Source organism: Halichoeres trimaculatus, unplaced genomic scaffold (genome assembly GCF_033239565.1).
Source record: "Halichoeres trimaculatus isolate MK-OKI-2021-1 unplaced genomic scaffold, fHalTri1.1 fHalTri1_scaffold_9, whole genome shotgun sequence".
NCBI lineage: Eukaryota > Metazoa > Chordata > Actinopteri > Labriformes > Labridae > Halichoeres > Halichoeres trimaculatus.
Genome location: NW_027437188.1, coordinates 13,849,612 through 13,975,389, shown reverse-complemented (window position 1 = coordinate 13,975,389; position 125,778 = coordinate 13,849,612). Strand labels below are relative to the sequence as shown.

At 40.3% G+C, this 125,778-nt stretch overlaps 4 protein-coding genes across 6 annotated transcripts; 1 reads left to right on the top strand and 3 right to left on the bottom strand.

Annotated features, from left to right (window-relative positions):
* Positions 1-10,841: 10,841 nt before the first annotated feature.
* LOC141797991 (NF-kappa-B inhibitor zeta) lies at positions 10,842-24,887 on the bottom strand. 2 transcript variants are annotated; one of them, XM_074679745.1, is made up of 12 exons: positions 24,782-24,887; positions 24,462-24,648; positions 23,298-23,419; positions 22,664-22,688; positions 21,898-21,944; positions 21,621-21,768; positions 20,790-21,102; positions 20,092-20,197; positions 19,411-19,557; positions 14,851-14,911; positions 14,089-14,252; positions 10,842-12,089 (listed from the first exon to the last, which is right to left on the bottom strand). In XM_074679745.1, the coding sequence occupies exons 2-12, from the start codon at positions 24,628-24,630 to the stop codon at positions 12,057-12,059; spliced, it is 1,335 nt and encodes a 444-aa protein (XP_074535846.1). In that variant the 5' UTR covers positions 24,631-24,648; positions 24,782-24,887; the 3' UTR covers positions 10,842-12,056. The 2 variants fall into 2 exon arrangements, with proteins under 2 accessions (XP_074535846.1, XP_074535845.1); XM_074679744.1 differs by lacking the exon at positions 24,782-24,887 and having other exon boundaries at positions 24,462-24,770.
* pou2af1 (POU class 2 homeobox associating factor 1) lies at positions 24,250-68,690 on the top strand. 2 transcript variants are annotated; one of them, XM_074679746.1, is made up of 5 exons: positions 50,866-50,902; positions 57,275-57,402; positions 67,022-67,058; positions 67,147-67,460; positions 67,568-68,690. In XM_074679746.1, exons 1-5 carry the CDS (start codon positions 50,887-50,889, stop codon positions 67,976-67,978), a joined length of 906 nt encoding a protein of 301 aa, XP_074535847.1. In that variant the 5' UTR covers positions 50,866-50,886; the 3' UTR covers positions 67,979-68,690. The 2 variants fall into 2 exon arrangements, 1 of the variants encoding a protein (XP_074535847.1); XR_012599119.1 differs by lacking the exons at positions 50,866-50,902; positions 67,022-67,058; positions 67,147-67,460; positions 67,568-68,690 and adding exons at positions 24,250-24,573; positions 35,430-35,561 and having other exon boundaries at positions 57,275-57,337.
* Positions 68,691-87,443: 18,753 nt separating this feature from the next.
* linc.pou2af1 (lnc RNA pou2af1) lies at positions 87,444-91,772 on the bottom strand. Its single transcript, XM_074679522.1, has 5 exons — positions 91,766-91,772; positions 89,740-89,858; positions 89,378-89,429; positions 88,270-88,595; positions 87,444-87,797 (listed from the first exon to the last, which is right to left on the bottom strand). The coding sequence occupies exons 1-5, from the start codon at positions 91,770-91,772 to the stop codon at positions 87,444-87,446; spliced, it is 858 nt and encodes a 285-aa protein (XP_074535623.1).
* A 3,752-nt stretch (positions 91,773-95,524) lies between these two features.
* Positions 95,525-108,188, bottom strand: pou2af2 (POU class 2 homeobox associating factor 2). The gene is made up of 4 exons (XM_074679521.1): positions 108,027-108,188; positions 99,018-99,057; positions 96,237-96,541; positions 95,525-95,953 (listed from the first exon to the last, which is right to left on the bottom strand). The coding sequence occupies exons 1-4, from the start codon at positions 108,186-108,188 to the stop codon at positions 95,525-95,527; spliced, it is 936 nt and encodes a 311-aa protein (XP_074535622.1).
* Positions 108,189-125,778: the final 17,590 nt, after the last annotated feature.

Below are 125,778 nucleotides of genomic sequence, written 5' to 3'. Positions count from 1 at the left end.
GCCACTAGACAAATATATTTAGGTTGTTAGCGGAGGCCATTTACAGATAGACACATATAGGCCATAGTGGAGAGAGGTAGCATCTCCTCGTTAGTTGAAGTTTACGATAACAGGAAGTCAATCTGTAATTCAAAAATTTGCAACTTGCTGAACTCTTCTTTACAAGCTGTTTGTTATTTCACAAATGTCTGACATGTATATAAAAAAAAAAATCTTGGACACTAACATCGCATTTATTATAACCTGATAATAATGAAAGACGAAAGATGCAAAATTGGAAAACAATAAAGACAGAAAATCATTGTAGCTCCCTTACCATAAGAGCTATTTTAAGTGTTGTTGCCTCACCTATAATCTTTTTATGAATATAGTAAAATATTCACACAATAGACTTTTTCTTTTTGCAAGTTATAAAATCAGTTATTTAATTTTTAAAGTCACATCTTGTGTACAAATACATATTACACAACAATTAACTGAACATGTTCTCTGTAATAAGTAAGGAATGGTTAGCAGGAAGTGATGGGACATGGAGTTCAGAGGAAAGGGCGTGACAAAGCAATACGTTTTTCTCTATTAATGTGGCTGGATAGTTGTGCTGCATAAGCAAGACCTCTCGCAATGCAACAACACTGCTGAGGTTGGACGCAGTTGCACGATCTTTTTGAATTTCCTAAAAGATCATGAGGTTCATGGAATAAAGAAGTCAAGTGTTACACCCAAAGTTATTTCACCCAAATCAAAGCGGTTACTGGTGCCATCCAGTAACTCTTAGACAGGGTCTGAGAGAGAAGATCTTTAAGAAGAAAAAAAAAAAATCTTCACAGGCCTCATTTCCTTCAACTCCACAAACTCGCCCATTTGGACTTTGAAGAGAGCACCAAACATGGGACACTGAAAGGGGGCAGAAAGTTTTGTTATCTGGTTAAGTTGAACCTTGATGGTTCTGATGGCTTCAAACGTCACTGGCATGAGAAGGAGAACCCACTAGAGATGTTTTCATGCTGCACAGTGGAGTGGGCGCTATCATGATCTGGGGGCTTTTTCCTTCAAAGGACTAAAGCTTCAGGTTGTATAGGGGTGTCAAACGCGGCTGGCTACGTAGAGGTTTGAGGGGGTCTCCTTCATGACTGAGGGCCCTGGTCTAGTCTGGTCTGATCAGGAATTATGTCACTCGTTGGGACCATCTCGATGTTCCCCTGATCTAAATCACATTGAGAGCATTTGGGGATGGATGGAGAGGAAAGTTTACAAAAATGGTCCAGACAGTGGATGTCCTCCATGAAGCCAACTTCACCACTTAGAGCGACTTTCTCCCTTAGCCCCCTGGAAACACTCGCATCAAGCATGCTCAAACCAATTTTTGAAGTGATCAACATGAATTGTGGAGCTCCTCGTTACCGGGCCTTTTTAAAAAAACAAAACAACAAAAAAAAAACTTTTATTTCTGTTTTTCATGTTTTTTGAGCTGTAGTCTTAAACTTTCCACCAGTTGATGAACAGACAATTTCACTGTACTTTATCTTATTTTTCATTCAATTTCTTACTCCTTTCCTTCTTTTTGCATCTTGAAACTCTTTTTATAACTTTCTTATGATCCAACAGTGCAAAATTTTAATTTTTGCAATTTTTCAGCCGGTCTTGAAATTTTGATTTTGAACAAAACTTTTCAGTCTTGTCTTGAGTCTGCTGGATGTCTGATCCATCAAGCTCTTTATGTCCTTGAGCCTCTCATCCTTATTTCTTCAGTGATGAGTGGACAGCCTCAAGCCACAAAATTTGGAGTTTCTAGTCCTTTGATAACTTGAAAGTGATATTAAATATTGTAAGTTTCAGCTAAGTGAACAACAAAGAAGTTAAATATGAAGTCTGTGATAATAACTTGACCTCTAAAAGAAGATGTTTTCACATTTATGCCATAATACATAAAGAAAAACACGCATTACAGTATAAACTGCACATCATGAAATAGATCACACATAATATGAACAATAGAATTAATATACTGCTTTGAACTTAACAAGTGATGCAACACATGCACAGATGAATGTAAATCTAAGAATAACCTTGGAACAACATAACCAATTAAAGTCTGAGAATGAAACAGTAAATAAAGCCTGACAGCTCTTTGTTGACCTTGTACACAGCAGGTGGTTCAAAGACTTGAGGTCTGTTTAACTCACCTCATCTGGAGTGCTCCTAAATACACCTAAGTCTCCAGAACCAGAGACTGTGGCTGACCTGGTTTCATGGAAATGGAGCAGTTAAGAAATCAGATTATTTGAGGTTCTGTCATCTCCAGGTCATTTTAATTTAATTGACAGGACAGTACAGTGTATCATATTTGAGGAACCACTTTTTTTCTCATACCATCACACCCCTTTCAAATATTTATGCTCTGCTGATAAATTACATAACCTGACATACATAACCTGAGTATTCTGCGACACTCAACCATTAAGAGAGATGGAGACAGATGGGCAGTACGAGCCAATAAACCACTTCAGTTATTAAGTGGGTACATCTATTTGCAAGTGTCTAGGCCAGTTACACCTTGGGGGATCCACGCTTAGATCAAGAATGTGTATTCTGATTATTTTCTGGCTTCATTTTGTCCCTCTTGTGCCCTCCAAGTATCTTTTCATGACTGACAGCTCAATAGTATGTATCTTTTCTCACCCTGGTGTTTTAAAACATCCTTATTTCAGCCTCTGTCTGAAAAATTATTAGCTGCTGTCTTTTTAAGGCTGCCTACTCCACATACCCCCTTCTCTGTGATTGGCCAGTCTTCTGGAGGCCTGTCGGGAGTGAAGTCATGGGCAGTGTTTGGAACCATTTCTTCAATGTGCCATGAACCAGTAAGGATATCTAAACGCCTGATGGCCTCAGCATTTAAATCGTGAATATTATGAAGTTCTTGTGAAGATCTGGTGGGATTTTTAAAATGGAGCATTTTGATCAGGTTTCAGTCAGATTCATGGACATAAGAATATATAGACCTATGAAAATCTGCACACATTAAGTATGAATATCCAGCACTGGTACATTAGATCTTTTAGAAGTTACAATTTCCCCTAAAATGGTCACGGTGCATCTCACTTGTTAAAGATACTATGAGGTGAATCTGTTTCAGTTGCACTCCCTCGCCACTTTCTGGCCTCGAGTCTCTGCAAACTGTCATAAATTACTTTTAGCGAGGCATGTTTGTTTTGGAATTAAAAGGAGATCGGATGGAAACAATTTTTATTTGTTCAAGACAACTTTTTACTGGATACAACGCTCTAAGGTAAGGTATTTATCAGTATAGTTATGTAGGGCTATGTTTTGAAACGTGACATCAAGCAAACGTTGTAGTAGCCTGGCTGTATGTAGTACTATCGGCAGCCTGTTGCTCCGACGTATCTGTGGGCTAACTTGATAACAACAACACTGTCAGTTTGTAAGTAGTTTAGCAGGTGTTCATATTTAGCTCAGCTGGCTGCCCGGTGCTCTAAGACATGTCAGTAATGTGTAACGTTAGTGAATCCTGGTTATGTCCTGCCAGTCATCTACCAAGCAGAGCTAACGTAACCTCACTCTTCATTTTATTGATAGACTCTCAAGTTTGAACAGACCACTGCAGAATAACTGCTGACTGTGGGTTGGAATGAACATCATAAACCGTTTAGCCCCTGTTTTCACCTTTAGGTGGGGCTGTACCCCTCTTCAGTTTAGCTTTCTTCTGCTGTTCTGTCCTTTTTCTGTCTGACAGTTAGGCTCCTGTGTCCACCATCACTACAAAATTAATCACAGAAATCTTTTTCAGCAGAGAAAAACACAGATATCTGTTCTTACTTTTAAACTTTGTCAGTTGATGTGGTGTTTTCATAGAAACTTAGTAAATCAATCTGGTCCTGCTCAGCCTGATTGATAAGCTAAGAAGTTGCATTTCGAAATAACATGTAGCCTGTTATATAAGCGCTTTAAAGTGTGGATTATGCTCAGGCATCTAGAAGGGAGACTTCTGCAAGATCACTTAGAAACACCCCACAGCCCCTTTAAATTGTCAAATTTGCAATTGCAGTCCTTCATTTTGAGATTTAGAGCTTTGAATACAAGTGAGAAAATGTATTTAATATACACTTAATTTCTAAAAATGCAATCATCTAATGCTCATTTATGTTGGATGTTCTAGTCAAAGATGAGGACATGACAAATGATCCACCATCACCGGCTGCAGCTGCTTCATATTGAAATTCTCAGTGAGGTGTGGATCTCTGTGAGTGTTTCTGCTGGCTGAAGAAACAGGGTGGATTTGAAGGCAGCACAGGCTCACACCAGAGCCAGTGGGGGAGGACGATGTGGGGGAGATACAGTATGATGCAAGAAGAAGAGAGATGGAGGAGGGTGGAGGGACCACAGTGAGACTCCACTGATGTTGGAGAGCAGATGAAGAGCTGGGGCTTAGTGTTGCAGAATGGCCTGCAGCTCTGTTTGAGGCTGTGTGTACAAACTGGAGAGAAGCTTTTAAATTCATTATGAGCAGCTGAACCCTGGGGGGCATGGAGGGATCTCAGGAGGCCGGACTGGATGGAGATGCAGAAGACCACAGGAGTAATACAGATCTGGGATGTTTCGCCTTAGTTTAACCTTTTATTATTTAAAGTAATGAGGCCAGGGGTTGTCTGAATCAAAGCAGCTGTATGATAATCTAACTATTATACAGTTAGACTTGCTGTGTGTAATGGTGGTATTCCAGCCTGAGGGGAGAAAGTAAGAAAACATGTTCCTTCTCTGTAAAATGCAGACTGGTTTAAAAAACTGCTCTGCTGTTGAGTGGAAATCAGGACCAGGGTGATAATAGCAATCAGGGTGGATCAAATCTGGGGAGTGGGTCATGCAGACAACTTAAAAATGTTTATTAAATCATATTAAACCATGTGAGCCAGGCCCAAACCTTTTTTCATGTGACTTGAGCGTGGACTTATACAAAGATGAACGGCACAACTGCTCTCTAAAAGTGAAGTCAAAACATTCAGTTGAACTGACTTCGGTGCAAACATGGTTTCTTCTTTGTAACAGTCCACATCCAGAGCTCATCAGCACCATCGATCCATGTGATGTTAAAAACCCTCTTCACTTCTCTCAGGAATGGAAAAGTACCATTGCATGAGAAGATCTGTCCTGAGCTGCGTCACACCTCCAACCACACCCACATCTCTGACGTGCTGGAGGTAATTTTTTTTTATCAGCTGCTTCAGTATCATCCTTGTTTGATCTGAGGGCTGGGTGTGCTTCATATCTCTTCTCACTCAGGTGCAGCTCTCTGAATCACCTGTGCTATGTTTTTGGCTCAGTCTAAACAAGATGAAGTAACAGACTGCTTCATCTGAAACTGGCTTCATGATTGGGATATAGTTCACAGACAGGGACTAACTTAGTATTCAGTGTTTAAATCAACCAAACAACAAAAATGTGTATCAAAGTGAACAATTACATACCAAATTCACTATTCCCTTTGCTTATCCTCATGCCTGCCTATCCCCACTTCCCTTAAATTCACATAAGTCTATGTACCAACCACTATCTTTCTTTATTCACTACTTTATCCAAACATGTGCTGTCTCATTGTCCTCCTCCGTGGATTTTTTCTTTAGACTTTTATTCACTGAACCTGTCAGTACCTGTCTGAGAGGTTTCCAATGAACAATTCATGGTTTTCATACAACAGCCATTCATGGCCAGAGTGGGAGGCTGAACAGCTCAACTGGTGGTTTCATGGTGTTTTCCAAGTTTGCAAGTTGTTCAGAGGAAGTCTGACAAATCATCAGTTTCACCCACATCAACTCATGAGCAACTAAAAGATTCAAGGATCGTTAAAATCCTGTGCTTTTTAGAAGAAAACAATAAGAGGTAACAACAGGTGAGGCACAAAAGCTTAAGTTAGCATTAAAGGTGTGGTAAGCGATTGTCTAATCTGCACTTTTTGTCCAAATCTGACAAAATGTATTGTTGTTGTGATGTTATCAGTTATGACAGTCGAGTTGTGGCTACTGTTGTCTGATGAGTCAGGGTTACCTTAGCTTTGCAGCTTAGCAGTGTGCTAACCCAGGGTCGGCGTCACACAAAATTAAACAGGGGGGCATTATGACAGGTGCAGGGGGCACAAATTGTTGTTCATTACTGGATTCATAACCATTGTGTAAAGTTCTAATTCACATATACAAGGCACTGTACCACAACGAAAGCCACGTCCCTCCCTCTCTTTTCTCTCCCTCTGATGCACACACAACCGTGCGTCTTTAGTGCACCAAGATTAGTGTGGACATTAAACACCATTCACCAATCAAAGAACCACAAAATCAAAACAATAGTAGCGAGCTAAAAATAGAAATACCATTAAAATAGCAGAAGCCAGCAAGTGTTGCAGCTATATCTCCTGAGGACAGCGTCCTCCCACTTCGTCGTACATCTGCGGGTCAAATCTCTTTCAAAGGCAAGCTCAACAACCTGCGCCTTTCTATTGTGGAGCATCACACGTTTATGATTGGAAAATATTTATATATCTAAATATTTCAATATAATTTGCTACAAAACTACAAAAACCCGTCACACTGCTATTACTTTTAAAGCAATAAATACGGCTTCACGTATTACAGCGAACTGACCCTCGAGCGTTTGCTGGTCCCGCCTCCGCCGTGTTGGTCAGCTACGCAGTTTCAATGGTCGTTTCCATGACGATGCACTTCCAAAATCTTTCGGATGTGGAGCCAGGGGTGGGGTATAAAGGGAGAGGCGGGTTTATCAACAACCTTTTCTGCTCGTTTTCTCCCAGACCGCTGACTACACCTTTAAACCCATTTCAGTCTAACACTACCTATAGCAAAGAATCCAGTGTGTAATCTCAAGATATGATGAGATAAGATAAGATAAACTTCATCCTATGTCATGGACATTAGTACGGTGTTGCTCACATTAAATACATCGTTCATTCATCCATCCATTTTCTTAACCGCTTATCCTGTACAGGGTCGCGGATGGCCGGAGCCAGCTGTCATTGGGCGAGAGGCGGGTAATGTGCCAGCCAATCGCAGGGTTGACACATAGAGACAGACAACCATTCACACACACACTCACACTTACAGACAATTTAGAGTGACCAATTAACCTGATGAGCATGTTTTCGGACTGTGGGAGGAAGCCTGAGTACCCGGAGAGAACCCACGCAGACTCCAAACAGAAGTGCCCACCGGCCAAGCTGGGAATCCAACCAGTGACCTTCTTGCCGTGAGGCTGCAGTGCTACCCGTTGGATACAACAGAATTAATAATTTATTTGACATTCATACCAATTTACAATAACATGCCTGTTGTAGAATAAATAACTGATCAGAAGCTGTGTTCACTTGGCATGCCAAATGACACAACACGTCAACAATACAAGGCATATCAATGTGGTAGTAAAAGCAATGTCATTAAAATTAACATAAGAGTAGGACAGCCCTCCTGCTTGTACTCAAGCATTATACTATGTTTGTGTGCCTAGAGCTGGCCAAATGTTAATAATATCTGGTCATTCAGTTTCTTTCTTTTTGTATTTACACCTATGGTTAAAAGTTTTAAAAATCAAGACAGGAGAAATTATTGAAAAATGTGAAGCCAGTGGGTAAAGACTTTTAAAGCACAGTGACCATATGTCCTCTTTTACCCAGACATGTCCTGCTTTTTCTCAAAATGATGTCTTATATATGAAGTGTTACATTGGCATTATTCAGATGTACCTTCCTGTTGATATGCCGAGTATGCACAACGCACGTGTCACAACCCAGGCCACTCCTTTTTATATTGTATTTTTGCACAAGAGAAATATACTTTTGAGCAATGGATGTCTCCCTTTTTCTTTATACTTGAGCATGTTGTGAGGCAACAGTCTTTGATTTAAAAAGAAAAGGAATGGTTTAAATGGAGGTAAAGGTTAATAAAGCTACTTTGTTGTCTTTATGTATCTTTGGGTATTTTTGCAGTATCTTCAAGAGGCTGGATAGAATGTTCTTTTTTGGGGTTTTCAGAATATGGTCACCCTTATTCAAGGTCATGGTCTGTCATTCAGACTTAAACTAGCAAATGTAAATTAGAGCCTGACACCAACTGTCAGCTGACTATGAGGGAATTATCATTGGCTCAGCATTACTGTGTTGCTACTTTTCTAAAAGCTGGCCTGTATTCACTTTTTTAATAAACAACCGCCCCTTCTGTATCTTCTTTTTCTTGTATTATTTATTATGATTATGATTATTATGGTTATTATGATTATTGTTATTATTATTATTATTATTATTATTATTATTATTATTATTATTATTATTATTATTATAAACCTGTGACAACTGCTAAGCTAACATTGTATACTATTTCCGGCAATGCTTTCAGCCAGCTTTCATTACAGTTATCTAATGTAAACCTTTACTTTTTGCATCACTAACAAATTGTACTTGGATGTCATCAAGAGCTAATTCTAGCATTTTTCTTAAAGATACAGTGTGTAGCTTTTGGCAGAACACACTGGATGTAAATGGGGGAAAATACGTTTTTTTTATATGGTAAAATGTTTTGCTACGCATAAGAATAAATAATTATTCATATATTTTAGAAAACTTTGTCCAAAAGTTACAACTTCAAAGTGTGCTGCATCTCCCCATTACAAGTCAGCTTTAGGATGAGTCCCGCCTCTGACAGCACAAAGGGTGGGAAGTTACGGAATTTGGGGAGGCATCAGGGTAAGCCAATGAGATTTCAGTGGGGGCCTCTGTACTCTTTAGCTACCCCTTGTCTCTCTGTGCTGCACTTAAATGATAGCATCTTGCGCCATAAATCTACATTATGATCCTTCATCAGCTGCCAGCGATGATTAACATGGCTGAACCTTTCAGCTTCTAAACTGAGACTGTTTTAGAAAAGCCCCAAAGCTGCAGAGTGCAACGAGGAAGAAGACGCCACTGTGAGAAAGAAACTTTTTAAACCTCAGTTTGCGTAACCAGCCTTTAGACTTAGTGTTTGGTTTTGAGCTTTCTCCAGTTCAATATGGTATCTAGGGTCCCATTTCTGTTGTGATACACAACAAAGCAGGTAATGCTTCAGGCAGTAGCTACCTGTGGATAAGATGTCACTGCCAGGATGGTGTCCAGTCGTGGTGGACAGATAATTCCATTTCTCTGATACTTTTTCATGTACAATTCCTCACATTCTTGTTTAAATTAAAAAGGTGAAGAATAATGATCCAATTGATATATAATGCTTTTGAATAATGAACTGTATTCTAGGCTCAAATAACTTCATTAAGATTTTGTGTTTCTTTCTTACAGTTAAATTGAATTGGTTCAATTGGTTTCTACTTATTCACCTTCACTTCAGTTTTTTGCCCATTTGTTATCTAACAGATGTGAACTTCAGCAGCTTCATGCATTAGCATCTTTCATCAAAGTGAAACACGGTCTGATGAGCAAAAACTATTTTTCCCCTCAGGTGAAGACTGTAGATTGTCTTTTTTGCCCCGCCTGCTCTCTCTGTCTGTCTCTGTCCGTCTTTAAACATGTTGAAAAACATGCACAAACACATGTGTACTCCTTCAGCCTAAACCAACTGTTGCTCAAGCTTTGACCATGACTTTATGTCTTCTTCAAAGTTTTGCAGCAAAGTCTGGATTAAACTTGATTATTTGGTCTCTTGGCCATGTTAAATTTATATCTACCTCTACCTGTGCACTGTATTAAAACAGAAAAGTGTTCACAGCTGCTGCTTCCATTCTTCTTCAAACCCTGCTGGGCCTACAAGCCCCGACACATCTGTGTAATCCTTCAGGAACACATGAAAGAGCAACAGGAGTGTGCCATTCTCCTGCTCTAAGGGCTGTTATTTAGTTTTAAACACTGACGTTTGAAACTGTCATGGTGTGCCAATGTCAACCAGAGCAACAGCAATAATACTCGGGTAGGCTGTGGACTTCAAACCATGCTCAGTTGGTATTAAGGGGTCCAAAGTGAGCCAAGAAAATCTCCTCCACACCATCAGGGCTGAAGCATTGATCCAAGGCAGGATGGATCCATGTTACATGTGCTTCACTCCATATCCTGAGACGACCAACTGAAAGTGGATGCAGAAATCCAGACTCATCAGACCAGATGGTCCAGGTTTCATAAGCCTGGGTGGATTGAAGCCTCGGTGTTCTTTCCCAGAAGGGTCACTCGGTGTGGTCTTCTGCTGCTGTAGCCTGTCTGCTTCAAGGTTGGTCGTATTGTGCGTTCAGGGACGGTCTACTGCAGACTTAACCTTTACTCTTTCTATCATCTCCAACCAGTCTGTCCACTCTCCTCTGACCTCTGGCATCAACAGGTCATTTAGTCCCAGAGAACTGCTGCTCACTGAATATTTGCTCTCTTTGGTACCATTCTCTGTAAACCCTAGAGATGGTTGTGGGTTAAAATCCCATCAGATCAGCAGTTTGTCAAACATTCAGACTAACAACCAAATCACATTCAAAGTCCTTTAAATCACCTTTCTTGCTCATTTTAAACCCCAGCAGTTCATCTTCACCATGACTAATTGCAGCACAGTTGCTGCCATGTGGTTGGCTGATTGGTTACTTGTTTCAAGAGTTTGGAAAGATGTTTCACTTCTTAGATGAGAGGCAAAACGTTCTTTGAGTCTACAGACTAACCATGACCTAGGCAAAAGGGAATCCACATTGACATATGTGAAAGGTGTCCTTGTTTTTGTCTGATCGTAACACAGCTCAGAAACACTTTTCAAAACTTTATTTCCATTGATAAATACAACTTGGAGCACGATGTTTGCTTTGACCTGAAGTTTATTGATGTCATGAAAGTGAAATGAACAAACAGAAGTTACAAAAACTTAAAAATGAAGTATTGAAAACTAACATCTTCCACCTATGTTTATTGTGATGCATTCAAAATATTATGATTACTAAAAACCTGTTTGACAGAAAACTTTATCATGCTGAAATAAACTGATGTCTTTGAGTTTTTATGTTTTTGATATTCTAAGACCAGGAGCACACAGTGGTAAAATGATTTTAAAAGTCTCTTTATGATCCATCGTGATAAAGTTTCATCTTACAGAGGAAAGTGTAAAATATTTTTGTTGGTCACAAGCTTTGTCCCCCCAGTACACTTTTAAACCTTTTCTGATACCTGCTGCAAGCTGGGCTCAACATGAAGCTTGAGAGAACACAAAATGCTTAAACTACATAACTGCTACTGGAGAGCCACAAACACACGTGTTTCTAAAACCAGTCCGCAAGAAAGGTGTATCAACCACAGCACTAGAGACTCAACATAATGTTTATATTTGTTAACATTTTTAATATGCTCATATGAATATGACAGGCTATAAACTTGACTTCCCATCACCATACAATGTTTACTACTTTGGTTAATGTCCTCTTGTACCAAAGTCTGTACAGAGATCCAGCATGTGAGTTAAAAATCTGAACTGGGGATGGAAATGTCCTTTTCTTAAAAGAAACTGATCTTTATTTAGAACCTGACTACACAGTATTTATCCAAGTGCAAAGTGCTGGGCTAATCGATGAATTAGATTCAACGCTAGTGACTTTATATCTTTATATCTACTGTTTGTTTTACAGTCTGTTTTTGGGTTCATGCTTTTAAAAACAAAACTAGACCCCTGAAACTGGGTCCAAAAATTTTCAGTTTGGAGCTGAAAAACTTAAGATTTTCACATCTGGATCTCCACAGACACACTGAGGACAACTTGTTACTGTAATGTAACAAACAATGGAAGTTTCACAGAAACCACTGAATGGGCACCTGATGTTTCTGTGCAGGCTACCAGGAACGCCTGATTGCAAGTCAGACGTTTTCACCGCACACAGAACCTCAGATGCTTTACGTAACAAGCCTGAACTCACGCTAAGAAAGAGTAGAAACTCTACTAATGCTATATATCTCTCTTTGTGAGGAATTCTGGCCTGAATCAACACAGAACATTACTGTCGGGGTCCAAAAAGAGCCCTGCCGGGCCGGGGTGCCACAAGGGTCAGGCAAACCTGGGCTGCAAACTCTGACTCCCCTGAGAAAGAAACACAACAGAGTTAGTTATCAAAGGTTTGCATGGAGAGGAAAATCAGTGTATTTAATGTTGACTTTTATTCAGTGAAGTATGTCTTACTTTAAAAAACTAGACAATTAAAGATAATGTTGGAAGACCAGCTTCTTTCCCATGAAACTGGAATGGCAACTAAATGCTGGGAATTCAGACATTTGAAACTATGATCTGAGTCTTCTGAATAAAACTAAGGAGAGCAAAATTTTGCATGCAATCCAGCATCTATTACAATTATTTTTTCAGGCTTTTCTGCCTTTATTCATAGAGGACAGGGAGCTGAAAGGAGCAGGAAATATGGTGAGAGTGGGAAGTGATTTGAAGAAAAGAGACCGCAGGTTGGAATTTGTGGATGACCTAACCACCACCTCCAATCCTGCCTTTCTAAAACTATTAATAACATCCTATCAAAACCTGCATATGGAGTCATAGCAAAGAAACCATTAAGGCTTAAAAGAGGCTTTAGAGCAGTGGTAACATCCCTCAGTGTCCTTGTTATGTTTATTCAAATAACTCACAGAGAAAAACTGCTTCCCTCAGTATTAAAGACAGAAAGCAATTTTTGGTGACAAAAGTAGTAAATGCACCTGAGTTAAAGATGAGTCATAAACGTTTAAGATACCACTTAAGTCTACAGTAGTAGCTTAGTTTGCTTTTATAGAAAACCTTGAAACCAGTGCAAGATTTAATTATAATAGAAAAATCTTTTGGATTTCACCCCACTTTTACCTTGTGTCTTATGTCATCATGTTTGCGTCTAATCTTCTGTAAAGGTAAGTAGAATAAATCTGGAAGTTTAATTGTAAGTCTAACAGGAACAAGGGCATAAAGTTTGAGCAGGCCGATGAAACTGTGTGTTAAGTTGACAGTAATCCAAGTCAATGTCTGCATCTTTAGAAACAGAGCTATCCCAACATCTTCTGCATACATAAACATGTTTTATATCAAGGGTTCAGAGTCATTTCCCTCCTTGGAATAGAGCCAACAGGTTTTGTGCAATGAGTCATGCTTCATTGTTCTGGACACATCAATGAAGAATTACAGCAAAAGAATATGACTGAGAGAAGAGCAATTAAAGGTTCAATGCCACTATTCTAGTCAGAAACAAGAACACATGACGTCTGTTGCGCAACACTCTGGACTGCTCCATAGACACGCAAAGGTGACATTTCGGATCCTAAAGGCTCGTTGTTGAAGAAAATCTAAAAATAGACGAGTCAAGTCAAAAGTTGATCGACACTTCTAAATTTCTAAACTTCAAACTTCGAGACTGCTCATCTTCATGATGCAGGTCTGACAGCGCAATTGTTCTGAGTGACACTTGAAAGCATACCAGCATGCTGTACTGTAGCATTATTTCTTATACAACACGCACAGGGGGCCGGGAAGGTTTGCAAACATGTACGTGATGTTTGCTGAGATCCAAGTTGACAATGAGTCATTATTTGTTCAGGATCTTTAGGATGTGGGGCAAAGCGACAAGTTCAACTGCAAACAAAGGAGCTGACATGATTAGATGGGTTTAAATGTCACGAAGAGTGTTAGAGCTGCATAGAGAGCAAGCAGCTTTTCCCATGATAGAGCTGCTTTTCTTTCAACATAATCACCTCTACAGATGGAAACTAACTGATGAATTTGTTAATGAACAGAAATATATGAGAATGTTGAAAATGAATTGAAAGATTAATCATTTTGGTGATATTTCAGGTAAAACACATAAAAAATTACTGATGCTAGCGTCAATTTTAGCATTTACTTTGTAAATGTTACTCTGGGCTTCTAAAACTTTTGACTTGTCCTCCACTCAAATTTTTATCAAATAGAAAACAATCCAACAACAGAACTATTTTGATCTTGCAACTTCAATTTCCCTCAAAGTTAACTCTTCCATTAAATCAACTGTAATCATGTTGAGTATTTGAACAATTTAATCTAAGGACATTTTCAACATTGATTGGTCTCGTACCATGGTGTGAAGGTAACTTCCCATCTGCAGCAGACACTCCAGTGTCTCCATCATCTGTTCTTGGTGCAGCATGTGCAGTCTGGTGTAGTTTGGAGATGTACTGGTTTCCAGCTCTCGCACCGTAGCTTTCAGAGCCACTGACGCGCACTGCAGGACACTCATCCCTGAGACACACGCAAACATTTAGATCAGTTAACACCTTGTTTGAGTTTGACACTTAATGACAGTTTGGCTGAACTTTAAGATGGCAATTCATTGTGAAAATAAAAACCATCAGCATAAGACAAACTGTGATGAAGCTTTCAGGTTGACTTTATTTTATCATCTTGGTTTCTTTAGACAAAGACAGATGCTGGGCATTGTTTTCAAGAAGAGATCTTAAATAAACTTGGATAATCTAACAAATTATTTTTTGTATTTCATGATTTTAAAATGCCAATGATTTATATAAAACAGATTTTTTTGCATAGCTTCACTTAAGTCATGTAAGGCCACTGCAGTGCTTTTTTCTCTGACATTGTTAATTTTTATGCAGATAAACACTTATCTCCTTCTGTGCATGTCCCAAACTATCTGAAATCCAAAAAGGACTCTAAAGGGACATGCTTGATTCAAAGTGTTATGCAAGTTGTCCTGATCATGGTAAGAGCCCATCATATTGTGCCAGAGCAGCTGTTTTTAAAGGTGTTTAAACACTAATTTTATGAAGCCATTTATCAACATCATTTCGAAACTTAGATTTGCAAACACCCCAGAACTCACCAGAGTTATCCATGGCTTCAACATCAACATACACACCATCCATCATCGTGTGTTTGAGGACCTTTAGAAAACAAAACAAACGTACAGGTTAATGACCCAAGATTACAAGCATGCTGTGTGTAAGCAGCTGGAAAGTAAACATTGATCAGATCTTGTTTTTGGTTTGGGAACAGAGAAATAACTGTCATGGTCCTCTGGAGCTAAACCATGAGGCTGATAACAGAAGTGTTGAAATCTGCAGCAGCCACTGAAGGGCTGAATCCTTCTTCAGATCCTCACATTTAACAGCATATCATTACAGCAGCTTTCTCTACAGCTCGGTGTGTAAAGAAATGACTGTTTGCATCCTTCATTTCTTCAATTATGACAACTGTAGAAGAGCTGAATGTTTTATAACTGGTCTGTCTAAACTAGGGATGTTTGGAGCTATTAATTTTCTCTTAGTTCAAACAGAAATTTAAATCGTTACAAATAGGTTTGAAGGAAGGAAAACTCTGGGTACAGTCTATTTAACACTCTGGGTCTGTGGGTAAACAAAGTTGAATTGGTTTGCTGATTTGGCTAACATTAGCAAAGCTAGCACCACCAGCCTTTAGTCCGCCTTGCAGATTAGTGTCCTCATGCCTGGGCTGGTAACTCATTGCTCAGGTTGATTGATCACTTTTTTCCTTTACAGCCTATGTAAAGATACTGCTAAACTGAGCAGAGCTTTAAGGTCAGCTGTGCTTGTTTACATCCAGGTCGTAGAGTATGGTGCGTTACAGCTTTGGCATAAGATATATAGCATTTAAAGCTTATGACGATCCAACAGCTCTGACATTTGGAGTGCCATTCTGTGAGAAACCGGTTGGTAAAGGTTGGACAGCTAACGTATCACCCAACACTTGAACTGCAGAGCTCCGATGTCATGGGATCTACCAACCAAAAATGTAAAACGCCAGATTCCAAATGGTCATCAACAAAAAAGTGTACCATCGCAGTTGAAACAGACAGTCTCCATGAAGAGTACATGCAGACACACAGCTCTATATTCTTGGCTTGGGTTGGATTCGCAGAAAAATCTTGCCCTGTTCATGGACACACTCGAAAGTAAAACTGGGGAGATTGTGGTACTGTATAAAACTCAAGAGAAACAAACTCTCTAAGACATTAACTGTGCTGACTGCCCTATGAAAAACAACAACCTCTCAGAATTCCCCTTGGATGTGAAAAACAGGTAGGAGAACCCTGCGTACAGTTGTACTACTTGCGTGGTTGCACAATGTTTAATTGGGTTACGCCCGCTTCATTTGGCGTGCTGAATAATGCTTCTGTAATGAGAGGAATTCAAAGCACACATACTTGCTGCCTTCAGATACCTGCAGGTAAACAGAGGGGGGTGTTTTCCTACTGTGCAGCACAGTGTGTTCACAGGTAAAGCAATAATTAAACTTTGGACTAAAATAGGGATGGAACATTCTTAGTTATCACCCAGTTGTCAGCATTGTAAAGCGAGACGAGATGAGACGACATAATGTTGACGTTTTATTACATTTGTCTAACCATCATGATACCACCCAGCCTTGAACTCAGGTATCCTTATGTCACCTCTAACTAGCTTCATCGTGCTGTTTCAACAAACATTTCAACCTTGGATAAATATTTTTCACTGAATAGAACTTGTTGAAATGTCTTGGTTTGATTCCCACTTCTGCTTTGGCAGGAGGCAGAGGATGACTTTCCTGCAGCTGCAGACAATTATTTCAACACAAAGAGTGTCAAATACGACATTTTGGCTGGTGTGTTCAGCAGGGTGTCTGCTGAGGAACGTTTTTCTTTATGCTACAAGAAACAGTATTTCAAGTAAAAATACTCGTCAACAGTCAATGCTAACTGATTGATGGACAAGGTGGTCGCTGCCCTCTGAAGACATAAGGAGATAGAGATCCAATTAATGATTGTGTAAAGTTGTAAGATAAGAGCTACGAACGGTTATGATCCACATTCCAGTTTAACTGTTCAAAGTTTGCACTTCTTCATTTTTTTGGTTGATTTTTTTCATCAAAGTCCACCCAGATCTCTTTCCCACTGTGGAAGCCTTTGTGTTTGCCTCTTGTTCTGAATCTCACATGCTTTCTCAAGTTAATTTAGACGTTATTATGGAATCTTTTTGTTATTTAATGATGAAAACTGAACAGCTTTCAGATGCTCTACAGCTGACAAATAAACGATAATTCCAAAAACGTACAAATCATGTCTCCTCCATATACGCTACCCTACCCTTGTTAAAAGAAGTAAACAGGCTTTTTGTGCTGATCTTTTCTACTTTATTGTAATAAACATCATTAAAATGCACCTTTTATGTAAGTCCTAAAATTAATGTTATTAATTTAAAGATATGACATTGGCTGTGCTATCAGAGTTTGAAACATAAAGGTAACAAATTTATTAATTCAAAGGATTTCTAAATTTAAGAACCTTTTTCTTTCTTTATTTGAGAGACACTTTATTCTTGTATTTTTTAAAGTAACTTTGATTTTCTGCTTCAGTGATGTTGCTCTTCTAATTCTCCTTTCTTGACCACACAGCTTTAATAATACATTGATAATGAATCTGATCAAGGTGAGCCAGGTGTCACTGTAAATAGACTGCCAGGCCAATGCACACAGGGTGAAGTCCTCAGCATAGTGACCTCAGAGTTGACTCCTTGGCTCATTCACTGTTTCTCATCCCCCTCAGACTCGTTGGGTATAAACACCGCTAACTGCACTAAACGTGGCAGATTTCTGAATACATGTTTTATAAAAAGTTCAGAGGCAGATAGTGTGACAAATGTTGACACCAAAATTAAAGTGCACTGCTTGATTGCCCTTTAATGCCCCCCGTGCTGTGCCTCGACTCCACTGCGACACATGGAAAGTCACAAAGACACAGATACAGGAAGAAACCCCGCTGTGCCCTCACTGAAAAACAGAGTCTGTGTGCGGTTTGACCTTAGTTAGTTTCTCCACAAACTACAGGAAAACAACTCAAACAGCTGCTGTGTGTATTTAAGTGCTGCAATTAAGCCTGAGAGCTCAATAACAGGTTGCTCAAGTTGCTATTCAGCCCAACCTGTGAAAACTTGAACCAACTGCTCTATTTCTGCACAACCAAAGAACAAGATGATCCTAATGAACTGGAGCATCATAGCCCTGCTACAAGTACATAATGTTCTTTAATGACTCTCCTTTCTGCATGACTCATTCATCAAGCAGACGAAATCTTCAAACAGGGTCAGACTCATGACGCCAGTGCAGCACTTCACGTTCAGCATACATCCAAGAACCACAGAATGACACGAGATGACACTCGGCGTGTTTACAAACCGGCTGCGTTGGTTTTTGTCAGAGCTTTTAATCCGGGTGGTTTCAAGATTCAATCAGTGACTCCAATAAAGATAAGAGCCTAGCTGACATGAGAGCTAACATATGTTCACCTGAGTAACCTGCTGGATCAGAGGAAACTAAATTTGTAGCAGCCATTTGAGACATGCGGTGTCATCTTTCTGATGTTTGAGCTGCAGAAAATCACTTGTGAAAGGAGTAAACCCAGACTCCCTTCTTTCCCACAGAATCATGCGTGTTGACTGTATTTGTCTTGTAAAAACATTTAAAATTACTTTCTCCTTTTCCCTGCTGTCTGACTGCACACACATGAGCTTGCTCCACCTCTTTTCAATGTTTTTTCTCTGCAAGTTTCTGCTTTTTATTCTTTCCCAGCTGTATGTTCTATCATGTTACAATAGAATAGAAACATAGAACATAGAAAACTATGGAAACTCAAATCTGGAAAAAAGAGTTGGGCTAATTTAAAAAAAAAAAAGTCCAAGTTATGAGAAAATGAATCAAAATTATGAGAATCAACATTTTGTCAAAAAGTTTCCGCTTTTATCCTTAAATTCCAAATAAGTGTCTCGTGAGTTTGATTAACATCTTGCATATAAAACTTTATCTCAAAGGTTTGACCTTTCGTCCCCTGGTTTTAACTATTATTTCTCAATTTCCACTTCATATCTCATAATGTCATATTTTCATGTTATGATATTGACTGTTACCTCATATTTTCAATTAAATGTCTCTTAATTTACATTTAATTCTTAAAATTACATATTGTTTTTCAAAATGTTTATTTTTTTCCTTAAAGTTTTCCCAAAGTTTCTCAATCTCCAGATTTTAGCTCATGATTTTAACTTTTATCTCAAAATTTCAATTAAGAAGGTCAATTAGAAACCCTTTCCCAAAGTTTGGATTTTTTGTTTGAAGTTTCCTTTTTTTTCTTGAGAATTTTGACTTTTCATTTCATTACTTTAATGATTATCTGATAATTTCGACTTTTTATGCAACAATTTTAACTTTTACCCCACATAATGTCAATTTACTATCTTCATTTTTTTTTTTATTCTATCCCATAATTTTGCATTTTACCCCAAAATTTCACAATGTATTTTTCAGGGCAAGTGTACCTATTCATATTTTTCCTGGCACAAACAGGCCCTCATAGAAACCTTATTCAAAGCTAAAGAAGAGAAAAGACTCTGACCTCCAGGACTCTGACGTAGCCCTTCTCTGCGCTGAGGTGGAGGCAGGACTTCCCTGAGTTGTTGGTCACATTGACGTTGGCTCCTAACCGGATTAGATCAGCAACCATCAGGTGATGGTTGTGCTTTGCTGCGTGAAGGAGAGCAGTCTGCAAACACAGGAACATTTACATCCATCAGTACAGTTCTCCGGCAGTGAACTGAAAAGACCTGACTTTGAATACTGCAGAATTAATTTGTTTTCTTCAGTTTGAACTTAGAAACAGAAGCTGCACACACTCACACTCTGAATATTTCATTGTATGTTTGATTTAATCCAAACTCAGTGGACTTTTAAGACCATATCTGAGAGGTCTTGCAGCTAGAATTGTGGTTGTTTGTAGTCATTAATGTTTCAAAATAATCTGCAATAACTGTGTACTGTGAATCTTTAGCATGCATTGACATCAAGTGAAGACCCACTTTCAGGAGGAGCCAAATCAGGCTCAGTGAATAATTTTTGTTTTTTGGAAAAACAACTCAACTTCACACATGATTAAAGATAAGACTCTGCAGAGAGGGGTGTCAACAAGTACAGTTTACGCAGTTTTCAAACAACAAACCCACAGCTCACAGTCACAGAATAAATAAACAGAAATTAAGAGTCGACCATATTTCTAATAATTGGGAATTTGAATTTTTACCATCCCCTCAGAGTCTTTGAGGTCCAGGCTGTTCAGTGCAGCCATCCTTTGAGCGATGGCGTAGCCCAGCGCCCTCTTCCCCACACATGCTACTTTATGGAGCGCTCTGAGGGAACAGACACAGAAAACCAACTTCTTCAGACTGAAGGCTTTTACTCACAGATGTGAAACAGATGTGTTTTATCATATGTCATACATGTGCTGAAAGTTGTGGCTATTATATGAGGAGAGTAGCTGCTGTGCTGGAAAAGTTATAAATAATTACAGGTAGGAGCCTGTGATGTCTTAATGTAGATATTAGAAGTTTCTTGCACAATGAACTAGAAAAGTGAGACTTCACTACAAGTAGCCTACGGGCTCAACTCAGGAACAAAATAAAGAAAAAACCAAACAGGTGTTTCTCATAAATAATAATGATCTCTGTTCTACTGAAAGGTCCCAAAAGTCACGACAGATTTAGGGTCTGCAAACACAGGGAGACAGAAAGCTAAACAGAAAAACAGGATTCAGTTCACTGACTTTCATCAGTCTTTACACGTTATGCATGTTATGAATGCAGAAGGACGCGCAGTGAAACTGTGGTACATCGTGATGCATTCTGGGATATGTAGGAGTTTGGTTTTACTATAAAAGTTAAAGTAGTGGGAGAAACTAAACTACATTTCTATGTACTATCTAGTATAATCCTGCAGACTTACGTCCTGCCGTGCTCATCGGTGGACAGCAGCACAGAGTCGGTGATGTGTCTCAGCTGGCTCTCCTCTTTCTGCAGCTGTGTGAAGAAGAAAGCAGAGCTGTCCAGGTTCCAGTCCTGATTCAGGGAATCAAACCAGTCCTCTCCTCTGTCTGTGTCTGTTCCCATGTGGCTGACAGTGGGAGGTGGGAGGCTGGTGGGCATGAAGGCAGGAGGGGACAGGGCCTGCTGGTACTCTGCTGAGACGGGTGAGTAGCTCATGTAGGACTGAGGGCTGGGGATCATTTCGTCAGACTCGTCACTGTTGTATCCTGCACCTTAGAAAGAAAATACATAACATAAGGATATAAGATTTAAAAATTCTAAATTCACGACAACTTTTCTACTGATCTCTCCAAAGTTTAACTTTAAAATAAATCTCTTTAATTCAGTTATAAAAAAAAATAAATAAGATGACCCCCTGGTCAATCAACCTGAGCAAATCAAGAACAACAAACATAAAATGTAGAAAAACAACTTTACAAAGTCCCAAAAAGAGCAGGTTAAGAGACAAGATCAACCATTAGGGGGTGTTTTTGTACACCTGATGTCTGTGAAAATATCAGAGCAGATGAAAGCGTGTTTTCCTCTTAAACTGATAAAAACGCCCGAACACTGCGTAAAACTACACAGAGGAACACATATATGAGCTGTAAGCGTAGAGGCTTCAGCTTTGTGTGGTATGACTGAAATCTTTGTAAAAAAAGCCTTTAACCTCTTCTCGAGATGAAATGTGGAGACCTTTGCCCCCTGTTATCTTGAACTCTGTGAATGTAGATGTGATCAGGTGATTTACCAGTTGGGGACCACTCAGGAGACACGGCAGAGCCAGGGGAGGGAGGAGACTGAAGACGGGAGCAGTACGTGTTTCCAGTCTTGAGATCCTCCTCCAGAACCTCCACAATAATTGCCAACTCCTCCAGGCTCTTTGTGGGGCGTTTTCTCTGAAAGCCAAAGACAGCCGAGGTATGCAGGGTTATTGAAAACTGCTCATAACTGTCGTGTGATTGACAGAGCTCCATAAAGATACCCAGAGCTTGTGAAACCTCCTGGGGTCTGTTTTGAAAACTCACCTTGGCAGTTCGGCGTCCCGTGCGAGTTTTGACTCGTTTCTTCTCTCCTGTGGTAGACAATGTCAAGTTTAAGTTCAGAGTACTCTACTGCATGTTTGGTCTCTATGAAGTGTTAGGCTAAAGCCAGGCTGCTGTGCTGCAGGTTTTTGTTCCTTCCTGAGGATTCTTTGGTCACACTGAGCATCTTTCGATAGATGCTGCACCTGTTATCTGATTTAGTCAGTCTTACTGAATTTAGCTTTTACTATCACCCACATGTTACCATGAGTGCTGGCTATCTATGGGTGAATAAAATGTTACCAGTAAGAAAGAGTTATGATTAGCATCATCAAGAATAAAGGAGTCATTTCTTACATTAAATTGCTCTATTCTGGGTTTTTACAGGTTGTAAGAGCCCAGTCTGAATGTTTTGGAAAGGAGGGGGCATCTGTAAATATTTAAGCCCCAGGTAAAAATATTTTTAATTCTGCACAGTAAAGGAATCCCAACCTTTTAACTAGATTTACACCTGCACACAAGCTAACAGCAGCTCTGTTTACAGTTCCCACCTAAGATCTGTCTGCAAAAGGTGCCCTTGCAGAAGCTCTTTTCACTTAGACACGACTGAATGAAAAATTAACGAGTGCAGATATTAGAGCAATGATTGATGGATTTAAATGGAGACTTTAAGTGAAGCCCGTACAGGAATAACGTTTTTAACTCTAAAAGAGGAATGACAGTCAACACCACAGCTCAGCCAAGTTACCAACTTCAGGATCTTACTGACCTATGATTGTGTTTCCATTCATCTCCTGAAATGACAGAAAAAAATATGCATTAGAGTGAGATATTCTCTGTCTCCAGACAAAGGATATCTTCAAGCATTAAAACCAGACACCACCAAAGATCAAGTGTTAAGGGTTGTTTACACCCAAACAGCTAATTTAGAAAAGGTAAAAACAATGCATTAGGAATTCTTGGGATAAATTAACACATGGAGGAGACACATCTTTGCTGATTTTCTGCAAAAAATAAGATTTTAATATCCATCTGTACAATAAATTTAAAAATTTCAATCCATGTTTTAAATACTTTTTATAATAAATATCTGTGCTTGTTCTTAGTCCAACCTAAATCTTGAAAAATCTCCCAGTCTTCTCTTGTTATAACCTAAAAGTATCGCAATACTTTATCTTGCTAAGTGATCATGAACTAGTTTCTAGTTTTCAAAATCTTTCTCTAAAGTTCTGAAAATGACTTAACTTCTTTAAAAATATGTCCGTATGCAGAAGCAAATCCCATAAATCAGGGTCTGCTGAAGAAAATCAGATATCATTTAGCTTGAGTAGACTGTGTCCATGTTTAACATATAAGATAAGACTTTGTTGGATATTTTAATCATTGTCAAACAGAAACCTCACCTGAAGATCTTGAGGATCCCTGCCCTGAGCCAGTCTGATGTTCCTCAGGAGATCCCTCACTGGCATTTTGACCCGGACTCCAAGGTAGACTTTCTCATTGTCATAGAGGGAACATCTCGCACCTTGGGAAGAAAAAGGGATTGTGGATCAAGGGAGAAGTAGACAAGCAACTCCTATGTTCTTCAAGGTAAAATAACGCATAGTTAAAGAGCAGTGTTACTGCTTTTTCCTCTTCAAACATCATTCCAAACTTAGCTAAAACTTTCTAGTTCTACAGAGTCTCTACTGACACGTTTTTTGGCTGTTATATTTACAATCTGCCAGCAGAAAATGCACTTTTAATAAAAGGTATTTAACGAGGTGTATTTTCCTGCAGGGTTACACCTCAGGTGCTAAAGCCCCTCTCACAGCTGCAGGCTTCAACACCTGTGTCCCTGCTACCAGCTGATTTTATCCTCTGGAACAAAAACAGTCCAAACTACTTTTAACCTGAAAAAAACAAAAACAAAACAAAACAAAACAAAAACAAAAACAAACAAACAAACAAAAAACATGTTTAGAAGGTTCCAAAACTCAAAAGTACCTGATTCCCCCTTTTTATGACTTAATTTGGACTACTAGTGTTGGTCTCCATCCTTTGAGGGCTGCTGGTGTCAGCCAATTACTAATGTTATACTTTGACTAAATAACACTGAGTCCCGTCTGTCATTGGTAAGAAGTGTTTCCAAATCATAACAAATCATCTTTAACCCTTTTTTATTGTAATTATTGGGCTTAAAAAAATAGAGTTGAAGAGACGGTAGTGTGTTGGTTGTATCTGTAAAGCAAAACAACCTTGTGGGAACTTTTTAGGAGAAAAAACAAAGTTTACTTTCGTTAGCACCTCTTGTTTAACGTTTACGTACGTTTACGTGATGCTGTGAGGCGTTTACGTTCCAGCCTGATCCCTGTTAAAACCAGTACAACGCTCATGTGTTCGTTTGTGAAGACCGAAAGACGTTTAAAAACCTTCTGCAAAGGTCATGTCACCAAATTAAGTTGACATTTTTCTCTAAGGCCTGATACATACACCTCCGTTCGCTTTTCGACCCACATTTAATCCGGAAAACACACAAACTCTAGCCCTGAGCTGGTAAAAACCGTCGCCAGAAAGAGTTGTCCTACCTTTTTTATCGCCGCCTACATCCTGGAGATTTGAACCCGGATCAGGTGTATGTGTGTCGGTGAAGCCCGCTGACGTTTTCCCCTGGAGAGAAGAGAGTCCTGCAGCTTCCAGGTTTGTCGCTTCATCCCCTCTCCCTTTCGGGTCTTTGCGTCTGAACCGTCCTCTCATGGTGCACCTCGAACGTTTCTGTCGAAAGAAAAGTTTAAGTGAGCAAAGAGGAGCTCAGACTTTCGATATTAAGGGTAATGAACTAACACCGGCCTAGTTCTTTTGGCGGAGTTGGCTTTGGCTGCCCCCCTGCAGGGCTGGGTCACCTCACCTGTCTGTGAGCAGGTATCTGTCTGTCTGTTGAGCAGGTATCTCTGACAGTTCAGGCTGAACTCTGCCAGAAATGTGACACTGACTGTACCTAAGATGAGCAGCACCACGCCTTCAGCTCCAGGGGATGATCAGTGAACGCCCACACTGAAGAATAACCGTGATAGCATGCAGAAGCTTTACTTCCTAATTTAGCCAGAACATCCATTATGTTCAGCAACATGAAAACATTTCATAACAGAGGTGCATGTGTGGTAAACAAGTTACTCCTAAAATATCAGAAACACTTTTAAAATCACTTGTAGTAAGCAGACTTAAAACACCAAACACTCATCGTCTTTGCACTTAAATTAAGGGCAGTAAAAAAATGAGTGCTGCATTGTATAGGTATTCTAGGCAGTGTTATTTAAAATATGCAGAATTTGTGTAAGTCAAAGCAGAGATGATGACACTTTGGATTCCTATAGAGTTTGCAGGGAAGCAGAGATTTTATATCTCTACCTGAAGATTTACATGTGAAACCACAGGTCTGGTTTTACTCTCCTGGTAACACTCAAAGTGACTTGATCTACTTGTCATCCCATTGTTGTTACAGCTGTTCTGGGATGTATTTTCAAGTCTACTCCTAAACACACTTTTGATATGAATAACTGGCTCTATATATTTTTTTTATGTCTTCCCTCTTTGTGCAATGAATCCCAAACCTAAAACTGTTCCTCCCCACTGCAGATGGTGGTATAGATGTCAGCCACTGAATAAGTTTAATCCAGATATTTCCATTAATTATTAGTATTAAGAGTATAGAGCTTTTGATGCAATCAAAAAGTGATGGTTTTGATGTGAAATGACTCCTCTGGTTGTGGATCTGTCATTTGCTGGATGTCAGTGGAGTGCTGTGTAAAATACTAATTGATTGCAATTTACTGTCTCAAAAATACAGTATGAAGTGAAATGGTTTTCATGATGCCAGCCACAATTTCTGCTGGTGAAAATGTGAGAAAACCCATTCTGATGAGAAACCTAGCCTGGCTCCCTTTTTTAAACAGTTTTTTTTTCTGCAAATTTGTTTTGAAGTAAGAGGACAACTGAGGGGAGATGTGAACTATTGGAAGGAGAGACAGCATGAGGCGGCCATCAAATGACAAAGCATTTTGTCATTAATGGATGCTATTATTCTGCCTTTATGCCTGTCAGTGAGCAGACAAAGATCTGCAGGGTGCTTTTGACATTTTGATGTCAGACCATGGAGGGGTACTCATACAGATAACCATCAGGACAGGCCAGAGTAGTGATGTTTACCTCCACTGGGACTCTGCCTACTTGTTAATGTTTATGATCTTAGTCCATAACGTGATGTAACAGGTGAATAGACCACATCATAAGAAACAGCAGGAGGACCTGAGCTGGAAGGTGCTCCCCCTGAGGCTGAATCAGCAGCTTAACAAACCTGAGGTCAGAAAGAAAGAGGAGGAAAAGTCCTGGATTAGAGCTAATAGAGGGAAACAGACCCTTAAGGGCATCATCATGGGAACATACAGGAGTGTTTTAACTCCTTTGGTGCAACTACACCTGCATTTTTGAAATTATTATCATTTTAGGGGTGGACAGGGTCTGAGTGCCATCATTATCTGATTATTTTCCCTCTCTGTGAAGTTCTTGCTCATGTTAAACAGACTGCAGATATCTGAAGCCCTGCGGGGACGAAGGCGAGGGTTGGCCCCTCTGAGGACATCGACCATGCATCTCCTTGTAAAGCTCTCAGGGCCTCTGACATTCCTTGTACTCAGCCAGTAAACAACATTGTTTCTGTTGAACCTTAACATGTTCTTCCTTTTGTACGAATGACACTCAGATTGTCTGAGAAAACACTGAGAGCTTTGTAGATTATGGTTACTATGCTTCTCTGAGAACATGCTAACCCTCTGCTCTCAGGTAAACATCCTGATGCTAAGGCTGTAATCACGTACAGAGTGTCAGGAATGTGTCTTTGAACATCTGAGCGGCACCTTTAGCTGCTTCTTTGTGGAACACAATATTAGCCAGTAGCCTGTAAGAGGCTAAAAAAAAATCACTACTGTCTGCTTATATCTGTGCAAAGAGTGGAAAATACGTGCATGTGTCAAAGATATGCACAGATGGCTTGTTTAAAATGAGGTCACTCATTTTTTAACAAAGGGGCACAACTATAAGTAAAATTTTGGAGATATTTATTAAAAGAAAAAAAAATGTTTCCAGATTGGTGCAATACTCTACCAGGTCACTAGGGGGCATGGACCTTTATTTGAAGTTTCTATACTTTTCTGTAATGGCCCAGGTAGAGCTTTATCAACTCAAATCAAGTGTGTATCTTCATTTTTTGTCCAAGCCAGTCAAAAACTAATGAATAATAGAATTGCTGATGTGTCAGAACCGTAGTTCCCTAACTTGCCACTCGAGGCAGGCTCCATTGATGAGTCATTTGTTTTAGAACATGCATAACTTGGAGGCTGATTTTAACATTTCCATAAGCTGGTACAAAAAGAAAATAAGGTAATTACTCCATCATTAATGTCTTAATTTATGACATGTACAGGCGCCGGTTTTGACACCAGGCTCTACATTTGGGGCGTGTCTGGTTTCGGAGACAGATTAATGCTGTTCCCTGTCTGCTGGTTGTTACCTCAGTCACTGAGTGAGGTGAGTTATGAATCAGACTGAAATTATCACCTCAATACATTAGTGACCTATTTATGGAATTAGATAATCAGAAACAGAACCACTAGCATACAACAACCTGTGTCATCCAGATCATATGAATAGCTTAATTCAAAAAGGACTGAGAAATTCTTGAGGAAAATTTTCTTCTCCTCACTTGGGACTTCTTCAGTTTTCATCCGGTGCACAGAGCTAGAGAGTGTTTCTCTGGGAATGAACCAGACCTGTGCCAGCTACGCTCCTTTGTGTGTTGACTGCATGCTATCTCATGTGTAATCTCAAACCAGCGGCGTGTGCAGTCCAGCAAGTATCAGTACCTACAGAAAACTAGAGTCAGACTGGGGAGTTCCCTGGATTTCCACCCCAATGATGATCCTCTTGTGGTTCATGTTGGGCTGTAAAACCTCAAACCTGTTAACTCCTGGTTTGGCTCCACTCGTTATGTCAGTTTGTTGTTGTTAAGATCAATTCCATCTGGTTTGGAAATTCTTGGTTTTTTGTTTTTTTTTGAAGACCACTAGGCATTTTTAGGTGGTTTCCAATAGGGATGCACGATATTATCGGCACAATATAGGTATCAGCTGATAAAAGCTTAAAAACATGTTTATCGGTATCGGCAGATATGAAAATTTCTGCCGATATGCACAGCCGATAGGGTGCTATTCAGTTAGGATTATTATTATTTTCCATCTGAAAAATAAGCTCCTTAAATAAAATGTAGCACTTCATTTATTTGCACTGCAGAGCTCTGTGTCCATCACCAGGTTGTTACAGTAGCTCTAAAATAATCAAATGCAACTTGGTTATGTCTAAAAATGCATTGTACATTTAAAGTTCATGTGATCTAAAGAAATTATTTTTCTGTATTTCAAAACTGAATGTCTTGAGTTTGAAAAAATAATACATTTCTTATTTTTGGTAAAATCAAATGTTTTTTGTCTTGTTTTATGTGTGTTTCTTAAACAAATAAGACGTCACAATAAGACTAACATTTAAATTCCAGTACAGGATAGACTTAGCTTTCTTTAAAAAGACATACAAACTTGTGATTATCGGTTTTGGTATCAGTATTGGCCAAAAGGGGTTTCGATATATTGGCATATTGGATATCTGCAAAAATCCAATATCGTGCATCCCTAGTTTCTAACTACTTCCTGTCCCCCTTGAACTGTGTTTTGCTAACTGATGTGTCACTGCTCCAGCAGCCTACAAAATTTAGAGCCTTGCATATCTGATGCATCTGGGTGAGTTGCAGAAGCAGGGTGCAGCCGGTGTGATCCAGATCGGATTGAGTTTTTATTCAAGTCAATGTATAAACTCACACTGGATCTGCTCAGTTGTGGTGTGGCTGCGTTCCTGCTCACAGCAGATACACAAGGATCTGGATGCCTGTGGTGCTACGCATCGTCTTACACAAGGTAGATCAAGTGGGACAGGAAGCAGTGCACAGAAACCACCTAAAAAGTGACTTTCAAAATAAAATGCACTGTTTTTGGTAGTTATCTTGAATACAACCACAACGAACTGACATAATAAGCAGAACCAGTCCAGGAGTCAACAGGTGTGAGGTTTTACAGCCCAACATGAATGAAGAGAGGATTATCATTGGGGTGGGAATCCAGGAAACTCCTATGATCTGTGACTCTAGCTGTCGGAGATACTTCTGGTGTATCCCTGGAGTAAAACTGTTTGGGTCATCAGTTTGTGAGGGAGTCACAGGGGGGCATTTGCAGAGCAAGCTCCTGAGTTGTTGGGGTAACACGATCCCTGTTGGAGCCTTTCCTGTTAAGAGTATTCAAAAATTGGGTTATACATATGTTGGAGATAAGTGGTGTCTCATGCTTCCACCCCGTTAAGGAAATGTTGTTCAGGTTAACAAAGATGGCTTCCTTAACCCCTCTTTTAGACCAGTGGTCTGCTCTGTCTAGGATCTGAACCTGCTGTCCTCCCTTGTCCTTAAGATGTAGTTATGAGCGGAGTCCTGGCCTGAAATTAGACTCTTTGAAGAAAGCAGGGCAGATTTGTTGTCAAAGATGGATATTCTCAAGGAAATCAGCAAGACATTCGAGTTTTACCTTTGTCTACCAGGGTCTGGGGTGTGGGGGGGCTTAAACAAGAGCTGCAACAATCCGACTTTTTCAGTCCTGATACCAATACGACAGTGATACTGATTAGATCCAATGAGCTCTGCCGCGCAAAAGAAAAAATAATATATCTGCCCTGTGGATCTCCTCTTTGACACCAATTTTCATGCAAGAACAAGGGAAATGTGTTTTAGTGTAGTTGTATTTATCAACCTAAACTGACACTTTGGTTAGAACACATGTGCTCAGGTCCTTTCCACAAACTAACTCTCAGTCCAACAAATAAACAACTTGAGCCAGCATTGTTTTGTGGGAATTTCCTTTCTAAATAGCCAACTTATGAATTAGCTTTCAATGTGGCTGTAAAAACCTTTAACCCTATGCTTCCTCGTCGTCTCCTCTACATGTGGTCGCTTCCACCTTCAAAAAAACAAAAGAAAACACACAGCACAGTCTACTCCAAAACACCAAACTCAAGGCCGTCAGAGTAACCTAAGTCTATGTAGCGTGAAGAGAGTGAAGAAAGACTGTGAATCAATGTTTGTGAGTCATTTATAAAAGGAACTTTATCTCTAACCCTGATCTCTGTTTCCTGGCATCGACGACACCAATCTTTACCAAACCAGTTTTCCACCCGCCAGAATCTCCATCCGCAGAGTGTGTGACACATGAGTGCTGAGAGTTTGTAAATGTCAAAAAAGTAAAAAAGGAGAACAGAAACAATATGAACAGAGAAATAAGACCCACAAATTATACTTTAAAGGATCCAAGACTTTCTGAGCTGTGTTTTGCCCCATATTTCCTTCACACCTGAGCGCAGAAACAATAGTGTATGTTGGTGCAACATGGGTGAAATCAGACTCTTTAAAAGAATTTCCAGTTATCAATATTTCATTTTAAAGTTAATTTACACACAGGATTTTTAAACAAGGATCTTCAGGGAGGGTTGTTTTCAAGCCCTTGGCATGATCATTTGAGACGATGTTCATGCCTGTAATTATTATTTTTTTACTGCCTTCAAAGTCATCCCACTTCGATAATGATAATAAAATCTGTTCACAGGGAGGAGTTCATGAACTGTTGGGAATTAGAAGAGCAGGGCACTAATCGCGACAGGTTAATGAATGTATCTCATTAGGTCTTCGTTTTAAAGGCCTTGCTACAATAATGATGGAGACAGACAGGTTGTTATTCTCTATTGTGTTAAAACAGCTGCTCTCCTGTTTTTGTTGTTTGATTTTATGTCTGTGATTTTCACACGTTTGGCTGGGACTCTCCTGTGAAAATAATGTTGACCTTAACCTTTGTTTTGATTCAAGATCTTATAAAAACATTGATTGAGATTGATCTCATTTTCATGTATTATCATTTTGGCTCTCTATTCTACAATCACACTGAGTGCAGTGAGCTTTATTACTGTTGAATGAAGTGTTCAGGTAATTGTAACATTCAACCAGTTCCTGAAAACTGTAACCTTATCAGCCAGTCATGTGACACAATGAGTGGTGTGCACAGGGGGGGAACAAGGATGCCTTCATGGCTCAATTGTTGGAAAACATGTGCACCAAAAGAACCCTCTTAGGAGTAAAAATATGCCCTCACGTGCCCTCTTGGGTGCCAAAACACACACTGAAGTGCTCACTAGGGATCAAAACACATGCTAAAGTGCCCTCTGGGTTGGCAAGACACATTAAACTTTCTCCTAAGCTGTTAAAAACATGATAAAATGCCCTGTTTAGAGCCAAAATGCATTCTCAAGTGCCCTCTTTGGATCTAAAAACCTCGTTCAGAGCAAAAATGCACGCTAGAGTGCCCTCTTGAGAGCCAAAGGCATTCCAAAACATGTGCTCTAGTGCCGTCTTTGGGGCTAAAACCCCTTTCAGGAGCCAAAACACACACTAAAGTGTCCTCTAGGGTGCCAAAACGTGCTGATGTGCCCTCCTGCTTAGCAAAACACACTCACCTGTCTCCTAGGCTGTGTCAAACATGGTAAATTACCCTATCGTGAGCCCGAACGTGTACTTAAGTGTCGTCTCGGGAGGCAAAAACATGTGCTAAAGGGTGAAAACATGGGAAACATAGTGTCCTCTCCAGTGGTGAGAACCACTGTGTGTTGATTTCTTTTCGCCAATACCCTTCAAAAAGTCTGTGCATGCCCCCGAACACAACACCAGGGTACAATTGAAGCATTAAGTTGATCTCTTTAAATCTGGCACCAGGAAAATGAATGCACAATAAAAAAAAATCCAAAACACAATTGGAGATTAAAAGACTAATCAATTCTTTTCAATGATAAATGAAAAAGCTGAAATATTTTAAATATGATTGCTGTCTCACTTCAAAGGGAAAAACCTGTCAGCATGGTGAACAGACCTTAAAGAGATAAATGATACACAGTGTTCTGCCTGCACAGTCCTGTGACCTGTCAGAGGAAATGACTAACATTAAAATGACTTAATGTCAGATTTGAAGGTGTTAACACCTGAGAGCTCGATGAGCAGGAACAGTATGTGTCTTGAAGGTCGGAGACATAAATAATGCCTGTGCTACAACAAGAATAGAAGGACGGTGACTGAGCCAGAATAAATACAGACTGTTTCAGTCTGGAACATTAGGCACATTTAACCCTTTGTACTTTAAAGCTGTTTAAGAAGCAGGTCAGGTCCATGTGAACGGAGCGAATAACAAACATCAAATACACCAAAATACTCAAACATTTAAACCCTGCTGTTCAAAACTTCTTCAGCTATTCAAAACATATGATAAAATCTTTATATTGTACGCCCAATATTGAGACTGCATTTTGCTTTTTTACAACATTGTGTGGACAAAATTAAACAAACAAACAAAACATCAGGTGTCTTCTCTAATTTTACTATCCCACTGTAAGGAAACACTAATATGAATATTAAACTGACCTTAGTTCCTCAAACAGTTCATACCTGTCTCTGAGATGATCATCTGTCTTTTTCTCTCTTTGTTTTGTTTTCTTTGGCTTTTATTTTGTCTATCTGCCTTTAACTTCCCTCTTTCATTCTTGCTTCTTTTCTTCCCTCTGTCTGACTTTTCTACCTTTCTATCTGTGTGCATTTATACCTACTTCTTTCTTTCTTTCTTTCTTTCTTTCTTTCTTTCTTTCTTTCTTTCTTTCTTTCTTTCTTTCTTTCTTTCTTTCTTTCTTTCTTTCTTTCTTTCTTTCTTTCTTGCCCAGTCCTGTTTGTCTACCATTGTTTCCTTTCTTTATTTCTTTTTTTTTTCAGCAATCTTTTTTCTCTAAGTATTGTCATCTTTTTTCTTGAATTTTCTTACCCTTCCAACCCCTCCTCCGCCCCCCCACCGCTTTCCTTTTTTTTATTTATCATCTGTCTTTCACCCTTTCTTTTGTAACCCGAGTTTCTTTGGCTGCTGTGTTGTCTTTTTTTTTTGTTTGTTTGGGGTGGGGTGGGTGGGGGGGGGAGTGATTTCTTCAACCATCCTGTCTTTCTTTGTTTATTTCTTTCTTTATTGGATTGTAAAATTGTTGTTAAAGGTTCTTTTTGTCTTGTTTTTATTTTTTTATTTTTTTATTTTTTTATTTTGCTGTTTTGCTTCTTTCTGTCCAGTCCCATTATTCTTCCATCTTTGTTGTTGTCTTTCTTCATTTCTTTCTTTTATCTACATTACATTCCTCTCCAATCTTAAACTTCCATCACACCGTGTATCCCCTGTCCTGTCTTGATCAACTTTTTTTCATCGTTTTTTTCTTATCTTTTCTTTTGTTGTTTCTTTTTGTTAAGTTTTTTCCTTCTTGCTTTATCAGTCGTTTGGTGAACTCCTCTTTCTTATTGACTTATTTTCATCCTTTTTATATTTCATTTCTTGCATCATGCTGCTTTCTGTTCTAATTCTTGATTTTATCTCTCAGGTTTTGTTTCTCTGTTTTCCTGTGTCTACTTTTATCTCTTAGATTTTTCTCTTTTCCTTTTCTTTTATCCTTTTTATCCATTGTTTTTTCTTGCATATTGTGATATTTTCCTCTGTTCCCCTTTTCATGAAATGTAATGGAAATATGAAAAAATAAAAACCAGCTTTGGCTGGAGATAAACACATGGTAAATAATGTTTTTAGGTTAACCTGATTAGACTTGATGAGCCTCCAGGCTGCTCTTCACTGACTGATCTCTGAGGCTCCTCATCCTCTATCAAACCTCGTCTCTGTTGGCTTCTCACATCAAACTTTCAGCCTCGCTTGCATCATCTTCTTGTCAAGCTTCGTTTGGTGAGATGCTTGGTACTTTGACGCCGTTTGGTTCTAGCTCTCTGGCTCCATCTAGTGTTCAAGGATTCCCCTTTGAGACCCTGTTTTTAAAGCGTATTAGATATAAAACCCACCACTAGGGGGCAGTAGAGTATAATAAGTAAACGCCACTTGAGAACTGGTAATTGCTCCTCAACGTGTTAACCCAGGGTTTCTTGTTGCAATGATCAGTTATCCTGATATATAAGTTAAGAGGTGCAAAATATTCCCTTTATTGCCCTTCAGTTTAAATGGCAAAAAGAGCTCTTATTATTTTGAAAAGTCTTTTATAACCTTTTAAGCCACTGCAGAAACCTCAACACTCCATGAAACACAACTTGGCACAAATGTTCAGCTGAGTTTCATGCTCTGGGGGCTCGGAAAATGTTTGTGCACTGTTCTGTGTTCACATAATGTTGCTTTAACCTCAGGTGAAATGAGAATGAGCGGTGGATCGAACCAGAGTTTACTTTGTTCCCGACTGTAGAAATCATGCATGCCCTCACTTGTGCTGAGGTGCAGGCAAGTTTCATTAAATGAGTTTCAGTGTAGCTGTAAGTACTTCCAATGCTTCCGAGTCATACACTCTTCTAAAAAAAAGAAAGAAACTTTCTACCCACCCATCCCCAGAGACTCAGTGGATCATGGTGATTGAAGTCATAAAACGTGCATGAAAAACTCTGAACTGAGAAAGCTGATTCACAAGCTGTAATTTTTAAACATTAACCTGGAAGTGCTCACAGAGTTCACACAGAAACCAGGTAAATAGTGAGCCCTGTGTTTTTTTGTGTTTTTTTTTTTTTTTAGTTTTAAGTTTGTAATAAATGAAGAAAGCACCGTGGTTAACCCATCCTTTAAGATTGGGATCAGTTAAACCAATATGAGCACAAGCCCAAACTTCTCCAAACTCATCATGAACCCTCAAACACTCAAACATGAGTCACTCTCACACAAAGTTTAATCAGTTTATGCACAACTTGTTACAACGTGATGCATTTTTCTCCTGTTACTCTTTTATTTAAAATTCAATCCATGCTCCCCTCTCACCTGACTCAAAGTGCTCTGTAAATCATCAACTTTTTTAAGTTGTAAAATTCCCTTCAGTTTATTTTTCCTGAGAAATAATGAGATAGAAGGACAGCTTCGAGAGAACTTTACTTGGTCTGAAGGAAGCTGATGTTTAACTAAGATAAACTGTAAGAACACCTGGCACAGTTACCAAAAAACAAAAAGGGAAGTTCCAAAAACTTCCTGGTCGTGTCTGCAGGTGATCAGCAGATAACCCAGTATGTCTAAAATTCAAGAGGAGTGGATAGATTTTTTCATTAATATCATGCTTTATCTTTGATTCCTTCAAAAGAAAATCCAAATGAGATCTGTTGAATGCTTAAAATCAGTTTTAAAATATATTGTCAGGATGAGAGGACTACTTTAAAGATTCACGTTTTTTTATATTATCATGTGGTTACCTAAGTTTTATACACTTTGATTAACCTTGGTTGTCTTAAATGTGCTTTATTAATAAAATTGTCCTGATTTAGTGTCTCTTGGTACTTATTTCAAACAGTAAAGTGATGTTTTATGCTTGAACTGCAGAATGGCATCAGTCCATCAGATGGTGGCTCTGCAGGCTCTTTAAGGGGGATCTGGTTCACCAGCAAAGATGCAGCACACCAACAGAACTGATGCCGTGCAGAGTCTGGACCTGGAGCTCAGATGACAGATGAGGTATTTAAATCCTTAAACTCAACTTAAACTGTCAACACATTGAGGAATATCCCATTCCAAGGAAAAAATTATCCAGTTATAATTGTTATAAGGCATGTTCATAGCTTTCCAACATTTGTTGGTGTTTAAAGAAGAATCAATACAGAAAGAATCTTTTAGATACCAGTTTTCAGTTTGGTATAGCTGGCTAACTTTGTGGTTTAAATACTCATCTCATTTATTTAGGCCCCGCTAGGCCAGTCAGTGGTTCAACTCCCAGCTTGGACCCTTTGCTGCATGTCCTCCCTTCCCGTCTCACTTCCACACGTCCTTGTCTCTTTTAATTGACCTATCAAACTGAGGCAAAATTACAGAAACAAAAAAAAAAATCAACTATGCATGTATGTTTAGTCTTAAGCCTAGTCTTCAAACTTTAAGATCCTGGTTACCTCTGCAAAGGAGGTTATGTTTTTGGGAGAGTTTGTTTGTTTTTCTGTGAACAATATAACTCAAAACGTAACAAAGGGAACTTGATGAAACTTTTTAGGAAATGTTCAAAATGGGAAAAGGAAGAAGTGATTACATTGTGAAGGTGATCTGGATCACCATCTGGATCCAGGATTTTTTTTTTAAGGGTTCTTTATCATTGTGACATAGGGCTGTTTTCACCTTATGTGTATATAACTCCATGATAAATGGTCAGATTGCTTTGCAAAACAATACAAGACAAGGTCACCATAATTTCTGACGGATGTAAAAGTATGATCCAGATCCTGCCAATATTCTGGATACTAAGAATATGAAATGTGTACTGGGTCATCATAATTTTAAACACTGTCAGGTAACAAATTATTGTACAAACCTGCAACTAGCACCAAATTGTAGCAGACAGTCTGCTGAAAGGGAGTATAACATTAAAGTAGGACTAAAGTGTTGCGTGACAAACACAATATGCTTGGTGGAGGTCTGAGCTCTCTGAGTGCTTTTCTGGTTAATGATAATTTAAAGACAATTCAAACCTAAAGGTCCTTCAAGGACTTAGCTTTTTAAAAAGGAGACTGAAACTGCTGTTTTTTTTTAAACTTTATGAGGTAAAACAAACAGACAAACCAATATCTGAGGCCATCAGTAACAAAATGGGCACTTAATAATTAAATTATTAATCCATCAGTCTGAAACAGTTTTTTTGGTTGGCTAAACATAACTAAAACATGTCATTAAACAAAAAGAAGAAAGGTGACATGTTGTCCACAAGGGGGCACAAGAGTCAGCACAGACAGAAAGTTTATCACAGGAGCTTTAAAAGTGCATCAGATTTACTGAATGTGCACATAGCACAACAAATAAACTAAAAACATAATAAATAAGGAGATATCTAAAATGACTTACAGTGCCATGTGTACTTAGGGATAGGTACTTTTCACATTTGAAACAATACAGTACCGATGCCTGGTACCCGGCAATCGGTTTCGGTACTCATCGGTACCAATCTTTGGTACTTCTGTGTGTTTACATGGTAATAAATCTTATTTTGTTTAATAATGATACCTCAAAGCTACGCTCTCTCTCGTGGCCACAAGGATGCGATTATGTGAATCGGTACTGACACAATTCAGTCAGTACTTATAAAGGTACCTAATTCGGTACCCATCCCTATGCATAGTACACTTAGAAAGTCATGTAAATGCTGAATTAATTAAGTTAAAATGTTGATTTCTGCAGTAAAACCTAAGACTTACAGTGATGTAAAATGAAAATGAAATGAGATCTTCAATTGTCTCTGCAACATGTCAGAGTATTTTACGACTCGGATATAACAAAGAGATTTGTCTCTGCTTAGTTGATGTCCAGCTGTATGAAAACACCCCCTGTGGTGATAGCTGAGCTGATGAGTACAGAGGAATAATGTAGCTGATCAGTTTTGGGCTTACTAAAGTCAATCTGTAACTCTGGGCTGTTTGTTAGTGGCTGATGAATTATTGACAAAGAGAGCAGCTCCAGCTGTCAAATAATCAGATTTGCATGTGAGTCTGAAGTGTGTTTGGGAGCAGATAGAAAGGGAAATACTCAAGATTAAACTTGTCAAGAGCCTTCAAAAAGTAATTTATTTCCATCACATCGCAGAGAGAGGAGGAGGATGGAGATGGATACATGGAATGTTTTTATTTCCTTATACATCCGGAAAGAACATTTCTCCTCTAAGATATAATAACAGCGTGGCAGTGATAAAATACTGAAGCATTTAACACATACTTAACTTGCAATGATTTAGTATTTTAATAAAAGCCGTATGTGTCCTTAATTCCTCTCACCCAACAGCCAGAGGTGTGCTCAGTGTGTGTGTGTGTGTGTGTGTGTGTGTGTGTGTGTGTGTGTGTGTGTGTGTGTGTGTGTGTGTGTGTGTGTGTGTGTGTGTGTGTGTGTGTGTGTGTGTGTGTGTTTGTGTGTATGTGTGTGTGTGTGTGTGTGTTTTTTTGAGAGGTTGATTGACCACCTCAGGTGTCACGCAAATACCTGAACTGTGATTGTTATAGGTGGACCTACTGTTAAAATGATCTTTTTGGTGTGTGTGGCCTCAGGAGGCTAGTAGCGGTTCTTGCATTTACATATTTTTTTCAACTTTAACTGTACAAACTATTTCACATATCTGCTTTATTTATGTTTCTTACTCGACATCCTGGCAACAAGGGAAATCTTTTATCCCAATCCACTATCAAACAGTTGAAAAGCTTCAAAGGCTTGGTCACAAAGCTGTGACATGATGATATGTTTTATGTTATTCCTGAATTTCCCCTTGGGGATAAATAAAGTATTTTCTATTCTATTCTATCTATTATATGTGTTGCTGAAGAGAGGCTTTAAAAGCCTCTTTGCTTTGAGAAAAACAATTTAATAATGTTAAAATATAAATATAAATGCGATTAAAAAGGTTTTAGAGCTAGGACCTATTTTACTCTAAAGGAAGTGTCTGTGGTGGAGTTTCATGTTTTAGGTTTGAACAAAGTGGTTCTATCTATACCTCCCACCTACAAAACAATGACGTCATGAGTTGTGAGAGGTGGTGAGTGTGAAGGACAACCAGGAAGTCTGGGACGTAGCAGAAATGGTCCAAAGTGTGGGGTAATATTTCACAAAATAAGGCCAACGGTCAAAAGTGTCATGTCTGTGGACGTGCCCTGTGTTTGAAGCTCTATGCTGGTGTTTTGGTTTAAATGACCTTTCAGCACCGTGTATCTGATTGGTTTATCTTTACACAAAACACGACACCAGAATGGATTCAGGAAGATTCACTCTCCAGATGTTGTAACAATGGAAACCACTAAGGCTAAAGTCAACAGTTAGTAACAGCAAAAATAAAAATAACAGTATTATTCTCACTGAGCTGTGGTTGAGTATTTTCCAATTGTAAATTTAAAAGATGCCATCAACGGTTTCAGAGCACAACAACAGTGAAAACATAACAAACATCAGAAGACATCATAACCTGTGACAGGAAAACAGAGTGGAGAGTGTGCGTTGATTAACCTCGAATATAAGAAAGAAAACGATGAGCAGAAGTGCTGCCTCTGATTTGGACAAGGAGCTGACTGCAGGGGGAAGTTCTGTGTCTCCAGACTCCCTCGACAGGACCAGCACCGGCCTGACATTACTGAAGGACAACATGGAAGAGAAAGCCCTTGAGTGGGAGGACAAGGAGCTTCAGCAGGTGCTGAGAAGTTTGGATGAGCTCAAAGTAGAGCATTCAAAGAAAAAGGTAAAACTTATACCCTTTTTAATCTATTTATTAATGATCACGTGAATTTTAATTCCATGTTTCAAACTCCATCATTTTTGTTTTTGGAAAAACTTTTTAAAATCTACTATAACAATGTAAAGCTGTTCTTCAAGCGTCCTGATTTGGGAAAGAAATGATTTCAGTACAATGTACTTTACAAACTAGACTTTTTAGTTTATTGTTTGGTGAAGCTGTATGGTGTTTATCCAGAGTGGTCTGAAAACATGTTTCAGAGAAAGATGACCCTTGAAAATTCTCAGTCAGGAAAAACAACATGATTTTAAAGTTAGATTTTCAGTGAAGATGATTGTAATCTTTGTCTCTTTTGGCAGGACACCGGACAAGAAACAGCTGATTGGCAGCAGATCCTTCAGGAGCTGGCTGAAGGTGGTGGTAGTTTGTCAGACTCCAGTGAAGACGACGAGGAGTTAAAAGGTTTGAAGCAGGACATTACAAGTCTGGTGAAGGAGATCCAAGAAGTGGAGGAGATGGGAAAGGGACTGCTGAAAGAGGAAGTGGAGGCCATCGAACTTGCTGAGGGATTAAAAAAACGAATAGAAATAGAAATAGAATAGAAAATACTTTATTTATCCCCGAGGGGAAATTCAGGAGTCACCGCAGCATTTAAGAAAACAAAAGTAAGAAAGAGTATAGAAAGTGCAAAAAAGTCCATAAGAAATTAGATGACGTCATCCCGTCCACCACTCTCCAGCCCAGCCAGTCTCCACCTCCACAGGGTCCAGGACTGAGCCTCCCCAGCAGTCTGTTCAGTCTCTGTCTCCTGGATCCTGTCTGCTCACAGCAGGCGAAGCTCCTCCAATGTGGCGCCGGCGTCCGATGTCAGCTCCATCAGCCACGTCCGTGAACAGCACGATGCCGCTGGGTTAGCACAGCTAGCTCGTCCATCCCCCGGAGCGAGATCTCACGTTCCCAACAACAATGGATGGAAGGACAGGTCCACGTCGTCACCTCCCAGCTCACATCCGAGAACCAGCACATCATCCTCACCTCCTTCTCCTCAGCTCGAGGGAAATCATCAAGCCCTACACTGGTTAGCATTTACATGCTACAGGCTGCTAACAGCTAATTTTGCATGTAAACAATGCAGCCATGGTTACATGTAGGATCTCCAGACAAACACAGGAGAAAAGTAGTAAAAAATATCTCCGAAGCCACAAAAAGTTTGGTGTCCATGACCAACAATGAACCACACAAAGTGATGATCCACTCCAAATACAAAGATGACGAAAAAGAGACGAAAAAATTACAAGAAACGGACAAAGACGAGAGAGCTGCTGCAACAGGCAGCTACTTGGGTAGCGCCTAGCAACGGAATGGAGGAAGAGCGTCAGCTGGATGAGGACCTGAGGAAGCAGGATGAGTATTATGTCCAACTGATGGAAAAGGTAGCGGAGCAGAAGCGTGAGCTACAGGAATATAGTGTGTACACAGAGATCATTGAGCGATTGCTGCCGATGACAGAGTTTAAAGACGTGGATGACCTCGCCGACCACTTTGAAAGCATCATCAACAACAAAGCAGAGCTTACTAAGGAGTGGGCCAAGCTTTCACGCCAGCTCAATGAGGAGGACAAGGCCTTGTTGTCACTGGTGCAGCGGAATAAGTTAGTGGAAGCTCGGTTTCTCTTTGTGAAAGAGAAGCTGCAGAGAGAGCTAGACAAGGAGCTCGCTGAAGTAGCAAGTTTGAAAGCAACACATGACCAACTTCAGGCAACGGCAAGAAAGGGAACACTAAAACTCACTAAGTACAAGATTTCCATCTTTCAAATGTATGATAAGATTCGCAAGTATGACACTCAAGTGGAAGGTGTGGACAAGCTCGACACAGAAAAACAGTTGGAACGCATCCAGAAGTTCCACGAGGTCTTTGGGAAGGTGCCAAAACCACATCAAAATGCCGAAAAAGATGAAGAATTACAGAAAGAGGAGGAAGAGGAGGAGGAGAAAGACAAGAAGGACAAGAAGAAGAAGAAACAGAACAAGAAGAATAACAATAACAAGAACAAGAAGAACAAGAATGCGAGACATTTTAAATGAATGATTTGAATGAAATAAAGAAACATGATTCAGCAACTTAATGAATAATTTTTAACAAAGACACAGAAAGTCAGAGACATTTTAATTGGTGGTGATGGTGTAGGAGCTAATTGAAAAGAAAAATCTAGATGACACTATGTTTGGTTTAGGGGATAACAGGCATGAGGTGTATTTGTTTAGAAGAGGACAGTAGCTTTGGCTCATTTTGGTGTCACACACTAGACGTCTCTATAGTCCAAGTCTTTTAGATGAAAAAACTAAACAAAGTTCTTGAAATTCTGGAGTTTACAAAATGACAGCAAAAAGCAAAAGCAAAAAACAACAAAAAAAAAAAAGTAACACCTATGGTACAATTTGCATTTACAGTGGATTAGTGTTTACAACCTGCTGGGCTTCATCTTTTTGCTTCATAACTCCTAAAAAACCAGACAGGACATCAGTGAGACTTCATTCCGTTTTTCACACAGCCTGGTCAAGATGAAGATTTGTGTGATCAGGTGGTCTGTGAAGTGGTGATGCTGATGAATCATATCCAGCAGTCAGGTGCACCTGTGGAGCAAAGCTTTGCTCTTACTAAAACTGACTCCTGACGGAATGTTGTCGGTATTCTCAGCGGTGTTTCTAGCACTGACATCCTCATTTGCTTAAAGCAGTTTTCCTTAATGACAATCTTCTCAGCGAAGCCAGACTGAATAAAGTCACTGTGCTTTAATCATCTGCAGAAAAAAAGAGCAGCAGGAATTCATGACCCCCCAAAACAAATGTCTATACTATGCTGGGTTGTTCATTAGCTCAAGACAACAGGAATTATCTTACACATTATTATAAAGCCTGTCATTGATTTGATCCCTTAAAGCAGAACCTACATTTCTGTATCCTAATTATATGATGAAATGCTCCTTTTTGAAGGTCTATTCAGATTTGCAGCTGAAATAACTGCAAATAAATGCTTTAGAAACCTTTCATTGAATATTAGTGATTATATTTTTAATATCTTGAATCACAGAAATCAAAAGCCTTGTGTGTGTGTGTGAGGCAAATTTTTGCCAAAACCTGAAGGGACTTTCCAGCTGTTTTGTATTTATCAGTCTTTACTCAGCATCAAGAACTGTAAATATTAACTCTTTTTCATCATTATGTACTCATGAGAACTTACTAACCTGCCTTTTCACACTTGCTGCTCTCTTTTTCCTGCTCTGTTTGAACTCTTATTCAGCCTGAGCAGCTGTGTAAGCACGCCACAGCTTTCTCCTCTTGGACTGTTTGTTTCAGTCGCTACGAGCTTGATGCTGGATCCTCTGCGCAGGTGAAGGGCCAGTGCTATCCTCCACCACCTTACATACTGATATATATATACATTGTGTGTGTGTGTGTGTGTGTGTGTGTGTGTGTGTGTGTGTGTGTGTGTGTGTGTGTGTGTGTGTGTGTGTGTGTGTGTGTGTGTGTGTGTGTGTGTGTGTGTGACAGAGAGAGAGAGTCAGTGAGTGAAAGGTGAAAGTGTAACCACAGTTCCCCGTAAGCAGGATTTATTTGCTTTGCAGGTTGAGGCGTGTTTCAGGCACTTTAAGGCCCGGCATGTACACACAGGTCAAGACCAAGTAGAGCTTTTACACACACACAGACACACACACACACAGAGCTCCTCCCTCTCAATCATTTTGCTTTCAGCCCCTCCGGCAGACTACCAGGATCACGACGACTATCTACCATCACATTCCTTTCATTTGAATGGAACAGTGCTTCAATCACAAATTGCCATTTAAATTTAAACACACACAAACACACACACACACACACACACACAAAGAAGCATGCCACACGACTCTCAGGCTCTGTGTGAGGTCAGAGGGGTCAGAGTAATGTGGAGCAGCAGTGAGGTCCTGAGCTGCACGCTGTGTTTTAGTACAGGGATCACTGAACTGGATATTGGGGTTAAGTGCAGCTCTGAAGAAAAACATTATGAAAGAAAACACATTGGCCTGTCAGGTCTCCAGATGGAGACAGGGATCACTGAGGAGCACTGGTGGCTTTTGCTCCCTGTGGTCATCAAATTGTATGACTCTTGTGGTTCTGCAGCAGGAGAACAGCACAGCTTGTAAATCATATGCCAACAGCTCTTCAGCAATAACATTTTACACCATGTGTGATATGATGAACCTTTCATGCTTACTCAAGCTTTTGCTGAAACACTTTTACTTCATATCCAAAATTGTCATTTAGAGTTGCACAAGCTGCTTCCTGTGCACGCTCCCTGCATTTACAAGGTGAGCAACATGTTTACAAGACCAGCTCAATCCTCAAATTTCCTAAAGTATTTGAGGTGAGCTGGGAATGCAGCAGGTCAGGGTGAGGTGTATTGACTGACACCAGGTGAGCAGGAGTGATGTTTGCAACATGCAGACTGTACATGCACTGAAACAGCTCTATAATCTTATCTGCTTGTCAGTTTATAGAATAGAATAGAATAGAATAGAATAGAATAGAATAGAAAATACTTTATTTATCCCCGAGGGGAAATTCAGGAGTCACCGCATTTAAGAAAACAAAAGTAAGAAAGAGTATAGAAAGTGCAAAAATGTCCATAAGAAATTAGATGACGACATCCCGTCCACCACTCATCCACCACTCTCCAGCCCAGCCAGTCTCCACCTCCACAGGGTCCAGGACTGAGCCTCCCCAGCAGTCTGTTCAGTCTCTGTCTCCTGGATCCTGTCTGCTCACAGCAGGCGAAGCTCCTCCGATGTGTTGCGGCATCCGATGTCAGCTCCGTCAGCCACGTCCGTGAACAGCACGATGCCGCTGGATTAGCACAGCTAGCTCATCCATCCCCCGGAGCGAGATCCCACGTTCCCAACAACGATGGATGGAAAGACAGGTCCACGTCGTCACCTCCCAGCTCACATCCGAGAACCAGCACGTCGTCCTCACCTCCTTCTCCTCAGCTCGAGGGAAATCATCAAGCCCTACACTAGTTAGCATTTACATGCTACAGGCTGCTAACAGCTAATTTTGCATGTAAACAATGCAGCCATGGTTACATGTAGGATCTCTAGACAAACACAGGAGAAAAGTAGTAAAAAATACCGCCGAAGCCACAAAAAGTTTGGTGTCCGTTACCGACAATGAACCATACAAAGTGATGATCCACTCCAAATACAAAGATGACGAAAAAGAGACGAAAAAATTACAAGAAACGGACAAAGACGAGAGAGCTGCTGCAACAGGCAGCTACTTGGGTAGCGCCGTGTTATGTTCATTTCCCCTCATTTGCTGATCAAGTTGCAAGTAGCATCAACAACAAAATGTGACACAGTGGTGCTTCTCCACTATCTTGGACATCATGCTGTGATGCACATTACTTTTAGACAACCCATGTACTCACTGAAACTGCAGCAGCAGGACAGTGTATTGAAAGTTTGGGCTCTGACCTCATGACTCTGTAACAATTTGTAGAGTGAAAACAACAATTCTCAAAACCCTGAGCCGGAGCCTGCAGTTGATAAATGAAAGGTAGACCTGAAGCAGAGAGACAGCCCAAAAGTCTTTCAGTTTCAACAGACCGTCAGATTGGGAGGGGGGAATTCATCAGATGGTTTTGAGCAAGATGTATGTAAAGTATGAAATCTGTGCAGCTCTAGTTGGTTGCATGAAATGTAATGCATGTGCTGGGCAAGTTGTTACATCCCTAAACTTCATCCAAGCATTTAAGATCAAATAACAGAAAGCACAGACACCTTAAACATGAGACAGACAAATGATTGAGACTTTTTAGAAGTAAAACACAGATGAAATTTATTTCTTTTCCCTGTTGTTTTTTAAAGCAAAAATGCTCCAAGTTGTTTTCCAACTTATGAGGTTAGCTCTGCACAAAAATAACTTTTATAAATGTTCCTCATTGACTTCATTTTATTCTTTTTACTGTCAGGCTTGTTGCAGAATACCAGTGATAGACAGCTCTGAGGAAGAATCAGAAGTTTTTAAGCTGGTTTTGACTATGTTGCATGTAAAGCGAGAAGTCTGTCCAGCTTCAGACGCCTCCCTGGACCAGTTCTCTGGTGCCACCCAAAGTGTGATGTAGCCACCTGGTGGGGCAGGCTGAAGGGAAAAGGAACATGCCAGAAAACAAATATTTAAAGCTGCAGAAAGAAACTTTTTGGCACCCCCTGTGTAAAAGTGGTGCATCTTATCTCGATGCTCATTTCATCTGGTTCATGTAAAGGTTTGTGTTTGTGACGTAAATCTAGATTTATTTGTTATTTAGACCATCAAATGCATCACTTAAAGAGACTTTTTGCAGGATCCTCTGATATCTATCCTAAGCAGCTGTTTTGTGCATTAAGAATTCCCATAAAGCATCAACCAGTTTTCACTCTGACGCTCTTACTTGCTTTTGTTCTTACAGCTCACTGTCTGTAGCTCTTATTTGGAATTATTTCTACAAAATGTGAAACTCACTCTGTGAGATTTTCTTTAATGCTGAGCAGGTCAGCTCTCAGGGCCCTCTAGAGGACGGTGTGTGTACTGCAATGTCCTTAGGCCGTTTCTTTCAAGTCAGCTCCTATCTGACCTAACTTGTTTGCACTTAATAGTGATCATGATTCCTTTAATCTTTCCTAGAATGAGTCATTCTTTAAACTGACTCATTACACGTGAAGATGAGGACTGTCAGCCTGTTGTGAAACTCGACGGTTTAAAAAACGGATTTATAACATCTGCAGGGACCCACTGAAACCATTTGTCTTTTTAAACGATCAGATAATGAGGATTAACAATGTGATGGAGACACATGAGGCTCGTAGGATGATGCATTGTGTTCGTCTGGGTCAGTGGTCAAGCCTGTGATGGAGTGAAGTGAGAGCAGAGATAGGATCAGGCCTGAGACTGGGCCCACACGCTTGACTGATGAATGAGACTCAGACTGAGAAATGACTGAGCCGTCTCTGTGGACAGATGAGTCCATCTGTCTTTATCTATAACTTACTTTAAGACCTGCCACTTTTTTATCCTCCCTCTACCTGCAGAAGTAGATGTTAATGTCGTTATGAAACTTAAAGCTCCAGTGAGGAGACTCAGCTTTGATCAAACTGACTGAATGATGCCTCCACATAAGACCCAGAGTAAGATGATTAGTTGTATATAAAGTTACTTTAACGACTGTCACTGAGTTGGTGTCAGAGGAGGTGACTAACGACACACTGCTGTAACACAGTGGTGCCAAAAGTGGGGGTGAGGGCCCCCTGGGCGGCCACAAAACACTGATAGGGGGTCGTAAATTGCCTTTCAAAATGAAAAACAACAGTTAAAACTACATATTTCATCCTTTATTATAAATAAATAAACCTAAATAGAGATAAACAGAAAATGTTTGATCTGTCTCCCACAATTCTTTGATGAAAACCCCTGAGGCGACTAAACCTGGATCAGTGACTGTAGATTAATGTCAGAAGCAATATGTGCTCACAGGTTGTCTGATTTTCTACAAACCAGCTAATCTAAGTATCTTAGGACTTTTTTTTTTGTTTCTTTTCATCTTTTTAAACACAACTTAAAAAATGTTGAGGACAAGATCAACAAGTGATAACACAGACGCCCTCTTTCTTGACAGAGACCAACAATAGCTTTATAGCTTTATCGCTCCTGGAGGGAACCCCAGGGGGGCAAACCCCTGCTGTCACTGAACAAGAGCCTGGGTGGCCAGTCCATCACAGGGCTAATGTGTTCATCATTCAGTCATGATTACCATTCACACTCACACCTTCAGCTAATTTAGAGTAACCTGTCTCAGTAGGCCTATTAGTCAGAAGGCCCTGTCAGAGCCTGATTTGTGACAATGACCCAAAATGTAATATAAAAAAGAGTAAAAAAGCCTGAAATGTAAAAAAAAGTCACAAAATTTCTGAGCTCAAAATGTAATTTAAAAAAAATAAAAAACTCAAAATGTAACAAGTTGATTAATCAGAAGACCCACTAGTCAGAAAATCTGAAGGCCACTATTGGGCCTTCTAATTTTGGGACTAACAGGCCTTCTGATGTTCTGACCAACTACTGGACCTTCTGACTCAATGGCCTTCTGACTAACAGGCCCTCTGACAATTGGCTGGCTCCCGTATAACTAACAAGCAGTGAGAAGAAGTTCTGCACATACGTTTTTAAAATTTGTCAAGTTTTCTGTTTTAACAGCACCCTTTGTACAAGTATCTGAGCTTTACAGCTAAGAACACGGATTTTGGTCCCCTCAGCACTGTGAAGTAAATCCACACTGCAGTTATCTAAACAATTAACAAGCATGTCCCTGAGTTACAGACTGTAGCAGCTCAGACTTTCCCCTCTTTGCATCGCCTTTCTTTGCCTTGCTTTGCATCACTCACTGCACACATTTAAAGCTCAGCAGCTCTCCACAGTCTGATCTCAAATAGAGGGATTAAACTCTTTGGAGCTGCTCTGAGACTCTCTGTGAAGATGTAAGTTCTCAGCTTTGTCTCTGCTCTTGTTTTGCGTGGTTTAATAACTTAACGTGTTGCTCTCAGCTTTGAGGGAAGTGTGAGGCAGTGTTGGGCTAAAAATGGTCTTGTTTCCTTTAACAAGAGGATATTTTATGTGTGTCATTTACATATTTTTGTGATTCCTACAAAACAAAGGACATCCAAAGACAGAAACAAAAAGAGAATCATTATTTGGGCTGAAGTGAGAGATGCAGCCGTGTCGAAGTTTCTGCTGTGGTTTCTGTGAGCTGCTGGTCAAGGAACCATGACGAACATGCAGGTGTTTCCCTCCTGCATCTCCGGAGAAACAGACACACAGCAGAGTGCTGCTCAGAATAAAAGACAGAGATGAAATAATGAAGCCTAATGAAAAAAATACACTGATTGTATTGTCTGATGTGATCTTTTTGGAAGAATGAGCAAAATCACTGCAGGGTTTCATAAAAGTTTCATATGTAATATTTTTGGTTCAATTTTTCCATCTTTTTCATTTGCTGTAACTTGCTCTCTATTGCTCTTGCCTGTAAAAAAAGTGCTATTTTCATGTGTAAGTGCAGATTTATTGAAACAATGAAGTTGAAATTATTGAGCAAAACACTCCAAGATGCGAAATGAAACATTAGCTGGCGGCTCCTCTCCAGCAGAATTTGTTGATCTTAAGAGGAACTTTTCAGTTAGTGTTGATTTTGGCGCCCCCTGGGGATGAGGCTGTGCATCCTTCACCTGTAACTCTCATGTGCGTGCTTTTTGATAAAATATATCCTGAAGTTTTCTTCAGCATTTAAATCCATCCATAACACAGAGTGTCTGCAATGTGCTGCATTTTTTTTTTGAATTGGTCGTGTCACTGCAAATTGTTTTGATGGAGTATGGTCATCAAGAAAAACACAATAACTTCTTCTGCCTGCTTCATAAACAGATAAAAGTAACTCCTCATGGCAGTTTTCTTCCAAACTCACTCCACTCAAAGTTTTGCTTCAGTTATTAGACCTTGCTGTCGAACTTGGTGCGTAGCTACTCACAGTGTAAGGAGTTGGATTAGTAACCTACATTGTGTGGTTATTTACAGAGCAGAAATAGTAGAACCCATTGTATATCTTTTTGACTTTCCTTGTAAAATGTTCTTTTCATTTTAAAGATTAATGCCGGGGTGTTTTATTTTTATGTGTTAGGACAGCTCGTGAAGAAAGAAGAACTGGAGGGAGTGAGAGGCCAGCTTTAATGTTTTATTTTTTTAGTAAAAACTGTCTTATTAGACTAAATCTTATGTCTAATAGACAATTTTAACTTAAAATAATACAGCATCACTTGATCAAATATCAGTTTTTTGCAGTCTGGTGACAGGACAGGGAGCTGAGCAGCCGGTGTGATGAGGACTGTCGCCTCTGCACAAGATCCCCGCTTTGCTGATTCAGAGCTAAATCAGTGCTTTATGTTTTAATGTACTGTCTTGATCTTTACTTTTTAAATAAAGACGCCGACAGTTATCCATGATTGCTAAAAGTTGACATTTTGAAATTTTACGGATCTGATGTTAAGGCACAAAAGAAAGAGGAATTAGCAGTTCCTGCTGGGAATGAGATTTTAAAATCCGGATTAACAGTGTCCTATGAAAAAACAAACCACCAGTTTGATTCTGCCTCTTGTCTTGAGGAACTTTTCAGTCTGACTTAATCCTTGAGTCCTGGTACTCATTATTTGTGCAGTGCATGTAGCCAATCAGAGGCCTTTTCCCAGCCTCTACTGTTGATTCTTTTGACCAGCTTGTGAACCTGCCTGAGAAGCTGACTCATCTTTACTTTTCCAGCTACAACATTAGATGAATTGAAGCCTATTGTCTCTTATCAAGATGTTCTGATCATGCGTTACAAAGGCCACAATCTGGATTAATTCTCCCCTCACATGCCTCTACAGGCCTCCACAGGCCGGGCCCGGCAAACCCCTCTGTTTGAAAATGCCACAGCCTAAAACAGCAGCAGGACCGATCAGGTTGAAAGGTTCATCTCTTTCCCATGACATCAAACAAGATTTCACGATTTGTCATTTCAAAACTTATTCTGAGAGCTAGAAAGGTGTCCAGCCGTCTGGATCTGTACTGAAACAGTAACACCTCAGCAACTCACAAACTGAGCCATTTAATGCTTTCTAAAATGACTCTCAGTTAATTCTTTTGTCTTTCATAGTGAGTTTGATTCTCATCTTTCTGTAAGTGTTTAAGGCAGGTTAAACTGGGACACTCATCAGGGATCAACATGTCGAATCTACACCAACTTCACAAGATAAATCCTGACGTTGGTAACAGAATTATGATTTACTTTCACAAAGTGGGACTTTCCAATGTGAACCAAAAGCAGGCCAAACGACTCCTGAACATGTAAAAACTGAAAAATTCAAGCTAGATCACAGCTTACTCTAACTGTACACTGTCCAAAACAAGGAATAAAAATATAAATCCATCAACAACTCATACTTACAGTAAAATGTTTTGACAACTTAACACCTCAGAAAATCCTGATTTCTGATATGTTACAGCGCTGTCTTTGTAAACATCTGTTCACTCAACGTGCAACACGTGGGCCTGTAATGCAGTTGGTGTGTTAAGGTTTGGGTTCAGGGGACAAATAGCTATAATAATCCAAATCTGGCAATCTCAACACAGCAACATCCCATCAGCATTGCACCTCATACTGATTTTGCTCTTCATACTAATTATAATTTGATTAAACTTTGTTTCAGGGTTCATTCCTTTCACTGTTAGCGACAGGAAACAGAGTTTTCTTTGCTTGCTGCTGTCAGTAAGTATTGTTTCTGTCCTCTTCTGTGTTTCTCTTCTCGAAACATTTCTCAGTTATGATCCGACTCAGACAGAACCAGCTCTGAAAGAAGCTGCAGAAGGAAGATTTGTGGTTAGAGAGGCTGTGACATCTCAGGGGAGTAGTTGGCCGTCTTCAGGCTGTTATAAAGAACGTCAGTCAGCCCGCCACTTTGATTTCTCCTCACTTTAACTTGACGCTTTAATCCACAAACAAAGTATGCACTGGGAAAAATGTAAGTACAACATTTTTTATACCTGGATTAAATTAAATTTAAAATCTTTTTAGATATTTTTAGATTGTGTTCTGTGAAACGAAACAATGATTCAAATCACGAGTTACAGTTTACCTTAACTTTGGCTGAAGGAGGGAAAGAGCTGCAGAAAACTCCAGACAAGTGATTCATTCAACAAACAGGATTTTTTATTTGTTTATAACATTTTCCCCTTTTATTAGGGAAAGAAAACAGTGTGTGGAGACAACGATCATTAACTCCTGTAACATGCAGCTCTGTATAACATTGTTTTAAAGCTTTTGGTTGTTTTTCAAATCAGCTCTTTTGCAAAGACCAAAAAAAAGAACAAAATCTTTGCATATGGGAACTTGTTGATTGTAAAAATAGTTTATGATCAATGTTAGGTCCCAGTTCACTTCTTTTTGAGCAGTATTTTAGATCAATACCAGGTTTTGAGCCTGGTTCAATGTGGAGAAACAGACCCTTGTTTCATTTTCAGCTGTTTCCAGGCTTATCGGTCTTATTTTGTAAAACCAACAGAACGGTTTTCAAATGAAATAACTCAGACTAAAAACCAAGCCTGACCTGTTACCTTCTGTGTTATACTACGTGTCATATCTTCATGAGGTTAAAGTCCATATCTTGGTTTATTTTCCATAAAATTAACCAGAAACCTGACTTTTTCTCAAGCGTTACCTGGATCTTTTAAGCTGTTGCGACTCTTTTGGAAAGAGGAAGGTGGTCTTTTTGGAAGTTGGCTGCGTGTTGCCATCAGGCTGTAATCAAGATATGCAAAAAGGTTCGAGGCCTGCACCGGAGTGAAACAGTGCACAGCTGTGGAGCTTCCTCTTTTCTGTTGGTTGATGCTGATTGTTTGTCCGTCTGTGTGTGCTCATGTGTGATTGCTTTGAACAACATCTGCACTTGGTCTGAGTTTCTGTTCGAAGCTTCAGCACCCAACAGCATTTATTACATGACAGGGGTTTTTGTTGTCCATCAAGTTGGGCTTACTGTACCAAACACAAGAGCTTTAAAACAAAATGAGTGAAAGAATGAGATGTGTCCCTGCAGGATATAAGACGAGGAAAACACATCCCAGACTTTGCTCACTCATAAATAACATTTTGGCCCCACTTGTATCCTCAACCCCAGGCTCGACCTGATTACTAAACCACAACGAACCAGATCACAGGCTCACCTGAAGGCGTTTCAGACAATGCCTTCAAAAGTTTAAGTGAATTTATTTAAAGCCACCAACAGCTGTCATAAATCACTTGCTGTGATAGGCTCTTGTTCGCAGCACACCCCTCACACTTCTCAAAGTCTTTGCCAGAAATCTTCTGCGCCTTTAACTGTTGACTGTACGACAACCTGTCCCACATCCTGAAACAGCGGCTGCTCTTTTATCTCCATAACGGATCCTTCCATGCAGCACACAGGCGGCATTACCCAGCAGCGATCCACTGTTTGATCATCTGATGTGAAACCTGCTGCAAAGATTCAGCGAACATACACAAGAGGAACAGTTTTAAAAAATAAGAAACATATTGCAATATTTACTTCCTTGTTGATGATGTGCAACCTTGCCATAGCTGCAGAAAGGGAAAAAACAATCAAAAATACAAGAATGTTTCCAATAGCTTTAAAGAAGTGATTAAATAAGTTTTTTTACACTTTAGTAAGAAGACACCTCAGCCTCTATAGAAATCTCTTGGAGGTGTTGAGTTTTCTCTGCATGACATGTGCAAAGGATGTTTTCATTCTACTCTTAACTTTTTTGACAGCATCAGATGAAGTTAGTCCTCCAGTTTTTAAACTCTAATATTTGGTTTGCCCACCTTCTGCAGCAGTTACAGCAGCATGTGACCCTAGCAGTGTGTCATTATATTTCCTGAGAGCTTCAACACTGATGTTATCTTATGACTCAAGACAAAGGCTTTCCTTTGGATGAACAACAGATCTGTCCTCGTCATTTTACAACTCACCCAAATCTGTTGGATGGGGTTGAGGTCCAGACTTGAAGGGACCAGTGCGTCAATTTAAGTGTTCCTTTTTGTAAGGAAACTGACCTAATCCTCCTTATGATGGTTCTATTCTATGGTATACAGAGCATCATGATAACTTAAATCTCTTAATATGCCAAGAGCTCTTCTAGAGAGACAAACGTGTCCTCCAGTGAGTCAGGTGGTTTCTGTTCAGGAGGAAATAAACTTTTAACAAGAGACCAGAATAAGTATTAAACAATGATTTTTCAAGGTTAATGTAACTAAGAAATGTGTGATATTGGTATAAGGTATATTAACTCACATGTCTTATTTAATGATATTATTCTGTCTCTTTTAAATTTTGATTGGTAGAGCTAAACTTTTGTGTCATGTTTTAATATATATATATATATATATATATATATATATATATATATATATATATATATATATATATATATATATATATATATATATATATATATATATATATATAGTGGTTAAAGAGGCTGTGACATCTGTAGGCTTACATGACAAGAAGTGAACACTGTTAGTTTGTAAGTACTTAAGTAGCCGTTTATATTTAGCGCAGCTAGCAGTCCGGTGCTCTTAAACATGTCTGTAACGTGTAACATTAGTGAATAAAAATGGTTCATGGTTCCTGGTTATATATATATATATATATATATATATATATATATATATATATATATATATATATATATATATATATATATTTTTTTTTTTTTCTTCTTTTTTTAAGTTTTCTCGTTGCGTTGTTGTTGGTTTGTTTTGGGATGTCATCATCCCACAGCAAATCAAACCAGCAACTAAGAAAGAGACACGACCCTGACCTTGACCTTGACCCTGATCCTGAAACTGCCTCACTTCTAATCCTCTGGCAGCGCTACGTGCACATGAATGTGTGTGTGTGTGTGTAAGACTGTTTACCGGCTGTGGCTCTCATGTTTCTGCAGAACTGTAGAGAAAAGTTCTTCTTTTGTTTATGAGGTAAATGCAGAACCTTGTCAGGAAATCTCTTTTCAAACACTTTTTGGGGCCAGATTTGCCTCACTGTTTGTATTGTAGACTGATTTCAATCCTTGCTGCGGTGCAGTTTGGGCTAAATTAAATTTTGTGCATGTGTTCTGTGAATGAAACAGTCATTTTTTGTCTCATTTGCTGATTTTTCAGCCTTCAAAGCAGCAGAATCTTTAAAGCCTTGTTGACCCTGAAGCTAGCACTTGCTGAGACAACTTTCAGTGTTGTGCCAGCTTAATACATGCGCTCATTTTTGCTCGTTCATGCACAACACTGATGGCTTTACCAGCCATGACTTACCATGACTTAACTGTGCCCTGCTTTTCTCCCTATAAAGCATCTCCTCTGGGCTCAGGTCATCACACTCAGCTTTTTTGCACCCTTCCCTGTGAGGTGGTGAATTGCTCTTTCTGCCACATGTAACATAAATCTAACTGTTTGATTTCATCCTGTAAAGATGTGAGAGATTACCTGTGAAGTCTCTCTTGATGTACAGGCCGTAAACAGATTCTGAGGTCACTTGAGGTCACTGAAACCTGTCGTGGTCCGAGCCTGGCCTGCAGTCCGAGCCCAGCCTGAGGGGGGCGGCTCTTATCAAAACGGTCATCTGCTTCCAGTCCATGTTTCTGTTGAGCATCACAAGTTTGTGTTCGGTTGGTGTGGAGAGGGGACACTTAGCCCGTCTGACCCTTAGGAACAAATCAATCAGCGGCAGATAGGTATCTGGATGATTGACGGTCAGGATACCTCGGCTAACAAAAGAGGTTAAGAAGAGGGCAGGAACAGACGCATCGTGGATCATAGATCTCGCTCCACTGTAACTAGGAGCACTGGGAACAACAGCCCCAATGTAATGGTTTTAATAGTGGCTGATGGCTGGAAGGAACAGTTGGTATGGGAAAGGATGCTGGAGGCTTTTTTATCAACAAAGCATTTCCTGTCCTGACTTATATCCAACAATCACTGTGACGTCTTTCATCTTCATGTACATGCTTCACCCTACATTACCTGTTAATACTAAGACTGATGGATTGATTGGTTGTTTACTTGTCTGGAGGCATAATGTGAAGTCATAGTGGAGCTGTTGAGGACTGAAAGGTTAACAAACACTGTGAGGGATGTCACAACACCAAGAAGAGAGGACTGGGACTGAGGACAGGGTTTTTCTGTTCCTTTTGGCAGAGATTTCAAAGTTATGATCTCACATCCAAAGAAAACAAACACAACAGGTCTCATTTCAACTTCAGAAAATATCCACTTTGGAGGCTGCTTGCAAAAGTTTGCGTTTTAGGTGTGCCAAAATGCTGTTTCTGTGAAAGTGAGCGGCCAAAGCCCAACTTTACTTTTGTGTTTCATCTTGTAACTGTTGTCGTATAAACGGCCACTTAGATCAGTGGTTCAAATAGTGGGGCTCGGGAACTGCTAGGGGTCACAAAACACTCATAGTGGCATCATGAAATAACTTACAAAAACTCAAAATTGTAGAGTCCCTCATTCACATTTGTAAACACAAATAGGGATTACGTGTTTTATTTTAAACCATGCGAACATGTTTTCTTTGTTGAAGGTAAACTGGGTTAGTGTGCTAAAGTGACCTTAAAACCTTTTTCTTTTTTTTTTCCTTTTTGCCCCTGCCCATTAAAACAACTGCACACCCCTGTCTTACACTTATAAGAGTCTTTAAAAAGTGGAATGATAAAAGGGCTGAAAAATTGGGAACCCCTCCACCTAGATGACATTGGGACTTTTCAATCATAAACCGAGACTAAAGCATTTTAAATTTTACTCAGATTTGAATAAACGTTCTATCATTACAAGTTCCAAATACCAAGAAAAATATGAACTATACAAAGGGGGCACATAGCTTCTATTCACCTGAGACTGTATCACTTTAAAAAGTATTCAAAACTCATTTAACCAAGAAAACATCATTGAGTTGAAAAATCGTTTTTGAAGAGCACCCATATCCAGCAGCAGCATGTCCAAACAAAGCTGAAACAAACAATCCTTAATTTCAAAATCATGTCAACACAGCCTGGAGTACACAACAGAGAGTCATCATTTAAAGCTTCTCCAAGCTTCTTCCACCGTCTCCAGCCTGCTTTTGGAAACATTTAGAGAGACAGCTTGGTAAGACCAAAACCCTTCAGCAGGCTGGAGGAGCAGGGAACAGAGAGCTAAAACCAGTTTAGTCAGAGTGAAGACAGAAGCTTCCAGTATCATAAATGAATTTAATGATACAAGGGAAGCAAAAGAAGAATCTGTTTGTAACTAAGGTCAGAAGTGATTAAGTGTACAGGTAAACCCTGCAGGTGAGTCAACTCAAGCATTCAGGTAGCAGAGATGAGTTAGAGACTAAAGATTTCACAATCATCCATTTGTTCACTTGGGTGGCTACAATGTGCTGCAGCTGCTGGTATTTATGACGTGGAGAATGTGATACTCCTGCACTGACAAAATTACATTTCATTCTTAGACCGTCACCAGGCAAACAACCTGTTGAAAGAGACAGGACATCTTGAAAATGTTGAGGCTGTTCTGTTCCTTCCTGGTGTTGTAAATAATTACCTTTTGGCAGGTTAGGGAGTGTGCAGGAATTTTGATACAGTATTTCCTCTCACTTCTCTTCTGGATGCATCTATATGAATATAAATTGCTTCATAAGTTACATACACCACAACAAAGCTGCAGGACACAGTGCATCCTACTGAAGACGTACTCACCATGCTGTGTTGTTAGTCCGGTCATTGGTCAGTTTCTCCCTTTGATCCAGAGTGAGATGTTAGAGTTAGAGTCAAGTTTTGTTCAGATATTCCTCTTTCCCAAGGGATGAATTCTGAAAAATGTGTCTGATTTGATCGGTATAGTTTCATTCTGCGTGACTGTCTGGAGATGTGTCTTTAACATATTTATGGTCCCCACAGGATAAACTCCCAACGCCTTTTGTGTCTGTAACTGTTCCTCTAAAACAGTCATAGGTCTAAATCTAATCTTTTTTAGGTACCAGCAAAAACACGGAAAACTAAAGAATCAGTCCCCTTACTCAGCTGTGCTTTTAATTAGCATAAATTGGCATGCTATCAGGCTGAACAAAGGGCCTGTGCATAGTGGGGAAAGAGCTGTGGTGGGAGCAGACCTTTTGTGCTCATTCACAGGCCTCATTTATTTCAAAGTGTTTCATAAAACTCTTTACAGTAGCTATGATCAAATGTCCTGTTTTAAACTCAGCGTCAGGTCACAGTCAGAGCACGTGAGCTTCAGCAATACCTCTGAGCAACATGAACGCCGTGAACTCAGTTAATCACAGGAAGCAGCTTCAAGAATGCTCTGTATCTCTTCCCTTCAGCACCTCCAGCAGCTCTGGCTCGCTCCAGGCCGTACCAGGGAGTTCGAGTTAGAGACCCCGTCAAAGAGCTCCTGAGGAGGAAGAGGAGCCTGGAGCTGCAGAACATCAAGACAGCGTCGCCTGCTGCAGTAAGGACACATGGCATAAGCGAGGAGACTCTGAAAGAGGGATGGGTAGCTTTCACATTTGAAATGATTTGGTACCAATATGGTACCTGGCAATTGGTATTGGTATTGGTGGTTAAAAATATTAATTTATTTGATAATAAAATCTCAAAGTTTTTCAATTTTACATATAAATTTTTCATTATATAAACTTGCAGTGCTATGTACATTTCCAGCATGGAGAATCTCCTACTCCTCCACTCCCTCACAGTCACAAGGATGCTTTTAGGTACCTAAACATGGTACCTTTTGATTTTACATGAATTGGCACTTGGTACTACAGATGGACTTTGGTCAGTACCTTTAGGAGCACCTTATACGGTACCCATCCCTACTCTGAAATAATTAATTTTATCAAAGATTACACATTGCTTTCATTTTCAACTGACTCATGTTTTAATAGATAATATTTCCTTGCCCTCCACCTCTTCTGAAGAAACTCCTTTCCAACGAATCCTTCAAACTCTGTCCTCCCTCTTCCCTGTTACCGTACCGCAGCATCATTAGTCACTGAACAAATACCAAGCAGAGGATTTCGTGTGTTAGCAGTTGCAGTCCTGAGGATTATGTGTTGTTGCACTAATCAAACATTTCAAACCACAGCCTTGTGAGATTTCCTGATTCCTCCAAAGTTTTCTCGACATCAACACCTGGTGTCAGCTTTTTGGCGGTGACACCTGGCTTTTCAGTTACTCTGTGCTCAGGTTTCATGAGAATCATTGGCGTGACGGAAACATGTGATTTTCAGCAAGATAGCTTCACATTAACACATCCTTAATTGTGCCCTGATGATTTATCAGAACTGAACTGCAGGCTGTCATTCTTCACTCATCGGACCGTCACGCAGGTGAAGAACAGGGATCCTCCTGGTTTCTGCAGCAGGGAGGCCTCTGCATGGATCAAAGAAACACTCGTGGCCCAGCCCCCATACGCGTGTTGTAATGTTGGTAGTTAAAGAGCAGCATCATAGAGCAGATCGCCGTTCTGTTAGGAGACATTCTGCCAACTACAGAATTACTCATCAAATTACAGACATCAATTTGAGGGCTCCTGTGGGGCCGTAAGGATGTGAGCTGCCGGGGCCCAGGGCCTATCCCAGAGCCAGAAGGGGGATTTTGTCCTTATATAATCCAGGTGTTTTTCCATGACAGTTACAGCCATTCCCTGCATGGCTCCAGGGCTGGGCACACAGCCCTATGCAAAATAACGTGCAGCTGTGCCAAAGAGCCCTCCCACTTTATATTTATTAACACCTCCTAGAGCAGAAGGGCAACACACAGCACGCGCACACACTCTCACTGTGGAGAGAGCAAATATGATGGATCAGATCTTTAACCTTTTTGTGCTACAAGTGGAGCTCAGTTCTCCTTTTTCCTCTTGGTCTTTGGATTTTTAGATCATGAGTTCAGTTCATGGCAACCCTGGCATGTTAAAAATTAACTACCATCACCTGTCCAAGAAACTGCCCAAAAAAATTAAAAAAAACACCTAGTGAGAGGTCATCCAGCTTTTACCCTTTGATAGAAAACAGCAAAAACATGTAATAAGTTAAAGAGTGAGTTTTTAAGATGCTAACAGGAAATCAGTTTAAAGGAAGCAGAAATGTGAGCCTTAGGGTTGCCAACTTTGGCAGAGGGATAAGGGACGGGACGGAACGGGGGGGGGGTAGTTTCTCGCTACACAGCACAGCGGCGGGGGTGGGGGGTGGGGTGGGGCGCTAGTCTCTTGCTACCATACAGTCTATGCTGGCTACACTCATCCAAGAGCTGTGCCTCCATGCCAGCGACATCCATGCTGCACTGTTATCTTCTTCCCAAACAACACGAAGTGACAACACTTCGCCCAATGAGGCGAGCCGCATTCTGTGGTGTCAAAGCAACATGTGAGTGTTTGGTCAGCTCATTGGTCAGGCCATAGCAACGGGTGAGTGTTTGGTCAGCTCATTGGTCAGGCCATAGCAACGTGTGAGCATTCGGTCAGCTCATTGGTCAGGCCATAGCAACGTGTGAGCATTCGGTCAGCTCATTGGCCACAGAGCGGGAGAGGGGAATGGGATGGAATTACTGTAATTTCTCGTATAAATCGCCCTGCTTTTCATTGAAACCATAAATATGTAGCAGTTTATGTTTGACCCTCAGAGAAATACGGGACAAAGTGCGTCCCTTATCGGTTCAGCACGGGACGCGTATGCTCAAGTCCAATTACGGGAGGATTCCGTTTTTCAAGGGACGGTTGGCAACCCTAGTGAGCCCGCTAACAGCCATATCCTTATGAAGCTAATTAGCTTTTAGCTTGAGCTGTATCACTCTATAACACAGGGGCTGAGCTGTTAGTGATAATGTTTATTCCAACCCACAGTCAGCAGTTATTCTGCAGTGGTCTGTTCAAACTTGGGAGTCTATCAATAAAATGAAGAATGAAGTTTCGTTAGCTCTGCTTGGTAGATGACTGACAGGACATAACCAGGATTCACTAATGTTACACATTACGGACACGTTTAAGTGCACCGGACTGCTAGCTGCGCTAAATATAAACGGCTACTTAACTACTTACAAACTAACAGTGTTTACTTCTCGTCATGTTAGCCTACAGATGGATCAGAGCACCAGGCTGCTAACATATAGCCGGCTGCTGCATCGTTTGCTTGATGTCACATTTCAAACGATAGCGCTACATCACTGTACTAAGTCCTTTACCTTGGTGCGTTGTATTCTGTAAAAAGTTGTCTTGAGCAAAGAAAATTTGTTTCAATCATCCATTTAATTCCAAAACAAACACACGCCTTGTTAAAATTCATTTACGACAGTGTGTAGAGACTCCAGGCCAAAAGGTGGCGAGGGAGTGCAATTAAAACAGATCCCCCTCATAGCATCTTTAACAAAGCCATGTGTGTGTGTTTGTGTGATTTATGATTACACAGTCTGTACACAAGTGCTGTAAACTAAACTCTGAGAGCTGTTGTTGTGATAGAAGAACCAGAACTTAACACCTGCATGGCCTCTGTGTGAGTGAACTCCATCATTACAGCTCTTTCTGTCAGCAGACAGGAACATGACACCATTAATAACAAAGAGCCTGTCAACCAACCACAGAAACAAAAATAAATCAATCAATTATGGCGCTCTTAATGCTTCTGTTGAGAGTCAGGAAGGTGAATTGTGTTGAAAACAGAACAGAATCAGAGGACATAGCATGTGATAGAAGGACTCAGGTGGGAACTGAACTTGGGGTGCACAATTGCCCACTGAGCCAAACAAGCACTTCATAGGGTCTCCTTAGGTCTAGGACACAGGGGGAATCTGAGCATGTACATGGACGTGCACACTCTGCACTTGTTGGTCCTTTTCCAGACAGAGAACTGGACGGAGAATCCTCTGCAGCACCCCTCAGGAGCTGATGTGTGATTGCTACCTTGGTTTTAGAGTTCAACCTGAACATAGTGTTGTACCTCAGTCTTTATTTTTTTAACCAAGGGCCCCTGATGCAGCTTAAAGAGCAGGACTCATAATGTGTTGATGCACAGTAATCTGAAGTTTTTTTTCTGACAGTCCCTCTGACTCTAAATCACATCTTGTTTTTGCAGACCTGCTCAGCCTGACATGAAGAGCAGCGAGCTGACACAACGTCAAAGAGATCATTGTTTAAACAGAGAGCTTTGACATCCTTGTATTTGCACAGTTTCTTGTTTAAGTGCATTCATTTTACTGTTGAACACACCCAGTCAGCACTTACTGTAGCTCCACCATCGATTTTAGCTTTGTTGATGCTGTTAAGACCAAACCTTCCCTCCACAGCCCCGGGCTGCAAAAGTTACTCACTGTCCTTTCATTCTCAGCAGGTCTGAGGAGAGAAAAGGGTTTAGTTTCAAGGAAAAACTCTCAACAATTACAATGTTAGCCTCAGGGTTGGTTCAGTCTCCAAGTTGCCTCTTGTCACGTTTTATTTCTAGAGCTTTGCATGTGATGAGAGAGGAAACTTCACTGTTACTGACCAGGATTCTTATTTTTACACATTTCAATAAATTATTGTTTTATTCCATATGAATAATTGAAACTCAAAACTTATTTGTGTTTTTTTTTGCAATGCTTCATGTCATGCTTCCTGGTGGAAGCATGCAGGTTGGAAGTAGCCATCGTGGTGTGAGCTGTTTTTAAACTGTTTTGATGAATGGTGTTTGACACTCAGACCTCGGGTCAGAATTGATCAAATCTGGGTTTGTGTTATTTCAATAGAGCCACCCTAAAATAAACTCAGCTTTATCTCAAATTTTCACTCAGGGACATTGGTTTGTAAAATGAGCTTCATGTTGTGGAAATCAAAGACTTGAAACTAAAGATGTGACTTCCTTTTGCAACAAGAGGTGTCGCCCCCTCCTGGCTTAAGAAAAGGATACAAGTTACAGACACCTGAGACTGTATTATCCTAACAAAAAACCCAGCACCATATTATTTCAGGATCCTAGAAAACCAGAGTTCAGTCAATCTTAGCACCCTTAGTGGATAAAGTGTGGCTCCTTATCTCTTTGCTGATCCTGTCTGACACATGCCTGAGTCGTGTTTTCTGACAAAACACATCTCCCTGCTTTCTTTACGCTTTCAAAACTTTCATTCACTGTGAGTCTTTACCGTGAAAAAGCAAACAAAGGCTGCTTCAGCGACATGCCGTTTGGTGCTTTGACTGACATGGACATGATGGCAGCAGTTACAGGCTTCAGAATAACTTCACAGATATAAAAGCTGATAAATATGATAGATGGTATTCCTCGCACTTGTGTTTGCTTTTGTGGGTCGTACAGAGGCTTCACATAGGATTCATTCCAGTCTGTTTTATATAAAAAATAAATATCTCAGCACAATTTCAATTTAACACAGGCTGATGAGCTGAGTGGACGTAACCCAGCATGTTAACAGTTTCTTGATGCCCCACACAGAAGCACAGGTGGTGGTTTTGTCAAGTTAAAGTGACATTAGATGTGTTTCATAATGTCTCTGTAAAGTAACAGATTGTTTTCACTCTCCACTTGTAGCTCCTCAGCATCTCTGCGGTCTGTGAGGCGTGTGACAGCCCGGCAGCCTCTGAACCTCCAACTGAGCTAATGATGGGCACAAAGTACTTGTTGGTCCTTTAACCAGCACTTTGAGGCTTAAATTTGGAGTTTTTGAAGCCAGGTGTAATTTTAGAGCTGCTTTGAGAGGAGAGAGAGTTATCAGCACTTTGCAGAGTTCACTAATTCTTCTGCTGGATAATGAACCAGTTCACAAAAAGTTTTCTCCACACTCTAGGAAAGGCTATTTGAGGTGGTGGCTTTGAGAGATTTCTATCTGTCAAACTAAAGCAACTTTGTAGATTTACCACAGTCTAATCTTGTTTTCATTGGGAACAAAAGAGACAATAACATGACTGTGATCTGATTTATGTCCCTGACATGCTCTTGATTCCTGTCCTCTGAATGGCCCTCATTTATTAATATGAGAATTGGCACAGATTTGGGTGTAAAGACAAGTTAATGGCTGCGTTCACATCTAATTAATTTATAAAATGTGGGTGCCAGGGCAAACCACTGCATCGGTCTGTTTAGGAACTGATCAATCTGGTGGCCTAAAACAGACACAACTTAAACAACAACCTCTTGAATATTCACAAATCAGCTGGTCTAAACCACTGAATTTATGACATGGAAGCACTGAAAAAAATAGATGTCTCTGTGCTGAAGATTGGAGATCAAAGAGCATTGGAGGTAGAGAAAGTAAAGTTTTCTTGTTTGGCCGCTGAAATAGCGCTGTCAACTGGAGTCAGAAAAACCATGTCTGCTGCATGAACACTTAATTTAGTACAATGTGAAATTATAAGTATCTATAAATTAGGTTTAGTTACCAGAAGTTCAGATTTTAAGTTATTAGAATAGAATAGAATAGAATAGAATAGAATAGAATAGAATAGAATAGACTTTATCCCCGAAGGGAAATTCAGTAGGAGTCAAAGTAACAATAGAGGAAAACAAAAGTAAGAAAGTGTATAGAAAGTGCAAAAAGGTCCATAAGAAAATAGATGATGACAGCTTGTCCATCATTGTCCAGTTCAGCCAGCCTCCACCTCCACAGGGTCCAGGACTGAGCTTCTTCAGTCATGCTCCATCTCTGTCTCCTGGATCCTGTCTGCTCACAGCAGGTGAAGCTCTTCCAATATGGCGTTGGTGTCTGATGTTAGCTCCGTTAGCCATGTCTGTGAATAGCATGATGCGACTCTGCATTCTGGTATTCCCTCTGTTGCTGGGTTAGCACAGCTAGCTCGTCCATCTTATTGGAGATAGATCTTAATGTTCCCAATAACGATGGATGGAAGGACAGGTCCATGTCGTCACTTCTTAGCTCACACCTGAGAACCAGCACGTCGTCCTCACCTCCTTCTCCTCACCTTGTGGGGAAACATTAGGCCTTGCACCAGTTAGCATTGACATGCTACAGGCTGCTAACAGCTGATTTCACATGTAAGCAAAGCGTCCATGGTTACATTTAGGATCTCCAGAAAAATCACAGGACCAAAATAGGAAAAAATATCACTGAAGACAAAACCAGTTTGGTGTCCATGACCAACAAATGAGACATATAAAGTAATGACCCACTCCAAATGCAAAGATGACGAAAAGAGATGAAACAATTATAAGAAACTGACAAGGAAGAGAGAGCTGCAGCAACAGGCAGCCACTTGGGCAGCGCCTAGCCAATGTGAAATTACAATATGAAAACATGAGTTAGCACAACTTCCAGTTCAGCAAATACAAATTAAAATAGTGAGTTCAGCAAACTTAAAACCAAAACTCAAAAAATTTAAGTTTAAGAGCTTAGCTAAAAAATTTGTTAAAGTTTTTTGCCTTACAATTTTGCATTTTCTCAACTTTTCTTTTTTTGCAGTGTACAGAGCCTTATCACCACCTAGTTTAAAGAAGTGTCAAGAGACATTATCCCCTTCAAAATAAAAGCACACAAATTAAAAAGACGAGATTTCACCATCAGGTGTAATTCAGATTATCCCATTTTAGAGCCAGCCTTACGTGGTCATTTGAAGAACTGCAGTCTTGGCTCTGCCGTTGGATCCATCCAACCCACACAATGCTGCGTCACTGCTTCTGGTGTGCAGGGACCCCTGAGCACTGACACGAGCTGTCATTACCACCCCTGTTTACTCTGTCATTCTTCTTTTTCTTGATAGATTATGTGTTTTACCACTTCTCTAAACACACTCACCCTCAGAGAGCGCTAACAGGGCAAATACATTAACCCCGCTGTGCAGACAGAAAGCTTTCAGGGCAGATTAAATACACATGGTTGTCACAGTTAACATCAGGGTGTGTAAATTCAGCATCAGAGAGGCAGAGGAGATGAGTGAAGAGATGGACCTACAGTTTATTTTCTCTTTCAGGACCAGGGTGTGAAATCTTATGTAAGGAAGTGCCTCAAAGTTCAGGACAAAATCATGAAACCAGCTGTCATTGTGTGGACCCTATCCTCAGAGGGATTACAGCTCATCTTACATGACATGTTTTGGGATAACAGTGGGGATTAACTTATCAGTTTACACTCTCGAGTGTATCTTCGAGTGCTCACATGCCCTGGTGTTGGCTGAACGGTTGGTCGCTGCTTGTCCAGTTGTGCAGTTCTGCAAACACAGCAAGAAATCTATTCAGATGGTAATCTGAAACGAAGAAGAGTCTTCAGCACAGGAAAATTCACACTGCCTTATCCATTTACTCTGCTCTAAGACAGAGTCACCACACTGAGATGTGCCAAACCCAATTTACTCAAAGAAGGACCTTTCTACTAAAACACTACATTTGGAAGATTGGGACAAAACTCTTCTGAATCCAATTTTAGCAACTTTTTTGGAGTAAATTCCAGAAACAGAAGAAAACAACCAAAACTTCACATGGTGAAAACTTTGCTGCAAAACTGAAACCCACTTAAGTGTTGATGTCATAATGACAAACATGGTGCCTGAAGTGCTTTGAAAGAGCCAATGTATGACAAGCATACTTGTTTTTTCTCTTTTATTAAGATTAGGGATAGTTATTGGTAAGGTTTTATTGATACCAATGCCATTATTGATTCCCTTGTCAATTCCTCCGGTGTATTCTACGTGTACAAAAAGCATGTTTACAGGATTTCTGTGTCAAAACTTTATTGAATTTATAAGTAAATAAATATGACATGACCCTCTTGGTATTTAACACTGTACATCGACAAATCCTTTGACATGTTGGTGGTGTTGCCACCCTTGCATGATGTTGCACAAATTGCACTATTCATTGTAGGCGTCTTTTTTGGTAAAGCTAAAATGACTTTAAGCTCTTTGCCATTGTCTTGGGAAATTGTGTTGCTGACTGACAAGCAGGACCCTCTATTGGCTCATGATGTTGATGGATTAAGACTTTACTCTTATTGCAAGAAACTTGGCTATCAAATTTTCTTGGCCCACTGAAATTTTTTTCACCCTTACAACCAATTCAGGTGCTACTTTGGTCTTTTAACATCTTGAAATAAGAGATTTCTTTGGCTTGTCTTGGATTTGGTGAGTATGGCTCATCTTAAGTCTTTCTTTCCTTCCTAAAAAATAACACAAACATTTGCATAGATTTCAATTGCTGTATTGGTCCTATGCAGCGGCGTGCACAGGCACTTTAAAGGGCAGGGACAAAAAGAGAAAATAACAATAATAACACTGCACATTCTCACCCCCAAAGAGGGCATGTGGCGTTTTTACTTCCCAAAAAGGGCAGTTTAACTTTGGGCTGCATGCCCAGTGCACACCACTGGTCCTGTGTATTGAGACTGATATACAGCTGCACAAAATTAAAGTTTATGAAAATAAGCACCAAAAGCACAATGGATGAGGTTCAAATCTAAGCTTTCTGACATCATTTCTGAGCAGATCTTTGCAGAGATGGGTACTTTTAGATAAGACTCTTGAGTTTTGACCTAAAACTGATGTTTTGTTTCCATCTTCTGAATTGAAAATCCAACTGTAGCCTTGTAGAGCTTTCAGTAACTGTTGTGGGGTTTGTTTTCATTGTTATGACTCTGGTTTGGCTTAGATTGAAGAAAGGAGGCAAAAACACACACTAATGTAATAAAGATCTATCTCAGTTACAAAACAAAAACAACAAAGAGAACCTTATTTGTACAGCGTCTTTAAAAACACAGGGCTGATGGAGAGCCCAGATGATCAAACAAAAACAAACACGTCATGAGACTCAGAGCAACTCTTTATCTGCAAACGAAACACAAGATAAAACATAAACAACAAAACAACCAGTGATTTATATGTGACTATTGATAAAACCAACCTCACTGCTTCAGTTTGCAGGAGCAAACAGAGCAGCTTACTCTTCAAAACACACTCAAACACACACTTAAATATTAACCCTGACTCACCTGCTGCTCACACCTGGACCGATCGGTTCAATTGTAAATACTTTGTATTTATGTATCAACATCAGAATGAGCACAAACATGTGTTTATGGCTCTGCTGCAGATTGCTGACATGCTGGATGTTCTGTTTTAATTACTCTAATGTGTTTTGTTGCAGGATGTGGTCGCACACAACCCAACACCGTACACACGAGGTACGTGTTCAATCCTGACATCTGCATCCGACTGTTTCCATAATGACTGATTCCTGTAACACGAGTCTCTGCCTGTTTTTCCAACCAGGCATCTTCAGCTCTGATGGCGCAGCCGGCTCACCGGCTGAGGCGTCGCCTGCAGGAGGTGAAGCAGGGCAGCAGTGTGCAGGATGGAAATCTCCTGCCAGCAGCAGCAGCAGCAGTAGTAGCAGCGGTGGCGGCCTGCAGGCAGCAGTGACCCCATGGTCTCTGTCAGACTACAACCAGCAGGAGCATTCAGCAGCTCAGGCTCCAGCCTACACCACCACCCCCACCCTGAGCGCGGATGTCTACATGCAGACTCTATGTCCCAGCTACACCATGCTGACCTACACACACACACCACTGCTCACCAACTTTGGGGTGAGTAACAGACAACAGACTGAGGACAAAAACTTTAAGTATTACGAGGCCATACTTTTAAAAATGATCATATCGAAGCTTTGAGGTCCTGTTTTTTACTCTTCCAGACCTTCCCCGTGGCCCCAGCAGCCTCCCTCCCTCAGATGGAGCTCCCAGACTCTGGGCTCACCTACCTGCCCTGGGCCCCGCCCCTCACCACCATCTCCACCATGCCCAACGCAGGGGTCCAGTTTGCTCCCGGCCCTACAGCCCTGCCTGGGTCTCCTCTGGTCCACATGCCCATGCCCATGTCTCTGGCCACCATGATCCCTCAGGGGGTTGATCCTCTGCCGCAGACCCTGGAGCCCCCGCAGCACTCAGACCACCTGGACCCCGAGTCCCAGTGTCTGGATGAAGACCAGGATGTGGAGTCTGAGTCCCCAAGTCTCCTGGATAAACTTCTGGAGGAGCAGAAGGATGATGGTGAAGAAGAGGATAAGGACTCTTACAGTGGCTCTCTGTTCGTTGCTGATATCTGAAAATAAGACACAAGTATCTCATGTTGTTTCTCAGACTCTCTGAAGTCATTCAACAAATTTTGTTTTGTAGCTGCAGCTTGAATCTGACTTTGACCACCCCGAACTCACAGACTAGAAGATAAAATCATTGTTTTGGTTTCTTTGTGTGGGCGACAGGTTAATACAGCACTCCAAATGCAACTCAGGAAAAACATAACATAGGAATTTTTATGACTTCAGACTTGGACCTTTTCTTATTATCATAGGAGATGCAGCATTGCTCTCATCGATGTCACCGAACCCCACAGACAAAAACTCTAATTTTACATCCAAGAAATTAAGATAATCTGACCAATTGCTGCTGTGATCAGAGAGAATATTTTATCTTTTCTGTTTTAAAGATTGATTTCAGCTCCTACAAAACCAAGAATAAAAAACAAAATTCAAAGTCTGACTTCATGGGAGACAATTCGTTAGAGGTGGCTTTGAAAAGACAGGAGTCATGGCTGTTTCTGAAGCTTAAAGCTCCTGTAAAGACTATTGTTTTCTTATGAAACTGAATAAAATTAATACTTTTGTCTGTCTTTGACCCACAAAAGTAATATCAGCAACAAGTGATCGTTTTTCTAAAGTTTTTTTTTTTTTTTTCTAATTTTTATGTCTTAATCCCAGTATAAACATATTATCACTCTTAATTTGAGCCACATTTATCTGACAAGTCCAGAAATTTGCCTAATTTCAAGATATTAAAAAATAAAATGATGCCTGAATTGCTTGTAAAGAGTAATTAATCTGCAAGTGGGGTCAGAAAAATGTGCTTGTCAGGTTTTCACCACTTTAGACATTTGGGCCTTAATTTTTATTAGTAAATATATTAAAATAATTCATGTTTCTGGATCTATTAGGTAAATGTGGCTCATATGATGTTTTCTTGCAGATGTGACACAAACACTTGTGTAGACGTCAGTTTTTGCAGTGTGAACAGAGTTGTCAAAGTGAGTCACAGCAGGTTGTTAAAACAGCCTTTATTTACTCTTTTCCAGCTAAGATTTGCAGTGTGTGACAGGTTCGACTGTTAAAGGCAGAACCATCAGTTTGAAGACACTATGTACACATGTAAAGGACAAGATCAGAGGAGAGATGAGAGGTCCCGCTTTGCCCACGGAGGGGACCAAAAGTGACTCAAACTAAACAGACCTCACAGGAGCTTGAAGAGTAAGGTCGCTCTGCTGGTATCTTGTCTGTCAGATAGTTTTCAGAACAACCTGAGCCTCTTAGAGGACAAATCAAGCCTTTCTGGTTGATGTACATGCATGCAAACACCCTTAAAGTTTGCAGTAAAGCTGTTACAGCACATGTTGTAACTGCTAAATCTGTCCACTGGAACAATTAGCTGTAAAAATGTAGAAATGCTCCTTTAAAATAGTTTTATAGCGAGTCAGTGTTAATATTTGTTACAGATGCATTTCTTATTGAATTCTAAGAAGAAAGAACAAAATTTGTAAAAATTGAAAAAGAAAAATTTGAAGAGGTTCAGGAAACTCTAAAAACATTCCTAATATCTTCAAGATCTGAAGAATTTTATGAAAAGAATGAAATGATGTTTGCATATTTTCACAAACACACTGTCTTTAGATAATTCCTGTCTCATTTGATGTTATAACTGGAAGTGTTGCTAAACGTCTCTTGCTTGAAAAGTTATGTGGGCAAATATAAATAAAGCTTTGTCATTTATTTGTTTATGTTTTCGAGCTTTTATTTTAGAGAAACACAGACTGCAAAAACTCAAAGCCATGCAGGGGTTCTAGTTTACCTCAAAAGATTAAACTATACTCATTGAGTTTTTGTATCAAGACATTACTTTTGTCCTCAGACACTTGAAAAGTGCAATATTCTTGCCCAATTTGCAGCTTTTTGAGCAATAAAGGCATTTTTTGTATGTTTTTTTTAACATTTTGCAATATGAAATATGACATTGTTCTGGACTCATCAGGTGAATGTGGCTCATGTTAAGTCTAAAGCTGCGTTTCCACCAAGCAGTACTGTTCAGTTCAGTACGGTTTGGGACAGTTTGGTACAGTTAAGCCTGACCCTGTTTGCGCTTCCACAGCAAACTGTGCCCTCTCGTGGTAGGCGGAGTGTAAGCCGGATGCTGAAAGCTGCAGCTGTCAAATAATAGCGTGACGCCATAGCAGCGTGACACATTGTACCCCTCTAATAAATCCAACAAAGAAGAAAACCCAATCAACGGTCTGCAGTATTGTAGCTCCACCTTCCATCAGTTCAGCCTGGCACCCACACGAAAGGGTCTGAAAAAGTGGACGGCTCGTCTCAGTTATTTGGGCATCTGTCCCAGGATAAGTCAGTGGAAACGCCACAAAATGTGCGCCGTACCGAGACAAGCTGAACCGGTCTGCGTGGTGGAAACCAGGCTTAATAAGACACTCTGACGAAAAATAAGACATAAACATTTGATTATATTTCAGTTTTTGCATTGCACACATGGGGCAACATCTAATTTAGAAAAATGGAGCCTATTCAAAAGTGCTAAAAGCTGCTGTTCATCCAGAATCCGCATGAAGCAGGCTGCAGAAAGACCAGAAAACACACACACACCAAGCCCCAAAACAAGCCCATTTAAATCCAAAAAGGTCCTCATTTTATCATTTAATCCTGTTCCACCGTTGTGTACAGTTCTGTCCTAACAGTGTGTGAAGTCTTGAGTTATGGCCAGCAGCATGTTTTAGAAAAAAGTGACTTCCGACCTTTGACCTCATCTTATCAGTTCATTCTTGAGTCATCGTGGATGGATGAACGAAGAAGAAACAAGAAAACATGTTCATTAATTTTTCTTTTGAGACATTTCTGAGGAAGAAGCTGAAGAAATGAAGCCAGAGGTCAAAGAGCCCAATGTTAAGGCTGACTTTTCTGCCAACATATTTTTTTTAAGCCAGGAACAAATGATTTTAGTCTGAAACACATTTTACAATTTAATAAAGATAAGTCAGGAATGCAGAGAGAATGTCAGAGCTTAGTGACCTCTTTACAGCCTGTGTCATCATAAAGATGCTCTCACACTTTGGCAACAGAAGCAACATTTCAGAAACGATACTCCACCGTGGACTCAAGTTCTACTGAATTTTGACAGAATCCCTACCATTACAAAGTTAGTGGTGACTGTGCTCACTAGGGATTTTGTGTTTCCTGAGTGTTTGGTTTTTGTTCCAGTCTTTTTCGAACACCACTCTGCTAACTAAAAAAATACACAGAAAGCACAGTCAGGTTGTCCATGAAGAAGTCACGACACAAGGTTGTTTAAAGCCTCTAACATGTAAGAGGCTTCGCTTTCTGAGGGATGTGGGACGAAGACTTTGCCCCGGCTCTCGTGCCTCCTCTTGGCAGCGAAGGCCCTCTGACTCTCAGGGGTTTTCCCCCCCGAGGCTCAAACTGACAATATGAGAGGGGCTTCACCTTGCCTGTCAAATCCCCACACCTGGAAACACCTGAGATCGTATCGGTGGGGGAGAAAACGTGCCGCGCCTGCTCGTGCGACGGGAGCATATGGAGAGAAAGATGAAATGTAAAAGTGTTTTTGAGGCTTTAATGAGAAGGAGGTGAAGAAATCCTGGAAAGGAGGAGAGTCTGGAGATGAATTCCTCGCGTGCAATCTGTCACTCAGGATTCTCAGGGGTCTGGAGGGTCTTTAAGGGGTTCGACAGGAAGCTACACCAACAGTAGAGTCGAGCAGGACTCCACAGCAGCTTCCTGCACAGTGATGTAGTTTTAATACTTTTGGTAGCTTTCCTCTGGTTAAACGAAAACTCTACAAACCGAAGCATCATCTGTTCAAACTTCATTAGTGAAAGCATTTAAAATTTATTTTTTTATTTTGTTGTTGGGTTTAAAAACAACTGTTAAATACAGAAACACTCACCGTCCACTTTATTAGGTACACCTTGCTGTTACTAGGTTGGACCCCCTTTATCCTTCAGAACTGCCTTAATCCTTCGTGGCATAGATTCAACAAGGTACTGGAAACATTCCTCAGAGAGTTTGGTCCATATTGACATGATAGCATCACACAGTTGCTGCAGATTTGTCATCTGAACATCCATGATGAGAATCTCCCGTTCCACCACATCCCAAAGGTGCTCTAATGGATTGAGATCTGGGGACTGGGGAGGACATTTGAATACAGGGAACTCATTGTCATGTTGAAGAAACCAGTCTGAGATGATTCCAGCTTTATGACATGGAGCGTTATTCTGCTGGAAGTAGCCATCAGAAGATGGGTACACTGTGTTCATAAAGGGATGGACATGGTCAGCAACAATACTCAGGTAGGCTGTGGACTTTAAACCATGCTCAGTTGGTACTAAGGGGCCCAAAGTGAGCCAAGAAAATACCCCCCACACCATTACACCAGCAGCAGCAGCCTGAACCGTTGATACAAGGCAGGATGGATCCATGCTTTCATGTTGTTGACACCAAATTCTGACCCTAACATCTGAATGTGGAGCAGAAATCCAGACTCATCAGACCAGACAACGCTTTTCCAATCTTCTATTGTCTAGTTTTGGTGTTGCTGTGTGAATTGTGGCCTCAGTTTCCTGTTCTTAGCTGACAGGAGGGTCTTCTGCTGCTGTAGCCCATCTGCCTCAAGGTTGGACGTGTTGTGTGTTCAGAGATGCTCTTCTGCAGACCTCGGTTGTAACCAGTGGTTATGAGTTACTGATGTCTTTCTATCAGCTCCAACCAGTCTGTCCATTCTCCTCTGACCTCTGGCGTCAACAAGGCATTTTAGTCCACAGAACTGCCGCTCACTGGATATTTTCTCTTTTTGGGACCATTCTCTGTAAACCCTAGAGATGGTTGTGGGTTAAAATCCCAGTAGATCAGCAGTTTCTGAAATACTCTGACCAGCCCGTGTGGCACCAACAACCATGTCACGTTCAAAGTCTCTTAAATCACCTTTCTCCCCCATCCTGATGCTTGGTTTGAACTGCAGCAGATCGTCTTGACCATGTCTACATGCCTAAATGCATTGAGTTGTTGCCATGTGATTGAATGATTGTAAATTTGCGTTAATGAGCAGTTGGACAGGTGTGCCTAATAAAGAGGCTGGTGTATCTAACATCTTAAAAGTCGAGAGGGGATGTTTCAATGAAGTCCCAGTTTATGTTTTTTGGAAGTTGAACTGTTGGATTACCTGTGGGATTTTAAAAGTTTGACTGGCTGCAAATCAAGTCTGTAAAGTTAAAGATTATTTGTATTTACTTGGTAAAATGGCTCTCTGGGTGACCCAGTTGCTACACCTTCCTCATCTGGACTCTTCTGGCATCTTCTTCATGGACTATTTGCACAAACAGAGCTTATAACCTTTAACCTTTTATGCTTTGCTTTATCTCTCTTCTTGGTTGTTAAGCCGTGCTTGAATTCCTCCTCAACCCTGGTTCACCCTTGCAGAGCTTTTTTTTCTTTTACCTCCTTAACCCTGATAGAGTCATTAGAAATGTATTTGATCTATTTTTTGCCCTCATCTCTTGCCTCCTCTCTGATTCTTGAAGAATGATTCGTCCCGTGACTCATTCTTCAAAAACCTTTTTTTTATCACTCCATCGAAACTGAACTGCAGCTCCTCGGTGGATCAAAGGCGGGCAGTTGGAGCTCTGCTGCCTCTCTGACGCAGCTTACATATCCTCAGGGTGCTCCTGAAAGATAAACAGCGCTGAAAGCTAACGTCACGTGGGGCTCTGAGCTGTGACTTGCCTTCAGCTCCGCTTTCTCTCTCCAGTCCTTCAGAGCATTGCCCTAACAGTTTATTTGATCTCTCGGGGTAAAAACTGCATGCGAGTGAGCAGAGAAAGTCCCTTTAAACTGCTCCATCTTGGAGCTGAGAGGCCTCGCTTTGCAGGGACATGTCCGAGCAGCCCCTCTGAGAGCAGGCGGGCGGAGCACATGGAGAGGGCTTATCAGGGAAGGTGACAGAGCGCTGGCACCCCAAAGAGACTGCAATACACACTTCTCAATTAGTGCTAGTTAGAGTCTTTTTATATTCATTCTGCTTCTCCAGAGGAATGCTGCTGTCACAAACAGGCATCAGAGCTCTGCTCAGGAATACACTCTTCAAAAGAGGCCATGGGGTGCAACTGATGGATTTATTTAGCGCTAGTAAAATGAAATAAAGGGACATTAAGAGGAGAAAAATATGTCAGTGTGCCAGCAAGGGTAGAGGTGGATCACAAAAAGGAAAAAGGTGTGTAAAATTGTCAGGTGGACTCATATTTATCTCAACTCTCTGTGTTGTTCTGGGCTTGTCAGGTGAATGCGGCTCATTAGGTCTATGGAGATGTTTTCATTAAAAATGAGACACCAGCACTTCTTTGGGTTTGAGTTTTTGAAGTGTAAGGTTGATTTTTGTGGTGAGCTTGTTGTAGAGTCTTAAAGGCTGTTTTCAAATGTATTTTGTTTTGGTCGACAACCACATATGAAGGATGCAGGATTACGACAAAAGTTGTAGGTTTCTGTGTCTCTTCCAAAAACCTGGTTCTTGTACATTAATTAAACTTCTTTCTCTGAACAGTTTTTCAAAAGCACAGGCTGGGCCCTGACATCCTGATCACCCGCCCTCATTATTATTTCTGCAGCAGGCACAACATCCACAGCAGGAGCAGAGCTGGAGCCGGAGCTGGAGCGATACGTGCTGAGACCTGTTCCTCCTGCTCGGCACCTTTCAGAGAACACTTAATGTGAAGGTTATCCATATACAGGACAAGACGCCACAGATCAAGATAGCAGACCACAATAAGAAAGAGGAACAGAGAGGAGGAGGAGGAGGAGGAGGCCTGAGGGAGCCTGCATACTATTGGCCTTCATCTTTTAACCTCTATCTGTACAGTTATCTTCTGTGAGGGAGAAAAGCCGTGGTGTGTGTTAATGCCAAGAATTTTGTGATTAAGTAAAGAGGAGGCAATGATTATCTCCTAGCAGCTATATATTTAGATTTATCTGCTGTGTTGAGAAATACCTGATGGTTAACTGCTCCAACACACACTACAGATTATTTATTCCAGGATTAAACTCTAAGATTTAGACATGACGGATATATCACCTTGTTTCTGAGTTCACAGTATGATCTTATCTGTGTTTTTGTCTCAGTCAAAGGATCTTTAAATTTGTCAAAAACTGTCAACATTAGCCAATGTGGTTCTTTCACTTAACTGAAACTTGTTTCAGAATTCAGTGACAGCTTTAAGACACTTGACTTAAGACAAAGACTTGAAACATCAGTTAAACACCGAAAGAAAGGCTCAGACTCGCACAAACAATGTGAAAGAGACACCACAACTACAGACGCAGTTACACATCATAGGGTTTATATTTATGAGCAATGCTTGTACAAAAACTTTGTGCTTTTGGCACAAAAACTTTCTTTCAACATACTGAAGCATTTAATCATGCTTCATTCATTTTTAAAGTAAATTTAACTTATAATTGTGAAGTTTGTTTCTGAGTATTTTAATCTAAATACCAGCATTTCCTTTTTGTTTTAAGACTTGTGAATATTTGTAAAGGCCAAATCATTCCTTCATGTCTTGTCAAGTAAAATTAACTTGTTGCATGGGCAGGTAATCCCACCAGTTAACAATAGTTTCTTCTCTCTTATTTTTTTCAGTCTTGTATTTAGGCTCACCTGATATGCAGTGCACTTGCATGGGGAAATTGTGGAAGGTATAAATTAATTTAATGCATAAATAAATCATAGCTTTATGTTTTTAAGCAGAATAGGGCATGCCTTTTATTTAAATGTAAAGGAAAATTCTGTTTTCTTTTTTTGTTTTTAATCTGGCACACAGAAAATTAAACACTTAAGTGTTATACTTAATGAATTAAGATGTAGGTGTCAATTAAATCACTCAATCAAAATTTATTTATAGAGCACTTTACAACACTCGAGGTGACCAAAGTGCTTTCCATATAAAAATAGATAATAAGATAAGAAATAAAAGTAGATTAAAAGAAAGTAACAATGGAACACGTCAGCAAAATAAAATCGGATAAAATCTGATAAAACTAAAACAAAACAAAATAACATATCAGTACATGACTGTGTATTAAAAGCCAGTCTGAAGATGTGCAGACAAACAAAAGCTAGAAGTGAAGTAAATCTCCAAACAGTCAGTCTCTTTTAGACTCATCTTTCCATGACTGGCTGAAGATTCCAGGGAACTGTGCGCTCAGCTCAGTTATCTCCAATCACTGATAGCCCCAGCTGAGTAAATAAACACCTAACGTCAAACTCCTGACTTCCTCTACAGCTCATTTCTTGGGAAGAGCTTCCAGACACTTTGCAGAAAAAATAAACACACTCTCAAAAAAGTGAATGACTTTATTATTTTTCCTCTGCAGCTTTTTATTGATATGAAAACTGTGGCTCCAGCAGCGCTGACTAACCTACCGTACGAGCAGCGCTCTGCCTCCACTCAGCGTCTGTTTGATGTGTAAATACTCTCCTGTCACTTTCTCTGTGCAGCTGCATGAGCGTGTGTGAAGGTGTGTGTTGAGGATTTGTGTATAAAACATGTATGAGTGTAAACAGTCTTTGATTTCCTTGATAAAGACACACAGTCAGGTAAGAGCACACACAGGTGAGAGGCTCAGGTGTTGTGAAATAAATTCACACAAACACTGTGTGTTATTCAGCTTTTCTGATAACGCTTCATTCACGGTACCAGAGATTAGCGTTACTCTGAGATAAGAGAGTTTTTTCTCCTCTGAAATGACAAAGGGATATTGATCCTGGAGCTTAAATATTAACAGTTAGAGCCGTGGCACAAAAGATTTTATTCAGTAAGTCTGATCATAAAACTTCAAAGGAGACGGCGTCACGCCCAAAAGATACGCTGATGTGGAATCATGAGAGTCTGACCAAGGCCCTCGTCTGAAGTTGTCTTCTTTTCCACTCTTCAACAGTGGCGTGCCCAGATTTTCTGAAGGGTGGGGGCAAAAAGCAAAACAAAAGGCAAATAAGTTCCATGTGTTTTTGAAGACCCATGTTTGGGCTCCCAAGCCGACACTTTAGTGCAAGCGTTTTGGCTCCCAACAGCCAATACTCTCTGTGTCACATCTTCAAGCCTAGCTGTGTGATGTTGTTAGTCTCTCTGCCTTTCTATATCTTTTTCCATACTGCCGTTATTAACATAAAAAGTGAAATGCTCACACAGAGATGCCAAAACGCCTCTGATATGTGTTGAAAGGATTCAGAGAAAGCTGTATTCCTCCCCTCAAAGCGTCACCTTGGTTGCTACCTTTAAAAACTGGAGTATAGGCTTTTTATCTTACCAGCAAACAGTGCTGTAGTGCTCGTGCCTCCACCTGAACTTGGATGACTTGGACATGGACTCAGGCTCAAGCACTGTCTGGATTAGGACAGGGATGATTCACAAAATGTTTTGACAGGGCTTATTTGAAACCTTATATTTTGCTCTCAGTGTTTTTGTATGGAATGCAACAACAGAAGTGCAAGCTGGATGTGTAGAAGAGCAACTGACGAGAAGCTGGGAACAAACTCAGACTCCAACAGACATCTGCCCTGGATGCACCCAGAAAAGATGCTGAAGCTAATTTTACAGTTTCAAAAGATGCGTTAGCTTCTAAAATGGCAGAAGCACCAGGCTGGTGATGTTTGAACAGAAGTCAGAATTTGGCGTTAATGAATTGTGTTTTCTGCACAGCCAAGAAAGTCTCATGCAGTCAGTCCAGGTTCAGACAGTCCGGGATCGTCCTGAGGAATCCCCAAGCAGCATGGACAGATACACTCAGATATTTGGGAAACAACCTGGACTTTTCTTTCAGGGTTTGGACTCAGAATTTTTTGTTTTTGGCATCCTAAATATTCTTACAAAGCTCTTGATGGATCACCATGTCCTGAAAACTCCCTTTTAAACAGTCTCCAAAAGTAGTGTGGGAGGCATCCTTCACTTATCAGACTCATCTTCTTAGGAATCATCTAAGGCTGAGGATCCAGGGTCTGACAGTTTCTCTACTTTAAGACTGAGTTTAAAAGTTTTCCTTTTCTTCATGAAGCCTTGGTAGGCTCAGGCTCATGCATGTCTCTTTAAATCCTTATGCCCCATTAATGTGAAGACCCATGTATCTTACCAGGAGTTTTGGGACTCCCCTGTCTCATATATTTGCTGTGGACCCAAACCTCTACAGTTACTAACATCCGTTCTTTTCATGTCATAGTCCAACCTTCAGAAAAAGTTTTGTCATTCTTCAACAAACTATTTTCCTCTTATGGAGTGTAAGAAAAGGTGTTTCAGTGATGTCATCTGTGTTACCCTGCAGGTCAAAGGTCAGTTTAGCCTCTTCATCAGGTGCTGAGTCAAGATGAATTAATGCCGGATAAGTCTAAATAACGGTAACCATTTAACTCCAACACTCTTACAGTTCAGTAAATGAATGAGTGATTATTCCCTGGAAACTTCTGCACAAGTGAAACAAAACCAAATCTTCACACAGGAAAATCAGTCTCAAAATCTCGTTGTCTTGGTTGGCACGCAGAAACACTAAGAGCAGCAAATAAAAGCTGATAAAAGCTGCGCTGAGGCCTGACGTGGGCGTTCCTTCTCCCTGATCAGTGCCGCAGGCCGAGCCTCTGCAGGGGGATTTCCACAAGCACTGGTTCAGTGGGAGCAACAGGGGACACAAACAGGATCTGTGGATTACACTTAGTACATTCACACTAAACCCAACACACACATCTCTAACTGTTCAACCCTGACACACTGCATCCAGGAAGGAGGAGGGGGAGCTGCAGTTTGGGAGGGAAACAAAAACCTGCTCCATGTTTGTGATTTTCTGTTTGTTTGATTTGCTCACACTTGGCACAGATCTCTGTAACCTGGGTTTAACACACACACACACACACACACACACACACACACACACACACCTGTCAGATACTACAGACTCTTAGGCCCACAGGAGCCCACCTGGCAGCAGCGGTCAAGTGCTGCACTTACCTATATTACGAATATGTAGAGACACAGATCCAGATCCAGCTACAAGGACCTGATCCAACACGCCGTTTTAATGATTTAAGGAACAGGCAGGGAAATATTTGACATACTTCTTGGTCATGTTTCTGAGTAATGATGCCGAGCAGAAACTCACAGCCAAGTTACAAAGTAAAACATGCCTGGGTTTTAAAAGTTCACCACAGAACGGGTCTGAATCTGGATCTAGAGCATTTCTTCCTGACACACAGATGTAAATCAGTTTCAGAAAGGTCAAATTACCGGCATACACCGGGCAAACAAAACATTTGAGCAGATTCCTGAAATAATAAAAATTGGGTTAAGAGTTAAGGTCCAACTCATTAAAAACTGGAAGAACAGTGAGGAACCGTTATCTTTCAGAGAGAAATGTGATCAGAAAAAGATCCTGAATGATACTAATGAGCAAACCCTCTGAGATCAAAAAGAAACCAGAGCTTTAAAGAAACAATAGTACAACTTAAGGCTGCTGTACAGCAGAAAAGAAAAACCACAGATCCGGGAGTCAAATTGGAAAAATAAAATGGCTTCAATTTGTCATGTTGCATAAAGATTGGACTCTGGAGCAATGGAAGAAGGTCATGTCGCCTGATGAATCCAGATTCACTCTGCTCCTGAGTGATGGGTACATCAGGGTAAGAAGAGACCTAACATGCCTAGTGCCTACTGTCCAAGTCTGGGAGGTGGGGGGATGCAGTCCGAGGGTTACTCCATCACTTTTCCTCCCTGATAACAATGCCAGGATTCATCGGGCTCAAACTGTGAAAGAGTGGTTCAGGGAGCATGAGACATCATTTTCACACACAGATTGACTTCCACAGAGCCCAGACCTTAACCCCACTGATAATCTTTGGGATGCGCAGGAAGAGACTTTGCCTGCCACTCACCCATCATCAATACAAGACCTTAATGAAGATCTCAAGCAACTCTGGACAGGAATAAATGTTGTGACATTGCAGAAGCTCATTACAGCAATGACAGTTAAACAGTGAATGTGCGCCTTAGTCAAAGCCAAGGGTGGTCAAACAAAAAATTAGTGTGGGACACTTTTTTGTACCTTCTATTCTTCATCAGGCAGAAGAGTGCAGGAACTTACTCTCCTTGATACCAGGTTTTTTTCTTAACCTCTGTGCCAAATGTGAGAACTGGTGTAGTCATGATTTTGGTAAACTTTAACAAACTTTTGTCGGTTTATTTTTTTTATGTCATATATATAAATGTAAGCTTGTATGTTTAACTGCTCTTCATCTGTCGGCAGTGTGTTTGTCAACAATCGGATTAAGTTAAATTTGAATTCTTGAAAGAGGAGTAACAAGATTCACCTCTTAGGCCCTGTTTACATGACAACGTTTCATCTGAAAATGCTGGACACTGTGAAAAAAATCTGCGTTTACACAGAAACGCTGAGGGACTGATAACGCTGTAGTAAGCATGCCAGGCCTGTAGTTGGCGCTATAACTGTCTTGTCCAGAAGCAGTTTTTGGGAGGTCTCCACAGAAGTAGAGTTGAGCTGGTCATCTGGTGTATTGGTGAATTTCAAAAGTGGAGCAACAGCTGCACATTTTGTTGAAAGACAGTCAGCAGATACTGCAGATCAAGCAGCACAAGCTCAACACGGTAGTTCGCGACAATTGTAACAACGGTACTGTTGTATGGGTGAAGTGTGAGTATGATGTCATTGTTTCCTCTGAAGACACCAGCTTACTGTTTACACAGCACAGTGTCGGCAGCGTTTCAGAAAAATTCCACTCTGGAGGCTGTTTTCAAAAAGTTTATGTTTAAGGTCGGCTAAAACACTGTTTCAGTGTAAATGCGAGGCTGAAACACAACAAAATGTTTGCGTTCCACCCTAAAACCGTTGTCGTGTAAACGGACCCTTAATTTGGAAACTTGGACCATCTGAGGATGAATGCAGCAGAAGTCTCTAAGCCTATCAGCTGTAGTTACCCTCTACCCAAACCAAACCAAACCAACTCACAGAGCCATAATTCACTACATTTACATCATGATGAGATAAGAAATAAGACCACTGCATTTCTAAAACACGAACTTTTCTGTAAATCCCAGAAAAATCAGGGTCTCCCTTTGATTTGTTTGGACCAGATTGGTGTAATTTGCTAATCCTTTGTGGATTAGCCCCAAGCTCTTAGAGATAACCACGCTGGAGACGATGACGTTGTGATGAATGAAGTACAAACATCACGCCAGGCTGAGCCGCTAATTCTCTGTTTTCCCATCAGAGGCTATTAGAAACTTATCAAACACCTGAAGGAATGGAGCATGTCAACACACACACACACACACACACACACACACACACACACACACACACACACACACACACACACACACACACACACACACACACACACACACACACACACACACACACACACACACACACCCCTCCCCTGCCCTTGTTTAACCACTCTCCACTTCTAACAATGCTGCTGCTGCTGCCACTCTGACCCTGCAGCCAAGAGGACTCAGCTTTGTTTATGATTAGAGATCAGTGTGAAGGGCAGCAGACGGATCAGGTTTGGGTGGATCACACCTTGATCTCTGCACACCTTGATCTCTGCAAGATCACCCAAAACACACACACACACACACACACACACACACACACACACACACACACACACACACACACACACACACACACACACACACACACACACACACACACACACACACACACACACACACACACACACAGCCCCCCCAAAGTCCTTTCACTTGACCCATTGAGCTCTAACCTTGTCTCTGTCTGCAGCAGCTCAGCGTGTGCCTGCAGGGATCACAGCTCTGATGTTCAGCCTTCAGTTGGGCCTGGGGGGCAGAAAAGGAGCTGCTGTCGGCAGTTAGGGAGGCTTAAGAGAGATACGAGACCACATCAAGTCATGCTGGTGAGGGATTAGACAGAGATGTTGAAGTTTCAGGCCAGATAAGGATCATGTTTTCACACCCAAGTAAACCCTTATAGATGATAAACATCTGGAGCCTCATTCAAGTAATAAACACCGTCACTCTGCTTAAAATAGAAACAAGTAAAAAGATCTGCGCAAAACCTCTCATGTGTTGAGCAACAAACAAGAATTCATTATGTTACAACTTTCACTGCAAATTCTTTTAACTCAACTCTTGAATTTTCCGACTCTCACATCTCAATCTCACATTTACCCTAAGAGTTCAGTCATCCCATCTTATTCTGCGAACATGAAGTAAGGCCTGAGCATCTGTAATGGAGAGCCGTCAGTGCAGAAAGCAGATTTATGACACATTTGTCTTTGAATTCCACTCCTCTGACTTTCAAAACAGGAAGATGCAACAACAAAGTCAACAAAATGACGTGGCTCTGCAGTCCAAGTTTTGCAGCTTCTCCACAAATTGAAACATTTTTGTTTAAGAAATGTGAAGAAGCAAGCTAAATGAGCTGTCCTCTAATGTTAGTGTCATCACTAAGTATCCACTGAGCTGAAAGTGAAGGTTCTGGCCTGTGAGGCGATCTATAATGCTCTTTTTGCAGGAGAAAGGGATTCGCCCTCCAGGCAAACGATGCCCAGATGACTAACAGACGTGGATTACAGCCACACTGCAGACAGACAGACAGACAGGAGGAGAGTGAGGTGTCTGTGGTGTCCTCCTTCTGGCTGCCCCCTCTGGCTTTGCTGCAGGGGGATAGATGACAATCAGCTTTAAGAATTACAGCATCTAATTGGAGAAAATGATCAAAACTTGCCATAAGTTTAATTTGTCCTCAGAACACGGTGCTAATGTGATCCTCTCGAGTTCCTTTCTGAGATTTCTGTTTATCTATTATATTTATTATATTTCATGGAGAGGCAAGACACCTTTTACCAAACAGCTGACCATTTGACACATCTCCTGTTTGTCTTCACATTTAAGACACTGGCTGCATTGAGAACGAGACAACTTTACTGATGGTAAGAGCAAGATATTAGCTCTAAAATCAGTGATGTGTATAATTATGAAGTAAAAACTGTGAGAAAACAGACTGAGTAGTTCTACCAGATTGAATAACTGAATAATCTGTAAATCCTCTGAAACTTTTCTCCAAGGCACAAGTCAATATGTGTAGTTCACATAATTTCATCAGGGGACCCAGAACAGCACCCTGTGGAACTCCTATGACAGAATTTGTACATATTTCCATTTGATGTACACAATTCAACCTTTTTCATCATTTGAAGTTTGCTTGCTCATAGCCAAACACTTTGTGAAGGTAGTCAAAGCCAGACAGTTACTTCAGGTGTCCTTCGGGAGCTAGACAAGCAGTGATGAGATTGAGTCTGAAGCCTGCAGTATGGGCCCAACATGCCTCATTTGCCATTGTTGATAATTTGCTTGGTGTAACGTTTTGAATCAAACCACTGACTGTGTACAACTCAACTGTGGACATGGTTTGAGTGATGTCAGCCCCATGATGGGAGTTGACTTATTGTAGATGCTGACTCAACCTGACCGGAGGTGGAGTTTCAGCAGGTTTTCACCTTCCCAACTTACAGCCCCAGTGTGCCCGTCTGACAGATAGGTTAGCCCCTCATTAGACCTAATTATGCAAAACCTGTTGGCTTCATATCTTAGAAATAAACAAGGCACAACAAACATGTTTATTTCTGCAATTATAAACAGGGTGTTAATGGGGTCTCATGTGCCTTTGGAGCCAGACTTAAGACAAGGAGGAGCTGCAGTTTAAGCTCTTCTAATTGATTTATTCATCGTCTGAAGGGTCCAACTTGATCAAACCCCCAGATCTCCCATCGGTGCCTGACCAAACCAAACTTGTGCCTGTTTTCAGGCTTGGGTGTATAAAATTAGTCACTAGGGTTCTTAAAAAATAAACAATTATAACGTAGAAAATCAAGCTTTTATCTTTTTTTGAGGATAATTCTACTCAAATTATTCACTTATTTCTTTTTTTTGTGAACAAAGTTTACACACACACTCATTTAAATGCCTGGTAAAAAAAATGTAGATTTGTTTGGACAGATTCAAAAAAATCAACAAAAATAGCTTGTAAGAGTTTAATTTATTGGTTGATACGTTTTCTTGATTAAAAACAAATTACTTAGGTTCTCACATTTATACCTATGGCATTGAACTGCCAAAAACAGCTTTAAGACATTTCATATTTTTTCTGTCTGTTTTAGTCATTAAACACACAGAAGTTGGTGCTTGACTGCATAACCATTGTTTTTGATGACAACAGCCATGTGTCTTGGCATACTTTCCACCAGTTTCTGACACAGTTCTGCTGCCACAGCAGCCCATTCCTGTTGCAAAAAGTTCAAACAGATCTGCTTTGTTTTTTTGACTTTTGGTTCCCCATTTGGAGTTTGATGATGTGCAGCAGATTTTCAACTGGATTAAGATCTGGTGATGGAGCTGCTAAGGCATGGTTTGAATGTTAAGGTTCTCCATCCAGGCTTCAACTGACCTAGCTGTGTGACTTGTTGGAAAATCCAGTCATTTGAGGCAGGAATGGATTTTCCAGCTGATAGAAGAAGACTGCTTTCAAGAGTATCCCTGTATTGACCTGGTTCATTCACCCTTCACACAGTTGCATTTGCCCTTTTCCACCCATACTGAAACGGCCCCAGATCATCACTGATACACCCCAATGTTTTGCTGTACGGGACAGACAGTCTGGTTTGTTGGCTTCTCCAGGCCTCCTACCAACAAGTAAGTTGGCTGGAGTGGACATCAACTCAGTCTAATCCATGTGATCCCGGTAAAGCGTATCCAGGTCTTCGTCTGCCTGTTCTAATGAACAGCTGTCTTGGAGATCTTCAGTTTAATGGTTACCTTTCTCTCACTCATGCCAATTTCCTGCAGTGCCAAGTTTGCTGCCTTTGAGGCTTCACATTATTCTTTTTTTTTAGGTAGAGTATGAGAGCTGACAACTTCTGAGATGTGCAGCAACTTGAATGTTAGCAGAAAACCAGTCTAAGACTTTGCATCTGCAGTACTACTTATGACATGAAATTGCCTCTTTTATACTCTGTGATTACAATAAGGTTTAAGCATGTCAAAGGGGACATAAAATATAATAATATAATATTTTTTTGTTATGTTCATTGTATTATTTCAGTAATATTACCTTTAGTGGTACCAGACGTTACGACAAAGAAGAACTAGAAGAAAACAAAAGTGGTCTAATAATTTTTCCCATGACTGTATACCATGTATTTAGGCCATTCCTCAAAGCGATATTAGACTGCAGGTAACTGCCCCTTCTACACCAGTGTGTATTCACATTATTATTTCTGTCATCACTCAAAGTTAATTGCAGCCATTCACAGGGCGGGCTGCAGATCCTGTTGCAGCAACATGCATTCATAGCTCAGGGGTAAATATTTGGTAGGTTATAGTTATCATAATCTTTTTTTTTTTTTTTTTTTTTTTTTACAAGCAAAGCCTATTTAAATGTGATGAAATGTCCAGAGCAGAAACTTTCAAGAATAAAAAAGGAATGCAGAGTTTGGAAAAAAAAAAAAAAAAGACGATTGAAGTTTCTTCAACTTCTTTTTTTTAATTACTGTGGATTTTATTACTGTTTTCATGTAGATCACTGGAAAAGCAACTTGGTGTTGGTTGGGATGATCGCTGTATTTTTTTTTTGTTTTAAAAATAAAAAAATACTTGTTAGCGTGTATATGTGTGTTATGTGTATAAAAACAATATTCTTAGATATTTACAACGCACTTATGTCTGTACTGTCTGTTGAAAGTGTAACACTGAACATGGAAAAAGGCTTCAGTCATTATGATGATTGCAGAAGGAGTGTTTTCCATTCATCATAATGTTAAACATTTAGCACATCAGTTTTCAACTGGTTCTTATGAATTTCTATTTATGGTGGTTTGTGTGTATCATTTGGAAACAAAATACCATTTTGAGAAGAAATAATATTGTTTCTAATGTAAAACTCATTTTTGCAGGAATATAAAGGGGTTTTGTCCATTGTGTGTGTGTGTGTGTGTGTGTGTGTGTGTGTGTGTGTGCGTGTGTGTGTGTGTGTGTGTGTGTGTGTGTGTGTGTGTGTGTGTGTGTGTGTGTGATTTTTTGATTTGTATGTAGAGATCTCAGTGTTTGAGGCATGCCCTCAGAAAATGTGTGTAAACAACTATTAACCCTTCTGAACCCAATTTATACTTCTTGTGTCATCTGCAGAATAATGATTTACTTTGAGATGACCGTGATGTTTTCAGAGGCAATCTGCCTCAACTCAATAATGCTTTCCTATGTACAGTGCATTTGTTGTGATTTTCTGCGGCCGGTCAGATTGAAATCTAAAAGCTGACACAGGTGTGGCTCTGGCTCGCTCACATTGCACCTGGACTCACCCCAGACTTCACCTGCACTCTTTTCACTTTGTTTGCTTTAATAAACAACACCACACCCTCCATCAGGTCACACATCCACATTTCCATCACTGACTTTGCAGACTTACACTCTGCATAATCACACCCCTAACATGCTTTACAATTTCTGATGCAAACTCTAACAAATGTTAGAGCCACAAGCGTTGCACAAAATATGCCTAAAGAGGTCAAAAAAGCCTCACATGAAGGTCATAGCACTGCCTCATTACACACCTAATGTCTTCTGCTTGTTGTGCAATCCCTTCACTTCTTAAGCCTTCATTATGGCACTTCTTGGGATAAATCCTCTGGGACAAATAAAGTTTCCTAATCAAATATTACTCACAAGTATTTGACTAAATCCAGATTAAAGATGCTCATTTTTCAACTTAATTCAAATACTTGACCAAAATGCATTTCCAAAGCATCCAAACCCTGTTTTTTCCCCCTACTTTTCCTGCAGCCAATTTTCAGCATGCCCATCCTGTCTGCAGGTTTAGTCAAATCTTCCAGGATTCCTTCACCTTACTGCAAAGTGTAGCATTACAGATCAGCCCCAACATGTTATCAGCCTGTGCTGTTTATTTTTCACTCCTCCCACATACTTGAGTTTCAGTGATAGATGGACAGTTAAAGGGAAAACCTGATGTTGAGAAACACGGAAGATAAAAGTATCTGCATGTCGTGGGAGCAAACGGTGAACAGTGTGAGATGATGTGGAGCAAAACTGTGACTTGACAGAAAATGGACTGACTGTGATACAATCTTTTTTTATACATCAAGGTATAAAGAGGCGGATTTTGAAAGCATTGGTTTATGTTTAGCATTTTTTATTTAAAACAGCAACAATTCTCACGTAAGAAAATAAATCTGAGCAGTAAAAATAAAACAAGGTGGATACAAAAATATGAACTATGTTTCCATGCATTCAATCATTTTTTCGCAGAAGCCAAAGTCAGTCAGAGCATACACACACATTGAAATGCAAACCATCGAGCTTGCTGATTCATATTTACAGAAGCAATACTGCAGGTTTCATCATAGCACATTGTAACACATTTCTGAGTTCATCTGATAATCCCTCCTGAAGTAGTTCTCCTCCACGGGATAGGCGTAGGAATAGTCTATGGGGTTGTAGTAAGGTGCATACTCAGGGGCGCAGAAGCTCTCCTGCTGACCGGGCCAGCAGTGAGGCAGGCAGTAACAGTCCTGAGGGCTGCAGTTCTGATAGTGGAAGTGCTCTGAGGGGAAGCCACCGTGGTAGCTGGACTCCATCCTCGTGGGGGAGTCGTAGCAGGAGGAGGACGAGGAGGAGAAGGAGTCCTGTGGGGAGTAGCTGTTGGGGTCCATGGGGTTGCAGAGCTTCAGGGACTCAGGTGAAGAGCAGGGAGCCTGGAAACAATGAAGGAGGAGGAAATTGTTATTATCTTGAACTGGAGTTTAATAATTTGACACCAGGCTGCGAGAAGGCTGAATAACGGAGCCACTTTGTGATTCTATCAGGCAAAACACAGCAAGTGGATTTTCTCTGAATGTTCTGACAGAGGAAGAATTACTGATGACATTCAGCCACAAGCCCAAACACAGTCTCTGTGAAAGGCAATAAGCCATGCCAAACCTGTATTAAAAAAAAAAAAAAAACTCTCTGTAATGAAATATTCTCTGGAGTAGGAGAAATCAGTGCCTGAAGTCAATGAACCAAGAGGCTCAGAAGTTCTTTGAACACACTTTTCAAATCGGCACTGTTTTAATTACCTTTCTGCACCTTTCTTGGAAATATGACCCGTATTTTTTCTGTCATTTATGCGGTTGAATTAATTTGAATAAATGAGTTTTTTATGGCGTTTGATTAGTCTTAACCTACCATCTCCTGGCCGTAGAAGTCCGCATCGGAGGAGAGCCCGTAGCTCCAGGGTAGCGGGAGGGTGGGTCGGGGAGGCAGGGAGGCGGTGTAGGTGCCACAACCACCGCCGGTGCTACTGTTGTTGCTGCTGCCACTGTAACCGTTGCTGGGCAACATCATGTCCCCAAACTGCTGCTGGATGTCGTTGAAGGCGCTCTCCTGCATCTGGATGTTGCACGTGCTGTCAGGGGAAGGGAATGAGGCGGTGCGCAGCTGGATGGCACGCGCAGCACAGCTGTTCGAGTCTGCTGCATGGGGAACGGCAGGAGCAGGGTCCACATAGCGATCTGACAAAAAAAAAAGAAAAAAAAAGAAAAAGAAAGAATCAAAAAATGTCAACAAAAAGAAGAATAAACTCTGGTTGCAGTTTTCAGTCCTGTGATAAATATGAAAAGAAAGTTTGAAAATAGATTAAAAAAAAAAACTATTTAACGTTTGTAGAGGCAGTGGAAATTAAAGTTTTTTAAATGTCTTCTTTTCTTAAAAAAAAAAGAGAGAATAAATGTGAAAGATAACACTGCTTCAGAGCGCATTCACAAGGTGCAGTGCAGCCTCTGCATGGGACAAGACCACAGGAAGACATTTAAATAGGGCCTATAAGTTCAGAGTGATGTCATGACACCATCAGCCAACACATTTGAATGTAGCCTTCGTTTATAAGCAGGACCCTGCACATTTGCTATGGGGCTGTCAATAGTTGGCTAGAATTATAATCCAGGTGGACTTTGCTGAGTAAACTGGTGAGGATTGAGGGGTCCACGTAAGTATTTTTGTTCCTGGTTTTTGGGAGGCCAGATGAGGTGACTGTGTGTAATCAGGCAGATGTTTTGGACTTTGAATAATCCAACCTCAGCATCTGATTTAGCTGACTTCATGCAAACAGTTTTTTTTCTTCTAGTTTTCTGAATAATGGGACGATTTTTGCAAACCGTGTGCATACGTAATCTGATTTTCACTCTATTTAATGTTGTCTAATTTAATGTTTTTTATTGCTTTTCATCAGGTTAATTTTTAGCCATCTTTTGTGTATCTATCTTTTGACTTCAGAAATGGAGTTGGTTCAACTTACTTGGAAAAGTGGACGCGCAAAGATCGTGGAGCTCCGAACAAGCCTGGGATGTCTGTTTGTGAAGAAGAAGGAGAAGAAGGAGGAGAAGAAGAGTGAGGAGAGGGAAGATTGTTAGATATTTTATCAGAACACCTGGCTTTGGCTTTTTTTCTCTGCAAAAAGGTGTGTGTCGGTGTTTTGTGAGTTTATGCACGTGTAAGTGCTCAACGTACGTGGTTTAATCTGATTTTTACAGAGGGTAGTTACTCATTTACAGTTTATTACTTTGCTCGGTGTGTTTTTTCCCTTCCCAGGGGTAAGAGGACTGACACACATACAGAGAGGGTGTGTGTGTTAGAGAGAGTGGAGGGAGGGGTGGTTACCGTTTTAACTTTTTTGCTGTTGGCCACGCGGGCTCTGTGTCTCTGCAGCAGCTCTTTCACTGGGTTCTTCACGCGGACGCCCTGATACGGCTTATCTGCATAAAGAGAACAACACGTCACTCATGTTTACAGAACAAGCTCCATTAGGGAGGACAATAGCTCATACTCATTTTACTCTACTCCACCCCACTGTGCCCCCCCCCCCCCCCCCCCCCCCCCCCCCCACCACCTTTCCAAACAGCACATCAATGTTTACTTTCCTTATGTGTAAAAAAAAAAAAAAAGAAGCCCAGTTAACCCAATTACTCAAAGTTTTTTTTCTTCACTCTGATGTTTTCATACAGTTTGTCTCCATGCAGCCACAATAAACTGGTGAATGTAGTATAAAGTGTCCTTGTATAAACAGTATGAAAGTTGTGCTTGTGTTTGAATAAAAAACTGCTGTTTAAACTGTGTTTCAGTCTCCACATCCAAAGTTTTGTCTCTTTTTGCGGTGCGTAAAAGTGCATTTTAAGCGCTCATCGTGCGCTGTGGCTCCCGGTATTTTCCCTGCAACTACCCTGTCCCCGCAGCCCCCATCGCCCCCGATCAGGGCTCCCACTTTACGGCACAACACGGCTCCGTGTTTCCTTTTACTCCGTCAGCAGCCCCTTCTCTGCAGCCTGTGTGTGTGTGTTATCCGCACTCCCGAGCCACCACGCCCAGACCAGGAACAAAGGAAAGAAGCACAAAATGCACCGCAGTAAGTACATATTTAAGGTTTAAAAAAGCATTAACTTATGTCTGAATGTTTGATAGCAAACCCGGGGCGATCTAGAGCTTGGAACACGGGTGCGATCATTTGGTAAAGTTGGATTAAAGCGCTCGGGGCAACCGCGTAAAACACGCAAACAAAGAGCTCGGAGGAGTCTCTGTCGATCGGTCACTGTCTTTTAATGTGTTCATGATAAACGCGATAAAGTAGATCTCCGAAGTGGTGTCAAAGATTTGGCAGAGAACAAAGTTTGAATCGATGCAATAACTTTCAAGAAAACACGATCTGCTCTTTACGCGTAGTGTAAATGCAGTTCCTCGATACCTTCATCCAAACAACAGAAAAAGTTGAGCCTGCGCTCCAGTTTGATTGCATTGGTGTTGTTTTTAGGGAAAGCTCCACGAATTATTCTTCCTGTTTGTAATTCAGACCTAAGATCTCGTCACTCAAATCTGTGCAATTTATTCAAATCACCCCAGCCCCCGTTTTGGATATGTAACAGTGAAATGTTGTGCCGTTTAAACAATTGGTAATTTATTAAGTTTATTAGGGGCTCGGAAAGAACGCCTCGCATAGGTATACGTAATTTAGGCCTAAAGGCGTAATTTAATTCACCCGGGAGTGGCGAGTTGTTCGGAGAAAGAGCCGATTTGATAACAAGACTAAGCCTCGGCTGCGAAATCTCATCTGATAAATATTCATACAGCTAAAAGCTACTTCATGATTTGTCTTAAATGTGGCAAATAGTGAGCCAAAATCACCCGGCAGACACATCCCACTCTAATGCGGTTGCCTGTAACGTCCTATTACGCACAAGCAGCTCGGGCACACGTTCTTTCCAGTCGTAATGTTGAGTAAAAACGTCTTTGAAATAATAATCTGCGTGTTCTGGCGTGGAAAAATTGATAGTGGTCAGAGGAATGTGACAGTAAATAAACTTATAAGAGTTAGTAAAGCACTCTATCGGCTGTGAGAATGGAAAAAGTCGACACCCTCGTTCCACCCATCGACGAGCAAACAGGTGGCATTAGAGTAAAAAAAAAAAACATATACATTATATAAAAGTTTATTTTTAACTTTTGGTCATCTTATATGTTTTATTCTAGCATGAAATGAAAAGGTAATCTGTAGGAAGATCTGCTCTCCCTGCACGTGTCTCTGCTGTGCCTTAAACTTTGCCAATAAACTCTCCCCTTTTTCTCTTTTCTCTTTTCTAACAGGTGAAAACGACACAAAATGATCTTCTAGATGAAAATTCGACATGAAACTCACCAGACATGATGCCAAAGATGAAGAAAGTCTCCTTGGAGAAAGACCTGTGGGACTCCACAACGTCCTTTTCTGCCTCAGCAAAATGGCCAAGAACGAAATTTGTGCAAAAGTCTCCAAAAATCTCAACACAAATGTCTTAAAGTAGAGTCAGAGCATACAACAATATTGTAATATAGCTAGGGACATATTAGTTTGAGATTTTCTCCCTCCATGCCTACTATTTAAAACCCCTAGAACTCAATGATTTGACAATACTTTGATTGCGCGTTACTTTCAATTTGAATATTCAGAGGCAACTGAGTTTTAGCGATTTTTGAACAAAAATCACTTCGCATGGACATCACATAAGCTGTACTTTAATATATTATAATGTAATTTCACACTTTGGTCGAAAAGAAACCATACTTTTATTAATTTTTTCCTTCTTTTCAAATATCAGAGCATCACACCCCCTTATTAGGCACTCCAGCTTTGGATGCTTTGAGCGCAACTTTAACACCGCAATTCAGCTTTTACCCTTGAACACATGCTTACCGTGTGCAATGTCGGCACCAACGTTATGTTTAGAGGCGATTTTAAACTTTATTTTGAACAAAAACGCATAAAAGAGGGGAAGAAGTGGGCGTGGCAAAGGGCAGCAGCCATCTTTGGCATCGCAGGCCTGCAAGGTGCTCTGAGCGCAGTCACCTGCTGTGGGCTGCAGGAGGAGACTCTGCTGGTCTTTGCTTTTAAACGAAAGTATTCCAAAGACTTATTCAATATAAAAAAAATTAGATTCAATAATTTAGATTATTTCTTTCTGGAAATTTTGTCCTTTTTTACAATCAATTCTTCAGCATTTATACTCTTGCACCAAACACTTACATAGCTTAAGCTCGACTCGTTAAGGCTTTTATTTTTCTATAATTCAGACAATTTTGAGAAAAAAAATTCAAACCATGCCAGAGATTCACAAGTATAAAATAATCATGAACTTAGTCTTTTTTAAGAGATTTATCTGTCTTTTAAGTTTCGAAATAAGGTCAAACGCCCACGACAAATAAACACATTATAGGAAATTATAGCAAAATGTTAATAAAACACATGAAGTCTTCTTCAAGCAGCTGTGAACTCCTGCAGATAGCACTCTAAAATGTTGGCTTTGCAACCCCATTTACTGAAAACAGGTTTATTCAAATGGTTATCCACACTAAATTGAATATATTTTATATTATAGTTTTGAAAACAAGTGGTTTTGCTTCAATCAGGAGGTCCAGCGGTTTGATGGTGGTGGTAGTGAGTCAGGACTTTTTATATATTGACCATTTTGTTAATTTCACAAACAAACTCGTATATCATCTGTATGTGTAGATCTGTGCTTTAAAACGTTTTTCATCCTTAGAATACATTTCATTAACTCCCCTCCTCACTTCATGGCCCATTTTGAAAATCCTTCATCCCTCTCCTCAGCTCTCCCCTCACACTCAAAGATTTACTCTCTGTCTCTCCCCCTGTCTGTCTCCCCCTCTCTTTCTCTGTCTACCTGCAGTGAATTGGCTGCACCAGCGGTGAAATAGCTCCACCTAGTGGTCTCTGTAGACATACATGAGCGTTTCAGTGTGCTGTTTGTGTTGTATAGAAGTCTGTAGAAATGGAAAGTTTCATATTGGCTGTCTGCTAGATGGAAGTTGACTCAAATGATGTTAATATTTCTGTATCCGTGTTTCTTTTTCTTTTTTTTTAAATCGTGCATAAAATAAAATTGTCTGTGTCCCACTTTGTTCTTGGAGATCTTTTTGAATATACTATTGAAAACTTGTGGAGAAGATACGACTTAATCCTCAAACTTCACCTTTAAAACTCCTTAATGGCTGCTACCAGATGTTAAAATGCTAAAAAAAAAAAAAAAAAAAAAAAAAAAAAAAAAAAAAAAATCAGCTCCTCTGCAGAAAACATAATAACTATGTTTTTGTTTCAGTCTATACAATTAGTAATTTAAAATTAGGTATCAACAAGATTATTTATCTTTATCGGTGTTGGGTGGTGTTATCTCCAACTGGAAGCATCATTTAAGGCATCCACAGTCTTGTTATGTTAGATTTAGACCCTACCCCAACATCATTATGGGCTAAATATCTACGATATTGATCCATTTAGACGTCTGCAAAAGATTACCTCCAGATGTGAACATTCATGATGTATTGTCTTCTAAATATTCAAAATGATACCGAAGATGTCCTCATTAAAAAAAAAAAAACAGCCCAAAGCTGTAGAAGAGCAGATATAGCTGTGTTTTTCTTAGGAGCTTGATAAAACTTAATGAAAACTTGAATTAATTTTTATAGTTATTTTTACCATGCAGGTCTCTCCAACAGTTAACAAAGCTTTTTCTTTGCACATTTTGCACTTTATTATTCTTATTAATATTGTAATCTGGTGAAACTGTCGGAGGTGAAATTCAAACAAACCAGGAAAAACAATGTGTAAAAAGTCAAAGCATCATACCATTTTCAACAATGTATTCACAGGGGAAAAACAAACAACTGTCCATATAACAAAATAAAATGTGTCGCTAAGTGTTATTGTGTCTGGCCATTGGGCATATAGTAAAACAATGAAAAGTGAGACTATGTATGAGATTGATAGACAATTTCAGAAAAAAAAAATCTTTAGTTTTAGTTTTTTACTTGATTTTGTAAACTCACTTCACAGTAATGCCTCATTTTCCCAATGTTTTACATATCTTGTTTCCATTTGTTGATAGTTTTCATTAACTTTAATAACTTAAATCTGGATAAGAAGAACAGTTTGGTGTATAATCACCAGCACATTTACATTTATTCATCCAAATATCAAAGGGTTTGGTTTGTTTGTTTGTTTGTTTGTTAGGGGTAGCTATCTTACTTCTAATTTAAAAAATGCGAAATAAAAGAGAAGTAATAAGGATTATCAGAACTGACATGTTATATGTGTATCTTCATTCTGACCTGAATCTGATTAAGAGAGTGCAGAAACTGCTTTGAAAACTACAGACACTGCACATGGTGCACATGATCCAACCACCAAGTCAAACAAGCACCTCAGTAACCTCAGTTTTTCCTTTCTGCCTCTCTGTAGTTGAGCTACAACAGCAAAAATAACTCAGGGGTAACTCTGAACGACGAAAATATCAAGAAGGTCAGTATTTCAAGGCTGAGCTGTCAGTGGACTTCCACAGTCATGAGTCAGACCAGCTGTAGTAGAAGAGCAGCATTTATTTGATAATAACTATAAAAGCCAAGGTGTTGAAGTACATTTCATTGGATTTATCTGATCCCTAAATAAAGAAGTTGGAAAGAAATGCTTAAATTTGTTAAAGAGGACTAAAAACTGTTTGGAAAAGCAAAAAAAAAAAAAGAATTTTGAAATGACTTTAATGCAGTGTGAACGCTCTGTCATGACAATCCACTAAGTCTTTAGTGCTGGTCCAGTTGGACTTCCTTCTACATGAAGAATCTTTGATAGTTAGTGTATTTGAGTCCACACATCTCTCTAAATATACACAAAAACACACATTAAACACACAAAAAGTCATACCTTCCACCTGGTCAGGATTACAAAAGATTGTCTCAGTAAACAAACCAACACATTTCTACAAACATATCAAATTGTAAAACTTCTTCTTTGTGAATAAAAATGTTTGTTCAAACAGTCCTCAGCTGTTTGACTGAGTGAGTACTCTCTGTTCGGTCAGGTTCATCCTTTCATCGTCTGTGAAACCTCCTGAAACTCTATTCCTGCTCAGTAAGCCCTCCTGAGCTCGTACGGCGACCAGGAGCTGACTCCGTCCTCTTTGGCCCAGCAAGAGTGGCCCTCCCCAGCAGAGAGGCCGCTGTGGCCCTCTGCTGCCTCCTCTGTCACCATCTTGGACACCAGGTCTCCGACGGGGCTGCTCATGTAGGGGGGGCAGGTGAAGGAGGTGGAGGGGAGGGGGTAGGAGCTGCTGGTGGTGAGGGGGTGGTAGTGGGCGTCCTCCAGTGGGTGCAGGGTGTAGGGCTGGCTGCTGGAGACCATGGAGGAGCCTCGGCTGGGGGAGCGGTACTGGGAGGGGCTCCCTGGGGGGTCAGGGCTGGGCATGGAGGGCGGGACGCTGACGGGGGCCAGGCTGTCCGGACACAGAGACTCCACTTGGGATACTGGCTCTGGGACTGTCTGCTCCCAGGAGTCTCTCTGAGAAAGAGGATGAAAGATAAATCATCATCAATTTCCCCAAGCATCAACTATGAGGAGAACTTGAACTGAACAATTTACCCTTTTTAATCAGTTAAAACATCTAAAAATAGACAACTTTATTCTCATGATGCAAACCTTGGTCTTAGTACTCAACTTGATGAGTAATAATACTGAAAGTATGGGTGTGATTGATTTTTCTGATATTTTTGATCAACAAAATCCCTCTCAACCTCTATTCACTGTACCAGAAAATAATAATCATAAAGTGCTTTTATCCTACCAGAAATAGATGTGAGGACTCTCCACCAAAAGGGGGCAGCAGAGAGGAGAGGGCAGATGAGGGCAGGAAGGATCCTCCAGAGCTGGAGAAGGCTGCAGCGCTGCGGTAATCCCCAAAGGTTTCTGGGTAGTAGCTGTCGATGAGGGAGGAGTAGCTGCTCATGGTGGAGGGATCACAGCCCAGGGGTTTCCCCCCCAGCGTGGACGAGTATACGTCAGGGGAGAACTGCTTGGTGGAGGGGCAGAAGTCTGACTCCGACATGAAGGGACGCCTCATGCCGTAGTAACTGGGCAGCATGTGTGAGCCTGCAGAGAGCGATGTGATGCTTCAGATTAAATGTGCACAGAAAGAGTCAAAAAACAGCTGATAGCCATCTGTTGAGTAAAGCTCTATTATAACCTGTCCAAACACAGAGAGGTCTCAGTTACAGCTTTCATTTCTGAGGACGGGCTAAGAGGCCCAAAAAATCACAACAATAGAAATGCTGACCTCACAAACTTTCCAGCACATCTAAACGGGCCTCCTGCAAACAATAACCCCTCAGTTTTGAAAGAAAACCACTTTATAAAACCAAAGCTCATGAAAGAAACCTACTCCTGTCACAGTTTGCATGGAATACCAGCCAGCATGGAAGGATTGAGAAGTGAGGTGCAAAATAAAATTTAAAGCAATACTAATCTCATGGAGCACAATAATAGCCAAAGACTCTCTGACACTTGATGGAGGAAGTTTTCGTTTGCATGGATTGTGGCTCCCCCTAATGGCAAATACACACAACTCTTCACCTGTGCATGCATAAATCCTGTTTTCTAATAGGAAAATCTCACACTGCTGTCTTTCAACAGGCAGATGTGTCACTCAGTTGGGGTCTTTGGAAAATGCAGTGTACAGAGATTACAAGCCTTTAAAATTACAGCATGAAGGTGAGCAACCCTGATGCTGATGAATCCAGCTTTAAGTCCTGACTGACAGGAACTTATCCACCACAGTTATTGCACCTGTTTTGTTTTGCCAATAATTTGTAATTTCTATGTTGATAAACCAACAAAGGATAGGCCTGCACACTATGCGTGGCTGAGGGATTGAGTGTTTGTGATGAATGTTCTGTTTTGCTACAGAGATGCACAGAAAGTTTTAGTGATCATGTTGTTGTAACGCTGTGGCTGTTTTCCAAACCACCTACTACACTAGCAGTGCTGACTATTTTGGCCAAAATTTAGTATGTAGTATGTATGTAGTTCAGCGGCGATTGCTCTAAGACTTCAAGGGAAGCTCAGTGTGCATTTCATTGATAAAATATGCGCTAGAATTCCTTTAACTTTTGTTCAGAATTAGCTACCTATCACAGGTAACTGGCTCGACCTCTTTCTCATTCATCCCAGCAGCGTCTCAGCGATTTAACACAGTCGGACGCTCAGCGTCTTTTGACTTCAGCGGGGAAGTATAGAGTGGGTCGTACCACTGTGGAAACTGGACAGTCATTGAATAAATGCTGGGCTTTGTCCCGCCCATCGGACGCTCAGCGTCTCTGGGGGTCTAGTGGGCTGGCCTGGACGCTGGGCTTCTGCATGATGATTGGATGATCTGTCTGAGGCTGAATCCCTTTTTGATTGACAGTGAAATGAGCCAGTCAGCAATCTTGAAGTATAAACTTCCACCGGAGCATCTTCTGTAGAGAGGAGCTTCTCCTGTTCAAAGCGGCTCAAGTCTTACACTAGCAACACAATGGGCCAAGGTCGTTTAGGCAGTCTAGCTCTGCCGGCCATTGAGAAAACACTGGTAAAATCACTGAAAAAACACCTGGTTGGTACGACGGGGTCACAGATCATTATCTTGAAAAGGAACGGAGGGTAGAATTTACGTTTAAATAAATAAACAAATATATGATGTTGGCCAGAAAAAAATGAGCTTCCCTTACTTGACTGACCAGCAGCCGCCACTGATGTAGTTACAACATGTAGTTTAGTAGTTTAGTATGAAGTAGTTAGTATGGGAAAACTTGCAAAATCTGCAGTATGCCAAAAATCCCTGGATGTCCTACTGATCCAGGAAAATTTCTCCATATGCAACAGACCAGTCTACCTGGTATACTGTTTCCCACAATGCACGACACTAATGCCTTTTGTCAATGCAGGTGGCAGATTTCAGTGAATTACCACCACCTTGTGGAATGACTCGGCATTATAACTACAATACAACAACATTAACATTCTACAGTCCGTGAGATAGGGGTGAAGTGATGAGAAAGAAACACCTGTAAATCTTGTGACCTCTGGCTGAAAAAGAGGTGTTTACATCTACAAAGTCATTAATGCCCACATAAACGTTAATTACCCCTTTTTAACCATACATGGAATATATGGAAGTGTTTTTTTCATCAGATATAAAAATAAAAATCCAGATTTATTTTCAGACAACGATATAACTTTTGGTGTAAGATTAAAAATCAAGAATGATGTTTCTGCAAGGATATGATTAACAAAATAACTAAATGCCGAGATCTGCCCATAGCTTGTTGAATATTCATATTAAAGGCACCCCCCCCCCCCCCCCCCCCCCCCCCCCCCCCCCCCCCAAAAAAAAAAAAAAAAAAAAAACATCTTTTTTAGCTCTGCCTTCCATGACTGGAAACCAGAGTAGTATACTACAAAAAAGACACAACAGTCATACTACATACTACAAGTAAAAGCAGTAGGTAGTAGTGGGCGGTTTGGAAAACAGCCTGTGGTTGCAGAAGTGAGTGGTGGTCTCTGTTTTGGTGTCTGGTTTGTGGTTTCTCACCTGGCATGTTGACAAAAGAAGGTGGACTGCTGGATCCTCCCTGTGAATGAGGACAACACATATGAGACAAGACAGCAGAGGACACAGATTTCAACCACTGTTTTAGCATCATTTCAAATAAAATGCAAATCAACAATTACCTCCATGACACAGACAAAATTATTCAGATAAAGTTGTTTATGATTCTGGTCTTTATTTCTGAAAGGGGAACCAACACTTTCGTCAGTCTTATCAGTGGTGTGGCTGGACTTTTTTCAAGGGCAGGGGCGAAAAGAGAAACCAAGGCACATACATCATGTTCTGGAGAGGGCACTATCTACCTGTTTTGGAGGTTACTTCAGTGATGATTTTACCAGGGAGATCTCAAAGTGCTACAGAGTAAAACAAATATAGAAAAGCTACAAATGTAGCTCCACGGCATGGCAGGTTGCTAGAGAGCAAAAAGTACAAAAAAAGCAACAACTTGACTCAGAAACTAATTCATCCCAGCAAGAAAAGCAGCAACAGACAGTGCCAGAGTCCCCTCCCTTCACTAGTCCATGACTCAAATGTACAGGTGCCACCCAAGGGGGCACTTTAGCTCCTGTTTTACCATCGATGAGGGCACTTACATACTTGTTTCTGACTTCCAAGAGAGCACTTAAATGTCAAACCAAGAGGGAACTGCCCCTTTTTGCCAGTTCAGTCACCTTGTACACACCACTTAGTCTTATGCTCTGACTACTGGATAGTTTCATGCACACAGAGGTTAAAAGCACTTTGTATGATGCACATGATCCACCTGTACATGCTTCTCACCTCTGTGAGGAATTTACATATGTTTTTATGATGTGCGGGAAAATCTCCCTCATAAAATGTAAATCATTCCCACACCGACAGCTCAGACAGAATGCTGAACACTGGACATGAGGAAACGGACATGTTCTCAGATATCTTGTTGCTATAGAAACTAAATATAATCTTATATGTCTTGCACGTTTCTGACTGAAAAAATAAGGAGTAGAGGTACCTTTACACTTCATATTTAACTGTTAGTTTTTTTTTTTGTTTTGTTTTCAATCAGGGTGTAGCAAACATGAAACGCAAGACCAGTCCACGTATTTATACAACTCAAATGCAATTAACCTCTGTACCTGTTTAATTTAAACAAAAATAAAATGAAACTAGACCCCAGAATGCTTGTGTGCACAGTAGTCTTAAGAAAAGTTAAAACAACTTATCACCAAAAAAATTAAGAGAGCAAGACCAGAAAATAAATCACGATTTTAAGCAAGAAAAAAGCAAATAAAGACAACTGCTAGTTAACTATCCTGGAAACAGCTCAGTGTTTGATGGGTTCAAATAAAATTTTTATCATTCCCAGCAGAAGGTTTCTGTGGAAACAATAAACATAAATACAGTGTCTCTACTTTTGTTTATTTCGCTCATAACATCGTTCAGATCCATGAGGGCTGACGAACCTTTGTTAACACATTTACAAGCTGCATTAATCATGTTTATCTTTAGCTCCGGCATCTCACCATTACATCTATAAAAATCTGAAGCACTACTTGGTTAGAATCCGGATCTGAATCAGAAATACTTTATTAATCCCGGGAAAAGTTGGTTTAACTCAAGTTACATCCTTCTCTATTTTGTGAGACATGTTTTCCAGAATTCAGTTAAACAGACAGTAAATATGATGTGAGATGGAAAAATGATGGCAGCGAGGAAGTATTCCTGCACTTACAAAAGGACAAGCAGGTGGAGCCAAGAGCTCAAGTGTTTATTATTGTTTAGTTTCCCTGGAAGATCATCAGATGTGATCATGATGTCATGTTACAGGAACCAGCATGAGCTCATCTGTGTGAAGCACAATAAAGTACCCACAAAGTCATTCAGTCTTTACCAGGAGGTGTTTAATTTTCTGAACTGGTATGATTCATTTTATATATATATATATATATATATATATATATATATATATATATATATATATAAAATTTGTGGCTTTGGGTTCCTAAAGATGTGGAACCGTTTATCGTGTTTCCATGGAATTCTTGACATTTTTAGTCAGTTTTTTCTAAAAGCTTCAAATTCATCAGTTGGCGATGTTTGTGGAAAATGACTGGACTCCAGTTTTATTTCGTTTATTTGTGTTTCATTTACTTTTGGTATTGTTTTCTTAAAGGACATCAGTGAACAAAGATGTCTTCTACCCAACAAACACAACGGATCATTATTTTTTTTCTACTTTTTTGTTGCTTAAATCTTTCATTTAACTTAAGTCCTGATCAATAATACCAAATATTTAGTCATTTTTATTATTTGATCTCATTAAATACCCACTTAATTACATTATATCACAATTTTATTCTTGGAAAATACACATAATATGAATTATTTCATTATTATTTTTCCACCTTCACAGTTCCTTTCAGTCATATTAATACAATACACTGACATATCAGTGCTTTTCTGGATTTTCTGGAGAGCTTTTATGTTTTTTAATCCAGACAACAGCTCAGTGATGACAGATTAAACTGATGCATCCGTGCATTGGTGGTGTGAGCTGAACAGACATCCTGAGTTCATCAGTGTCTCTCTGCTCTGAGTCTGTTTGATATCTGTGAGCCTTGACTGGAGGATCCATGCTGAGTAACTCTTCCTGAAGTTTCCTCCTCCTTACTCTACCAAAATCTTCTTAAGAGGGATTTTCTTTCTTCTTTCTTAACAGATATCTGCTCTTCTGTGTTTTCTTTTTAACCATGTTGTCTTTGTTATCTTGTTTTTAAAATGTTTCTTGCTCCCTCTGTCTCTTTCTCTGTCTCTCAGCTTCTCCAATCCTTTGATTTGATTAATGCAGGGCTGAGCGATGTTCAACATAACACAGGTACAGTCTCGACCTGTCTGTGTCTTCAGCTTGTGTTTGTTATGAGATGGCACCAGTGAAGACAAAGTGATTGATTAATAACCTGGAGCTGCATAAATAAAAATTTGACTTGACTTGTCAGAGCTGCATCCTCACACAGTTAGCTGAGTCATATTTGATGAATAATGTGCCGTGTTTGGAGTTCATTCATCTTGTTTTCTTCTTTGTATGTCGTGTGTTTCTCTTTCTGAGAGTAACTTCGTGCAGAATTGAGCAGTCGGAGTGAAGAGATGCACAGATGGGGCTTGACAGGATAGGCTCACTTTTTTTTTCCTTTGCATATTGCTAACATGAAAGAGTTGATATTAAGCCCGCGCTGGCTGGGAGGCAAGCAAATTTTGAGGCTAGAATTTGAATGTGATTTGCCAGTGCCAAGACTTCCTCATGAGGCCCGGGTACGGCTCAGTGCATCTCTGAAGGCTGCGCATGGAAATCAGCTCGCTCGAGCTCCCACTGGCAGGCCCTGTGTGCGTGTTTGTGAGCTGTGGTGGAGGAGGGGGGCTGTGATGGATTTCATTTTACTCTACTCAGCAATAAACAATTTCCTATGAACATGTCACATCTTTTAAGTGCTAATATTTCAGGAAGAAGTTTCTTTAGGTCTTTTCTTTACTTATTTTGGTTATATACTTAACTTTAATGGACTAGATTTTCAAAATTACTTTTTTTCCCTCTCTATTTGTGTAATCTTAGTTTTTATCTGATCATATTTCACTCCTGAAGTACCACAGCCCCCTTGCAGGGTTAATCCAGGTTCAGTCTAAGTCTGTATTGTGAGTTCTTGTTTGACGTCTGGCCTGTCACATTATGTCTCATGTGTAATAAAATGTAACAGCAGCGTGTTTGGGCACAGCGCCTCCAAACAAACACACAGAAAAGAGAAACTGATGAGCTGAAATGATGTAAGAAGCTTTGTATTTTCACTCTCGCTCTCCGTGTCCGGACACGGGGAGTCTGAGTTTGTGGTCAGAGTGTGCTTGGCGCTCTCAATGGCCTTTTATTCCCTCAGATAAAAGGTGGCATTAGCTCGCATAAGGACATGGATGGTGTTAGTGACTGTGTCTCTGTACATGATCAGGACTTCATGCATCATTTATTTACACATGAACACGCCTCGCACTGAAAAGGTGCTGAAAATTACAACCCAGTGGGGCAGAAGTCTGGCCTTTGAGTCGATACAGCGAGTACCGATACGTAACCTTAAATTACATTTAATTATTTGTTTGCAAAGACTTCATAAGAAGCATCACAATTAAGGATGCCTCAAAGTGAGACAGAAGTCTGGCAGGTCTTTAGGGGATGATGGTAAATTTGAAAAACCAGGTGGGACAGTGGCTCCAAATCAATGGATGAGTTATGGCACTCTTGGCAGACAGTACTGGTGTCTGCGAAGTGAAGAGGTTAATTTCCTGAGGCTTTTACTCCCACTTTTTTAAAGAACTTCAGTTTTTTTTAATGAGAGGTTACTTCAGGTTACTTTTCTCAGGAGTAAGGGTGGCAGATTTAAGATTCAATGTACCTTGAAGAGCAGAACATCACACCAAATTAAGCTTAAAGGGGCTGTGAGGAGTTTGAAAGTGATCTTGAAAAGGTCTCCTTTCTAGATATATTCCTGATCGTAACCCACACTCTAAAATGAGAGTATCAGCACCAATATTGCTGGTTACGGGTTATTTTAAATTGCTACTTCTTAGCTTCCTGTTCAGGTTGGCTGGATTGATTTACAGCACACCTAGGTCTCTATGACAACACCATACCGGCTGTCAAAGTTTAGCAAAGAGAAACAGATAAAATGCAGCGATCTGTGTTTTTCTCTGCTAAAAAAATACTATGACTAGAAGAAAGCTAAAGCCCAGGCTAAAAGGCTATTAGCCATTGCTAATTAGCCTTTTATCTCGGGCTGTATCACTCTATAACACTGGGCTAAGCTGTTAGTGATAATGTCCATTCCAACCCACAGTCAGCAGTTATTCTGCAGTGGTCTGTTCAAACTTAAGAGTCTATCAATAAAATGAAGAGTGAGGTTACGTTAGCTCTGCTTGGTAGATGACTGACAGGACACAACCAGGATTCACTAACAATAAACACATTACAGACATGTCTTAAAGCAGCGGACTGCCAGCTGTGCTAAGTATAAACAGCGAGTAAACAACATACAAACTGACAGTATTTACTTATTTCCACGTTAGCCTTCAGATACGTCAGAGCACCAGGCTGAATATGGGCTACATATGGCTAGCTACTACATTTGCTCGATGTCACGTTTCAAACCATAGCGCGAAGTAACTGTACAGACAAATACTTAACCTTCTCGCCTTGTATCCAGTAGAAAGTTGTCTTGAACAAAGAAAATTTGTTTCGATCTAATCTCTATTTAATTCCCAAACAAATACACTCCACGCTAAACGTAATTTACAATAGTGTACGTGAGACTCGGGGCCACAAGGTGGTGAGGGAGTGCATTTAAAACAGACCCTTCTCATATCATCTTTTAGGGAAGTGAAATGGACAAAGGTGTTTTCTTTTGCTCAGTAATCATATTTTGATTTCTCAAAGTGAGAAATTTGTTTTATTTATTATTTTTGTCTGTCAAAAATCTAACACTTATGGCTTCATTTTGTTCTCCTCCTTCAAAAACCCTCCAAAAAGGTTTCAAATGAAACTTAACTCACACTTTTAGAAGTACGAATGCAGGTTTGATTCATACTTTAATTTGCTTGTTTAGCTGTTTTGTTTAGCAACATGTCACCATCAACAGGTCTTGAACTTCTATGAGCCTGCACTCTTAGAAAAAAGTCTTGTTTCTGTTTTAGAGGTAGAGGCTGGAGCGAGCTGCTTCTTGAGTTGATGTGTCTGAGTCCTCTGTGGACTCACTGACCCCTGACAGAGACACGCAGCAGATCAGGGCTTGAAGTCAGGTTTAAAGAATGTGTTTGACTTTTACAAGATAATTGCTGCCTTCATTACAGAAATGTATTTACTTGTACTCTTTTATTTGCAGGTTGCAGTGTTATCTAGCATCATGAATTAAAAGGTTTAAAATTAAATCCAACTATGTGCAATTTTGTCCAACAAAACCTTCTGTCTCCGTGCTGTTTGTCACTTTCAGTAGGTACCTGAAACTTTATCACCAGGATCACACACTAAGTCATTTTTCAAATATATCTCAAAGTAAGAAATCATTGAAGTGAAGTGTTAACTCTTTAAGATGCTCTGCAATCTGTCTGAATCAGTCTTTTAGTATAAGTCATAGAGTCCTGTGTAAATGACAAAGTTTTCATCCATTGTTGAGAATATTTGTTGTTTCTTTTAGTTTTGGAGTTATATGAACCAGCAGGATTACGTGCATCATTCACAGTTATTACAAGGATGAAATAGGCTGAGATATGCGGGTATTAAGTCTTGTCTGAAATAGGGATGGGTACCGATTAGGTACTTTTAAAGGTACCAACCAAATTCCGTCTGTACACCAATTTACATAAAATCAAACGGTTCCATGTTTTGGTACCTAACTGCATCCTTGTGACCATGAAGGAGTGGTAGAGTGAGCGATTTTCCATGCTGGCCGTGAACACAGCATTGAAAGTTTATATAATGAGAAATAAATATGTTAAATTGAAAAACTTTGAGATTTGATTATTAAAAAAACTAAAATTTATGACACATAAACACATAATAGTAATGAAAATTGGTACTGTTGAGTACTGTTCTGATTGCCAGGCACTGGGCATTGGTACTGTATCATTTCAAATATGAAAGGTGCTCATTCCTAGTCGGAAATAAAGAAAGTGATGCTGTTTAAGGGTTTGAAAAGAGACCCATTTTTTCTGGTTCCATCGACACGGTGTCCTAACAGCATGGGAATGTCAAATGTCCCAACACATGGCTGCAAATGCTGCATCCATCAAACACTCGCTTCAGTAAAATCAAGTGGACCACGAGGAGGATGAGTATTCTCTGTTTCCTTTTCAAAAGCAGGATAGCCACAACATGGAGATGTGTCAGACTGAAGCAGTACTATCTCCAAACCAGTCGACAAGCTCTGTGACGAAGACAAGAAAAGAAAGGTGATGAAGAGTTTCTAACTGAACACCCCCAGCACCTCAGTAATCTCCCTCCAGTATCTCTCAGCTGTTAATCAGAAATTAACCCTTCATGTTCCATGTCCATGTAAACGACATGAGTTAAAAGAGAAATGGACTCAGGTTTACAACTGCACTCAGCATCGTGCTGTGCTGCTTATGACCAAATAAAACACTCAGCAGGAAACAAAGTAATGAGACCAATATCATCACCAATACTTGCATGTTGCATGACCAAGCAGAAACTTGAGATTAAGCCATTGCTGAAAACTGAGTGTCCACTCGAGGCTGGCTCCAAAAGCCCTGGAAGCCACATACGCTCCAATTCAAAATGTACACAGGAGTCCTTCAGATCTCCCTCTCATGTCTGATGTACGCGCAAAATGATGCAGCTAGTTTTCTTCTGCTGACTCCATGGTACATTTATAACTCATTTTGAGCTTTTATTACTTCATTGTGATCTCCAACATGGTGTCTACAAACACCTTGCTCCACACTCATCCAAATAGAACTGTTTCTGACTTCAAACACCAGACTAGAAGTTTAAAAACAGTTATCCAAAAACCACCGGGTGACTCCACAGCAGTTGAAACTTCCTCTTGTGAAGCCTTTAGTCTGGAACAAATGCTGAAGGGAAAAACAGCACAAACCCTAAATAGGAGACTAAAATAGAAATGACTCAGTGTGTTCATTTTGTAATTTACGGTAATAAGGTTGGCTGACCTGCCGGCTCTAAGTTCCCATTTAGCCACCTGCTCCCTTAAAATGTTTGTTTATTTTTGCCAACTGAAGCTGAACTCGGCCACATGTGTATCCCATCTTTCAGCTCTGCCTCCACTGAATTTGTGTTTAAATGGGACTCCAGCAGCCCGGCCCAGAACCACGGCTGTCCTCCCACTCTGAACTTCCCCTGTGTACCACCAAGCAGCTGTGACCCCTCTGACACCTGTAGAAACGGTATAAAACTCCAACACTCAGGCTTCAGCTGATAAAATGTTGATCTATGGAGATGTTTTATGGCATTGTCCTCCTTAGTTTTATCCAAATCCTCTTATTATGCATGACATTGCAAACCGACATGCAGAGTGGATGGGCTCATCTTATCTACAGGATCCGAGCTTGATTTGCACACTGGATTATTCTTTTAAGAGGAGCCAGATTTAAAGGGCATAGCTCACTTTTCTCCACATGGAAGTATCAGCATATTGTCTCCAACTTTAAGTGTTGAACCTGCCTCTTTTTTCATTGTATCTTCTCCTTTGTCTCCCTCAATCCCTTCATTATGTAAGACATTAGCAGCCTGCATTTCCATGGAGTGGACATGCCGATGCTGCGCAGAGAGCAAACAGTGAGTGCTGTTCTGGAAAAGCCTTTTGACAGGCAGTTTGTGGAAACTGAAAAGCCGGTCGTGCTCATGCATGCAGACGTCTAAAGCAGAATCCGTGACTGTGTGTGAGAGTGTGTGCTGGCGTGTGTTCCTGAGACAACAATAGGAGGCTTGTCTGTGGCCTGTACTCGGCACAGGACAATGTCGGCTGGCAGGTGTGCAGGGGATCAAACTTTGCATAGGCAGCCTCCTTCACTGGTCTTTTTTCTGCCTCCCTGTGTTACCTGTCCACCTCGGGCTTCCCACCCCGCCCCCACCTCCACCTCCACCTCCAGGGAGGTTTTGGGAGATCACGACTGGTACCCCTGCGAGCATTGTGTCAGTAATCTTTTGTGTACTCTTTGTGCTCCTCTCTGTGCACACATATTTACAGAGTGGCTTTGCGAGTGCCCCAAGGGGAGCAGGAGACAGATGGGGGAGGTACAGGTGGTCAATGGATTGACCATGGATCGTTGGTCCACAAAACACTCCAAAATGTAAACAAGAGAGAGATTTTTTAAAAGGCAACCTCTTAATTGTGTCACTAACAGAATGTCAACTGTGGCTGCGCTGTTTGCTTTAGGAGAAAAATGAAGTGGGGACAGACAGGAGGGACAAAAGCAGAGCGGTTCAGACGAGGCTGTGCTTACACTGTATCTGGGCCCGTTTGTCTGTCGGGATCTCTTCTCCGCCAGCAGGTCTTTGACTGTGTGCTTCACCCGGACTCCTTGGTACACCCTCTTAGAATATTCTAGATGAAGCAGAAAGACAGTTTGGGAATAGAAACAAATGGAGCAACAGTTTAACTTCATACAAATTTTCATCCATCCCCACAAATGTGTGATCATTTGAATGTTTGACAGTTTTATTCATATAGGCGAATGGTACTTTGGGATTGGTGTGTAAATGTCATGGAAATCGCCTTTGGTTTGGTCCATGCAAATGGAGTACTAAAAAGAGGTAATTTACAGCAAGCATTAAGACAAGGAGAAAAAAAACAACAAATCTGCAGCAGTCTGGATGATGTACACACAAAGAAACAGTTTCCTGCAGCAGAGAGGAAACTCGTCGAACTTCAAACTATGTCACACAAATCTGAAATATGTGTGGGTTGTGATTTGGGGACAATCCTGGAGAAGAAAAGTGTCTACCCCCAAAAAATGCAAAATTCATCACACCAACTAATGCTGTATGCAAAAAAAAAAAAAAAAAAAAAAAAGCTTTATGTAAGAGGTTGCAACTTTTTAAACTGATATTTTGGATAAGCACCAGCTGTCCTCAACCAATACACTTGTGCAAAACACAATTGTATATATATATATATATATATATATATATATATATATATATATATATATATATATATATATATATATATATATATATATATATATATATATATATATATATATATATATAGATGCCATAAAGTGACCATATAGTTACCATACATAAACTTAATGGTTTTGCATAATCGTATTGTTTGAGGACAGCTGGTGCTTATCTAAAATATCAGTTTAAAAAGTTGCAACCTCTTACATAAAGTTTCTTTTTTGCATATAAAATACAAATGAACATTTTTGCACTTGCAAATATGTATCTAACTGTCATACAGAAAATGTATTTTTCTGACATCTGATGACTACTACTATTACTTTTTAACACATTTCCAATATTGCTGCATTAATCTGGAACAAATGAGGAATATTGGTGAATATTTGAAAAAAATGTCTCGCTTATAAAATTGATGGACTGCATGCATGAAGAAATATTACTATATAATTGAAAAAAAATCAGGTTTTGTGTAAACCTGAGCATTTCTTTGAAAGCAATTTTGTTTATAGATTGCTCTGCGACTAAAGATCCATCCAAGTTTTCCCACACGCCTTTCAAAATAAAAGAACCAAAATAAATAAATTGGTAAATAAATGAATAAATTCAAAGTTAGAAAATATGAATATCAACAGAAAATATGACACTGGGTGCATTATAATAACAGTGACAGTAGCAGCAGCATGCAGAGGAATAAGTGTCTCACCTGTTTCCATGATGCTGTGGAGCAAGCAGTCTGACACACACATACACACACACACTCAAACACACACACATACACACAGAGTACTCTGTGTTCTCCCTCTGCTGTGTTTGTCTACAGTAGCTAAATCCCAGTGAGCAGCACCATACTGTGTGTGGCGTGCCACGGCTGGGGCTTTAACTACGCTGTGAGGAGGGCAGGGACACAGGGAGCATGCCACCTCTCACCACTGTCATGAGGAGGCAGCTTTTCAAAATGACCTTTATCTATTTGTTTAAATGCAAATGTTTGGTGGGGACGTTTTTTTTCACTATTTGCATCCTCAGTCGAGATTAGGGGTTGCAGGCATCAGGAGCCTGGATGAGAGAGGCAGGGAGGAGAGTCTGTCATCCTCTCTGAGCTCCCACACTCACACATCAGCCACAGTTGGAAGGATGTATTGTTTCCACATTTTGATTTGTTGCTGCAGGACTTTTCCTAACGCTGGTTTGTGGGATCGTCTCTGTTTTTGTTCCTCTTAGAGCCCTGGCATCCCTCAAGTAAATAAAACCTCAACCAAGCAGTAAGAAAGTCAACAAAGCATCCTCCATTGTTTTCACTCGGAGTCCTGTCATCTCAGGTCAGACGGCTGAGAACAGAGTGAAGCTTCCTGCCAGAACTTATTATTTTTGAAGAAATATGAAGGTTTTTCTGCATAATAATACATCATTTTACAATTACTCACTCAAATGAATGTGCTGAAATGTGTATGCAAGACTTTGAGTGAGCTCAAAACAAATGAATCATCTCAGCCTGGTGTTTGAAGGAGAGGGAACAATGGCCGGAGGCTCGCTCTGCCAAACAGTTTGTCTGTCTGGAGCTCTAACGAAGCTCCTGTCTGACTTTTTAATTGTTTCCTGACTGAAGCTCACAGCGCTTTCCTACGACTGTCAGAGTTCACATTAAAGTGGGAATGGCTCCAAGTGAAATTTACATGAGCTTCCTATACTGTGAGATGCTAACGTGATAAAGGCTGAAGCTGGTTACTCACTATTTCATGATGACACTGACAGAAGAATGATTCATGAGACAAAACACTCTTTATACCTGCTTACATTAACATGAAGCTCAGCACACTGAAGGACCCTGGCAGTTACAACCTGGATCTACACTTATGATGCATTTAGTCAAATACACCTGGTGAAGACAGGCTGCTGAAGTTCAAACTGAGCATCAGAATGGAGAGGAAAGGTAATCTGAGGGACTGATCTACGGGGCTTTTATCTCAGAACTGTCTTTAGCGTTTACAGAGGATTGTACAAAAAAAAGAAAACATCCTGTGACAGTTCTCAAACTCACCCACCAAACAATATTGAAACCAGAAGCATGGGGCATGAAAGGAGCCTCCATAAAAGTGTAAATTAACCCTTTCCTGAGCATTTATGTATCTCCAGACAATCAAGGATCCTAGTTTTAAACTAAGATGAGAACAAGCCAGGTGCCCCCTCTCATCTTTAAAGCTGACAACACAGCGTCCATGATTTCCAAGAAGAATGTCAGATTCTGATCAATCAGACCACAGGACAGTTTTCAAACAGGCTCAGGTCCAGGGAAGTCTCTGGTATTTCTGGTTTCCTCCTTGCATGCTACACAATTATCAAACTTTTGAGCAGTTTCTCTCAGAGTGTTGAACCTCTTCATATCTTTTTGTCTAATAAACTGAGCCTCTCTGAAGTTTCCTTTTTGACTTATCTGATGTTAATTGAAGTTTCCTTTTTGACTTATCTGATGATAATTAATCAACATCATTTTGGGGTGGCTGTGGCTCAGTGGTAGAGTTGTTGCCTCTTAACTGGAAGTTTGGAAGTTTGACTAGACTAGAAAAAGTTCTATACAAGTACTGGTCCAAGTTATATGAAGGATGTTCCTCCAGCTGTTTAAGCATTACACCAATTTTTCAGTGGCTTTTTGTTTGTTTGTTTGTTTGTTTGTTTGTTTGTTTGTTTGTTGTCAAGGTTGTTTTGTCCTTGTTTCATTTTAAAAAAATCTCTTTATATTTTCAAGTAAATATAGGATCTTAATAATTTTCAAAATCATCCAGATCTTAAAAATGTAATTTTATTATGTTGGATTAATTTGTTTTTTCAACCTTTTGCACAGTATACTAACTTTTGGGCATTGGGGCTCTACTGTGCAGAACAAACACATCATTAATACATGAACCTGAAGTAATGTGTGTAATCAAGCCTGTTTTTTTTTTTGTAGATAAACAGACATTAAGCCAAGGACAAGTCTTGTAGATACTGGTGCACACTAACCTGTGGTCTGATTGTGTTTTAAAACAGTAAGTGGAAGTTAAACCTCCAAAGCACTGGATCCATGTGCATATCATCCATACTGGTGAAATTCCCATGTATATTCCAGGTAAGCCAGGTGCGTGACACAACTCATGTTCCTGAGAACTTCTGCTGGATTTGCTCTGCAATAAAAACTCCTCAGACCCCACGAAAGCACTAAATCTCTGTTCATAAAATGAAAATTTAAACAACTTTTTTCTTAAACAAGTTTCTTAAATAAGCAGCAGAACTTGACCAAGTGTTTTCAGTCTGACTCTTTTGTCAACACAACAAAAGCTGTTCTAAGTCACAGTCACTTGGACAAACACAAAGACTTCAACAACCAGGCTTCATTTATATTTGCTCTGTTTTGTTTACACATAAAGGCTCAGGTTAGCTCAAACTGACAAAAAAACCTGTGGGTTATACTGAGTTAAACATTAATTATTGAGATGATATCTGTGAGCTCTGAGTTTGTCTTGTAGGTTCCTCGGGATCGATGAAGTGGATGGTCTGCTGCTGTGCTCCTGTCAGACTCCAGCAGCTACAGCTTTGGATTATTGCTAGGAATGGCCTGCTGGTTTCAACTTAATTGTCGCCAAAACGCCAAACTTCGGACTATGTCTGTGTGTATCTCTTTAAATCCATCTTTTTACAATCGTTTTACAGTTTTTTGTAATTATTCACTGACAGTTAGCACTTTGGTAAATCATGATACAGGCAGATGTCATCTGACCTATCCAGTACACACTGTATCATCATTTCACTCTGCAAGCCTCACAATATTTTAACGACCAGTCACCTTCAACTGGTGATTTAAAGATGTTTCTCTTTATACTTCTCTCTCCTACTCTCCCTCCTCTATCTGTCTCTCTCTAACCCAAAAACAGTCGAGGCAGATGTCTGTCTAACATGAGTCTGGTTCTGTCTGAGGTTTCTGCCCGTTGAAGGGAAATTTTTCCTTGCCATTGTAACTTGCTAAATGCTGCAAAGTCCTGTACTCATGGTGGATTAAGATGAGATAAGACTCCTTATCTTGTCTTGATGTTGGGTTTCTGCTAATCATATTTTATTTACATTTTCGGGTCTAGGCCTGTGAATGTTTTTGTAAAGTGTCCTAGGATAATGTTTGTAATGATTTGGGGCTATATAAATAAAGACTGATTGATTGATCAGTGTATTTCATGTTACTACATCTCTGTCTCATTCAGCTCCTTCAGTCAGGATCTGATGGCTTTCGGTCCTGCTGTCCATGGATCATGTTTGCTTGACAGAAACCTTCAGGGTGGACAGGGCCCTTCCTCATGTAAGTAGAAGGGGTGTAAGTTATTGGCAAAGCATTTTCTATCAAGTATTTTCTATCAACATTTTGGAGTCATGATTGTACAACCAAGCCACAGAACGATTTGAGATCCATCCCCACACGTTCCAAGCGAACAGCCCAGGGCCATGTTGGCTGATGCCTGATATATTTTTAGACGTGGAAAACACAGAAGCATGACACACCTTTGCTTTCAGCACTTTACACAGAAAGTTGGTCAGAACTTAATTTACATTTTACAGTGGGAAAATGAGAGGGGAATTTCTCAGGTACGCCCAGAGCTCTATGCCACAGTGAGCAGTATGAAGACATGGCACGTCTGAGTCCACCCCAGGGTTCGCTCTGAAATACTGAAGCTGACTTCCTGGTCTGTAGCAGACTGTGGCTTCCTGTACTCCTGTGCCAGGTGATGTTATGTATGCTAACTGCGGTTTGGACTCTTTATCAGTTAATGACTCACAGATAAGAGGGATGCACAGCACTCCTCTTCAACGGACACCTGGGACAGAAGAGGAAGAAAACGATCCACCTGTGCTGGGTTGAGTTCTGTCACTCATGGGCCAAAGAACAGGACTCTTTAAATGTTTTCTTACATTTCATAATGCTCTGATCCTGCAAACAAATATTCAGTTTCTCTGCGACATGATTCCTGAAAAAAATAAATAAATAAATAAATACTCATGCAATACAATACACGGTTTATCTCCAGCTTGTAGTTTTTACTGATGCACAGGTGCAGAAAAACAAAAAAGAGGATGGAAAGAAAAGTGAGGACTGGTGTGGCTTTCATCACTCAAAAGCAGTTAACCTCGTTTTTTTCTTGTTTGAAGCATTGATGCAGTTTTGCAAATTGTTGAGCAACTTCTAGGGCAGCAATGAGAGAACCATGACTTTAGATGCTCCTCCATGTCTGAAAGCTTCATGTGGAACCATGCTCTTGATGTACAAACAAATGAAAAATATTCCTCTCTGGACTCTGCATAAAGGCTGATGGGTAAAATCAGGTCAATTACATGCTAGAATACAAACTATATGATAGAGGTATGAAAATCAGATGTGACACAGGGGTGTAAACCAATAAAGGGATTTTTGTTTTGCATCAGGAAAATGTTCAGACTCAGATGTCATGACCCGGTTTCTCTCATGAGTTGCACTCTGGACTCTGGATGACGTCACCGGATCAGACTCTGTTCTGGCTGTTACAGGAGGAGAGGACAGTAAAGTGATGCAGTCCATCTAGATGTACCATCATACTTTAAACAGTTTCTTGTCTCATGTCAGTCCCCATATTCTCTTTGTTATAGGAATAGCTTTTTTTTTTTTTTTTTTTTAATTCAGGGAATCCATAAAGAAAAAGGTCACAGGTCATTTATGTTCAAAGCTCCATCTCACTGGATTTAACTTCCTTCTTCCTTCTTCCTTAAAATCAAAAACTTCTCTCAATAGCTTTAGATCAAAATTATTTTCCCATTTACAAACCAGCTATTCATGCTTTGATGTTTTTATTATTTTCATTCATTCATTTATTTTTCCTCTCCCTCTTGTTTGATATCGTTTGGTTTTGGGGGGGATTTATCAATTTTATTTATTTTCTTATTTTATTGTTGTGTGATTGTTTGATTTGTATCCTGTTAAAGAAGGGGCGGGTACAATAAGAGTTTTTCTTCTTTCTGCTCCTTTTCATTCAGTTTTGGGATCTTTTATTTTTTATTTTTTGTACTGATTTTTATTTATAAAAGAATGAAATAAAATAATAAATAAAAATAATAATCTATTAATTGTATGTTCTCTTGATTTATTTATCTATTGTTGCATTGCTATGTTAATTCGCTAACCTCATTATTCTGTTATTTTACTTATTTCTTCATTATAATCATGCTTTAGTGCTTGTGCTGGGATGGGGGGTATGTCGGGTTGTATCTCAAGAAGAGTAGTATGTACGCTTTGTCTGTCTTATATGATTTTAATTCATGTTGTGTGATGAAATTGTGTTAAAATGTGTTTTGTGTTGGGACCCCTTGAAAACAAGATGCTACATCTCAATGGGATATTCTAAATAAATTGAATTGACATATTGCAGGAAAAATCCAGAGTAGGAAAATGCTTGAATTCATCCTAATTATTAAGATAACAAACAAACAGCCTGTTTAAGTTTTAAAGCAGCTTTCACTAAATCACCAAATCTCTATTTTTGTCTTGTTCTTGTTTCTTTGTTTTGCATTTGAAAACCTGTCAACAGCCCACTAACAACAAATATACATTCAGGTCAATTTTCCCTGTGGTCTTAAATTTTGTTCAGGAGTGTTACACAAACACTTTGCTTGCTGGATGAGCGGACATTTAACTTTTTTCAGCCAATAATTTTCTCTTATCTTGAGATAAGCTTTGTTTGAGGATTGTCTGGTGGAAGTGGCTCATTTAGTGAGATGAGACATGTCAACAGGAATTGTACACTGCTGCTCTGTAAAAGCAGATTCAAGTTGGACTAATCCCAGTCACAATAGAGGACACTCAGAAATTACATTGTGCCATACCTAGAACATTTTCAACCACAACTAAATCTCCCCCTGGTGGATGACTGCTCCCTGATTTTATACCAAAATGCAAACATCTTTAAACCACCAGTTGAGGTTGACTGATCATTAAGATATTATGAGGCTTGCAGAGTGAAATGATGATACAGTGTGTACAGTGTGGATAGGTCAGGTGACGTCTGTAATAATTTGGGAGATGAGTTCTGCCTGTATCATGATTTACCAAAGTGCTAACTGTCTGTAAATAATAACAAAAAACTGTAAAACAATTTTAAAAAATGGATTTGAGAGATACTTTTACAAAAAAGCACAAAATACTGTGTGTTTTTACACCATATCAAATTAAATGACATTTTTCTTACTGTCTGCTCCAAAGGTCAGAACTAAGGTGAGGTGATGTAAGGTTTGCTGCTCCTTTAACTGAGAACAAACTTTAACAGCAGCTGAAAATTGTTCTGATTTGATGATCAAAGGTGATTCTGATTAACTTTGAAGCAGGGACATCCAGCTGTGTCTGTCTGATGGTAGTCATTTTTTGCAAATACTTTATGGTGAGTTTGTTGGTATAATTCACTGTGTTGCAGGCAGGTGTTTTGCTGCTTCTCAGAAACTTTTATATATAAAAAAAAAACTTGAATCAATTTGCCTTGTTTTGGAGGGGCACACTCTTTAAAGAGTGTTTTTAAGTTTCATGGAGTTTTTCCTGTGTTACAAAAAGGAAATAAAAAATATTGATAAGAAAATAATGTAAAGATCAATCTTCATTAATTAAAATAATAAAAAAAATACTAAATAAAACTATTAATCGCTTTGAATGAGTCAAAGGGTTGAGCTGTTCCCTTCTTAGTTTCTGCCTGAAAGCTTTGAGCTTTGATGAAGTTTTTTGTAATGTAAATCCAAGATTAGACCCATGCCTCTGGAACTTATTCAATGACATTAATCTCTTTCTTTAAAAGCAGTCTGATTGAAGGCAAAGTTGATTAAATATTCATTTTGTTGTCTCATGCAGTCATTGTTAAGCTACAATAAATGTTATACATCAATATTAAGAATTTAAGGTCCTCATACTACTTGAATCATTAACAAACGTGTGATCTAGCTGCCCTCTAGTGGACTCCTTCAGTCATGACAGCTGCAGCAGTCTGCAGTCTGTCCACCAGTGGGCAGTGCAACATAACTCAACACAGCAGCTTGGAGAGCCTGACCCCACACAGCAGTGACATCCAGGTGTGTTAATGTTCAGGTAAACACAGGAAGGACACGTGAAGTGAGTAACGGAGGTGAGGTAAATGTTGTGTGTCAGACCTCCATGGAGGAAAAACAGTAAACAGACAAATGACTGACAGAGAGCCAGGAGAAGCAGAGGTAGAGTCTCTCTCATCCCTCCGTCATGTGGGCTTGTTCGGACAGCTTCTGCTTATCATGCTGCAGTGCTGAGTCATGATTTATCACAGGCTTGGTCTGATCTCACATGTCCTGTGCTGCTCTGAGTCTCCACTGTCAACAAAGAACACAGTGTGCTCAGGTCAGCCTGATACACGTATGTACAGCTGAGCTCTTCAGAGGAAGCTGGACCTCAGCCAGGCCGCTGCATATACAGCTGTTTGTAATGCTGCTGACCTCACTGTTTTATACACACTGTCTCGAATACTGATATCTCGTCATACTAGACCTCAGATTGTCAAAATAAGGGATGGATCCACTCTGGCAGTCTTTGAAGACTCCACTGAGCGGATGAGCAGCAGGTGAGCAGCACCAAAAGGAGAACTGAAAACACCTGGTCTTCTCTTCGCCTGCTGTTTTGGACTTAAGTGAAAGAAAGAAAAATGCAGAGCAAGCAAGAAGATGTGTCAGGTGTTTGCAAAAAAAAAAAAAATCACCTGACAACAAGAAACAGAGCCAAGAGGTGAAGCTCAGTGAATGACTTGGTGAAGAGTACACCTGGGAGACAGCTGGAGGCATCCACCTGTCACTCAAAGTGATACCTAAATATAAATCAATAATGACTTCATATCTAGTTGTTTAAGTGAATTTTCAAAGATCAGCTTCATAGATTCAGCATTAATAGTGAAATGAGCTATGGTGACCTTTAGAGTTTATTGCCCCAGGCTTTAAACAAGTTTAATTCTGCTGCAAAGTTGTTCTTTTAATACAGATTAGCTTCAGTTTAGGCTGCACTGCAGTGGTAAAAAACTGATGCCTTATAGCAACACCGCTCCTGGAGTTTACATGCCTGGATCTTTATTGCCTGTAGTTGTTAGTGTGTCTGGTTGCCTGTCAGTGTGATAATTTAGCTACAGGTCCAGGGTAAATCACACGTCTCGCCTAATATAAGCGGAAGAAGGCTTCAGCACTTCTGACCTGCACTGAACACCACAGATTAGGGCTCAGTAGAATTGAGCCAGCCTCAAGTGACCAGTCGAGGAACTGCATACAGATTTTTAAACTCCTACTGGCTTCATTTCCAGCCCCTGGAGGTTGTTGCTTGTGCCCAGTGTGTGCACCAGCAGCAAGTGGACAAAGAGATAGACAGGTCAGCCAGAAAATGAACTGATTGGTTGAATTTATTGTCAGCTGAGTACAGCAAAAGATGCTGTTTTTAACAGGTAGTACAACAAATACCTCTTGGATAATTGCTTACAGTAGCTTTTAGTGAAGACAAATTTGTTGAGAAGTTGGCACATGTCAACTAGAGCAGGCAACTCAGGGTCTGCTGCTGCCTGCAGACCAAGACAGATGTGAATGGTGAGACATCAGACCCAAAGAAGAAATCTTAACCAGGACCAGTATGCACATCCAGTCATGAAACAAATGTGACTGTCTATTGACTGACTATTAGTGCTAATGTACTGTTAGCAATAAACATGAAGAGCAGTTACGGTGCCACTGAGAGAAGATCAAGAAAAACATTTTGCTGGAGAAGAAATGGACCTTTCTTTACAAGAATATGCAAACAGCTGTTATCAGTCAATCAGATAAACAAAGAGAAGTTTGGCTAAAGATCTTGAACAGAGTAAATGTGTGTGGTGTGTTACAGTAGAAGACCTCAAAGATAAAGTTAGCATAAGGAAGCTGCTTTTAGGAACAAACACCACCGTAATGCCTCAGTGCCTCATTGAATAACTCTAGAAACAGTTGTGTGATGAACTCAAACATTTCACCACACACTTCTTAGAAGGACTGAGACACATATAAGCCAAGCGCTGAGCAAACTTGCAAAACTGATGGCAGTGAGCTTTGCTGGTTTGAGACTTCTATTGCCTCCCTTATCTCATCTGTTAACTGAAAATGTTGTCTCCTTAATCTAAATTTGCATTGTAGCTCCCTATACTTTTCTAAAGGATTTTTTGATCTCTAAATATCAATTGTCTTTGCATGTTGTGTCTAAAATGGTAACAGCATGATGTCTGCCTTTAAACTGCCAAACAGGTGCAATAATCCTGTAATGGTGGGGTCTACCTTCATTAAATTTAATGCCCGTTTGGGCTGTTAACCTGGCTCATGCATATCGCCAATCCATTTCTTTTTCACCATTAGTACAAACCGCCAGTTTTCCTCGCTAACGGCTGGACATGCATACAGGCCCAGATCATGTTATCATGAATTAAATGATTAAATTATAGAAGAAGAAGAAAACTATTCACAAAGCACACGCTTTCTTTTGTGACTTTTTCTTCTTTTGCTACAGCAACTGGGTCAAGAACAATAAAATGCAATCAACAGGTCACTCAGAAAAAGGCAAAATTACAAACAACTACACTATTTTTGACCACCTCTGAAGAATTTCATAATTCTCTGTGCAGCCAGTGAACCTCTGTAAAGTGTTCACTCTCAGTTACAGGAGATTCAGTCGGTCACAGCTAATGGATCCGCTCAAAACTCCTCAGGTTCTTCCACATGCATCCTACTTTTTGTAACAGGCAAATACATGGGGACACACCATGTGTGATGTTTTGGGAGGAGACCCAAGGCAGTGCTTGCAGATTATTAACTCCTGGTATATCCAACTGCTCTAAAATCATAACTGCAAACCCTGAACCTGCTGATACTCCTATTTCAGTAGAGTTGCCATTTTAGAGATCCTCGATGGAGTTTTTATGCTATAGAACAGGGGTGGCGAACCAGTCAGAGACCAAAAGCCACAAAAATGGTCGCGGTACTACGGAGAGCCACGTTACACGTGGTCTTACAAACACACTTCCTCTCACACATAAACTAAATAACATAAAATGAAAATCAATACATTTCCAATTTTTTAAAGCAAGATTTATTGTTTGTGTGTGTTTAAATTTGTACTAGTGAAGAGAAACTGAAACTTAAGTATCAATCTGTACACCCAAACATTGATCAACACTGATCCCAACATTGGCATCAGTATATCAATGTTTTAGATTGATCGGCACACCACTACTCTTAAATGTATTTATATTTTTATGAATGCATCGAAGAGCCGCACGCTGAAAGGCAAAGAGCCACATGTGGCTCCCAAGCTGCAGGTTGACCACCCCTGCTATAGAACAAGCCTGAATTAACAGTGATACTTTTTCACAACCTATAAAGCAATCAGGACCATTAGCATTTGGCTTTGCTATTCATACAAATATTTTTCATATCTGAAACTGCTGCCATGTAGAAAATCTTGAGCAACTCAACCTTGAGACTACCAGTTTTTCCTCCTTTACCTCAGAAGAGTTTCTGATGGTTACAACAACAGCAAAGACATAAAAAGTCCAACTTTGTCATCTTAGGGTGCCAAAATCATCACCAACAAAACTCACCTCACAGCAGCTTTATACATATGCTGTGTCCTCCAGAGGTCAGTCCTTGACCCCATTCTCTTCAGCTTATCTCTCATTTCCTTCAAGTCATCACGGGATTTCATCCAATTGCTATACTAATCAACACAGCTCTTTGTAAACACCACCACTGCAATCCCACCCTCATCATCATCACCTTCATCGTTGTCTAAATTCTCCACCTGATTGGAGGAGATAAAGGCATGGATGGAGCACAACTTCCTCCAACCCAGCAGCTCTAAGACCGAAGCCATCCTGCTCAGCACCCCTCACCAGAGTAGATCACCATCTATTACTAGCATGTCCTTTCCCGGCTCCAACATCCATCTTTCATCATCAGTCACAAATCTCAAAGTAAAAATGAATCCCCTATCTCACATTTGAACTGCGCATCAACCATCTCAGCAATGCCTCCTTCTACCACTTCAACAACACCGCCAAACCCCGCCCCATTCTACCCCTCCCAGATGCTGAACAGCTGGTCCATGCCTTTACCTCCTCTAGACTAGACTACTGTTGCGCACTTCTTATAGGGATCCCTAGCAAGGGGCTACAGAGGCTCCGATACACCCAGAACTCTGCAGCTAGGATGAGATGATGAGAGTGTGGAAACATGACTACATCAACCCCATTCTTCAATCACTCCACTGGCTTCCAGTCTCCACCAGGGTTGAGTACAAGCTTTTCTCTTTTGACACGCGAATGCATCCATAGACATGCCCCCTCTTACGTAAAAGAACTTCCAAATCCACAGAACACAACACGCTCCCTCCGCTCCATTCGCTCTAACCTCCTCTATATAACCCTGAACCAAACCTAGGACAACGGGAGATAGATTCGGTGATGCTGCCTCAAAGCAAAGCTTTTAGCCACATTTGGTGCTTTTAAGATTGTCTGCCACACATAGACTGTGTAAAACATGGACGTAGCCTCCGTGGCGTCACCTGTCTGTTCCTGAAACCGTGAAAAGAAGTCTATCCCTGGATTCTGCCACATTGGATAGGACGCCGGCTGTGAGTTTCCTTTTGAATAGCTATATGTTGCCCATCAGTCATGACCTGAGCTGTGTCTCTGATTGGAAAATCAAACAATCCTTATAATTTCAAAACCGCAGAGTCAGAAAAAAAAAATCACTCATCGCACAGTGTGTGCCGAAAGTGAAACTCAGCGTTTTAGACTCAAGCCGTTTTTATAAACCTTTTTAATGCCGTAAAAGTCTGTTTTTAAGGCTAAGTGTGTACATGTCTCCCAGTCTTTCTGCAGCCAGCCTCAAGCAGATTCTCCATGAACAGCAACTCTAAGCACTTCAGCATAGGCTTCGTTTTTACTTACCAGATGTTGCCCCGTGCAGCCACATGAAACTGTTTTTATTTTTTTCTAAATTGTTTTTGAATTTTTATTAAAAAAAATTAATTGCCCCATTTCATCTTTTATAAAATTCTTATTTTCTGTTTAAAGAAGCTGTAGCACTTTGAGATCTTTTGATAAAAAGGGCTTTATAAATAAAATGCATTATTGTAATTATTTAAAAGAGGACTTTTTAAGGTGTTCTTCTGCAAACAGCTGGCTGCTGTGGCAAAAAAAATATAAAAATAAATAAAAAAATAAAAAAAAACCTTGCCAGGAGGGCAGCAGTGGATCTTAATGGTCGAGTTGATGCAAGGAAAGAAAAACAAAGAGAGGGAAGGAGCTAAAATGTGATGAAAAGATGAGAAGTGCAAACATTACACTGATTTTAGATAATTCAAGTTTTATTTTCAATGTAGAACTTGTACTTTTCATTGTGTTGATGCTGAACAAACTTAAATCTGGGACATAAAGACTGATTAAATGTTGTGTTTCAAAACTATTGAAATCACCTTCATTGAATCCCTGCAGGTCTACATTCTTCAGTCTCTTGTTAGGGAGAGATGCTCCTGAGAGCGTCCTCCCTTTTCCTCTGCTTCCTGTTACATAAGAAGGAGTCAGTGTTGAGGAACAGCAGTCCTCCCTCTGTCTCCAAATGTCTTTTTTCTCTCTGAAAATAAAAAATATTTTTTCCTATTATGCAATCTACCCATTTGAAAATAAATTCAAACTAATTGACCACCAGTGAGGCAGACAATCAAGACTGGAGTGAGTACATGGAGTCTGGCCAGATGGGTTGGACGCCGTTTCTCATAAAACAACAGCGAAGTATAAACTTTATAACTTATGTTAGATTTCGAAGAATCAGAAACTGTATTTTTTTTTCTGTTTTCCAATCAGGAAAAACATGTTTCTTATCACAGGACATGCTCTTGGACCAATCAGTGGAACTTTCCAGAGAAGTCTGTCTCTGATGGAAAGGAAGTCGTGTTGGAGGCGAGCCTTGGTGGCATCCTGTGCTTGTCATGCACATATAAGGATTAATCTTGTAAAAAATCAGACAAACTCCAGCTTCTTAACTTCAGGTATGTGTCTCAGCTCTGCCACTTGCGCTTTCTTGGAAATTATAAAGTGCCTCGTCACACTCTGGAGAAATACCTCAGATTGTAGAGTCTGGACTGCGCTGTGTTTTGCTGAGTGGGGTAATCTAAATGTTTATTCAAGCCCTGCCTGCACAGATACTCACATCACACGGAGGACAGCTCACATGAACCTGTCCCTCTGAGGAATACTTCATCTGAGCCTGTGTTTTCATTTCCACAGTCAACTCTTTGGGATTCTTTGGGTTATTCATTTAAACTCATCTTTCACCAAATATGGGAACAAGTAAGAATCTGTCGAACTCCACGGACAGCTGAAGTCTCAATCAATAGGTTATGTCACATGGCAGTAAAGTGGAAATGTTCTAATGAACATACCCAAACCAATGAATTTAAGCTAGCAAAGACAGCTGGTGTACACTTACATAAAAGAAGTGATAAATTACAGTACCCAGCTCTTGGACAAGCAGGTGGAAACATATTAAGTTAGAGGGAATCAAACCCTTCTCTACCACACTTTGTAAACTATTTCTCTTTTCAAATGTGCATGAGTGAGAGCAAGCAGGACACATGATTTAAACAGGAGATTAAAAAGAGACGGAAATATGAGGCAGCCGGATCAGACTCCTTACCAGGTGAGGGAACACTGATGTTCAGGACATCGTGTCTGTGAGGAGAAACATCTGAAAATAAACTTATCAGAGAACACTGTGGAGCTTAAACAATGGACGCTTGCTATTTTTTCTTTTTAAAACATCCTGCAAAGAAAAGTGTTAAAACAAAAACGACCATCCACCTTTCATTCCATTTGCAGATTCAACAACATAAAGGCTGTTGGCAGCAGGTAGGGATGGGTACCGAAATAGGCACTTTTATAGGTACCAACCGAATTATTTCAAAAGTAGCGGGTAACGATTCATGTAAAATCTTAAGGTGCTATATAAAGGTTCCAAAATGCATCCTTGTGACTGTGAGAGAGTGGAAGAAAGGGTGATTTTCCATGCCGGACATGAACACAGCATTATAAGGTTACATACTGAAGAATAAATATGTTAAATTAAAAATATTTTACATTTAATTATTTAACAAATTGATAGTTTTTGCCACATAAACATACAAAAGTACAGAAAATTGGTACCGTTGAATACAGGTACCAATTGCCAGGTACCGGTAATTGGTTCCGTATCATTTCAAATGAGAAAGGTACCCATCCTTAGCAGCAGGAGTCTTGTCTTGGAATGGGAATCTGTGTGTACGCTCTCGCTCGTGTCAGTGTCAAGTTCATGTTAAATGTTTGAACAAAAAGCATATACATGGACAATGAAGCTGACTCTGTGGTATGGTTCAGGGTACCACAATTTAGGACAAAAGTGAGACAAAATACATCTCAGACAACAAAGTTCTTCAGGGTTCAGTCAGTGAAGTAATTAATCCAGGATGGTTTAAACCACAAACCAAAACCAAAAGACAGTGTTGCCAACACCCCACAATAGAAAGTCACTATTGGCTGTCCCAGAAGTCACCAAAACTCACTAATAACAACATCACCAAATCGTCAAATTTAGCCATGTCATAGCCATGAACACTGCAGGAGAAAGGACTGTATGATCGTGGGGGAGACATAAAGTATGTAAACACAACGTAAATACTGTATATTTATAAATATGAATGAATTTCTACTTTGGATTCTTGTTGTTTTAATGTCACAATATCAAGCCCTCCTCATTTAAGCTTGGGATTGGCTAAAGTGACCTTAAAGAGTTGCCCGCTCTGTGTGCAGCTGCGTATGAGGAGGACTTGTCCGTTTGTGAGATAGGAGAGGGGCCAACAGCAGCACTTGCTGTCTGTTTGGATGCAGCTGGTGCTGGAGATCAATACATGCTTTCACATCAGACTTCACACTTCAGAAAAGTTGTTGGATTTGTTGGGAGTTTAAAAAAAAAAAAAAAGGTTGCTAGAGAGGTCTTAAATTTGCTAAGTTGTCATGCAGCATCATTTTCTGTAAAGAAATGTTAAACCTGCTTCCTGTGTAATGTCTCTGAATCTTCTTGTAAAAACACTATTTGGCCCAAATAATAGTCCCCACCTTATTTAACCAAGCAAATAGGTATGAGCCTCCCATTGGATAATTACTGCATGGACGATTTTCTTTCAGCTGGCAACATGTTGTATAACCCCAACAGGTGCAATGAGTTGCTTCCCGTTTCTTGAACAACCATAGAAAAAATGTTAGTCTCAGAAGGGTCATATCATTGGCATGCATCAAGCAGAGAGAAAACATCTAAGGAGATTGCAGAAACTACTAAAATTGGGTAAAGAACTGTCCAACGTGTACTTAAAAACTGGAAGAATAGTGGGGACCCATCGTCTTCGAGGAAGTAATGTGGCCAGAAAAGTCCTGAATGATCGTGATCAACGATCGCTTGAATGTTTGGTGAAATCACATCAAAGAAAAACAACAGTACAACTCAGGGCTGTGTTTAAAAGTAAAAGGAAGAGCAATGGAAGACGATCATGTGGTCTGGTGAGTCCAGATTGATCCTGTTCCAGAGTGATGGGCCATCAGGGTAAGAAGAGAGGCAGATAAAGGGCTCTAATTTCGTGGCGCAGCGCAGGGGGTGCAAGCCTGGCACACCCTGTGCAGTGTTAATTTCGTGCTGCGCACCGCCGTGCACTGCCAATTTGACAATTTGGTAGACCGTCTGCGCAGTGATGGGTGTGACTGCGCGCCAGGGGGAGTTGACGGCGCACCAGAGGGAGGTGTCAGCAGATTCATGTTGGCGCAGTGACAATTTCATGCCAAAAAAGTGCGCTGAAAGCTCGCCAGCTCCAACCTGGACTATCCTCGGCGCAAAGCGGAGCGCACCCTCTGCAGATGTAATTTGGTGACAGGCGCATATGTGCGCACATGTCAACAAAGCCTCAGAGGCAGGTTTCCAGAGTGTCAGGCACAT

Coding starts and splice junctions, on each gene's coding strand:
- LOC141797991 (XM_074679745.1), bottom strand. CDS start 24,630: ATGAGAGGACGGTTCAGACGCAAAGACCCGAAAGGGAGAGGGGATGAA. Junction 21,769..21,897: donor CGGGACGCCGAACTGCCAAG/GTGAGTTTTCAA, acceptor TTTGGCTTTCAG/AGAAAACGCCCCACAAAGAG. Junction 14,253..14,850: donor TGAAGCCATGGATAACTCTG/GTGAGTTCTGGG, acceptor CGTGTGTCTCAG/GGATGAGTGTCCTGCAGTGC.
- pou2af1 (XM_074679746.1), top strand. Junction 57,403..67,021: donor AGACAGCGTCGCCTGCTGCA/GTAAGGACACAT, acceptor GTTTTGTTGCAG/GATGTGGTCGCACACAACCC. Junction 67,461..67,567: donor CACTGCTCACCAACTTTGGG/GTGAGTAACAGA, acceptor TTACTCTTCCAG/ACCTTCCCCGTGGCCCCAGC.
- pou2af2 (XM_074679521.1), bottom strand. CDS start 108,188: ATGAAGTTAAACTGTTGCTCCATTTGTTTCTATTCCCAAACTGTCTTT. Junction 96,542..99,017: donor TTCTTTTGTCAACATGCCAG/GTGAGAAACCAC, acceptor CGCTCTCTGCAG/GCTCACACATGCTGCCCAGT. Junction 95,954..96,236: donor AGTCCTCACATCTATTTCTG/GTAGGATAAAAG, acceptor CCTCTTTCTCAG/AGAGACTCCTGGGAGCAGAC.
- linc.pou2af1 (XM_074679522.1), bottom strand. Junction 89,430..89,739: donor ACAGCAAAAAAGTTAAAACG/GTAACCACCCCT, acceptor CTTCACAAACAG/ACATCCCAGGCTTGTTCGGA. Junction 87,798..88,269: donor ACTTCTACGGCCAGGAGATG/GTAGGTTAAGAC, acceptor CATTGTTTCCAG/GCTCCCTGCTCTTCACCTGA.